We start from the raw sequence: 144,179 nt of genomic DNA on the forward strand, positions 1-144,179 counted from the left end.
ACGGGCCCAGACACTCCGCAGCATGTGGGATCTTCCCGGACCGGGGCACGAACCCGTGTCTCCTGCATCGGCAGGCGGACTCTCAACCACTGCGCCACCAGGGAAGCCCAGCCCTATCTTTCAAGTTGCAGCCACTTTCCCTCACCCTCAACAGTTGAAAAGAGTCTTGTGACTCCCCAGGGGTTTCTCAGTTTTGTTGTTGTTTTGCTATTTTTCTGGATTCCACATTCCCTTTATAGTCCTAGGGAGGAAGTAGCATATGGTAATTCATCACTTTGGCAGGAATGGGAAACCAAGTCAATAAATGTTTTCTTTTGTGTTTATTTATACATTTTTTGGGCAGCAAAACTGTGTTTATTAAAAAAAGAATGCACTATGAACACACTTCACTGCTTTGGTTGAAGAATCCCAGCTAAATAAAAAGACCAATATTAAAAGCAGCATTAACTGGTTACTGCCTTAAATATACATTAAAAAGAATCAAATGCTACAGTGTAGGAACACAATCACCCCCATGTCAGAAATCACAACTTCTTCCAAATAAAGAATATGACCCATCGCCATATTGAATTGATATTTATTTCAGGACATGCCATGTCAAAATAAAACAAAAGAGTCAACCCTTGCCTTTAACAATAATATTGTATTATAAAAGCACTTTACAACTCCATCCCGTCTTTGAGTACAAGTTACTGGGGTATGTGGGCTAATGATTATCTGAAAGCATTTCTCTATTCAGACCCATAATCCAAGTGCTCTCTGAATATTATAAGGTTGGACAATAAGTGGGAAGTGGAGGAGGAAGAGGGGAAGGAATAAGGTTCTCCCAGTTAAGGGTTTTGTTGCAATGAGGGGATGAGGAAGTATGAAGATATTTTTGTTGCCTTTTCATCCTTATACTGTGTTAAGTAATGCTTACAACATAAATTCAGCAGGCTTTTCCCGAGCTGTAACTCAGAAATTTTCTTCTTGCAAACAATGTATTTACAAATGTATTTATTAACTTACACAGCAATCTCACAATAACTAGTAAAGATTAAAATGGTGCACTCCTAGTATATTTGTTTGCAGTGTTTTAAGGGAAATACATATTGCCATTGTTATGAAGCTCTAAATAAAATATCTAAAAATTGAAAGTAGTTTTAAAAAAGGCAAAGAAATAAATATCACCAAAGAAAAAAGATTAATTGTAGCTTAAATATAAAATTAAATCACTAGTGAATTAAGCAAACTATACAGATCTAATAAAAAGCAAAACTGGATTGAGAGAACATAAAAAAATGCTGAAAAATAAGGCATAAATCTGCATATTAAGTTTTATTTTCATTCTCTCCTTTCCCTCTTCTATGTATGCTTTTTCAGATCTGCCTCTAGGGCTTATAAGAAAACTGTTTCCACTTTCAATTTGACCTCAATTGTCCTGGGCAAAGTATTTGCTATTCTCTTGAGGATTCTTTAGTTGGTAAGGTTTAGATATCATTGTTTCTACTAGTTACAGTAGTTTCGATCAAAGTGCCAAATTTAAATTCTTCCACTGGTTCTTCTTAAAGGAATTTGATTACTACAGTGCCTTGCCTGCACAGCATTTCAAAAAAAAGGAAGAAAGAAAGGAAGGAAGAAAGAAGGAAAGAAAGAAAAGGAAGACAGAAAAAGAAAACCCAAGAGAAATCTATTGCCTAAAAAAGTTTAGTTTTGTTTTTTAAACAAACAGAAGAACTCGATTTTGACAAATTTAAAATCCTGGAAGAAACAGATCGTAGAAGAATTAAATATTTAAAACCTGTTCTGAAGCACTTTTACTTTTCTCTCCCGGAGTCTAACATGTGAAAGAATCATTTGTTTTGGTCAGAAATATATTTTATGTTCATTTACTTTTAAGTACTCAGTATGTTCATTAGGACTCATTCTGAAGACACACCAGAACCCTTTCCTTATTCCAGCACTGCCTACCATGATAGTTGAGTTTTGACCTCAATTAAGGTCTAACTAATTTATATCAGTGCTTAAGAATAATTTTGGATATCTTGAGACAAGTGGTATTGCTAAAACTGAAGGATAATTCCAATGGGCTTGGTCTGACTACTGCTTTGCCCCCTCTTGTTTATTTTGATGGAGGAAGGACTGGAATAGGAAATGGGGTAAAGAACAAGCAAGTAAAGCAGGGAGAGATCAAGTAGGTAGGCAAGTGCTGCTGTGAACAACTGCTCCTTAACCAAGCCACATACTGTTGAGATTTCCATCATTTTGAAGTACATTCTCATAACATTAAAAAGGAAACAAAAATGTTAAGAAAATGTATCTAATTTTTAAAGTTACCACTGGAATATGCTGCAATTGTTTGGCTTTTTGTAAAATATAAATAATGAAGACACTGACTTTTTTGTGCTTGTGAAGCTAATAGATCATCTCCAAGAGACAGGCAGCAATGCTGAATTGCAATACGTTATTACTGAAGGGAAAAGGTTCAAGCCAATATTCACACTGCAGTCAATGAAAGAGTAAGGGGGCCAAAGCAGTGAGCTTCTGGAGGAAAGTTGAAGATGCCATGGGGGATTAGCAGGAACAGCCTCCTTCGCTGACTGGTTGCTCCTGAGGCTTTTCCAGTTTTATGTCAATCACTGAAACAAAAGCTAAGGAACTATAAATGGGAAAGTACAATTCCAATTCTGCTGAACATCGACAATTCTGCTAAGATCCCCTTCCATTCCTATTTGGCTTCAGAGACTACTCAGCCACTATTTTCTATATAGCTCACTCACCATATAAGGTGCTCATATGGAATAAACTTGCTTATATCTCCTATATGCAGCAAGGTTCAGAATAAGGTTAATTCCTACTCATGGAAATCTATCCTAAGGAAATTATTCTACAGGAGTAAAAAATCATATAATGATGTTCCTTAAAAAATTATCTATAATAAAAATCTGAAAATAGCCTATAAGAGAGTTCCACAACAGGGAGAGAATTTAATAAATAATGGGGCTTCAACTCTATAGAACACATTATGCTGCTAAAATAAAGGCTTAGAAAACATAAAACATTCAGAAGTGGGAAGAGCTGAATACAAAGTGCTATGAATTCTATGGCTTAATAAAACTGTCTGCATATGGAAAAACACTAGAAGGTAAATATGAGACAAACAAGGAAAATATCAAAATTCAAAATTCTTTTAAATAACTAATATTACGTGTGCTTCATTCTGTCCCATTTCTGAAAGAAGAGGCCACGATAAAGCTCCAAACTTAGTTATCTCCTGCCTATGCCAAGTAGACAGTTCAAATGATAGAAAAAGCAGGGGAAGGAAATATGATATATATTGTGGGGAAAAAGCCCAGAGCCAAGGGATGTCAAAATTAAGAAGCAGGAGGGTGGGATGTTAAGAGTTTCCTGCTCACTAAAAATCAAGCAAGCAAACAAACACAAACCTTCTCACTGATTAATCGTAGTGAGCAGCAGCCTGCAAAGAATGCAACTGGATAACCAGATCTCATTCGTTATAGAAAAACTTTTTGCTCCTAAACCATCAATTCTTGGCTGTAAAAGGCAATGGCATAATATTCCTAAGCCAATCAAGTGGGGCTCTAAAGACTTGTAGTAACAATAAAATTTCCTGATGAAACAAAAAGGATACTGTCTTCTCTGCTTCTGTCCTGTGTGCTTTCCATTCCAGGTAGAGCTGCTGCAACACGTCGGAAGAGCTGTGGAAAAAGAGACGTGATAATTGGGAGGGAAAATTTAGCAAAAGGTATCAAGTAAAGGGATGACCACTGGATGGTTGAGTTAAAGGATATGGCTTCTGGGTTATTCCTTAGACCTTAGCACAATGAAAGCACATTAAAATGTCTATTTATTCTAAAAATGAATATCATGTGAAAACCAGCATGTCAAATACAAAGAGGATCCTTGCTTTCCAACGGGTGAGATTAGACATGAACAAATAGCTAAGAACTAAGGAGCAAAAATATCATTTGAGTCATAAAAACAAACTACTACAGGAACTCAGAGTAAGGACAGAATGTTCATTTAGTTAAACTGTATAGTGGCATTCCTATCTTTTATAATGAGTTAGGTTCTAAAGTTAGCGTACATATGGAGAAAGTCAATCTAATCAAAATTGCCCTTGATAAATCCTTAGGAAATCACTATGTTAGAAACCACCATACCACACTCAATCCTGGTGAGATGTTCACTTTGAGAGGCATGTGGGAACAGAAACTGACTGAAGGAACAACAGATTCATACTCTCTACTTCATGTCCAATTCTAGCTATCCACTTACTGGGAAGAATGGCAGGTAAAACTGCAGATTATTTCAATCATTTCTTTTTGTTAGGCATGCAGTGTAAAATTCCTATAAATTAAAATGCATATATGATGTTAACTACCTTATACTAAGTACCTGCTTACTTGAGGCACTGTCTAAAGTTCTCTAGGGACACAAAAATGAACAAGCTGTGCTTTTTAGATTCAAGGAGCTCACAGTTTGGCAAAGGAGATAGACTCAAACCATTCCTTGTGTTACAATGCAATGAGTGCTATGAACTAAGGAAGTAGAAAATGATATGGCAATACAGATGTAAGAAGGCCCTACTCAAGAGGCTGAGAAAGATCCTCAGGCAATGACATTTGAGTTGGGATTTAAAGGCAGTTTTAAAGATTTCACATGGTTGAAAAGCATACCATACAAAGCACTCAGAGTTTAAGCACTCCATAAATGTTGCTGAATTAAAATGAGAAGAAGCAGAAAGAAGGCCAAAGATGAAAGAATGGAACTATAAGTAATCTGTCTAGGGAAAGAAGGATAGAAAAGGAACAAATCTTTATCTGTAGGCAATAAGTATGATGTGGTAGGATTAAGGAAGATCTGAATAAAAGTATAATTGTCTTGGTTCTGTAACGTTTAGTAGCATTTAGAGATGTGCCAAAGTTAGGCATTAGCCTCAATATTCAACCAAAATCAGCTTTAGACTTAAAATTGCAGAATGCTTACTTGAACATCAGAAACTGTGCACGATCAAAGATCATGTGGTTGTGTAAATTACCATCAATCAAATCAATGTAACATTAATTGTATAAAGGTGGGTCCATTTGGATTAATATATGAATACTCAGTTTCAAATACAGATCAGCACTCTAGGGCTTCCCTGGTGGCGCAGTGGTTGAGAGTCCGCCTGCCGATGCAGGGGACACGGGTTCGTGCCCCGGTCCGGGAAGATCCCACATGCCGCGGAGCGGCTGGGCCTGTGAGCCATGGCCGCTGAGCCTGCGCGTCCGGAGCCTGTGCTCCGCACCGGGACAGGCCACAACAGAGAGAGGCCCGCGTACCGCAAAAAAAAGAAAAAGAATAAATGCTGCAATAATTAATGTCTGTGAAAGCTGTTAATTTTATGAACAAAAATAACTTAAAATTTACAAAGGCAAAATGAACACAGAAATAGGTTAATATAGTGCATTAGATAACTTTAGGAAGAATATTATGCCCTTTCAAAACTAGCAAGTGTTTATAATTAATTAATGCATGCAAAGTTGGACAATAATTCTAATCTTTTGAAGTTTTTATATAATAGTATTAGATAATGAATTAAAAGCAGAATGTCAACTTTGTCAGCTCAAAATTTTATGCATCAGGAAAAGTCTAACACCCATTAAAAATCACTTTTCATCCAGAGATAAAGAATATAGAGTATGAAGGAAAAACACATTTTATAGACAATAAGAAAGCCTGAAAAAAAATGTGTTCCCCCTCCAACATCAACTGAAAACAACCATCTATTTAGTACTGCAAACCAGAAATAAGTATAGTGACTACTGGAATAATCTAGCAGCTGACAATGCGGCACTAAACCAAATCTTGTATCCCAGAAATTCGTTCTATAATGGTGATATTCAGTTTTGGCCGCAATGATTTTCAGGAATGGTTAGGTAGTCCAGACCGACTGGAGCACACAATATTTAAAAGGATTAGAATGAAGCTATATACATATATATATATATATATATAGAAAGCCAGACTAAGACAGACCTGCGAAGAATATGGACTTCATCTGGCAAAGGAAGGCACTAAAAAAAGCAGTGTGCATAAAGACTTCTTTCAATAATTCCAGTGTATTACTATGACTACAAAGACATACAAATCACATATTGAAAGCAAAAGATATTAAGGTGAGATGGCTAAAACCTAAAAGGTGAAGTGTTTACATTCTGGGTAGGCCACTTATGTGACAGGTCATCTTTCTGTTTTTCAATTTTCTCATCTGTAAAATGGGCTTAAGATAATAGTACACTTAACTGACTAGATTACTGTGAAAATTAAGGGAAATCATTATGTAAAATGCTTAGGGCTGATCTTCTACATAGAAACTCTTTCATATACAGTAGCTCTCTTCCTATCAGAATTGAGTATCAGTCGCAATAACCCGTGGTCCTGTGGGCTAAGGGAACAGAATATTTTGAAATTCTGCAAGAATTGTAGGACTACAGCAAAGCACCAATAGGCATAAAATCCTGCTTTAAGAAACTATGTAAAACTGACAGGAAAAATGTGGGGGGGTTGGGAGAGATCATCTGAAAATATTAAAGCAGAACTGAAATGTTCTTACTTAGGAAAATCCAGAAATCCTCCCCAAGATCTCATAGCTTGCTCGGACATGAAATATTTATTAAACTGCCTACTTGTTCAAGATACATAATCTTTCTGGCTTCTAAGAATATTTTATTATGGGCTAGCTTAGAAATTGAAATTTTTTTTCATGGGGGAGGCATAGGGAAGGTCTGTTTACCTTCTGTGAAAATAGAATGAGGTTTACAAGTTTTGAGGTTTTTTAAAAAATTAAAGTAAGTTCTAGTTAGTGAAAAGTACATAACTAATGAGGTCTTTCAGGGAGGGTATTGTTAGAGTTACACCCATCTATCTATTCTCATAATATAACACAGGAATATCCTCCCCTGCTCCCAGCTCAATCTGTCTAGCTGATAGATCCTTCAGGATCCATTCCCTGATAACTCTGAGAAAAACCTCCCTACCCCATTCCCAGATTTCTTCAATCCCATCATCTTCCAATATAATTAAACACTTCTATATATTCCAAGAGCATCCTGCATTTCTTTTTTTTTTAATATATTTATTTGTTTGCTTATTTATTTATTTATGGCTGCATTGGGTCTTCGTTGCTGTGCGCGGGCTTTCTCTAGTTGCAGTGAGCAGGGGCTACTCTTCGTTGCGGTGCATGGGCTTCTCATCGCGGTGGCTTCTCTTGTAGCGGAGCACGGGCTCCAGGTGCGGGGGCTTCAGTAGTTGTGGCACGTGGGCTCAGTAGTTGTGGCTCACAGGCTCTAGAGCGCAGGCTCAGTAGTTGTGGCACACGGGCTTTGTTGCTCTGTGGCATGTGGGATCTTCCTGGATCAGCGCTCGAACCAATGTCCCCTGCACTGGCAGGCAGATTCTTAACCACTGCGCCACCAGGGAAGTCCCCTGCATTTCTTCTTTCAGAGCTTTTATTACACTGATTATAATGGCCTATTTACCTCCCAGTCTTTCCCTCTAGACTTTAACCACTGGAGGACAAGGCTCATATTTCATCTTTGTTATCCTAGTACCTGACATGCAGTAGATATTCTTGAAAATGTTAGTTGTAACAATGGCTAATGCACGTGAAAACACATCAGAAAGCACACAGTGCAGTACAAATAGTTGATTAGTACCTTTATCCACTGGCTTCTTTGAGTTCACTTCCATCTGAATTCTCAGATAATTCTTAATATTTTTTGGCCGCGCTGCACAGTATATGGGACCTTAGTTCTCCAACAAGGGATCAAACCTCGCCCCCTACACTGGAAGCATGGAGTCTTAACCACTGGACTGCTAGGGAAGTCCCTCAGATAATTCTTTAGGCATGACTATCCATAATACTATTTAGCAGATGATCACAGATTTGAGAAAGCCTTTTTTTTTTTTTTTTTTTTTTTTGGCGGTACGCGGGCCTCTCGCTGCTGTGGCCTCTCCCGCTGCGGAGTACAGGCTCCAGACGCGCAGGCCCAGCGGCCATGGCTCACGAGCCCAGCCGCTCCGCGGCACGTGGGATCCTCCCGGACCGGGGCACGAACCCGTGTCCCCTGCATCGGCAGGCGGACTCTCAACCACTGTGCCACCAGGGAAGCCCAAGCCTGTTTTTTTAAATCAAGTAAAAGAAAAATTAGCAACACTTATGCCCATTGACTCCTCCCGACCCCAGAAAACAGGAAACAAAAGAAATCAATGTACTCAGTTTCTTGTAGAAAAAGGAATTATAAAAGGAATTTTAAATTTACATGCAGAGTGACAGTGAAGGAAAACGCTGATAAACTTCAACTAGATGGAAAAACAAATGCCACTGAATCTCTCCAATCAAATATGAAAAAGGATTTTTTAAAAACAAAGATTCAATTAACACAAGCAAATATAATGGGAGGAAACAACAATTAAGAGGGACCAGAACAGGGACTTCCCTGTTGGTGCAGTGGTTAAGAATCGGCCTGCCAGTTCACGCGGGTTCGATACCTGGTGGGGAAGATCCCACATGCCGAAGAGCAACTAAGCCCGTGCACCACAACTACTGAGCCTGCGCTCTAGAGCCCGTGAGCCAGAAAAAACTACTGAGCGCGCGTGCCACAACTACTGAAGCCCGCGCACCTAGAGCCCGTGCTCTGCAACAAGAGAAGCCACTACAGTGAGAAGCCTGCGCACCACAAGAAGAGTAGCCCTGCTCACCACAACTAGAGAAAGCCTGCGTGCAGCAATGAAGACCCAATGCAGCCAAAAAATAAAATAAATACATAAATTAATTAAAAAAAAAAAAAGAGGGACCAGAACATTAACTGGTAGATCTGAGAAATACACACTTTTTTTTTTTGCCACACTGCGCGGCTTGTGGGATCTTAGTTCCCTGACGGAATCTAACCTGTGCCTCCTGCAGTGGAAGTGCAGAGTCCTAACCACTGGACCGCCAGGGAATTCCCCAGAGAACTATACACTCAAAGAAAGCACCAAGCCTCCATTATCTACAAAATTAAATATATTCGACACAGAAGAGTAAATGGGTTAACATGACCCCATAGGTCCCCCCACTCTTTTATTTTTACCTTTGAGAATTAGAACTAAATACTTCAGGAAAGCTTTCTTGAAAGGTTATGTGTGAAGTCCTTCCTTCAAGACCAGTAGTTCTCAACACCTATAGTGCATTGGAATTACCCAGGAAACTTAAAAACAAGCAAAACACCAGATGCTTGGGTCCCACCCCCAAAGACAGATTCAACTAGTTTGGGTGGGGCTAGGTCCTTAGTACATTTCATTTAAAATTCTCCAGATGAGGGACTTCCCTGGTGGTCCAGTGGTTAAGATTCCACGCTTCCACTGCAGGGGGCACAGGTTTAATCCCTGGTCGGGGAACTAAGATCCCTCAAGACCCGCGGTGTGGCCAAAAACAACAAAAACCCCCAAAATCTCCAGATGATTCTAATGTGCTGTGAGGGTGCTGTAACAATAATCTGTAAGGAGTGTGAAGTAATCAATCAAACCATGTAGGCAAGAAAAAAGGTAATACTGAGTGCTTAACTTTACATATTTTCTCATCATAATCCTTGCAGTAACTTGTGAGGAAGGTATTAATATCTCCATTTTATAGAAATCTAAGGCTAAAGAGAGTATTTGCCATCCACCAAATGAATAGCAGAGCCGAGATTCTAAAGTTCATATTTTTCCTACTACCTTATGTTGCCTAGTATAAATGGAAATTCTTTCTATATGGAAAGCACCGTGGAAAGGGCTGTGTGAAGAAACAGCTAACAATCTTGGGAAGAGGAATTTGCTTTGTGAAACACTATTATGATATACAAAAATCACAGACATAAAAATTTAATCAATGTATTTGAAAAATTTGGTGCTCCCTCAAAATATTTCAATTAAATTATTGGGTTGGCCAAAGGTTCGTTCGTTTTCTTCCGTAAGATGGCTCTGGTAGCACTCAGTTGTCTTTAACTTCATTCGAAATAATTTTGTTAGATTTTATATGACAGCTGTCATATCAGCGTGCATTTAAAAAAAGACATCAAAATTGGTGAATTTTTGTGTAGCCATTTTAATATTGAAGATGGAAGGAAAAGAGCAATATTTTTGGCATATTATGCTTTATTATTTCAAGAAAGGTAAAAATGCAACTGAAACGCAAAAAAAGATTTGTGCAGTGTATGGAGAAGGTGCTGTGACTGATCAAACATGTCAAAAGTGGTTTGCGAAGTTTCGTGATGGAGATTTCTCCCTGGATGATGCTCCATGGTCGGGTAGACCAGTTTAAGTTGATAGCGATCAAATCGAGACATTAATTGAGAACAATGTTACACCATGCAGGAGAGAGATGACACACTGAAAATATCCAATTAAAGCACTGAAAATCATCTGCACCAGCTTGGTTATGTTCATCGCTTATGTGTTTGGGTTACACATAAGTTAAGCAAAAAAAACCTTCTTGACCATATTTCTCCATGCAATTCTCTATTGAAATGTAATGAAAACATTCCATTTTTAAAACAAATTGTGACGGGCGATGAAAAGTGGATATTGTACAATAATGTGGAACAGAAGAGATCGTGGGGCAAGTGAAATAAACCACCACCAACCACACCAAAGGCTGGTCTTCATCCAAAGAAGGTGACGTTGTGTACATGGTGGGATTGGGGGTCCTCTATTATGAGCTCCTTCTGGAAAACCAAACGATTAATTCCAACGAGTACTGCTCCCAATTAGACCAACTGAAAGCAGCACTCGACGAAAAGTGTCCAGAATTAGTCAACAGAAAATGCACAATCTTCCATCAGGATAATGCAAGACCACATGTTTCTTTAATGACCAGGCAAAAACTCTTACAGCTTGGCTGGGAAGTTCTGATTCATCTGCCGTATTTACCAGACATTGCACCTTCAGATCTCCATTTATTTTGGTCTTTCCAAAATTCTCTTAATGGAAAAAAAATCCTTGGAAGACTGTAAAAGGCACCGGGAACAGTTCTTTGCTCAAAAAGATAAAAAGTTTTAGGAAAACAGAATTATGAAGTTGCCTGAAAAATGGCAGAAGGTAGTGGAACAAAACCGTGAATACTTTGTTCAATAAAGTTCTTGGTGAAAATGAAAAATGTCTTTTATTTTTATTTAACAACCAAAGGCACTTTTGGCCAACCCAATAAAAGAATCAATTTCACTAACTTATACTATACTTAGGACATCCCAAAATGGGCCAAAAAATGCTTTACAAAAGCCAAGTTCTATCCTTACATAAATATATGTAAGACAGGAAGGAAAAAACTCTAGGGGTTTAAGTTGTTTTAAATAATTATTAAAGGAGAACCCATATTTTAAATGCCAATGATATGCTAAAAGAGGCTTCTGCTATATTAGAAATGACAGAGGACTAACTATGGGGCCAGTACATTTGGTAATGTTTTTTTTAAAATCCTCTCACTTGGATTAACTGAATATCCACTTCCTATAGGCATTCTGGGGCATCCTTCTCAGGATGCTTACCAGAATATTTTCTTTTCCTGGAAAAATGGTATCAATTCCACTCTAACCTCCAGGTGTATGGTATTTTACTTGTAATTTCTAAGGAGAAATAGGCATATTTAAGTTGCAGTGACAGCTACAGGAATTAGCTCTGGGGATGATGACAAGCTGAATATTGGCTCTCCATAGAAACTTTCAAGTTGAATATTTTGGGCTATGATTTTAGGTATTTAATTTAAAGGGGTAAAATGAAGATTTCAAAGTAAAATCATTGTTGCTACCAGTTCTTACCTTTATTATAAGATTAACTAAGTACTTTATAAGCAAGAGGATATTCCATTCTTCAAAGAGTAAGCTAAGTTAATCAGTTCCATCAACATACAGAAAATTTTCCATTATGAAAGTTGTCTTTGTACTGTAAGGGCAGGGAGTGTTTTATACACCACAATTCTCATATGATGAGTGCTCAGTATTTGTTAACTTTGATTTTTTGCTAGATCTCTATTTTAATTTTGGTAGCCTAGCATTTCTTAAATGAAAGATTATTTTATTACTGTTTTTTTCTCTTTTTTTTGCAATCAGCTCTTAATGGATCTTTTTGCCTTCCACCCTTACCCTTTTACAGCCTATTTTTCACAGAGCAGCCAGTGATTTCTTTTAAATCCTAAATCAGAACATGTCAAATCTCTGATTAAAACCTTCCAATAGCTTCCTATCTTACTCAGAATAAAAGCCTAGAGCCTAAATCCTTGCTACAGCCTACATGGACTTAGACCTCTGTCCCCTAGAACTATCCCTCTGTAAGCTTATTTCCTAACACTTGCCCCCCTCCCTCACTCCACTCTAACTGAACCAGCCTTACTATTCCTTAAACATGCCAAGTACCTTTGAACTTGTTGTTGCACTTGATGCTTGGAATGTTCTTCCCTAGATACATAAACAACTTACTTCCTCAATTCCTTTAGATCTCTGTTCAAATATCACCTTATCAGACAGTCTTTTCCTGATTACCTTTTACAAAACATCAATATCTTAACCCTTTCACCAGTACTCTTTATCTCCCTGACCTTACTTTTACTTTTCTCCACAGCACTTATAACCTCATGAAGTATTATATTTTCATTTATGGCCTAACTTTCCATACTAGAATGTAAACTTCATAATGGTATGGACTTAGGATATTTTGCTCACCATTGTATATCCACTGCCTATAACGTAACAGAACTAGGCATGTAGGAGGTGATCAACAAATATCTGATGAGTGAATTGACTTAATAAGAGCATGGTCAGGGACTTCCCTGGTGGTCCAGTGGGAAAGAATCTGTCTTACAATGCAAAGGAAGTGGGCTCGATCCCAGGTCAGGAAACTAAGATCCCATATACCGCGGGGCAACTAAAGCCTGCGTGCCACAAATACTGAGCACACGTGCCTCAACCAGAGCCTGCGTGCCTTAAACTACAGAGCCCACACACCCTGGAGCCTGCGTGCCACAACTAGAAAGAGAAAATCCGCATGCCACAACTAGACAGAAGCCTGCGCGCCGCAACAAAAGATCTTGCATGCCTCAACGAAGATCCCGCATGCTGCAACTAAGACCCGATGCAGCCAAAAATAAATAAATAAATAATCTTTTAAAAATAAAATAAAAAAAGAGCGTAGTCAATATAATAATTTCTCATTCAACCAGTTCATGTTCACCATGTATGTGGCTTCCTGACATTTAGTGATATTAAAGTCCTACTGTGTTAGGGATATAAAGCACAAAAGGATAAATTAGGGGTATAGATAAACATTACATATTGTATGTAAACTGCCTGGTAGGAAGACAACAAAGAAATGTCTTAAAGTTAATATTTATGACATAATATTTATACAATGCATAGTAGGTCATTTGTATTATGTATTAATTTCTCTTCTTCCTTGGAGTATCATCTTATCTATACAAATCAAATATACACCTCAAGGGTTTAGCTCTTTTGTTGTAGCTTTTTTTAAAAATAAATAATCTTTATTATTATTATTTTTAAATATTTATTTGGTTGCATGGGCTCTTAGTAGTGGCAGGCAGGCTCCTTAGTTGTGGCTGGTCAGCTCCTTACTTGTGGCTTGCAGGCTCCTTATTTGTGGCATGCAAGCTCCTTATAGTTGAGGCATGTGAACTCTTAGTTGTGGCACACATGTGGGATCTAGTTCCCTGACCAGGGATCGAACCCAGGCCTCCTGCACTGGGAGCAGGGAGTCTTATCCACTGCGCCACCAGGGAAGTCCCTTTTGTGGCATTTTTTAAACAAAGCCTTCCTTGATCATCCTAATTGTATATGATCTTATTCATTTCTGCAACAAATATACCTCCTTGTGCCAGCATTCATTTTACATCTCAATAATTACTGTGGATCTTACTATCTTGTAGCATTTGCTATGCATTTATCATGTACTATCTACCTTTCACTGCATAATTTTCATGAGAATGTAATTCTTCTCTTCAACTATAAGTTTTTTTGAAGTCAAGAACCATATTTTACATAACTTTATGCTCTCCAAAGAACCTACAGTGGTCTTACATATTGTAGGCACTTGATACGGGTGGAATAAGGTATGTGATAAAGTATAAGATTAAGACCTGCTATGAGCCAAGAACTGGTTGACATGGGATTCAGTGGTGTAGGAAAGACACCATCCCTACCAATGCTTAAAATAAATATGTTTTCTCAGCAGGTATAAAATAATTTTCATTCACGCGTGTGCACATACACACACGACTCCACTGTGAATGGTACACAAGTTTTCACTGACTTGTTAGTGCTGATGCCCATCAGCTACCATTAATTTCTCGCAAAGTCCTCCCTTCTCTTTCAAACGAATCTTTTTCTTCTGATAAGCACGGATGATTTTAGAAGTTAAAGATCAAGGAGGATTTCAGTTCCTATTCCATTTTCCAGTACTGTAAAATTAGAGAATATAATAAGGGTGACACCCACACACTAAATACTTCATTAAAAGAATGTACTAATTCTCAGATGAAAAATGAGTTGGAGCCTTAAATAATCACCTTATCATTACCATTTCCTTCAGCAATTTAAACACCAGACAACTTTCATAAAGAAAGCAATATTATTGCTTTTTTAAAAACAAATTTATAAAAATAAAGGGTAAATTTTTCTTAGGCTGTCTTTTAATGAAATATTGAAAGGATAAAAATCATTATTTAAATATCCTATATACTACAAGTGATCATGTTAGATTATTATTATATATTCTAGTTCTAACCCTGATAGCTTTTATTTAAAAACTACAAAATATTCTTTAAGACAGAAACAAGATTTTAGGGTTAAATGCTTAAAGCAGACTAAAGGGCAAAAGGTTTTAATCAAAGAACATCTTTAAATAATAAGAAAAAGTAGCCATATTGGGTAGGAATAAATTTGTTTTATTTTAAGCCAAAGTTCTCAGGCATTAAGGTCCAATTACTTGAACCACGGTTAGACATTAAATGATGCATTAGTGAAATCTCTCCTAGAATTGTTTAAAAAGGAAAAAGAGCAATAGAGAAAGCCCATTTTAAGCTTTTATTATATATATTATAATCTAGTACATGAGGGAGTGGGGAGGAGGAATCCAATTAGCAGAAAATTAAAAAGACATCTCTGTACATGTAAAGTACAGCTAGATGGTACCTTCAGTACTGATATATATGTCTTATATACAGAAAGACTTCTGTGTACCTCTTGGTGAACAGCATGATTTTGTCAAATAAAATAAGTACAATGCACAATCATCAAAAGTAACTGCATTTTGCAGACACATGGCTGAACAAACATACACAATGCTTACTTAACAGCTCGTAAGACTGTGACTCTCAATGTTTTCCAAGAGTGTGACTGGACTGTAAATTTTACCTGGTAAATTTTTGAATACTAGCACCATTTCTGAATTATGACTGACCTACAACAAAAACTCAAAAGGGGGCTTCCCTGGTGGCGCAGTGGTTAAGAGTCCGCCTGCCGATGCAGGGGACACGGGTTCATGCCCCGGTCCGGGAAGATCCCACATGCTGCGGAGCGGCTGGGCCCCGTGAGCCATGGCCGCTGAGCCTGCGCGTCTGGAGCCTGTGCTCCGCAACGGGAGAGGCCACAACAGTGAGAGGCCCGCATACCGCAAAAAAAAAAAAAAAAAAAAAACCTCAAAAGGAATTTGAGATTATTTCTTCATAATCACTTCTGTTGATATGTGTTACTCACTGACCAAATAATTTAATTCAAAAACCTACTTACATTAACCTTAGATAAGCAATAACATACAGAATTCAGGAATTCTGTATGGAATTGTGGAACAAACTGGTCTTCTATATTAAATAAAACTAAGTATGTACATGCTAAATAGTCTCAGTTATTTCATTTATCAGATATTTTAATTTTTACTCCATAATTTCAATACAGACTCCAGTGTTGGTAACAGCAGAGTAGCGTATACAGGACTAACACTCTTGCAGATAGCATTTACTAACTGTGGACAACAACTATTTGAAGGCTCTCAAGAGCAACAAAAAGCAGGTACAAACTAGGAGGAATTCACACTAGAAGGGAACCCACACTCACTGGGTGAGGGTCACCTTTATACAGGTTTTCCCAAGAGCCAATCCTAGTTTGAACAATATGGGGTGGTTAGAACTCAAGCAGAAAACTAGAGTTTTACAGGTTTGAGGTGTCAACTGACTACCAGAGTGGCTGTATTAAGGAAGAAAATAACAAAAAGGAGGGAGCCAAGAGTAGGAGCCCTAATATCTACACATAAAATTCCTGCAAATCCTCAGTTACCTCTTTAATGGTACATATGTAGGAGAGATTCCAAGGAGCCCATCTGAAAGCAACAGCTAGAAGGCTGAAAGAAATGAGCAGAGATTTCAGCTACTGCCTGCTCCAGGTATACAGTTTAGAGTTTCAGTCCCACCAAGATAGAAAAGCTTGATAAACATCTCAGGCTTTCTATAGATCCACGCAAACAATGCGTAACTTCAAGACTCCACAAGTCCATGGTGATCAACCAGCAATATAACAACCTGCCATAATACAACCCCAGAATTTAGCAGAGAAAAATAACAGAAACCAGAGTCTCTACGCATACACAATGCCAACCATACAACCAAGAATTACTAGATACACATAAAAAACCAAACCAAAACAAAACAAAAACCGCAGAAAAATCTAACCTAGAGGCAAGAGAAAAAGTAAATAGCCAATAGAAATACACTCTGAATTGACCCAGATGTTGGAATTAGCAGACAAGAATTTCAAAGCAATTACTGTAAATATGTTCAAGAACTCGAAGGTAACAATGACCATAATGATTGAACAGATGGGGAATTCCGACAGAGAAATGGAAGTTTTAAGAAATAAATGAAAAAAATCTAGGACTGAATTACAATATCTGAAATAATAAATTTACTGGATGGACTTAACAGTTTAAATATGGCAGAAAAAGGATCAGTGAACTTGAAGACACATCAATAATAATTCCTAATCTGAAAAAAAAAAAAGAGAGGGAAAAAGTATCAAAAACAATGAGCAAAAGCCTCAGTGACCAGGGGGCATGGGTAATATCAAGCCATCTAACAGATGTGCCACTGGTATTCCAGAAGAGAAAAGAAGAAAATGAGGCAGAAAAAATACTTTAAAACAACACATTAGGGCTTCCCTGGTGGCGTAGTGGTTGGGAGTCCGCCTGCCGATGCAGGGGACACGGGTTTGTGCCCCGGTCCGGGAAGATCCCACATTCCGTGGAGCGGCTGGGCCCGTGAGCCATGGCCGCTGAGCCTGCGCGTCCAGAGCCTGTGCTCCGCAGTGGGAGAGGCCACAGCAGTGAGAGGCCCGCGTACCACACACAACAACAACAACAACAACAAAACACATTACAGGGACTTCCCTGGTGGCGCAGTAGTTAAGAATCTGCCTGTCAATGCAGGGGACAGGGGTTTGAGCCCTGGTCCAGGAAGATCGCACATGCCGCAGAGCAACTAAGCCTGTGCGCCACAACTACTGAGCTTGCGCTTTAGAGCCCGCGACCCACAACTACTGAGCCTGCATGCCACAGCTACTGAAGCCTGTGAGCCTAAAGCCTGTGCTCTGCAACAAGAGAAGCCACCGTGATAAGACGTCCGCGCACCACAACGAAGAGTAGCCCCCGCCTGCCACAACTAGAGAAAGCCCATGTGCAACGAAGACCCAACACAGCCAAAAATAAATAAATAAATAAATAAATTTATTTAAAAAACACACAAAAAACCACAACACATTACAAACAGAGAATGATATAAATTAGAGTTCCCTTCTCATTAAAATCAATGGAATCCAGAAGACAATCAAAAGGCGTCTTTAAAGTACTGGAAGAAAAAAATCTGTCAACCCCAAATTCAAAAACTAGCAAAATGTTCTTCAAAATTATTCTTCAAATGGCCTTTTGGAGTATGTGAAAGCAGAGAGAATTTATCACCAGGATACCCCTATAAGAAACAGTAAAGAAAGTTATTTTGGCTAAAGAAAAATACCAGGTGAAACTCAGATCTATAATTAGGAATGAAGAGCACTGGAAATGATAAATATATGGATAAAGAGAAAAGATTATCTTTTTTCTTCTCTTAATTACTGTTTAAAGGAAAAATTAAAATGTTTATTATGGAAGTTTATAATATATGTAAATATAAAATGTGACAATAACACGAAGGACAGTGTGCATTATTTCACATGAAATGGTATAATATTAACTCTAGTTTAACCCCTAAGCATCCACTAAAAAGGTTATGAAAAAATTTAGCTAAAGATCAAAAGAGGAATTAAAACACAATATAAAAATATCTGATTAAGACAAAAATGAAAGAGGGACAAGCAGAAAACAAAGAACAAATGGTAGACATAAGTCCTAATACATTAAATCTAAATAAACCAAACACTCCAATTAAAAGGCAGAGACTTTCAGACTGGAGGAAAAAAAAGGAAGTTCCAACCATGTGCCATCTACAAGAGACCCACTTTACAAAGAAAAAGATATACCATATGAACAATAAGCAATTAGAGAGCTGGTGTGGCCATATTAAGATCAGATAAAGAAAAGGAATATTATTAGAGATAAAGAGCAGTATTTTTTAACATTAAAAAAGTCAACACATTAGGAGGACAGTTAACAATGCTAACATGTATGCACCCAAAGACAGAACTTCAAAACACATGAAGTAAAAGTTGACAGAACTAGGGAATTCCCTGGTGTCCAGTGGTTAGGATTCCGTGCTCTCACTGCCAAGGGCCTGGGTTCAATCCCTAGTCCAGGAACTAAAATCCCACATGGCGAAGGAAAAAAAGAAGAAAGCTGACTGAACTATATACAAAACACATGATACAAATATTGTTGTTGTGGATTTTAATACCCCCTTCTCAGTAACTAATTGAACTACCCTCCAAAATTACTAAGGCTATCTAAGACTTGAACAAGGCTATCAACTGTGTTATCTAAGATTTGACCTCATTTATATTATTTATAGAACGCTGTATCTGACAACTGCAGAAAGACATTCTTTTCCAGCGCACATGGAACATTCATCAAGACAGGCCACATGTTAGGCCATAAAACAAGTCTCAATAAATTACAAATGACTGAAATGTTACAGAGTATATTCTCTGATCACAACAGAATTAAATTAGAAGCCATAACAATGAACAGTAGACTAGGAGGAGGGAATTAGTGACAATTCAGTATTACTTACATATGTTTCAAGGCAAAGAGAGATGGGACGACCAAAAATGAAAACAATATAGAGAATTTTTCATAAAGCTCTACTTATTCAGTTTCAAGGATTTTACTTTACCCCTCTACTGGTAATGTAGAATTAAAAAAATAATTTATTGGGAGGTAAATCCTATAAATCTGGGACCACTACTCTATATGACACGTAGCCCTGAAGAATTAAGCAGGCAAATTTTTGGTTACCCCATCTTTTAGAAAACAGTTTGACAATGTGAGATCTCCCCATATTTTCCTATCCCCAAAACACTCCTGTTATAAACTCTGTTAAAACACCAGCAGTTTATTAAGGACAAAGTAACGAGAATGTATTTTTACAACAACAAGCAAAATACCGTGCCTGAAAGCAAATACCTGCTTTACCATAATCTTACTATCAAACACTAAAATAAGGAAAATTTACCTTGAAACAATGCAGTTGGGATGTAGTGAGTGTATGGTGAGTTTACAACCTAGCAATCATCTTACAATCATAATCTTATAATCAAAATGAAATACGTGTCCTATGAACAATCTGAAAAGTTTGGCAAGCCTTTTCTCTTTTTCCAAAACTATGCCACATTTAGATTTTTCACCGTTCATTGTGATATGTCGCTAATTCATGAGGCCTGCTATTGTCAAGTGGAAGAAAATCTTACACTAGAGAACAGAAAACTCACACAATTATTTTATAATATGTTTTTTCAATTTGATAACCTCAACTCACACATACTGAAAAGACACTTACCTGCTTTACATTATATCCTGCTTTTGCACTAGTTTCAATAAACATAACATTCAGCTCTTTGGCTTTCCTCTCTCCTTCCTCAATTGACACTTGCCTGTAGAAAATAAAAAAGATAAACTCATCTTTTTGAAAGATAATGATATAAAGATTATAAACAAGGTTCTGAAAAAAACTTTTCTTGATATGGTGCTGGTTATACAGGCAAGACTAGTTTGAAAATTTATCAAGCTGCAATACACTTGAAATTTGTGCACTTAGGTCAGAAAGAAAAAGACAAACACCATACAACATCACTTATATGTGGAATTAAAATATGACACAAATGAACTTTTATGAAACAGAAACAGACTCACAGACATAGAGAACAAACCTGTGGTTGCTGGGGGGAGGGAGGGATGAAATGGGAGTTTGTTAGCAGATGCAAACTAGTATATAGAGAATGGATTAAACAACAAGGTCCTACTGTACGGCATAGGAAACTATATTTAATATTCTGTGATAGACCATAATGGAAAAGAATATATAAGAGTATATATATAACTGAATCACTTTGCTGTACAGCAGAAATTAACACGTTGTAAATTAACTATACTTCAAAAAAAAAATCTGTGCACTTCTGTGTGTATATCTAACCAAATGTTTTTATAAAGGCATTTTTTAATGATTTACTTTTACCTGCTGAGCTCATCCTGTATTTTTTTAACCTTAAAAATCTTAATAGTATGCTATTTTCTCTTAGCTTTAAGCTTTGCGATTAAAAACTTTTATGTAAAATAACTTTTTATGGCTAGACAATTTGTCAATTTACTACCATAATTTATGTAACCAGTCTCAAACTGTTAGAAATGTATGTTGTTTTCAAATTTTATTGGGTTGGCCAAAAAGTTCATTTGGGTTTTCCATAAGATGTTATGGAAAAACCCGAATGAACTTTTTGGCCAACCCAATACACCACTGTGAAAAATGTTGCTATGAACATCTTTGTGCTTTGTGACTTTGGATCATTTCTTTAGGTTGGATTTTGTGGATTTCTACAAGTGGAACAAGTGAGTCAAATTAGTACTTCTTTTACAGGGAATTTTGTAGTACATCATAATTAGCGGTGTCTCTCAAGCTGTGAGCTCTTCAGGTGCAGGACTATCCTGTTTATCTTGGTATTCCTAGTGCCTAGCAATCACATAGGTGTTTAATAAATATGCAACTATTCTAATTAAATGGATCTAACCCATCAGCTGATAAATCCTGCTTCCTACAACACAGAACACCAAAGCAATGAAAGAGAATTTCTACAAGCTCCCACCATATCTATCCTCCAATCTACCTATGTGTGTGCCTTTTATATTCTATGTCTAATCCTACTATGGAGGAACCGTCCTTATTCCCCAAACTTATACCTATGTACTAGATTCCACTGTCTTCTTGTTTACAAGAAGATGTTATTCTTGAATTTCTCCACTCTCTAAAAACAAAATTACTCTTTTCTAAAAAAGTAATTAATTTATTTATTTTTGGCTGTGTTGGGTCTTCGTTGCTGTGCACGGGCTTCCTCTAGTTGCGGTGAGCAGGGGCTACTATTTGTTGCGGTGCGCGGGTTTCTAATTGTCGTGGCTTCTCTTGTTGCGGAGCATGGGCTCTAGGCGTGCAGGTTTCAGTAGTTGTGGCACGTGGGCTCAGTAGTTGTGGCTTGCGGGCTCTAGAGCTCAGGCTCAGTAGTTGTGGCGCACAGGCTTAGTTGCTCCACGGCACGTGGGATCTTCCCGGGCCAGGGCTGGAACCCATGTCCCTTGCATTGGCAGGCAGATTCTTAACCACTGTGCCACCAGGAAAGCCCCAAAATTATTCTTATATATAACAATGCAACTATTAATGCTTTACTACATCTGTTTGTTTTAGCCACTCGTTCTCTATGTATTTATGTGTGTATAAATTTTTTTAAAAACACATTTTTTTCTTAATTTGACAGTAAGCTGACAATCAGCAGCAGACCTTTAGGCCCAAACACAAACACTTCAGAGTGTGAATTTCCTAAAAACAATTATTTCAGATGCCCTAAAACTTACTCCTTGGACCTCTTCTCTATCTACAATTACTCTCTTGGCAATCCCATGCAGTCTCATGGTTTTAAATACCACCTATATGCTGATGCCTCTCAAACTTATATATCTAGCCTGGACTGCTGCTCTGAACTCCAGACTCATATATCCAACTGCCTACCTGACATCTAATTATTAGGATATCTAATAGCCATCCTATACTTAAAATCACCAAAAGCTCAAGTCATGATATTCCCTCTCAAACTGTCTCTTTATGCAGTCTCTCCTATCTCAGTTAATGACAGTTACTCAGGCCAAAAATCTAGGTGTCATCCTTGACTCCTCCTTCCCCCACATTCCATATTCCATCCATCTGTATGCATGCCATCAATTGCATCAGTATATCCTGACAGTTCTATCTTCAAAATAATATCTGAATTTGACTACTGGTCACCACAAAAGCTACCACTATGTTGGTCCAAGTCATCATTTCTTGCTTGGAATAAAGTCTAGATTAGCCTCCTCTCTGCTACCCTTATGTATTTTCAACAGAGCAAACAGTGACTTATGAAAAGCTACTTCTCTGCTCAAACCCTCCAATCTCATTCGGAAAGTCTTTACTTTTGCCCTACATGACCTGGCCTTCATTATCTTTTCTTGTTATTTTTTTTTTTTTTTGCGGTGCGCGGGCCTCTCACTGTTGTGGCCTCTCCCGTTGTGGAGCACAGGCTCCGGACGCGCAGGCTCAGCGGCCATGGCTCACGGGCCCAGCTGCTCCGCAGCATGTGGGATCTTCCTGGACTGGGGCACGAACCCACGTCCCCTGCATCGGCAGGCGGACTCTCAACCACTGCGCCACCAGAGAAGCCCCCGAAAGATTTTAAAAAAATTTAAAACTTTTACTCATTTAAAAATTATTTTATTGGGAATTCGGGATTAATAGATACACACTGCTGTGTGTAAAACAGAAAAACACCAAGGACCTACTGTGTAGCACAGGGAACTATATTCAATATCTTGTGATAGCCTATAATGGAAAAGAATCTGAAAAAGGATAAATACATATATATATGTATAACTGAATCACTTTGCTATACACCTGAAACACTGCAAATCAACTACACTTCAATTTAAAAAAAAATTCCTGCAACTATTACATTAAAATTTAAATAATAAAAATAGATGAACCCCCCCAATTATTTTAGTGGAACGAACAAAACTCTAATTTTTATTTTTTAAAATTAAAAAAACCTTTCTTTTAAAGACTCTTAATTCTTTTAAATGTGAATAACTGAAGGGTGATAGTCTGGCAAAAATTACTGAGAAATATGTTAATTCTAAAGCAATGCACAAATATTACCTTAAAGAAAAATTATTGTAAACATAATTTAGATGTTTCTAGCATTTGTATACTCAAATATTATGCAATAAAAGAACAGATGCTTGTAAGCATCCTTTTAGATAACTCTGGCTATAAAGGGAAACAATTCAGATATACAATTTTTCTATTTAACAGTGAAGATATCTAGCGACTCTCCACTAGAATATATAGAAGAATATAGAAGAATATATACCTATATGATCTTCAAATTCTCATACTGAAGATAAATAAAATAGTGAAAATTTATGATGGCAATTCATGTCCAAAAAATGATTTTCATAAAGAAAAGTTGAAATCATACGCTGAATTTACTTTTAAATTAGCAAAGACTTTCTTGACAATTCCAAATGAGGTACCATGACAGAAATGGGCTTAATATTTCATAAGTCTTTGAACATATTGGGTTTCTTTGTAACATAATAATTAATAGCAAAAGTTCATTACTGGAATTTCAGTATCCAACTAATGAATAAACAAATAATAAATAGTAAAAGCTTCGAATATTAAATAAATGGTCAAGACTATTTAAAGCAGAAAGAATATCCAGTAGATCACTTAGGAATGCTAAAGGCAGATATTCAAGCCACAGATTCTACAGTGAATGTTAATACATTTTGCATCCTGTGACTTGAATATGTCTTTGCTCATTTGACTAAGGTATCACAATCAAGCTATTCAGTTCAACCTCACAGTCTGGCTCAACCATACAATTAAAAAAAGAAAAGAAAAGAAAAAACTACACCACTGAATTATAATGAATATTTATAAGAAGACTACCAAAAGAGTGTGCATTTAATCATTACGAATACTTTTTTAAAGATAGGATTTGTAAAACATTTTGTTCTTTAACGGAACACTGCTCATATTTATGAGCCCTAAAAAATGCAAAATAGTTACCAGCTTCACGTGTAAACAATCTTACACAAGAGTTATTTACACAGGAGCTTACACAAACCCAAAAAATTTAGTTTCCTTTAAGGACTGAGTTTAATGTGTGTTTTCTTTTTTTTTAAATAAATTTACTTATTTTATCTATTTATTTTTGGCTGCGTTGGGTCTTGCTGCACGCAGGCTTTCTCTAGTTGCAGTGAGCGAGGGTTTACTCTTGGTTGTGGTGTGCGGGCTTCTCACTGCGGTGGTCTCTCTTGTTGCGGAGCACGGGCTCTAGGCATGCGGGCTTTAGCAGTTGTGGCACGTGGGGCTCTAGAGTACAGGCTCAGTAGTTGTGGCACATGGGCTTAGTTGCTCCGTGGCATGTGGGATATTCCCAGACCAGGGCTCGAACCTGTGTCCCCTGCATTGGCAGGCAGATTCTTAACCACTGCGCCACCAGGGAAGTCCCCTGCATTTCTTCTTTCAGAGCTTTTATTACACTGATTATAATGGCCTGTTTACCTCCCAGTCTTTCCCTCTAGACTTTAACCACTGGAGGACAAGGCTCATATTTCATCTTTGTTATCCTAGTACCTGACATGCAGTAGATATTCTTGAAAATGTTAGTTGTAACAATGGCTAATGCACGTGAAAACACATCAGAAAGCACACAGTGCAGTACAAATAGTTGATTAGTACCTTTATCCACTGGCTTCTTTGAGTTCACTTCCATCTGAATTCTCAGATAATTCTTAATATTTTTTGGCCGCGCTGCACAGTATATGGGACCTAATGTGTGTTTTATTGTGTGTGTGTGGTGTGGGGAGGGTGGGTGGGCCGTGCTGCTCAGCTTGCAGGATCTTAGTTCCCCGACCAGGGATTGAACCTGGGTCCTCGGCAGTGAAAGCACAGAGTCCTAACCACTGGACCACCAGGGAGTTCCCGGGACTGAGTTTAATGTTTACCTTTCTATTTCAGGTCCCCACACTAAAGAAAAGGGGCAGGGGTATAAAATTAAGGATTAAACATGTCTCCTTTTAAAGCAATTTTTCACTAACAAAAATAACAGGCTGCTTAACAAAGAAATCAAACATTCCATACAAATGAAATCATTCCATACCTCTTGTCAGCAAGATCTGTTTTATTTCCTACTAGCATGATGATAACATCACTTCCTCTTTCTGTTCTGACATCATCAATCCACTTTGTAGTTTGCTGGAATGAGTTAACATCTGGTATATAGGAGGGTGGATAGAGAGATTAGTGTTATTCCAAGTGCTCCAAGTGAAGGACCAAACAAAGAAAAAAGAGGAAAAGAAAAAAGTACTGGAAGTTGGAAGGGGGTTGGCACATTAGTACCCACTTTTAATGTGCCTGCAACATAACTCCATTTTATCTGAGTATAAATATCAATGATCTAAACAAATCACAGCAGTAAAGTCCTTAAGGTATCTTTTATAATAGTTTAAAATTTTTGGACATGACCAAGTGAGTATAATGTACTATATATAATTGAAAAAAAATTTTTTTTAATGTAAGGACAGCTATGGCAGATAGTATGGTGTCATGTTGCCACAATGCTTTTTTGATTACTTAAACATACCAAACATGACAAAGAAAGCATCTCCAAAAGTATGTCAGCCAGTAAGTCCCAACACATCCACAAAATTTGTAAAGCCTTTAAATAGCTTTCAACACCACTCTGTTTGCATTGCTTATTCAGTTTGTGATCACTTTAACTTGAAGCTTATTAGTTTAATGTACCAGAATCATTTATAACAAAATCCATCTTTTCTAGCCCTGGATTCTAAGTAGAGTACTTCAATACATCTTACAGCAGCTAAAGAAAACAACTTGCTAATATTTTAATGGCATGTGCACAAATTTCAAAGAAAAATACACCAGGTTTTACTTGATTTGGTTAAAGTAAGCACAAACATTTTAAAGCTGCAAAACTTGTGAATGCACAATAATGAACATACATTTTTAAAACAAGTAGCAACCCAAAGAAAAGCTTCAAGAAAAGAAAGACTGCATTTGGCACCTAACCAAAATAAAAAGTCTCTGAATGCAAACCTCTTATAATTCTGCCATTGCAATTATTGTTAAGTAGATATGATTTCTGGATGAGCAAATATGCAAAAATGTATACTAATAATATTACTAGCTCAAATCGGTAGATTGTTTATGTAAGATGTTTTTAAATAAGTCCAAGATGTGGTACTATCCTGGTCTTCCTATAAATTATGGAGCACTATACGGAATGATGCTTAATATTGCCTAATATATCATAAACTGATTCACAAAGACAATTTTAATCAGATAGCATTTCCCTGTCAGTCACCAATGCTCCATTCAAAATTTGCAGTCACTTAAAAAGCTAAAGGCACTATTAGTCAGTCTTGAAGGAAAAGAAAAAGAAAGACCATTACTTTTTTTAGTCTCCCATTTAAATTTTTTTCTTGGAGAGAAATGAAAGTATAATTCGTTAGCAACCAAGTAAATAAGTCAGAGAATCCAGATTTCATTCAAATGAAAATGATTAATAGAAAACTGCATATTATGTTTTCTCTGCCTTCCTCTATAGAGAGAGGATGGCTGGAAGGGGAAAGCAGAGAAAAGTTGGCTAGCGGAAGCTTTTAACAGTCTCAACAGAAGCCTTGAAGGATCTGGAGAACTTGGCAAGAGACTTAAATGCAGATTATTTTATTTTAGAGAAATCTGAGATCAAGTTAAATAAAAAAGGAGACATTCTTCCAACCATAATTATGGTGTAGGGATAATAGGATACTAAGAAAGCCTTGGAGAGGATTCATAATTAGATCTAAAGGAAAAATTACAGGGCAAAAAAACCTGGCACAGTAGAAATAAGGCATATTGGTACAAACACCAAAGCAAATACTCTGACCTAGCTGGCCTGTGATAAGGTTTGCTATGATAAAACTCATTTTTACATGCCAGTATAGAAAACAAGCACAAGACAAGAACATGCATGCAACTAAGCTAAAGGTTGAAAGATTAGAAATGCATAATCCCCCCCCACTCACTTGTGATATCATAAACAACAACTGCCACAGTGGAGTCACGAATGTAGCTAGGAATCAAGCTCCTGAACCGCTCTTGACCTGCTGTGTCCCATAATTGCAATCGTACCTAACAATAAAATCAGTCAAACAAGCAAGAAAAATAAGAAAGGTCAACCCGTTGCAAAATACCTACTTGTGATATCGTAAACTACTACGGCTGCAGCAGAATCACGGATGTAACTGGGAATGAGGCTACGGAAACGTTCCTGACCCGCAGTATCCCATAGCTGCAGCCTGATCTGTGGGATGGGGGGAAAAAAAAAAAAAAAAAAAAAACCAAATTCATACTAAAAAGAAATAATGTTTTTAAAGGGAGGAGGGTGGCAAGGAGGTAAAAGGAAACTCATGCAAAAGGTTACAGGGATGTGAGGAATGAAAATAACACAAAACTCCTTTCCTTTTTCAAAAGGGAATAATATTTAAATTTGGCTTGCTCTGAAGGTACATAATGCAAAAAAAATGGCAATATGAAAGATTTCACAGAATCAGAAGTACAGCTTCCTTTTTTTTCCCCTCCCTGTAACCTCTCTTTGAATCCTATATGTTCCGGAGAGCAAAAGTAGACTGCTAATGTTCAAATAGTGAACATAAAAGGGAAAAACAAAGGTAAATGTCAGTGATCATTGTCAACATCCCCTTTTCTGCAAGCCTCTCTGAAACTAAAATAAAATGTCTCTTTTCTCTATTGGATTCAGAACACTTTGAAATTGGATCTCTGATTACTGTGCTTATGCTTCTCCCACACATTTCTTCCTAGAACACTGTATATAATCTAGCAAAAAGGAGAAATATCTTTTTGCAACCCTACGTAAAAATATCCTTACTTTCTTACTTTTTCACGTCTACATTCCAGGAAGAAAAGCCTGAAAACAAGCATTAAGTTCTCTTACCATCATAAAGCCGTTTCTGTTTTCAAATTTTAAGAAATAGAATGCTATATGTTAAAACATAAAAGAGAACATACAAAAGAAAAAAACTCACAAACTTATAAGAAATAGCATTAGAGATAACTTTTTTGGGTACAGATCCCAAAATAATGCATTTAAGAGAGTCACTGTTTAGGTGACAGAAATCTCTTCAAGGGATAGCAGGCTAGAATACAGGATTTATATTGCACTTAAAAGGAGTATTCCAAAAGATGGAAGACAAAAATCTAACAAGTAAATGCACATTAATTTTTTCTATTCATAGTCACTTTGGTACATATCATATTCTGACAAATAAAACCTTGAAGTTCACAAACTGTGATATTCAAATGAAATCTTTTTGAATGCCTCAAGAGTGGTATTCAAAAGGTCTTTAGCAGCTCTAATTTCTTCTTGAAAATATTCTTATCTCAATGCTATTTGTTATAATTTTCCAAATCAAGACAAAATTTTGTTTAACAAGTCTAGGGCCATCAGAGTTTTACAAATAACAGCTTTCTCTCCCCTTTGGATTCTACTTGGGGATAAAAAACTCAAAGTGCTGAGTACTACTCACTCTATAATAACAGTTTTTCTCAAGGCCTGTAAACTAACTTTGGCAACTTTGCTAAGTACTTCTTATGGTGACAATCATCGATTATAGTTTTGATCATAATTTTCTATCCTGGAGTGTTGCAGAAAATCGCACACTGAAAACATTACTCACTGTTCGATCCTCTAAGTACATTGTTTTTGATAAAAAGTCAATACCAATTGTTGCCTGTAAAACAAAACAAAACAAAACAAAACAAAGAAGTTAAAAATAGTAATAGTTTAATGGCAGTCAGCAGTTTAGGGTTCAAGTGGGAATTATGATTGTAGAAGAAATAATGAATAAACATATGAACATATCATAGTCAAATAAAAATGAACAAAATTTTCAGTGATAATGGCTTCTACCTACTGAGCACTTGCTGTGTATTAGAGATTCTTTTAAGCCCTTTACATGATCATCTCTAATGCTAATACATCTCTACAAGTAGCTAGTAGCATCATTATTTTTCTCATTTTATACATAACAATATTGGGGTTTGGAGAAGTTAAATAACTTGTCTAAAGACACAAAGCTTCTGCTGTGGAGTTGGGAATAAAAGTCCAACTCTGGGCTTCCCTGGTGGCGCAGTGGTTGAGAGTCCGCCTGCTGATGCAGGGGATACGGGTTCGTGCCCCGGTCTGGGAAGATCCCACATGCCGCAGAGTGGCTGGGCCCACGAGCCATGGCCGCTGAGCCTGCGCATCCGGAGCCTGTGCTCCGCAACGAGAGAGGCCACAACAGTGAGAGGCCTGCATACCGCAAAAAAAAAAAAAAAAAAAAAAAAAAAAAAAAGACCTGGCACAGCCAAATAAATAAATATTTAAAAAAAAAACTTTCTAAAAAAAAAATAATAAAGATAGGTTTTATTTTTAAATTGTCATAAAATTTGACATTTTAACTATTTTAGGTATATAATTTAATGGCATTAATTACATTCACAACTGTACAACTGTCAACACTATTTACAAAACTTTTTCACCTCCCCAAACAGAAACTTTGTACCCATTAAGCAATACCAAATTACAATGTATGGATATATGACAATTTGTTTATCCATTCATCTATTGATGGACACTTTTGGCTACTATGAGTTCCTGTTTTCAATTCTTTTTGGTATATACCTAGGAGTAAAATTGCTGGGCCATATGGTAATTCTACTTAACTTTGTGAGGAAAGTTTCTGCAGCAGCTGTGCTATTTTAAAGTCCCACTAGTGATATATTCCTATTTTCCCTTTTCTATATAAATAGCCATCCTAGTGGGTGTGAAGTGAAATGTTACTGTCGTTTTGATTTGCATTTTTCTAATGACTAATGATGCTAAACATCTTTTCATGCTTTCAGGTGCTTATTGGTCATTTGTATATCCTCTCTGGAGAAATGTCTATTCAGTCTTTTGCCTATCTTTAAATTGAGTTTGTCATTTTGTTATTGATTTGTAGGAGTTCTTTATATATTCTGGATATTAAATCTTTATCAGATATGTAACTTTCAAATATTTCCCCCTATTCTGTAGGTTGGGCCTGGTGCCTCTACTGCAAATCAATTGTCAAGAGATATATATATTTATTTATAGGTTCTCAATCCTATTCCATTGGTCTGTATGTCTACCCTTATGCCATTACCACACTGTTTTAATTACTGTAGCTTTGTAGGAAATTTTGAAATTGGGAAGTGTGAGTCCTCCAACTTTATTTTTCTTTTTCAATAATACCTTGGCTATTAATATCTTGGTGAATTAGGATCAGGTCTTTCATTTCTACAAAAATGGCAGTAGGAATTTTGATACGGATTGCACTGAATTTGTAGATTGCTTTGGGTGGTTGGTACTGACATCTTAACAATGTTAAGTTTTCTGATTTATTTACCTGGGATGTCCCTCCATTTAATTAGGTCTCCTTTATTTTTTTTGAGTAGTTTTGTTGATCTCCTTTTCACATGGACTTGTATTTTAAAACAAACAACAACAACAACAGAAGAAGATGCTTCCTCCTTTATCCCAAACTATGTGACTAATACACAACCTAAGTACTAATTCCACCTTATGACATTCAATCTGAAAATTATATCTGCCATAGGGTGGGACAATGGGCTTATAAACTTGAATTACTTTGCAAGAGCATCTAATTGACAAACCTCAGGAGCGTACAGGAGTGGCATAGCTGCATTTAAGAAATCTCACCAGTAGAACCTCATTTACTCAGACAGTGTGGCAGAGGTAGTTACCTACACAAATATCCATCTACCCTTTCCTCCCTACTAACACAATCAAACATTTACTTAAAACCATACTTTTCCCAAGAAAAAATTACATTTTCCAGGCTTCTTTGAACTTTAAATAAATGGGGTTAACTCAGTCGGGAGGTACGTTCTTGGTTTTTCCCCCCTTTCCTCCGTCTTTCTTCCTGAACTGTGGCTACCAAGGCTGGAACTCCAGGAACCATTCAGTAACCATGAAGCAAATTTCAATATGGAAGTCATATATTAGATCAGGTTAAAAAGAAAGTTAGAAGGAGTCTTGGTCCTGGATGACCATGGAGCTGCCACGCAAGTGCTGAAACACACTACCTTTAGACTTCTTTTACATGAAAAAAAATTCTCATGTCACTTATCAGTGTTATTTTGTGTTTGTTATAAACAGCCCAAAATAATTTTTAATGGCTATAAATAGAAACAAGCATTTTCAGATCTCACAGTCAAGACATAAATTTTTTACAATTAGTACAAAGTCAGACTTTATGATAAAATGTACAACAGTCCCCTCCTTGCACTGTACTATCCTAGTTTTGGGGCATCAGTTATATCACTGAACTTATAAAGATCAAGATTAACCTGAAAAACATCCTGTTGTTACTCTTCTTCTTAGTTAATTTTATTCCAAGCTGAGCTACTACAGCATAGAAGTCGATCAGCTGTAAGAATTAAGCCAACAGCAGGAAGAAAAGAAAGGAGATGGCTGGGAAACTAATCGTTATCAGCTTTTCCAGCATCTTGAATGCTACTGATGAGGAACTAATTCAAATTTTCATAAAAGATGGATGAGACATTAGTGCTGCTTCTTGCTCATCTCCTTAAAAAAGTGCAAAAGGCAATAACTGCAGAAGAAACCAAAGAGAAAATTCTCCCATGTATCTTAATTTACAACTTCATATTATCTTAAATGTTAACTAATTCATTGGTTTTGAGGGGGCAGGGGTCTGCTTTGAAAAAAAAACAAATTAAACTGAGTACTTATAAAAGGAGCTCACAATTCTAGATTGAACAATGTTATCCAAATATATTGGAGCCAAGATAACAGTAACTTTTACTTGTTTAGCTATTTTATTTGGATGCTCTCCACTTAGAATGGTGCTTATTTACCCCTACAGCTATTTTATAAAAGATTCAGATGTAAGCTACTATTCTGACTCCATAAATAGTGGTTTGTCACCTGTCCTGATGCCACAGAAGCCAGAGACCCATAAACATTATGATTTTCCATATGGGACATGATTTTTCCAATACAAAACTAACTAGGTAAGGAAAACAAGTTTTCTTCCGTATGAAGCAATCATAATCAGTTTCCTTCTGTGGTCCAAACACGTAAAGCTCTGTTGCCTGGTTGCTGCCTTCTCTATCAAGAGAAAATAGAGAAATAATGAGTTGAAAGAGGCAATGACCAAAGGAAGAAAAGAGTGGGGAAGTTAAAAGAATTTAAAATTGAGTAACAGAGATAAATAAAAAGAATGAGGAAAGGAAAACGACCCCAGAAAGAAGATGCTGATACAGAATCCAGTTTAGAAGGGAATCCCATTTAAAAATGTTTACGTATATGTACATATGTGGGAAAAAATATATGTATATACATTTTCCCCCTAGATACCTTTGTGCCATATTATATTTCTGTCAATTAGGACAGAAACTAGGTAGAGTCTGTGAATTTTAAAAATGAGTCATTAAAATGGACATAAAATTTTAGTTCTGCAAGGTGAACAAGTTCTAGAGATCTGCTACACAGCATTGTGCATGTAGATGACAATACTGCATTGTATACACTTAAAAATCTAATAAGAAGGTAAAATCTCATGTAAGTGTTCTTACCACAGTGAAAAAAAAGAACCTCACCCCCACCCCAAATAAAATGACAATACTTCTGGAAAAGGAAAAAAAAAAAAAGTCATTAAAAATTAAACAAAAATAAAAAGACAAATCAAACACAGAATCAGCAAAACAGTCCATCTAGTTAAGGATTTTGTTTCTACTGATAATCTAGAATTCTGTATAGAATAATCTAGAGCTTTAACTTAAAGAGATTAAGGATATATTTATTCACCACCACCATCTTTCTGGACAAGTTCATTAGAGTGTCTAAAACCCACTGCTTGGACTTCTCTGGTGGTGCAGTGGTTAAGAATCCGCCTGCCAATGCAGGGGACACAGGTTGGATCCCTGGTCCGGGAAGATCCCACATGCCACAGAGCAACTAAGCCCGTGCACCACAACTACTGAACCTGCAAGCCACAACTACTAAGCCCACGTGCCACAACTACTGAAGCCTGCACACCTAGAGCCCATGCTCTGCAACAACAGAAGCCACAGCAATAAGAAGCCCGCACACCGCAACAAAGAGTAGCCCCAGCTCGCCACAACTAGAGAAAGCTTGCGCGCAGCAACGAAGACCCAATGCAGCCAAAAGTAAATAAAATTTTAAAAATAAATAAATAAAACTCACTGTTTTATCTATGCTGTCCTGAACTTAACTGTTGATTTGTAACAGCCTTTGGAATAAGAAATTCTCTAAATTCAAAGTAATCTCTAAGGTTACTCTGAGCAATATAATCTTCCTCAAATAAAAGAATTAAACTACTCCAACTGTGGGAATCTTTCTCGAGCTTATTTACATTAAGCTGAACTATATAAAATGGCCAATATTATACCACTTTTGAATGATAAAAATAGCAATGTAGTATGGTTCAAACTGATATAGTTGAAACTGTTAGAAAAATCTGTTCGTTTATAATTGGTAAAAGAAAAAGAAGTGGTGAATGCTAGAGCAACTTAAGAGAAACGCTTCCAGACTCTCTAACTAGAAATAATTTTCCCAGATAACTTAGATTTTTTGCTTTACTTTGAAATAATGACCAAAATATGGTCAATTAAGGACTATTCTGGCCAACCAGTTTAGTCTTTTTCAAATGAAATTAATTCAGTGCAAAGGAATCATAAATAGGGCATGAATTATGAATTACATAAAATTTATCTTTTTTGTGAAATAAAACTTCACTAAGTTTCAGATATATATTACATACGGCTCAATAATACATTTCTAGCTATGAGACTAGCTCTTCAATTATTCATTTCAGAAGTCTTTCTCTTGTGTGTATGGTGGAGGTAGGGGTAGGGAATCTTCAAATAATCCACTGAACAACTCTTCACCTGATAACTAAGTTTGCAGCTAACAACATATGGTCAATTCTTCATATATCAAGTTAATACTTGATATGCTGTCAAGCTGATTTCCCTAGGTAAGGATGTAGGGTGCTACATTATCCAAATTTTCCTGTTAGAGCTAAACTAAGATAATACCTCGGACTGTACCTAATTCTTACAAAAACTTGTAGTTTACATTGTAAATCAGTATCTCCTATTAATGCCAAAGTACAATGATATTTTGGCTTCACTAGCAACAACTTCTTCACAAAGAATCAAAATCTTTCCTTATCTCTCAAATTCTATGTAACCTCACCCCATCAACATCACTGCCCTTATAAATGTCTGAATGAACAGCAGCAATAGTCTTACTGCATAAGTAGCAACAGCACTTTAGGTGTGCCGGAAATATCTCCTTAATTTCACAGAGAACTTGGGTAAAATGAAATACTTCAGAAATACTCAGAGGACTCCAACTACAGGCTCTAGCTCATAATTTTTTAGCCTAAGACTCTGACTCTAGTTCAAATTTTTTAGCGTATGGTATTTGGTTCCACTCCCAAAGATATGAGCTCAACACTCTCAGGAACTTTCTACATATGGCTCAATGACATCAATACTTTCTTCAGTCCCTAAGAATGGTATTTATAGTTTCTCTGCTGAAGAGAGAGAGAACCATTGCTCAGAATCAAAATATGGTATGCAAGAGGTCATCTAGGTGAAGCTATAAGCTGTAGAGTTGCAGGGACCTAGAAAATTGAGGATATCCGATATAAACGGGTCCAAAAAAACCCGAAGTACTCTTGCTAACTGTACTATTTTTTCATTTCTAAACTTGTTCTTTTTATAGTGTCTTAAGATGTGACTAAACCATTTCTGAAATATTCAAAAGAATGTAATAAAATTCATACTATACATATTCATTGGCTTTTAAGAAGTGACTTTTCTTAAATGTCATGTTTATGTTTTAGTCATTCCTGTTTCATGATCGTTATGGGTTTTAATAAAAGGCTTAATTAGAAACAAATTCCTTTGGGGGTGAGATGGAAATGTTCTTAATCTTGATTGTAGTAGTAGCTTCATAGGTGTACATATCTGTCAAAATTTATCAAAATGTAAGGAATTAATAATTCTTTACTACTATCGATTATAAGATCCCACTGAATATTTTGGATAAGTCTTTTGTCATGTGTGCCTTTTGCAAATCTATGGCTTGTCTTCTCATTCTCTTAACACTGTCTTTGGCAGAGCAGAAGTTTCTAATTTTAATGAAGTCCAGCTTATCAACTGCTTCTTTTATGGATCATGCCTTTAGTATTGTATCTAAAAAGTCACTGCCATATGCAAGATCATCTAGGTTCTCTCCAATGTTACCTTCCAGTAGCTTATTACAGAGTTTTACATTTAGGTCTGTGTTTAGGTCCATTCTGAGAATAACCTCTGTGTCTACATTCATTTGCATGCGGATGACCAGCTGTCCCAGCACAATTTGTTGAAGAGGCTATCTTTGCTCCATTGTACTGCCTTTGCTCCTTTGTCAAAGATCAATTAGAAAAACCTTTGTTTACATCTTAGTTCTACCATTTAGTAGTTGGATGGTTTTGGACAAATTGTACAAATTTGGACAAACTTTTTCCTAGAAAACAAATGCCCAAGTTTTTCAGTTTTCTTAGTGTTCAAACCAGAAGGCATATCCCTGAAATAAAATAAATATTTCAAATATGGGAAAATACATACTAAAAAAGGGACAGGATTCAGATTTTATATTTACCCTAAAAGCTTTCTGAAAAATAAAAAATGGTTTAATAATTGAGACAGAGGCAGTTAATTACTATGGAAATTAACCATTCCTTTAATCAGATCAACATTTGATACACTCCTAAGACAAATAATTGAAATCAAGTTTTTATACTAACTACACAGTAATACAGATGTAAAATACTTCAATTAAAAGGGATTTTTAAAAATTTTAATAAGAATATTTCAGAAAGTTGATACAGGGACTCTCCTGGCGGTCCAGTGGTTAGGACTCTGCGCTTCCACTGCAGGGGGCGTGAGTTTGACCCCTGATTGGGGAACTAAGATCCCACAGGCCGTGCAGCAAAAAAGTTAATACAGAAAAAGATTTATAATGTGCTTAGGGCCTCAGTGAAAGTACCTGGTATGAAGATTACTAATTTATTCGTTTTAGCTTTTTCTTTGATTTTCGTTTCACAATTAAGCATTTTAAACTAAGATACATACAAACATATAACTTAGATACATATGCAACTGAGAGCAGACATCCTTGTCTTGTTCTTGATCTTAAAGAGAACGCATTCAGCCTTTAAACATTACGTCTGATGTTAGCTGTGGGTCTTTCATAGAGATGCCCCTTATCACATTTAGAAAGTTCCCTTGTATTCCTAATTTGCCAAGTGTTTTTATCATGAAAGGCTACTGGATTCTGTCAAATGCTTTTTCTGTGTCTGTTGAAATAATCGTGTGATTTTGTCCACACTGCGTGGCTTTTTTTTTTCTTTTTGGCAGCACTGAGTGGCTTGTAGGATATTAGTTCCCCGACCAGGGATTGAACCCGGGCCCTCAGCAGTGAGAGTGTGGAGCCCTAACCACTGGACTGCCAGGGAATTCCCCTGATTTTGTCCTTTATTCTATTCATATAGCGTATTACATCACTTTCTGTATGTTAAACCAACCTTGTAATCTTGGTACTAACCTACCAATCCTACTTGGTAAATGGTATAGAACCTTTTTACAAGTTACCAGATTCAGTTCGGTAGTATTTTGCTGAGGACTATTGTGTTTATATTCATAAAGGATATTAGTCTGTAGTTTTATTTTTGATGTCTTTGCCTGGTTTGGGTATGAGAGTCATACTGACCTCATGGGATAAGTTGGGAAGTATTTCTTCTTCTGCTTTTGGAAGTTTACGAAGTATTAGTGTTGTTCTTTAAATATTTCATAGAATTGACCAGTGAAGCCATCTAGTCCTGCGATTTTCTTTGTAAGAAGTTTTTTGATTGATAACTCTATCTACTTATTATAGGTATATTCAAATTTTCTATTTCTTCTTGAGTTAGTTTCGATAGTTTGTATCTTTCTTGGAATTTATCCATTTCATCTAGGTTATCTAATTTGTTGGCATATAACTGTTCACAGTATTCCCTTATAATCCTGTTTATTTCTGTAAGGTCTTCTCCTTCACTCCTGATTTTAATAGTTTGAGCCTTCTTTTTTCTTGATTAGTCTACCTTTAGGTTTGTCAATTTTGCTGATCTTCTCTAAGAACCACTTTTGGTTTCACTGAATTTCTTGTTTTTCTGTTCTCTCTTCCATATATTTCTGCTCTAATCTTTATCAGCTTCTGAATTAAGCACGTCTTTATTTTCTGTATTTTTGTTGTCCTGACACCTGGGGCCTTCCTTATACTGGAGGGACTGGCCATCCCAGGGTTTGCCAATTCCTAGAGAAGTAAAACTTGCCTGTGGAGGGCCTTTAATATGAAAACCAACCAATCCAAACCCATACCCCAACCACCTCCTCTATCACACTCAGGGTCATTACTCCCCTGCCCTAATCACCCTAGGGCCAAGTAGCAGACAACTAGGAACAGCCCCTACAGCCCAGAGACCACTGAAATTACTCAAAGTAGGCAATCCTATATTTCCTTACCTGGTCTTACCCATCCTTCCCACAGAAATCCCAATAAAGGCTAGTGCCTACATTTCCTGCCCACCCCCCCTTCACCTCCTGACCAATACCAGTACTTCTTCCATGTGCCCCCCTCATATGGCCTGGAGTGTCCCTTCCTCTTGCAATTTGTGAGTATAGTAAACTATCTTTACAATGGCAATCATCTCCTGATCTGTTGGCCTCACCACACCTGAATAATAAAACCTACATTTTAAAGTAGTTTTTACTTCTGCTTGCTTTAGGTTTACTTTTCTTTTTCTAGTTTCTTAGGATAGAAGATTAAATTACTGATTTAATGTATCTATTCTTTTCCTTATAACATTGCTTTAGCTGTATCCCATAAGTTTTGGTATGCTGTGGGGTTTTTTTTAAATTTATCTCGAAGTATTTTCTAATTTCCCTTGTGATTGTCTTTGACCCACTGGTTATTTACGAATGAGTTATTTAATTTTCCATATATGTGTGAACTCCCAAATCTCCTTCTGTTAATGATTTCTAATTATAGTACTCACTTATTCTTGACTTCAAGTATAGATGAAAATGTCACAGAATCCTAGACTTGGAGGAAATCTCTCCAAGAGAATAGCTATAATCACTCTTACTTCTATCCCAGATGGTATTAGCAATAATCTTTCAATAGATTTTGGAAGAGAAGCTAAAGAAATCAAATGAAAAAGTTGAGGACTATGAGCATCATCAGTTATACTTTGTATTTATAGAGAATTTTACAGATTACAGAAAATGCTTTTATATCCATGTCTGAATGTAAATAAATGAATTTTTAAAAGGACCTGTAACACATAAGAGACAACTAGTAGGTTGGCATAAACAAAATACCTGATAGGTGTTGTCAAAACTGTCATACATGAATCTGGTAATCAGTGATGTCTTTCCAACTGAAATGAAAAGGAAAAAAAAGATTGATTCAGTTAACACATTAAATTGGGTTCTCAAGCAATTTTTTTTACAGAGAACTGCGATTCAATTCATTGGGAAATATCTGCAATGGTTCAACTAACAATAATTTACAAACATACAGGCCTATGTGACAAATAAAAAGAGAATACTTACATAACCACTAAAAAAAAAACAAACAAAAAAACCATACAGGCCTGAGTTTGTTGAAATGTCTTTCTTTAATAACAGATAATCTCGGGACTTTCCTGGTGGTCCAGTGGGTAAGACTCCACGCTCCCAATGTAGGGAGCCTGGGTTTGATCCCTGGTTGGGGAACTAGATCCCACATGCATGCTGCAACTAAGAAGCCCACAGGCCGCAACTAAGAAGCCCACAGGCTGCAACTAATAAGCCTGCATGCTGCAACTAAACTTGCTGCAACGAAGATCCCGAAGATCCCGTGTGCCGCAACTAAGACTCAGCCCAGCCAAAACAACTAAGTAAGTTCTTCTTCCCCACCCCCTTCCTTTTCCTCTCCTCCTCCTTATAAAAAAAAAAAAACCAAACAAACAAACAAAAGATAATCTCTCAAACTGAGAGCACAGGTAAAAATATTTATTTAGTTAAGAGGTGAGGAAAATGAAGAGAAGAGATGGAGGAAAACAATCAGTTATGCTGACATCTCTAATTCACAAAAGGTAAGCAGATATTTACTTGACCCCTAACAAAAAGAACTAGGATTACACTGGGAAGAAATTATAGTTAACTTCCCGGACAGTAACCTGGGGAATATAAGGGTCAGGTCCACTTCATTCAGTGAATCAAAGCTTAATCTCGGGAAGCATAAAAACTAAATATGAAGAGTTCTAGGAGGGGTATGAGGGCTGCAAGAACTTGACTGTTTAAGAGTAAGAATGAAATGACATGGAAAATTGTTTTGAAACTCATTTCAGGATCAGATCTCTATTCTTTGGCAGGGCAATCCCAAAGATTCATACTACTTTGTATTGGTATTTTTAAGTTAATCCACATGAAAGTGCCACTAGGTAAACAATAGTGGTATACTGCCAATATCCTTACCAATGGGCACAGTGTTCAAGGGCAAGAACCATATCTAATTTTCCTATATCTCCAGTAGCTTGGCATAGATTCAATAAATACTAAATGATACAAGAAATTATATCAATTGGAAAAGAACTGAGCAAATAAATATCTCAAATGCTCTCCTAAATGTAAATACTTTGGGGAGGAAAAAAAAAACAATACCTAGTCACTCATGTTTTTGTATGAATTTAAGTAACTTTTGATTTCAACTTTTGATTTTTAGAGACCTGATCCCGGCCTCTTAAAATGTCCTCCATCCATGTGCTATATGAAAACCTGAGGAAAAAACTGAGCCAAAGAAGGAAGAATCCCATAAAATCACCTACTCCCAAACATCTTATTTTAAAGAATCTAAAATAGCAGGTTGAACAGCTAAAGCTAGTTTCCCTAGAGCCTGGTCAAAAGCAAACTGATGTTTGGGAAGAAGTCTCTTTTTGGAGCAATGAGTAGATCTACGCATTTCTTCATTAGTAAATAGTACATACAGTTTTTACTTTGTTTTGAAAAATGTCCCTCCTTTTTTATATAAAAGAGCAAAATGCATGTTATAAAGCGGGCAACACAGAAAAGACCAAGAACAAAGTGAAAATTACATATATCCTACCACCTATACATAACTAACATTACAACTTTGGTATATGTTTTTCCAAAATACTTTTTATATATAAGAATACCTATGTACTTAAAGGCAAAACCCTAGAACCAATCATAGTAAAGTCAGGAACAATACACATACTACATTATTTAACACTGATCAGAATCTATTAAAAAGTAAATCTAAAAATCTGAAGAGATAAAAGGCAAAATAGTGGTGGGGGAAACAGTGGTGGATAAAAGCAAAGGAGCTTCATTATAAATAAAATATATAGTGAAGAAATGCAAAATAGCTTGTTTGTTGAAACGGTTTTTTTCTTTTTTCTTTTTTTTTTTGCGGTACACGGGCCTCTCACTGTTGTGGCCTCTCCCATTGCGGAGCACAGGCTCCGGATGCGCAGGCTCAGCGGCCATGGCTCACGGGCCCAGCCGCTCCGCGGCATGTGGGATCTTCCCAGACCGGGGCACGAACCCGTGTCCCCTGCATCGGCAGGCGGACTCTCAACCACTGCGCCACCAGGGAAGCCCTTATAAATCTTTTTTTTAAATATAAGAAACTCACTGAATCAAATGAATACTAATTAAAGCAAATGCAGTGTACATAAAACTGAGGTAAGAGACCTCTAACTCCATAGGAAATCTATGAAATGATTAATCATTTCATAGATTAAATGATTAATCTATGAAATTCATTAATCTATGAAATGATTAGTGGTTAAGAGAAGAATTATTTTTCCAGTAGCCCCACTGCTTTGCATATCATCTTCATGGGCCACCTTCTCCAATGGAATCTGAGGACCTAATACTGGTCTCAACCAACCAATTTCCATTCCGGCTTGAAGGGCTGCTGCAAACTGCTGAAATTCCTCCTTGGTGGATATATAGAGAGCAACTCCTATTATGCTAGATTCCTTTGCCATGATGTCTCCCGTGGGTTTATTTCAACAGGACCTCTGCTGCCAACAACTATTACTCGTCCTCCATGTGACAGAGATTCAAATCATTGCTAAGATTTACATTAGTTAACATTTCAATAATCACATCAACTCCTTTTCACCAAAAGATTTCTTAATTATATCAATATAATTAATTTCTCTGTGATTAAACACTTCGTGGGCCCCATTTTGCAAAACAGTGTTTTGTCCTTCCTCAGTACCAGCTGTGCCCAAAACTTTTAAGCCATAAACTCTAGCAGTCTGGCATGCTGCTATCCCAACTCCTCCACTAGCTCCATGAACCAGAACACTTTCTCCAGCTTTCACACAGGCACTGTGGAGCAGAGCTCAATAAGCAGTAAAATACGGGATACTGGCAGCGTATGGCAGCTCCTTGTTTAAAGTCCAGTTTTTCCGGCAGTGTGTAAACAGGGTAATTGGCTGCCAGAGCATACTCTGCGTAGCCCCCAGAGATCATGCTGGTAGTGAAAACTCTGTCACCTTTCTTGAAAGCAGATACACTTTCTCCAACAGCTCCTGTTATCCCAGCCACATCTAATCCAGGAGTATAAGGTGGAAGTGGTTTTCTACTGTAGGTACCAGAGTGAATTTGTGTGTCCACTGGGTTTACACTACATGCTTGGACTTTGATTAGAACCTGATGGTCTTTTGGAATCGGTATGGCAACATCCGACTGGAGTTTCATCACTTCTGGTCCACAAATTAAAAAACTCTAATAGCTCTCATCAACCTCTGTTCAGTCACCACGGTGATCTAGATACGAGTCCTAGAGTGGGAAATCAAAATCTGCGAGAGCTCCCTCAGATTCCATGGAAAAAAGGGCTGTGTGATGTATGATTTCATCTCAATAAAGCTGTTATTAAAAATCTATCATGGATTTCCCTGGTGACTCAGTGGTTACGAATCCTCCTGCCAATGAAAGGGACGCCTAGAGCCCGTGCTCCACAACAGAAGCCACTGCAATGAGAAGCCTGCGCACCACAATGAAGAGTAACCCCTGCTCGCCACAAGTAGAGAAAGCCCGCACACAACAACGAAGACCCAACACAGCCATAAATAAATAAATAGATAGATAAATAAAATCCATTGTGGTGATTATTGTACAATGTGAAATACTTAATGCCACTGAACTGTACATATAGAAATAAGTTAAAATGGTAAATTTTACTATGTATAATAATTTTAATACTGGAGCACCAAAGATAACTAAAAAAGGGGCTGATTATTAAAGATTAGAGGAACTAATTATTGGGCCTCTAGAAGACCAAGGTATACTAATTTAAGAGATAACTTCTGTAAGTGGTAAAGTAATTCCTCACATAATATACTCTTCAAGAATACTTAGGATTCAAAGATTGTAAGACTAATGTTTGCATAAAAGGAGAAGTCTCAATTATTCTACAACCTATATAAATGAACATTTATGAACTGCTTCATAATCTGGTCAGTTATATTGGTCAGATAATACTGAAACAGACAACAAGATATTTATATATTCTAATTTTTCCCCACAAAAATAAGCCATTATAAAAGATTAATGTGCTATGATAATAACAGTACCTTAAATCAGACGCTATGATTTTAGTTAGAAGTTAAGCATAAAAATACAACAAGCAAACACACAAAAACAACACTACCTGTAGTCCATCATGGTAATGAAGACACCTGAAAAACGTACCTAGGGACCATAGCGAAAAAGCTCAGCTGCAAGCAAAACTCACTGCAATATCACAGCCAAGATGTCTCATCTAGGTGATGCAATTCTACAGCAAAACAGAAAATCAATTAAACCAAGCTAACACTACTCCAATGTAGCGAACCTAGTCAACAACACTGAAGTTCCATAAAGCTAGTAGCCTTTCTCTAAAGACCTAAACTGAATAAAGATTTCATTTTTCCTAAAGCTTAAAAAAAAAAAAACGAAGAAATGGAATATTACTCAGCCATAAAAAGAAATGAAATTGAGTTATTTGTAGTGAGGTGGATGGACCTAGATTCTGTCATACAGAGTGAAGTAAGTCAGAAAGAGAAAAACAAATATCGTATGCTAACACATATATATGGAATCTAAAAAAAAAGGTTCTGAGGAACCTAGGGGTAGGACAGAAATAAAGAAGCAGACGTAGAGAATGGACTTGATGACACATGGAGGGGGAAGGGTAAGCTGGGATGAAGTGAGAGTGACATGGACATATATACACTACCAAATGTAAAACAGATAGCTAGTGGGAAACAGCCACATAGCACAGGAGATCAGCCCGGTGCTTTGTGACTACCGAGAGGAGTGGGAAAGGGAGGATGGGAGGGAGATGCAAGAGGGAGAAGATATGGGGATATATGTATATGTAGAGCTGATTCATTTTGTTATAAAGCAGAAACTAACACACCATTGTAAAGCAATCATACTCCAATAAAGATGATTAAAAAAAAAAAGAAGAGAACTACAACTACACTTGTACAATTACATTCAAAAATGGGGAGAATGAATTTGGTTGTATAAAATATTTGCTGAATAAGTAATTTCACATCTATGGCTCAAAAGTTGTTTTTTTAATAAATATGCTTTATTTCTTTATAATAATATTTACGTTAAAGGCATCAGACCTGTGATATGAGTTTCCAGGATGATGAAATGGAGACATCCAAAGTAAAAACAGAAAATATTTGACTACACAAAACGTGAAGACAGAAAAGATATTCACATAAAGGTAATGACCCACTGGCTACTCTTACCAAAGATGAATAAAACATAAACAAATATATTAATGCTTGGATGGCTACTATTTCTCACTTCATTCCAAAACTTCCAAGCGCTAGGAAACAAGGAGGTTGGAGGATGAGAATGAAAAACAAATGTAAGTAAGGCCTTGAACGCAAAGGAGTTTACAACCACTGAAAGAGGGTGAACAAGAGAATAAAGCACTGTGCAAACAAAGTATCCATCCTCTATACTGCCAGAGGTATGTTTCAACAATTTATAAACATTCCAAGGCTCCCCAGTCACCATAAGCTAAAGATCCTTAGCAGGCATTCAAACTTGAGCTGAGCCTTTCTAGTCTCATCTCCTAACCTTGCCAAACACAAATACCATCTGACAATGATGGAAAGCTATTGGTTATTCTTCAAGCATAACAGGTTCCTTGGAACCTGAGATTTTGCTCATGTAAACCAGTTTTGTGGAACTTTTCTTTCCTGGTTACATTATGAACTTATGGATTCAGTATCAGATGTGGTTCTGCCTGGAGGAGAGAAAAACTAAATTACCTCTCAAAACTACTTTCAGCCAAGCTCCCTGGTGGCCTAATGGTTAGGATTCTAGGCTTTCACTGCCATGGCCCGGGTTCAATCCCTGTTCAGGGAACTGAGATTCCCCTAAGGCATGCAGGGCGACAAAAAAATAAAATAAAATACTTTCAGCCTAAGATTGTATTTCTAGAAGTATTTTAGATAGCAGCAGGGCTTTTATTTTATTCCTACAACAAAGTTAACATTCATCTATGAATGTATCTTAAGGATAAAATGACGAGCTGGACTAATTAAAAAAGATACATGCATCCCAATGTTCATTGCAGCACTAGCCAAGACATGGAAGCAACCTAAATGTCCATCAACAGATGAATGGATAAAGAAGATGTGGTATATATACACAATGGAATACTACTCAGTCATCAAAAAGAATGAAATAATGCCATTTACAGCAACATGGATGGACCTTTCATACTAAGTTAAGTGAAGTAAGTCAGAAAGAGAAAGACAAATACCAAATGATATCACTTATATGTCGAATCTAAAATATGATACAAATGAACTTATTTACAAAACAGAAACAGACTCACAGACTTAGAAGACAAGCTTATGGTTATCAAAGGGGAAAGGGGGCTGGGGGAGGGATAAATTAGGAGTTTGGGATTAGCAGATACAAATTACTATATATAAAATAAACAAAAAGGTCCTAGGGACTTCCCTGGTGGCGCAGTGGTTAAGAATCCGCCTACCAATGCAGGGGACATGGGTTCGATCCCTGGTCCAGGAAGATCCCACATGCCGCGAAGCAACTAAGCCCATGCGCCACAAATACTGAGCCTGTGTTCTAGAGCCCACAAGCCACAACTACTGAGCCTGCAAGCCACAACTACTCAAGCCTGCACGCCTAGAGCCCCTGCTCCGCAACAAGAGAAGCCACCTCAATGCGAAGCCCACACCCCGCAAGAAAGAGCAGCCCCCGCTCACCCCAACTAGAGAAAGCCCGCGTGCAGCAACGAACACCCAATGCAATCGTAAAGAAATAAGTAAGTAGCTCCTATTGTATAGCACAGGGAACTATATTCAATATCCTATAATAAACCATCCGGAAAAGAATATATATACATACATACATGCATACATATATATAACTGAATCACTTTGCTCTACACCAGAAACTAACACAAATCAACTATATTCAATAAAAAAATGTTTTTAAAAAGATAACTTGAAAATAATCTGTACCCTCAAAGAACAGTTCAGTGGGAAGTTCAAAATAAGTACTAGCATAAGACTAGCTTTTCCAGCATTAACTTTACTCAAAACCTTTTTAAGTCTAAGTGTAGAAAAGCATGATCCACTTCTTACAGGGAAAAATAAGAAAAAAATGGCAATATAAGGAACTTAACTCATATTATCTTGTTTGTGCATTTATTTAATAGTTTACCTCTCCCAACGTACAAATGATAAGCTGTAGAATAGGAACCTCATCTATCTTGTTCATGGCTACACTCAATGTTGGTCCCTGTCTAGCACTAAATGAAATAATCAATGAAAAAAACCGTCAAGTAGACAGTATTCACTAAGGTTGTCCAGAGTCTGCAGTCTTGGAAAAATGAAAGTAGATATAGCTCACAGGGGCACACTTATGATAAAACTCAGTGAACTGAGGTTTTAGAACCAGAAGGCCAAATTTACTAATTAATGTAAGAAATAATTTTGTAACGATGGGAATATTCAGGTCAATATAACTAGCAATTTTTCTCATTCAAGCTGTACACTTAAGATTCGTATGCTTTTCTATATGTTACACTTCAATAAAAAGTTTTCCTTGTAAAAATAAAATCTAAATAATCACTGTCTGAAATAATAACATCTTATGGGGTTTTACACACACACACACACACACACACACACACACACACACTCTTAAAGTACACATAGTAAGTCAAGTCAGAAGGAAGAATGGTAAGTAGAATTAGACTGCCACAGTCCCTGCACTGCCCAGAAGGGTAAAGGAATCAATTACCTGTAAACTTTTGTAAGTCATGGCTGCATGCCACAACTTCTGGGCTAATCACAAAAAGAAAAAGAAAAGAAAATTGTATAACTTCCCAATTAATGAAGAATATGGAATACTTTTTTAAAAGACTACAAATTCAAATAACACAAGAAGAGAAAAAGAAACACTCAGGACAAAAAGAAAGCACATTGAGAAGATGGTAGATTTATTTTAAATCCAAATATATAATTATATTAAATGTAAATGTACTAATGTTCCAATCTTAAAAACAATTATCAGACTGGACAAACACAAAACTTAACTAGATGACTACTAAGCCACATCTGAAACATAAGAATACAAAAATGTTGAGAGTAAAAAGATAGAGGGACTTCCCTGGTGGCACAGTGGTTAAGAATCTGTCTGCCAATGCAGGAGACACGGGTTCGAGCCCTGGTAGGTCAGGGAACTAAGATCCCCATATGCCGGGCACAGCAGCCAAAATAAATAAATTAATTAAAAAGGATAGAAAAATATAAATACTATGAAAACATTAGCCAAAAGAAAGGTGGTATACCTATACTAACATCAAAGTAAGCTTTGGGCTTCCCTGGTGGCACAGTGGTTGAGAGTCCGCCTGCCGATGCAGGGGACACAGGTTCGTGCGCCGGTCTGGGAGGATCCTACATGCCGCGGAGCAGCTGGGCCTGTGAGCCATGGCCGCTGAGCCTGCGCGTCCGGATCCTGTGCTCCGCAACGCAAGAGGACACAACAGTGAGAGGCCCACATACCGCAAAAAAACCCAAAACAAACAAACAAACAAAAAACCAATAAGGTGGGAGGATTTGCTCTCTGGTAAATCAGTAATTTTTATATTAAGTTATAGTAAGTTTTGTATTGTTGCAAGGGTAGACTAAGCAATTAGCAGAATAGAAATTCCAGAACCAGGTCAATGAATTTATAGACAGTTGGTCATTATAAAACCGATATGGCAGAGAACTGAGGAAAAGAAATGTTTTTAAATACATGATGCTCGGATAATTACATATCCATACTGAAAAAAATTAAACCTGACATCTATTTCATAGTACACATAAAGATAAATTTCAGTTGGATTATAAACCTAAATGTGAAAGACAAAGCAAAACAAAACACAAAAAATTTCTAAAATATAATAGGGGAGACTATCTTCATTACTCAGGCTATGGAAAAACTTAAAATGGGACATAAAAATCAGATTTTTATACACTGATACATCTATCTACATTAAAACTAACATTTTCTGTTCATTAAAAATTGTCATTAAGAGTGAAAAAAGCAAGCAATCATAGGTTGGTCTGTTAAAAAAAAAATACACCTTTTGTTTTTCTTCATGGAGAATAAGGGACACATGCTTTGAAGGAGGACGAAGCAACAGTTTAAGACTATCATAGTGTCTGTGTTACCGATTAAAAGTCTTTCTCTGAACTGTGAGTGTAGTTCCTTTAATATGCACCTTAACTTTTCTACAGCAAAATTTAAGCAAATAAGTTTTGACTTTGGAAAAACATTTCTCAATAATACAATAATGAAGTAATCAAAACTAAAAACCCAAGAAAGAAAAACAAAGCTCGAAAATACCCTCCCTTCAACTCTAGTAAAACACATTTTCCAGCATACCAATTTTTTTTTTTTTTTTTGCGGTACACGGGCCTCTCACTGTTGTGGCCTCTCCTGCTGCAGAGCACAAGCTCCGGACGCGCAGGTTCAGCGGCCATGGCTCTCGGGCCCAGCCTCTCCGCGGCATGTGGGATCTTCCCAGACCGGGACACGAACCCGTGTCCCCTGCATCGGCAGGCGGACTCTCAACCACTGCACCACCAGGGAAGCCCCAGCATACCAATTTTTAAAAAATTACAATAAATAAAGTCTTTGCTCTCATGGGGTTTAAAACTGGCAATACATATACCTTACAATACAAGTATATAACATTTAGGTATAGAGGATAAATTCTTTAATATTTTAGTTCAAGGTAGTTTTTGTTTTGTTTCGTTTTGAAGACAGAATCTCCAGGGACTTCCCTGGTGTTCCAGTGAGTAAGACTTTGCACTCCCAATGCAGGGGGCCGGGGTTCGATCCCTGGTTGGGGAACTAGATCCCGCATGCATGCCCCAAAGTCCACATGCCGCAACTAAAAAAAAAAGATCCCGTGGGCCGCAACTAAGACCCACAGCATACATGCATGCATGCATGAATGAATTAAAAAAAAAAAGACAGAATCTCCAAATAGTAGATCAGGATCTCAATGTCTCTCTCATCTGGTCAGCATTCAAGTTGTTGTATCTTCCTTGTATTGAGGGTAACCCAAAACTCCAGAGAAAGAGTATAGTCCACTTATAGTCCACTTAGGTGGCTCTTTTACATTGTCCAAAGACATATTTTAGCACCCTTTCATATATTACTACCCATTTATGATCAATAGCTTCTGGAAGCTATTTAGTTTCCGGAAATTAAAATAGCTCCTTTTCATAGAAAGATTAGACATATCTAATTTTAAAACAGCATTCCTTCTGTATTTGCATTTCTTCTGTACTCATTCAAATCTCTTCAGCTAAGCTTATTTCTCCAAAATAGTTTTCAAAATCCGTAACAGTACATTCTTTATATCCTCCTATACAAAGGCAATTTAAATGATCATTTCAATCAAAGCCTAACTAATCTTATCCTGAACACTGTGGCTATTCATTTTTCTTCCAACAATATTTTAACATTTGTCCTTAATACTCCTGTGCCACCATACACACAAAACTTCATACAGCATTATGTTCTAATACTTTTCTTCCTATCCCACTCCCAACCCATGCCATATAATTTATTCTGTATTATATAAATTTATTCAGTCAGTCATCAAGAAGTTCTGATAAAAGGAAGCATATATTGAGGCAAGGAAGACCAACTAAAACTAACAAGAATATTTAATTATCAACAAATATGGTTCTATACAACACAAAATAGAAATCTGTTAAGTATTGTAGGTATACTCCTTGTTCTGAGTATGCCTAGCTCTTCCAAGAAATCACTTCTCTGTTTAAAAAAGGAAATATCTCCAGGTGATTTCATAACCCACTCTTAATATTTCTACAACCTTTTTAGTCAGGAAATTCTTCCATATATATGACTTAAATTCACTATGTTTCATAGCACAGGGAGATCAGCTCAGTGCTTTGTGTCCATCTAGAGGGGTGGGATAGGGAGGGAGATGCAAGAGGGAGGAGATACGGGGATATATGTATACGTATAGCTGATTTATTTTGTTATACAGCAGAAACTAACACACCACTGTAAAGCAATTATACTCCAATAAAGATGTTAAAAAAAATTCACTATGTTTCAGCTTAAGCCTCTCTTATTGTTCAGATCTTAGAATTGCAAATTAACAAGCTATTATCTTTTCTGTAAGATATTACAAATCCAAAGACTTTTTTCAGTTGTACTTTTGCCTTCTTGATGTGACTGGACAATTCTCATTTGAATGTCACATTTTAATTCCATGATTAAACAAACCTATGATTTTCCTTGTGTATAAGCAACATGAAGTGATTCTTATTACTTCTTATTAAGTGTCAGCCAGTAACACAATCATTGACAAAGCAAATTTTATTAAAGCCATTGAATTTTTAAACTGTCTTTTTTGTAATTAATTAATTTATTTTTGGCTGCGTAGGGTCTTTGTTGCTGCACACAGCTTTTCTCTAGTTGTGGCGAGCAGGGGCTACTCTTCGCTGTGGTGTGTGGGTTTCTCATTGCGGTGGCTTCTCTTGTTGCAGAGCACGGGCTCTAGGAGCGTGGGCTTCTGTAGTTGTGGCACATGGGCTCAGTTGTTGTGGCTCACGGGCTCTAGAGCACAGGCTCAGTAGTTGTGGCGCACAGGTTTAGTTGCTCCACGGCATGTGGGATCTTCCTGGACCAGGGATCGAACCTGTGCCCCTGCATTGGCAGGTGGATTCTTAACCACTGAGCCACCAAGGAAGTCCTCAAAGCCACTGAATTTTAAAACTAATTTGTTTATCTTACTCTCTACTTAACTGTAAGTTACATGTATTAAGAATTTTTCATATAAATTACAAAAGTCCAATACAGCAAAATACCTGAGAAACACTTAATCTTATCTAACATTTAGTTCATGTAGCTCAACCTTCCAGAGATGATTACAGTTTTTTCACTCATGGTTTTGGGAACGCCAAAGTATCCTTACTTCCTGCACACCTTCTACCTATACAAAATTTATCAAGGAAAGGTTGTATAGTTTAGTGTCTTAGTAGTGGAGCTCTAGAACCAGGCTGTTGAGCTGAAACCCAAGTTTAGCCAGTTACTAACTGTATATACTACTGAGACAAGTTATTTAACCTATCTGTGCCTGAATTTCCTCATGGTAAAATAAGAATAACAGTAGTACCTATCTTATAGGAATATTTCAACTTTTTTTCACTGAAATATATTTGATTTCAATGTTGTGTTAGTTTCTGGTATACAGCAAAGTGATTGTTTTATATATATATATATATATATATATGTATTTAGTTGTTATATTCTTTTCCATTATAGCTTATTACAAGATATTGAATATAGTTCCCTGTGCTATACCATAGGACCTTGCTGTTTATCTATTTTATATATAGTAGTTTGTATCTTCTATTCCCAAACTCCTAAATGATCCCTCCCCACCTTTCCCCCTTGGTAACCATAAGTTTGTTTTCTATGTCAACTTTTTATTTTACAGAAAAGTTACAAACTTCCTTAGTCTCCTCTCATCAGTGACATTTCCTGTCTTTCCTGTTTTTACGACCTTGACACTTGTAAAGAAAACTGGTCAGTTATTTTGTGTAATGTCCCTCAATTTAGATTTGTCTAATGTTTTCGCATTAGAATGAGGTCATACATTTTTTTTTTTTTTTTTTTTTTTGCGGTACGCGGGCCTCTCATTGTTGTGGCCTCTCCCATTGCGGAGCACAGGCTCCGGACGCACAGGCTCAGCCGCTCCGCGGCATGTGGGATCCTCCCGGACCGGGGCACGAACCCGTGTCCCCTGCATCGGCAGGCGGACTCTCAACCGCTGCGCCACCAGGGAAGCCCGAGGTCATACATTTTTGACAAGACCACCACAGAACTGATGTGCCTTTCTCAGTGCATCATAAAATAAATACATGATGTCATATTAATGTCTTATTCCTAGTGATGTTAACCTTGATCACTTGATTATGGCAATCTCCACAGAGTTTCTTTACCATAAGTTACTGTTTTTCCCCTTGTAAATAATAAATATCTTGAGGAATATACTTTGAGATTATTCAAATATCCTGTGTCTTCGCAAAATTTTGCCCTCTAATTTTAGCATTCATCAAATGGATCTCGCCTGTAGCAATTAGCACTGTGGTATTCCAACGGTGATTTTCTATTTCCCTCATTCTATTTACTATAAGAGCAGTCCTTTCTTATCTATTTATTTATTTAAATAAGTATTCATAAATATCTTAATTATGTGGGTTATAATCCAATATCACCATTATTTATTTTGTTGCTCGAAAATTTCCAACTTTCCTTGTTGGGCGCTCTTTCACATTGGCTCCTGTGCCCTTTCAACATGTCCCCCATCCTTTCATAAACACTTCCTTATTTTCTGGCACCAGAATACTCTCCAGCTTATTTTGTATTTTCCCTGCCCCAGCCCTGAAATCAACCACTTCTCCAAAGATCTCACGGGGTTGGTTTTAAGGGTTAAACTAGCTAAGACTGTAAAGTACTTACAACAGGGTCTGATCTGTACTAAGTAATCAAATGTCAATTGATATCTAGTATTGACAGTTTGACAGGAAATACACATTAACCATTACAGCTGTCAGGAGGTGCTATATTTCTATATTTGGTTGCAAAGTGATATTAAGCACTGTATTAGTCTGCTAGAGCTGCTGTAACAAAGTACCACAAACTGGTTTAAACAACAGAAATTTATTGTCTCACAGTTCTGGAGGCTACAATCCAAAATCAAGGTGTTGGCTGAGTTAGTTCCTTCTGAGGGCTGTGAAAAGAATCTGTTCCAAGCCTCTTCCCTAGCTTCTGGTGGTTTGCTGGCAGTCCTTGGCATCCCTTGGTGTACAGAAGCATCACCCTGATCTCTGCCTTCACCTTCAGACGGCATTCTCTCTGTATATATCTGTGTCCAAATTTCCCCTTTTTTTAAGGACACGAGTCATACTGTATAGTGGCCCATCCTACCCCAGGAGGACCTCACCTTAACCAGTTGCATCTGAGGTACTAGAGGTTAAACTTCAACATACGAATTTGGGAAGAACACACTTCAAGCCATAACCAGGCACAAATGAAAAAATTCTGAAAAATAAAAATAAATCATCACAGTATTTAGAATAATATCAATCAGACTGAGGTTGAAATAACTATTTAGATTGTTTTCACATAGAAGACTAATTATTGCAGTATCAGAGGTTTTGAAAACAAATGTACAATATTTTGGAGAGGAAAGTTCAACTAAAGAATTTTGAAAGAACAAAAGGAATGCTTTATTTAAAACTAAATGTCCCAATGCAGCCAAAAATAAATAAATAATATTTTTTTTAAAAAGGGGGGGCTTCTCTGGTGGTGCAGTGGTTAAGGATCTACCTGCCAATGCAGGGGACACGGGTTCGATCCCTGGTCTGGGAAGATCCCACATGCCACGGAGCAACTAACTAAGCCCATGAGCCACAACTACTGAGCCTGTGCTCTAGAGCCCGTGAGCCACAACTACTGAGCCCTCATGCCACAACTACTGAAGCCCACGTGTGTAGAGCCCGTGCTCTGCAACAAGAGAAGCCACCGCAATGAGAAGGCCACGCACCGCAATGAAGAGCAGCCCCCGCTCGCTGCAACTAGAGAAAGCCCGTGAGCAGCGATGAAGACCCAACAGAGCCAAAAATAAATAAATAAAATTTTAAATAAATAAATAAATAAAACTAAACGTACTCAGTCTTTCTGTGAAGAGGAACTACTCTCAATTTCTGAAAGCTCTGAGAGCATTAAATAGGTAGGAATATATGAGAGGGTGCTGACAGTAAGTCCCTGGGTGGAGCCTACAGAGGACCATCTATGCAGGCCATATTATATGGGTAGATTCTTCTCATTTTACCTAGAGAGGTTAAAATGAACGCTTTAAGGGCTCATAATGTATAAGGTGGCGGAGCAAAGACCACAGTTCAGTATCCCTAACTCCTGCCCCATAACTTTTCCCCCATATCACATTAACTATAGAAGTTTCACAGGCCAAAGGAAAGAAACATTCCATATTAAACAACTTGATAAACAAACATAAAAGGTTTGCAAATTAGTAACTTCAATAGCCATCTAGTTTTGTCCTATTTACTTAATGTCAATATATTAGTGCTTCTGTCACCTGCTTAAAGAAGAAAGACCTGTTTACTCAGATTCCTAATGACTGGACAGATTCAATATTTTATGGTTGCCTGTATGAAGGACATTATGCTAGACACCAAGGACAGAGATTTAAAAGATCTAAGAATGGATTTTATGCAGCCTTAAGTACTACAGATCAAAATATCTTTAGTCCAGAGGTGGCCTAAAATCTGTCTAAATTCATGAGTCATCACATGCTCTATTTCCCTATTATAATCAACTTAACTCACCTTGATTATGTAGATAATTTAAAGTACACATGCACAGATTTCTGAAAGGGATATTCTTCAGTTTTAAGAGGATGGTTAAAGACAGATAAAGGGTTAATTAGCCACATGAGACTACTGAAATTAAAGTGAAATAAAATTTTGAAATCAGTTCTCAGTCACTGTAGCCATCACCATATTAAACAGCACAAATATGGGACAGTTCCTCCATCAGAGAAAGTTCAATTTGATAGCAAAGATTTAGACATCCTAAAATGTTAAGTCTCAAACCATGTAATGCAAAGTATCCCAAAAATAAAGGCCTCTGTGGGCAACTATATCCATGAATGTCAAGAATATACCAATAAGAAAGTTCTCATCTTTTAGCAATCATACAAAAATATTTGCGATGATAGGATATACGGGATTTTCTTCAACTCACTCTGGTATGTGGGGGATAATTGTTGAAGCTGAGTACGAGTTTATGGGGGTTCATGACACTATTCTCTGTACCTTTTTATATGTTTAAATTTTCCCATAATAAAGGGGTTAAATAATACTTTAAGAACCCAAAAACATATTTGGTTAAATCACACTCACTCTTCAAATATGCCATTTACAACGACTGACTTCTTGACTCTCCAAAACTCTACTGAGACCACTTTTTTAAAATTAGCAATTAGTTCTTGATAAATCCAATAGCCTTTTCCGAGTTATCATTTTCCTCATCTTGAGCCACTGACTCTTCAGATTCATACCAGATACTTGGCATATCAAACCTTTCTCCTACGTTAGGTTTTTTTGTCTTATTCTGTTTTTCTTTTAATTATCCTCTTTTATGCGTATTTTTGAGGTAGCAAGCTACCTCAAAGCCTTTCTGAAACTAAGTATGGTAAAAATCAGAAATCATTCACTTATTTGAAAATATTTAGTGAGCTCCCGCTATATGCCAAGCACTATGCAATGGTGCTTAGAATACAGCAATGAACAATAAATTCATGAATGCTACCTCTGTGGAACTTACAGAACAAATGGAAAACAGAAATTTTAACAGACAAATAATTACAACTGTATTAAAGGCAGCAAGGAGAAGGACAGTGTTGACGGGCTATAAAGAATGGGAAACTAAACCACTCTGAGGAAGTCAGCAAAGCCTTGAAGAAGTTTCTTGAAGCTAAAGGATAAGCTGGAGTTAATCTGACAAAGGGGAAGAGGGAATATATAACAAGATGGAGATTGGTTAAGAGTTATAACTTAAAAAAGGTCAGTATGGGGCTTCCCTGGTGGCGCAGTGGTTGAGAGTCTGCCTGCCAATGCAGGGGACACGGGTTCGTGCCCCGGTCTGGGAAGATCCCACATGCCGCGGAGCGGCTAGGCCCGTGAGCCATGGCCACTGAGCCTGTGCGTCCGGAGCCTGTGCTCCGCAACGGGAGAGGCCCCAACAGTGAAAGGCCCGCGTACAGCAAAAAAAAAAAAAAAAAAAAAAAAAGGTCAGTATGGCTGAAACAGAGAGAGATGGTGGGAGATATGCTCAAGAATGGACGGATGGGGAGGAGCCAAAAAATTCAGTGTGAGCAATGTAGATCATTTGGAAAGATCTTATTCTAAGAGTGATTTAAACAAAAGCAAAAAAACCCCCCAAAAACTGCAAAGGTGGGGATTTTTTTGAGTTTTTACAATTTTTTAAAAATTTTATTGTGATAAACTATACCATAAGATTTACCATTTTAACCATTTTTAAGTGTACTATTCTGTGGCTTTAAGCACAGTCAAGATGTTTTTGTTTTTAGTAAGAAGTTACTCTGATTTACATTTTTATAAAGTTCACTCTGATATCAATGTGGAGGATGGATTGGAGGGGAGGTCCAAGAACAGAGGTTGGAAGGTACAAATATAAAGATTTAAATCTACTTTACTGCTCCCTGCTAGACCATAAACAAGAAGAGAACAGAGATTATACCTGATCTGTTAAAAACTACATTTCCCGGGACCTAGCTCTATGCTTGGCACACAGTGGACATCTATTAAATAGATAAATGACCTGTAAGATTCTATGATTCTTAGAACAGAAAACTTAAAATGCAAAGATGTGTGTTCTGTACAGCACGTAACACCTTAATGATGATTTTTTTTAACTTAAAAAAAAAAAACAAAAACCTGTCTAACAGTAATAGGTAAAGATGAGTTCTAGCAATAAGGTTAGAGATAGGAAGGTAGAATCCAGACTCTGAAAGGGTCTGACTAGGGCAGAAGAGCTTGGACTTCATCTCAAAGAGAAGTCTATGCGGGGTGTATGGGCAAGGTTTTATGCAATCTCACAATGGCAGGTTGAGATAACAGTAATGCTTATTATCAGTTAATTTAAAAAATCATACAGTATTTGTCCCTTTGTGATTGGCTTATTTCACTTAGCATAATGTCCAAGGTTCATCCATGTTAAAGCATGTGTCAGAATTTTCTTCCTTTTTAAGGCTGAATCAGTTTTCATTGTATGTATACACAGAACCATGTTTTGTCTACCCATTCATCCATGGATGAACACTTGGATTGCTTCTACCTTTTGGCTCCTGTGAATAATGCTGCTATAAACATGGATATAAATGAGTTGGTTTTAATTTTATAAAATGTACTTTTAAAAAAGAAGAGGAGGGACTTCCCTGGTGGTGCAGTGGTTAAGAATCCGCCTGCCAATGCAGGGGACACGGGTTCGAGCCCTGGTCCAGGAAGATCCCACGTGCCATGGAGCAACTCAGCCCGCGCACTACAACTACTGAGCCTGTGCTCTAGAGCCCGCAAGCCACAACTACTGAGCCCGCGTGCCACAACTACTGAAGCCCACGCACCTAGAGCCCGTGCTTTGCAACAAGAGAAGCCCCTGCAATGAGAAGCACGTGCACCACAACGATGAGTAGCTCCCACTCACTGCAACTAGAGAACGCCCTCACGCAGCAACGGAGACCCAGTGCAGACAAAAATAAATAAAATAAATAAATTTATTTTTAAAAAAGAGAAAAATAAAGAACAGAAACTGAAAACCCTAAGCAATTCTAAATGTCGAAATGTGTTGATTCTCAGAAAATCAGTTAGAAGCTAGAAAGCAAATGCAAAGTGGTACCTGACCTAATAGATTCTATAAAGATCAATTTTAAACTGACAATGGGGAAAGCTGAGAAACAATCTGATTTGTGCCAGAGAACCCCCCCAATGTAGGCACCAAGTACATCTAGAAATAAGGGTAAAGGTGGTGCTAAAAATGAAAGAAATGGATGAAAATCTGTTTAAAAGGGAGACTGACACCCTCACATCCCCTCCTCTATTCCACACAGCCAGGTTCCTCTCCCACTTCATCAGAAGATTATAGATTATGCTATGAGAAAGGAAAATAGAGGGTTTCTGGACTGGTGAATACAAGAGTCAAGCGAAGTCTGAAGTACAAACTGTATTAAAAACAAAGTAGGGCTTCTCTGGTGGCATAGTGGTTGAGAGTCCGCCTGCCGATGCAGGGGACACAGGTTCGTGCCCCAGTCCGGGAGGATCCCACATGCCGCGGAGCGCCTGGGCCCGTGAGCCATGGCCGCTGAGCCTGTGCTCCGCAGTGGGAGAGGCAACGGTGAGAGGCCCGCGTACCACAAAAAAAAAAAAAACAAAGTAAATTAAATTCATATACTCTAATGTTATCTTCAAACCCTGTCTCCATTCAGCTCCAAGAAAGCTGGCAACCAATATTATCCTCTCCAGCAGGACACTGGACAACTCTTCTTTAAGAAATGTGACTGGCGGGACTTCCCTGGTGGTGCAGTGGTTAAGAATCCACCTGCTAATGCAGGGGACATGGGTTCAAGCCCTGGTCTGGGAAGATCCTACATGCCGCAGAGCAACTAAGCCCCTGCGCCACAACTCCTGAGCCTGAGCTCTAGAGCCTGCAAGCTACAACTACTGAAGCCTGCGTGCTACAACTACTGAAGCCCATGCGCCTAGAGCCCGTGCTGTGCAACAAGAGAAGCCACCGCAATGAGAAACCCGCACAACGCAACAAGAGTAGCCCCCGCTCCCCGCAACTAGAGAAAGCCTGCGTGCAGCAATGAAGACCCAAAGCAGCCAAAAATTAAAATTAATTTTAAAAAAAAGGAAATGTGACTGGCAAAAAGACTTAAAAGAGCTAACATCAGAGACTTCTTCCCCCAAAAAGAACTCAGCCAGACTGTCCTACAGAGAAGCCCAATAAACCCACAAAAGAGCTTAAAATCAAATTTTTAGTGCTCAACTCTTAAACAAAAGGAGACAGTTAAGAATACTAGTTCTTTGAGGACCACATCAAACAAGAAATAGAGAAACTAGAATAAACATAAGTGAAAAGCAATTTACAAAAAACTGAGTATTGAAAAGAAAGCCATATATCTCTTTAATATCCTCAAAATGACAAGAGATACAGCAGAAATTATCACAATGTTGAAAATCAACTATACTTCAATTAAAAAAAATTTTAACAAGAGAAGATACTAGAATCAAAAAGATGTTATAGACAGAAACAATCAGAAAACAAAGAGCTCTTTGAAATTAAAACGATAGCAGAAATAAAACGTAATAGGGTAAAAGAAAGTTGAGAAAATTTTTTAAGAATTAAAACAGAAACAAATAAATGAAAAAGGGGCAAGATAAGATACAACTAGAGGATCAATCCAGGAGGTCTAATAAGAATTCCAGAGAGAACTGAAAATGGAGAGGTGAATATCATACTAGTTAAGTCAAGAAAATTTCCTGAAAATAAACAACTTAAGTTTCCAGTTTGAAAATACTTATACCTATTACTCAGCACATAAAATGAAAATAAACACATCATTATGAAAGATCAAAACACCAAGAGTCATAAATGGCAATACTAGACTCTACAAGGCAATATATGTCATCAAATTTCTGAAGGAAGAATATATCCAACCCAAATCTCTAAACTCCACCAAACTTCAGTGTAAAGGTTGTACAAACACATTTTCAGACATGCAAGGTCTCAAAAAACTTCCTCCCATGTTCCCTTTATTAGGAAGCTACTTACTGGTGGATACATTCAACGTAATGAGTAAAACAAAGAAGAAAAAAGTAATCTGAGAAACAAGGGATCCATCCAACACAAGAGAGAAGGAAACCCTCAAAATGAAAGTAAAGGAGATCACACATTGACAGTTGTACATCAATTCTGGAGGGTAACTATTATACAATAGTTACCCTCAAGGTCAGAAGGTTCTGGGAGAGATGTCCCAGGCAAACCTGATGCATTCAAATAACTGAGATCTACACTACTGGTAAAGAGTTTGGGGATAATTAAGAAAAAAGCAAGTCAAATAGTGACACAAAGGAAAACAAAAAAAATATATGAAATATAGTACAATAAATCAGTATACTACACAGCTCAGCTGTGAATACCATTACCTAATAACAATAATGTGAAGATTAAATACTGATCTAACCAAAATGTATAATATCTATATTTAGAGAATGGGGAAAACAACACTGCTAGGTTAGTACTGCATATCAGAAATGAAAAGAATTTAGAAAGGTTAAATAAACTGTCCAAGATCACACTGTAAACACGGGCTTCAAGATTAGAACCAAAGTATAACTGTCTCTAGAGCTGTCTTTATCAGTATATATTGCCTCCCTAAGAAGAAAAAACAACTACAATAGTAAGGGAATAGATTTGAGAATTTCAGAACAGGGAAGTTTAATACTAAAAATTACAAAACATGTTCTCCTGGAGATCTCTTAGAATGAAGTAATTTAAGAGTGGTCCAGGGCTCCCCTGGTGGTGCAGCGGTTGAGAGTCCGCCTGCCAATGCAGGGGACACGGGTTCGTGCCCCGGTCTGGGAAGATCCCACATGCCGCAGAGCGGCCGGGCCCGTGAGCTATGGCCGCTGAGCCTGCGCGTCCTGGAGCCTGTGCTCCGCAATGGGAGAGGCCACACAACAGTGAGAGGCCCACGTATCGCAAAAAACAAACAAACAAACAAACAAAAAAGAGTGGTCCAGTTTAACTGTCACAGACAAGAACAGCCTAAGGAGCTCTAACAACTAAATCAAATGTAGTATCCTAGATGGGATCCTGGAACAGAAAAAAGACATTAGGAAAAAAACTAAAGAAATCGAAATAAAATATGGACTTTGGTTAATAATAATGTATCAATATTGGTACATTAGTTGTGAAAAATGTACACATGAGCTGTTAATTACAGAGGAAACTGGTGTAGAGTATACAGGAATTCCGTATTATCTCTGCAATTTTTCTGTGTATCTAAAACTATTCTAAATGAAAAAAATTGTATTTAGAAACAAAACAACAGAATGGGAAAGTGCTCTAAGTACTAATGTGAAAACATCTCTAGGAATTATTGTTAAGCGAAAAAAGGCAAGATGCAGAATAAAATCTGATACCTCGTATGTAAGGAAGAATAAAAATTGTATTCATATTTGCTTGTGTCTGCATAAAGAAATCCCAGAATATACATAATGGTATATATATATAATTACTAATAGAGGAGGGGGTGGGGAATGAGGTCACAGGAACAGGGGTAGCAGTAAGTTTTCTGAAAGTATATCTTTTTACATAATTTTGATTTGTGAACTATGTGATTGTGTTAACTGTTAAAAATAAAGTTAGAGGGGAAAAATAGCAATCCAGTTTAAAGCCCTAAGAGAAATGGATTGGGTGACTTCTTCAAGTCTCCAACTTTGGAATGCTCTAATTCAAGAATTTCAACTAGAAGATCCTTAAACTTTTAGTCAGTCATATTTATAATGTATCAATACCTTCCCTGAAACTCCATGCTCCCCTGTCACTTCTCTGTATCTTTTAACTGTACTTTTCAAAGCAGCTGCACTCATTGCACTATATTGTATTAGGTATTATATGTTTCTTCCATGATGAAATGTATATTTCTTAAGAGTAGGCTCTATCAAACTATTGATAATTGACAGAGTAGGAGTTTTCAGTAGACATGTGCCAGGCACTCTTCTAAATGCTTTACATTTATTAACTAATTTAATCTTCACAATAGCGCTATATGATAGGTCCTATTATTTATTTTATAGATAAGGAAGTTAAAGCATAAAGAAGTCAATAATCTGCCCAAGGTCAGTGAGCAGGGCTAAAATATAAAACCCAGACTCTGTGCTCGTAATCACTAGCTGTACTGATTAGTTTTAAGACTTCAAAACAAGATATGGAATAAACTCCTTTTGACTGTTCTAAATGCAATATGGCAACTTCCCTGGTGGTCCAGTGGTTAAGAATCCACCTTCCAACGCCGGGGACGTGGGTTCGAACCCCGGTTGGGGAACTAAGATCCCAGAGGCAACTAAGCCCATGCACCACAATGAAGAGCCCAAGCACTGCAACTAACCCAACGCAGCCAAAAATAATAAATGTTAAAAAAATAAATAAATGCAATATGAAGCTACAAGATACAAATGGCTTAATATCATCTAGAAACTAGCAGATCTCAAAATGCAGCCCACCAACTCCCAGGATCCCCAGGACCCTTTGGCTGGGCCACTACTCTCCTGAGGGTCAAAACCACTTTCATAATATCAAGATGTTATTTGGCTTTTTTCACTTTTGTTCTCTCATGAGTGTATAGTGGAGTTTCCAGAGCCTATGTGATGTGTGATATTACAAGAGACTGAATGCAGAAGCAGCTGTGAGAAGCAGATGACTTTTAATACATCAGACATTACAGAGATTTGCAAATATGTAAAACAATGCCACTCCCTCACTAAATTATTGTTTGAAAAATAGTTCTCTTTCACTAAAATTATGTCAACATGTAATGGATTTAACACTACTCTTTTTAAATGAATTAAATATTAAACAATTTTCTCAGTTAACTTTTAACACAGTAAATAGTGATATAAACCACATAAACAGCTCTTTAGAAGCCTCAATAATTTGTAAGAGCATCTTGAGAGGCTCTTGAGAAGAAAAAGTTTAAGATCACTGATCTAGCCAATCTAAACTGTTCAGTGTTCCTAGTCTCTGACATTAAGACACTTTTTCCCAACACAGCACATTATAATTCAAAAGAACTGATGTAAAAAAGGTAATAAAAAGTGAAAAAATAAGTAGTACCAGGCCAGGTATGTGTTTCTTTTTGAAATTACATTTCCTAATTTGTACTCATAACATTTGTTTGTAAGTATTACCTTCTACTCTAAACCATTCCTAAAATTGCCTCTGTATTTCAAGACAATAGCCAAAGGTGGTAACAAAAGAGGTTGCTCAAAGAAACTTCAGGTTCAAGCTGTGTATTTCAACATTTCTTTATTAAAGCATGTATACTACTAAAATATAAAGAAACTGTTAAGAATTTACACGAAGATTACCAAGACTGATATCATTAATTCAATATGAGGCTTTATATACTGAAACACTTCATCTTCATTATAGAATACAGAACCTTATTTTTTTTGGCTGTGTCATGCAGCATGCAGGATCTTATTTCCCCGACCAGGGATCGAACCGGTACCCACTGCAGTGGAACCGTGGAGTCATAACCACTGGACCGCCAGGGAGGTCCCAGAACCTTGTTTTTGAAAAGCTAAATAAAAAAGTCTACCTAACTTCAAATCTGTTCCATGAACATGTCTTTAATAATCATTTGACATACTTTTAGGTGTTATACTAATAGCAAATAATTTAACAATAACTTTAACAAAACTAATTTTGTTCAACTCAAAAACAAAAGTATAAAATTCTGGTCAGTTGTTTTTTTGGTTTTTTTTAGTTACACCGTAAAGGTTATATATAAATTATTGTAATCCCTGCTCTGGAGCATCTGGAGTATCCCTATATACAATCAAATAATGTAAGTATAAAATGTTATTGTTGGGAATTCCCCGTCAGTCCAGTGGTTAGTACTCAGCGCTTTCACTGCCGGGGCCCAGGTTCAATCCCTAGTGGGGGAACTAAGATCCCACAAGCTGCATGTGGGGCCAATAAAGAGAGTTATTGTTAAACTATTAAATGTGCAAGGAAAAAATGTAGACTTCACCGTAACAAAGATGACTACTAGCTTTGGTTACTATTAGATTCAACCATCATTCATTCTGAGTATCCACTACAAGCCTGGCACTATTCTAGGCACTGGGGATACAATGAACAAAAAAATTAATAATTTTTAATCTTCATGGGACCTGCATTCTGCTGTGGGAAACAGACAAACATAAACACAAGTAAGAAATAGAAATGTGGTCAATGCCATTAAGGAAACAAACAAGGCTTTGCCACAGATTAGTCTTTGAAAGCTGAATTGTAGAATTCTAAAACCTAAAAATAAAAAATTCATTAAGAGTTAAATCAAGATGACATGGACTGGGCTTCCCTGGTGGCACAGTGGTTAAGAATCCGCCTGCCAATGCAGGGCACACGGGTTCAGGCCCTGGTCCGGGAAGATCCCACATGCCAAAGGGCAACAAAGCCCATGCGCCACAACTACTGAGCCTGTGCTCTACAGCCCATGAGCCACAACTACTGAAGCCCGTGTACCTAGAGCCAGTGCTCCGCATCAAGAGAAGACACTGCAATGAGAAAGCCTGCGCACCGCAATGAAGAGTAGCCCCTGCTCGCCGCAACTAGAGAAAGCCCGCGTAGCAACAAAGACCCAACTCAGCCAAAAATCAATAAATTAATTTAAAAAAGAAAAAAAGATGACATTGACTCTACAGACCTTTGCTAATGCATAAGAAAACTACAGACACTGCCTGTGAAAACAGAGATCCGTCTTTCCAAAGCTACTGGATGGTATTACTTAGCAATGTAGTAGCCTCAAAAGATAATTTAGCTCACAGTTCCACAGAGTTAAAAAGCATGTAAACACAATACTAAAAAAAACTGAGAAGCCTAAGGAGACAGGACAAACAAATGTAGTGTGGTATCCTGAATTGAATGCTGAAACAGAAAAAGATAAAAATTACGGAAATCTGGGTAAACTATAGACTTTAGTTAATAATGTATCAATATTGTTTCATTAATGGTAACAAATGTACCTTACTAATATGTTAATAATATGGGATATTGGGTGGGGCTATATGGGAAACCTCTGCATGATCTTCTTAATTTTTCTGTAAATCTAAAACTGTTCTAAAAAATCAAGTCTACTTAAAAAAAAATCTAAGATGGCTTCAGGAATTATGGTGGAAGGAAGGGGAGTTAGTAAAGACTTGAAGAAACTAAGAAATGAGAAGCCATAAAACTCTGCAATGTGAATTAGAATATAAATACCCAAGAAATTCAAAGGAAACCTGCAGATACTTAAATTATGATTTCTATTCATACTAAAAACTTTCTAGGACAGAGATTAATGGATTTTTCATGCAAACTAAATAGCTCTGCATCACAATGTAAGGCAGGCATTAACATCCCTGAGTGCACAATAAGCACTTTAGATCCTATTTATCAATAATGACCAATAGACTGTATTTTATGTATGTCACTGTCCTGAAACTGTCATAAAATACCTGGACAGGGATCAATCTCATAGGTCTTACTAAGTCACTTGAAGAAACAAGTTTATATCTGTATAGCAAAAAAAAGCAAAGAGGAGACTTGGTAAGAGGGCAGGGAGAAAAGATTATGTATGAAAGGAGAAAAACAATTTATCAGGTCTAACTGGAAGCAATTTTGCAACTATTATTAACCTACTTTAATGCCACACAAATTAGTATAAATAGTTAAGAGCAGTAATAAGAGCTCTGAATTTATATCAGTTATTTTCCTTCCAATCAAAAGAAATAAATGTCTTCTATAGCCTAACCTAAAACACCTATCATGTAACTCAATGTCTGATGACTCGGAACTAATCTCTCAATGTCTCAATTTTAAAGATAGGAAAAGTGTGAGAAAAATAATGGAGGATGATAATCTCTAAACTACAGAGTGTGAAGTTTGCATAATACAGCATAAAATTGGAATTACCACAAGAAGTAATTTTTAGAGACAACCATCAGAAAATTAGAAGCTTATACCTAACACAAAGTACAATGACAGCAGGAGCCTGACCAAGTATATGAGATAATAATTTCACTCATCAGATACTATGGAATATTAACCATAAAAGAATCATTTAGCCAAAATGGTATTACATATTCGAATCGAATTTAGATAACTGGATGATCAATCTATCCCTTCTCTACTCTGTTACTCCCTATCCGCAAAGGAAACCCTACAAAACAAAGATGTTCGTTATTCTAAAGCCTTCTCTCCCTAAGGAATCCTGAATATATAATTGGAAAATACTCAAGAAGAAATGGAATTAACATTTCTCCAGTAATTCCTGTTTGCACCGCCGTGAGGAGAATCAGACACTGCGCTTCGTGTTGAAGCAGAAAAAGGAGAGGTGAGATGTGAAAAATTCCAAGTAAAACGATCATGACATAGCATCTGGCAGAGACTGGAAAAGCATGAACACAGCCAAAAGAATCGCCAGGGATGAAAGTCAAGAGAAGAAAACGAGGTTTTCCAACAGGCCACAGCCTAACCCAAGGGGCAAAAACCGCTACTGCCGCCGCCACTCCCTCACTCCCCAACCATTCCATCAAGTCGCCTCCAATTCAGATATGTATCCTCTATAACCCAGACCCATTCCCCACCTAGGTGAAAACAATCCAAGAATTTCCTAGGACTCCCCCCCCCCCCCCCCGCCTTCCATAAGATCCGCGCTTCTCGGGGCCAAGCCTCTGGGGAAAACAACGCCCAGATCCCACCCTCCCGGCGCAAGGTTGAAGAGGGCCGGTTCCCCGGAGTGGGGCTTCCCAGGTGGGCCTCATCGAGCTGAGCAACTGGGATCAGAGCAAGGAACAAGGGTGGGGCTCAAGGAAGGGAGCTGGCGTCGGTGAGACGACGGAGACCGGAGGAAGAAAGGGATGGACAGGAGGCTGGGGCTGGGCGGGGTGAGGAGTGGGGAGGGCAGATCCACGGGAGAGGGCCGGGCGGCGGGGAAAGGAGCGGGCGGAGTGGGGGGCGGAAGGGTCAGAATCCGATCGACGGATCATGGCGAAGAGGAATGCGTGGCTAACAGGGGTCGGCAAACAGGCTCAAGGGCTAGGGGGTGGAAGGAAGCGCGACCGTGAGGCCCGCAGGGAGCCTCCGCGGACGGAAGGGCCGCACTGGGGGCGGTGCGGGGAAGCCACTGCCAGCTGCCAGGAGTGGGGGAGCCGCGCACTCACCGCTCTGCTCCCCCAGGAACACCAGCTTGAATTTCCTCAGCGGATTCCCGAAGTCTCCGCCCGCGGACATGATGGAGCCGGAGGAGCTGCCGCCGCCTCAGCCCAGAGACCTCCCAGACCGACGCCGCTCCAACCGGTTCACGGGGAGGATAGAGGAAGGGTCGGCGCCGAGCTCTCTCGGCCCCTGCAGGGCCCGGCAGCGGAGCAAGGCTGGAGAACAAGGCTCCTCTCACAGACAGGCAGCCGTCGCCGCCGCCTCTACTCGGAGTCGCCTAGCACCGAGCGAGGCCCGCAGCTGGGAAAGGAAGGAGGGCGGTGTCGGAAGCAGCCAGGGGTGTGCTCGGGGGTCCCGAGGCTAGAGCTGTTCCCCTCTCAGCACCCGGCACCGAGATTGAGGCGAGGGTGGCGGAGCCGGAGCCGCAGACGTGTCTGGGACCTCTCACACGTAGCGTTCCAGCTCCACAGCTGCAGCCACCGCAGCCCAACCTGCTGAGTGCGCGAGCCTGTGGCGCGGCGCAGCGCGGGGCGAGCCCGGGCGCGAGCCTGCCGCCCAGCCAGCCACGGCGTGCGTGCGTGCGTGCGTGCGTGCGAGCGCGTGCGCGCCACAGCCAGCGCCTTCCTGGTTTAGCCTGCTTTCCCGGCTCCGCCCAGGCAGAGGAGACGTGGGGAGGTTACGTTTCCCTTCGCGTCGGGAGAAGCCGGGAGATGGTGGGGTGGAGCCTGGGGGAGCTGACGGGGTAGAATAAGGAGCACTGATGTCACTTACGGGCTGAGCCAATCGGAAGAGGCTAAGGGCGGGCAGAGCTGTCGAGTGAGGTGGCAGCGCCAGAGCGCGCGCGCTGCCCTCCTGCGGTGGAAAGCGTCTCACCGTGGCGGCCATGGGAAGTGTGACTCGTCGCAACCTGAGGGGAGGGGAGGGCATTGGGGCGGAGACGGGGCCAGAATGGAGGCGGAATTGACCCCAAGTGTGGGTGAAGTCGGAAGGCCCTAAGGTGTACAGAAGGTTCCTCTTTCCTGAGCCCTCAGCTCTGCCTCACAGTCCTCAGATACGCCCTTCACCTCTGCACCCACCTTCTCCATCTTTTTTCTTATAATTCCTCAGACGATACCCTACTAGATACTGTTGCTCCCAGGAGTTTCGTAACAGAAGCAGGGCCTCCACATTTTTGTAGACAAGAAAGCTAAAGGTCACAGGAAGGAAATGATTTACAAAATTCGCAGAGCCATAAAGTGGAACCCAGGTTTTGTCTTTTCCCCCAATTGAACCTCCACAACCTCCTCGTTGATAAACCCATCCACTTCCCTAGCTTGACCTGCTTTGGTCTTCTCTTACCAACATTTGTTCCTCAGATATGGACAGTTCTAAGTGACCCCCACCTTCTACTGTGATAGAAAAGGAGTTAGACGTCAGGTAAACTAAACCCTTCATTTCACAGGTGGTGAAACTGAGGCCCAGGTAGGAGAATGGGGTTGCAAAAAGGTCACACAACAAATTAGAGGTAGAGCATGGCCCTGATGTGGGGAAGTGGACATTGAAAGATCACCTGGGGACTTCCCTGGTGGTGTAGTGGTTAAGAATCTGCCTGCCAATGCAGGGGACATGGGTTCGAGCCCTGGTCTGGGAAGATCCCACATGCCGCGGAGCAACTAAGCCCATGTGCCACAACTACTGAGCCTGTGCTCTAGAGCCTGTGAGCCACAACTACTGAAGCCCATGTGCCATAACTACTGAAGCCTGCGCACCTGGAGCCCATGCTCCACAACAAAGAGAAGCCACCAAAATGAGAAGCCCGCGCACTGCAACGAAGAGTATCCCCTGCTCGCCACAATTAGAGAAAGCCTACGTGCAGCAACGAAGACCCAATGCAGCCAAAAATAAATATATTAAAAAATAAAATAAAAAGATCACCTTTCTACAGATGTAGAAAACAAACATGGTTTATGGGAGGGGAGGATTAAATTGTTAGATTGGGATTGGTATATACAGACTACTATATATAAAATAGATAACTAATAAGAACCTATTGTATAGCACAGGGAACTCTACTCAATACTCTGTAATGACCTATATGAGAAAAGAATCTAAAAAAGTGGATATATGTATATGTATAACTGATTCACTTTGCTGTACAGCAGAAACTAACACAACATTGTAACTCAACTATACTCCAATAAAAACTAATTTTAAAAAAAAGATCACCCATTCCCTCTAAAGCAGGGCTTCTGAATCTGCTGTGGGGGAGCCTCCCTTAAATCAGACATCTGCAGCATGTGTATCTTTCTGTGGAGAGAATCCATAGCTTTCATCAGATTTTCAACCCAGTTCATGACCGAAAAATGAAGGTTAATGTCACACTCAAGAGGAGCTCAGGAATACATGACAACTAGGAGTAATGTGGATATAACTAACATAACTAAACTGGTAAGTTTAAAGGTGAATGGGATCCTGGAACAGAAAAAGGACATTAGGCAAAAACTAAGGAAATCTGAATAAATATGGACTTTAGTTAATTACAATGTATCAATATTGGTACATTAATTGTAACAAATGTATCGTACTAATGTAAGATATTAATAAAGGAAACTGGGGATGGGGAGAAGTATATGTGGACTTTCTGTACTGCCTGCTCAATTTTTCTGTAAATCTAAAACTTTAAAAAAATAAGATCTATTAATAAAAGGTAAATAAAGGTTAAGAATTATCAAATTAGAGAATTTGTAATCCACACCTTACCATACTTCAGCATTGGACATAGGACAGCATTGGAAAAAGTAATCCTTGGCCTTGAAAAGGACGCTTTTAAAAATTGGTATCAAAAATAGTTCCTAGTTAATAATAAAAAGTAAGTCCTTAAAATTGTGTATAGAGCCTTACCATTCACAAAACACACTTAAGTACATTTTCTCATTATTTGAGGGTTATTGTTTACTTAGCTGTAGAAATGGCAGGATCAAACAAGTGCCTTCTCAAACCCAAGGATGAATTGCTGAATGAACTAGAATAAATTAAGGGGAGGAAAAGAGATTCTTAAATATTCATTTATGCTGGCCTATCAAGACAACAGCTATACCCCCAAATCTACTTCTCTATTAAAATTTACTAACTTCTAGTTCCCCTCAGCCAAGCAGCAGAAAGATTTTAGATCATGCATCTAAAATGAAACAGTAGAAACCTGAGTTGTGACATGGATGTTTGATTTTTTCTTTTTTAATACTTGATTTTAAAAGTAGCTTGTCAGGTCTGATAAGGCTCGCCCCACCAGTAACCCAAAACCCTAGTACACACAAAGAGCAGCCAATACCAAGGCAATATTTAAGAAGAAAAGCTCTGCAAACAAAAATGAGTGGCTATTTTTTCTTTCTGATGGGTACCAGGTTTTCATTATGTTTCCTGAAATAGCCTTTAAAGTAACATCTGAGGATTGGAACTATAATTACTTTGTACTTCCTCCAGAACTTTATGAACCAATTCTTCCCTGCTGCTTTGGTCTCTGTAATCACCTAGGTAGGTGAGGCTATTCCTATCATTTTGAAGAGCGATATGATATAATCCACCTCTTACCTCAGATGTTTTTAATGTTTTAACTTAGCATTTTGCGTTGACACATATAATGCCTCATTCTCCTCTGAAGCCAAAATCATATTTATCAAGGGCTCTGTGTAAGTCATATGTTTTATCTTTAGAGATCTTATGGTCTAAAAGTTACATATGTGCTATGGGGTTCATCAAACGGAGACATTACTTGGGAGAAGGAGGAATTAAAGAGGCCTTTTTCAAGGGTGCTTTCACCAGCACTTCCACTTGAATGATTTCTCTTAATCTTGAACACGTGCACCTCCCTCCCTCGTCCCCATTCCTACTCATTCTTTAGGTATCATCTTTTAAAAGTCCTCAAAAAGACCTCTCTGTCTGCTCGAATTCCAACAGAGTGTAAGTACTCCTGCCTGTCTTCCCATTGTACCCTATTCTTCCCCATCACTTAATTGTTTTTGTTATTTGTCAGTCTTCCCCACCTGACTATAAGCTTCATGAGGTCAAAACTCATGTCTTGTATCCCCAGCACTTGCAGAGTGCTTGCTCCACAGCAAGCATGCAACAGATATTTGCTGAATAAATGAAATAAATGAGAGAGATTATTTTTAGTTTTCTTCAAAAGGTGAATGGGATTTGAGCATGTGGAGATGGAAGGGCAAGAGCGTTTTGGAGAAAGAGAACATCGCTTAAAATCATGTGATGTAAATTGATACTGCATTCCTTTACGACACTTATGAAAAAGATGCCCAGATCAGATCTCATAACCAAAAACTGGGGACAATGGGAGAGGACGGCTTTGGCAGCTCCAAAGGGAAGTACCTAGAGCTGTTTTTCTGATCAGTTTAAAAGGGATTATTGGGGCTCCCCTGGTGGCGCAGTGGTTAAGAGTCCGCCTGCCGATGCAGGGGACACGGGTTCGTGCCCCAGTCCGGGAAGATCCCACATGCCGCGGAGCGGCTGAACCCGTGAACCCGTGAGCCCGTGAGCCATGGCCGCTGAGCCTGCGCGTCCGGAGCCTGTGCTCCGCAACGGGAGAGGCCACAACAGTGAGAGGCCCGCATACCTCAAAAAAAAAAAAAAAAAGGGATTGTTAATTTGAAGCCCATGAGTATGAGCAGGAATCTAGCACACAAAAATTGTAATATAATTACAGCTTGACTTTCTGCCCCAGAGACAAAAAACTTCTTGAGGGAGGACTGAGATTTCATCTTACTCCCTGATGACAGACAGTATTTGTTGCCTATCCAACAACAAACACACGCACACACACATTTCCACAATATATATTGGAAATGACAGATACTTTTCCAGCTTCCCTTCAGCTAAGCTATAGGCACCTAACTTGATCTGAGCCAGTGGGATACAAAGGAAATGTGCCAGAGACTTCTGAGATAAATTTTCTTCCTTGATAAGAACAGATAGATGAGGAAAAACTGCCATTTTTCTGCCATTGGATATGGTTATATAAGGACATGATATCTAGGGCAAAGACATCTTGTGAACATTAATATATAATCCTGAAGAAAAAAGCCAACCACTGATGATGGCTAAGCAAAAAGCTAAAAGGCATCATTGGGCCACTGTACCAACCTTGGAACTGGACTTCCTCTGGACTTTTTTTAGCAAAATAATAAATGTCTTTATATGTATTAATGTCTTCATAATATGTCTTTGTCATTGTTACTTGCAGCTGAAAGCATCTGACATTCTCATCTTTAGATCCCTTAAAACACCTCACACAACTCCTTGAACATTAGGCACTCAATACTGTGTGTGTGTGCTTGTGTGTGTGTGTGTGTGTGTGTATGTATACATACATGTGTGTATGTGTGTATATATATATGTGTGTATATATATATATAAAATACAGTAGTGGTTACCAAACTGTAATGTCTTTTTCTGTTTACTACCCCCTAAAAAGGATTTATTACTCTTGGAGAGGCAGGAAATCAATAAAAGGAGAAAAACTGCCCAGGTAAAAGGACTGAAATCATATTGCTCATATTTGAAACAAATAATAGCTCTGGCAGGAATTCAAATTCCATCAAATGTGAAGCCCTTCTAACCTACTCCACAAGTTATTAGAATCATTGCTACTAAAAATAATAGTAGGTCAATATACAAAGCATAAAAATGACAAATGCCCAATAATTCAAGGTGACCAGTTAAATAAGCACAATTAACACAAGGTATGTTTAAGCAAGTCTCATTTCAAAAGGACTACAATTAAAAAAAATAAAAAGACATAGGAGGCCTCATGTCAAAACCTGTTTTCCAAATACCTTGACATTCAAGGATGTGCCATGGTATAAGTATAAATGTTATTCAGTCAAGGTGGAGGAGAAGGCGGTTAGAACTTCAATGGAATTGTTCTACCTATGTTTATGGCCAATTTATAAGCTATGTTACAAGATATTTTTGCTGCAGAGTGATCTACAAAATCTATTTTTGATAATTCCATTTTGTTCCATTCATGTGAATCATGGTCCTTGTTATAAATAATGTGATTTCTCAGAGCCTTAGATGTGAGGTGTTACTTCTAGGTTTTGAAATTGCAGTGGGAGAAGAGGTTGCTTCTTTTTTTATCTTTTTTATTTTTATTTTTTTCAGTACGCGGGCCTCTCACTGTTGTGGCCTCTCCCGTTGCGGAGCACAGGCTCCGGACGCGCAGGCTCAGTGGCCATGGCTCACGGGCCTAGCCGCTCCGCGGCATGTGGGATCTTCCCGGACCAGGGCACGAACACATGTCCCCTGCATCGGCAGGCGGACTCTCAACCATTGCGCCACCAGGGAAGCCCCGAGGTTGCTTCTTTTTATGTAGGTCCAGAATGTGTAATATCTGACACATTGCTGGAACTCTCCTCTCCCCACACTCTAACCCCCACAAATAATAAAGTTTCCTCTAAGATGTGCCGGAGAATGAATCACTCCACTTGCTACTAAGAGATAATCTCTCTCACAATAGAAGAGAACAACTGCTTCTACTGCTGTTTATGTAAAGAACAGAGCATCTTAGGAAAGAAAAATGAGACCAATACTGTTTGCACTGAAATGCCAACAGACTGTACGGCCAAATTGTAACTTGCCTAAGATGCTAAGAGAAACCATCTATTAGTGAACATTTCTTCAGATTTTTGAATTTTAAATAAAAATCAAAAGATATTGAAATCATTATGGTAGCTTATAGCTGAAACTATCCAGTGAGACAATAAGCTGCAACACCATTCCGAAAAATTGAACAAACTTCCAGTTTTAGGATGGTAGATTAAAGGAGTTTCTGCCTCCTTCCTTTTCTGAAATTGTTCCAAAACAAGAAGAAAAAGTAAAAACGCAAACTCTGGCTGTGACATCTCTAACCCAGACCCATAATATTTTAAGTTGGGAGACAAAGAAAGAGCAACGGTAACTGACTAAACAGAGGATAGAAAGTGCTTACTGAAGGGGAAAGCAACAAGAAGCAAGTCAATCAGCCAAGCTGAACCCCAGAAAGGATCAGGAATGTGAAATACCAGGTAGCACAGAAGGTAGGGAAGAGAAACGGGGCCCAAAACAAGGGAATTGTATCAAAGACGGTATAAACAGTAGTTATAAACCTATCCCCATCTATGGAGGAATGGCACATAAGAGGCTCTAGGCTCATAAACCAGGCATAGTAGACTACTAGGGTGAGGTGCTGTCAGAAGATACGGGGATTGATAACCAATGGTCTCTCTCCAAGCAACTTTCATAACACTGGCAGCATCTTATAAGACTGAAAAAGAGATGGAAAGATCCTTCTGTATATAAGCTGAAACATCCCAGAGAAAGGACCTGTAAGTTCTGAATATAGAGGTAACTTCAATAAAAAAGCCAGTTCACCACCAAATCATCTATAATGAACACTTCTAATCAAGAAATTCTACCCCTCACATTGAGCTTCCAATTACTTTGATGCTTCTCTTAAATCTGAACAAACTGTAAAAGTTTACCATATATTTGATAAAATCTCCAATATGAAATAAAGAAAAATAAAACAAATAAGCCAGCAAAAAGAAAGAAAGATAGATAGAAAGGAAAGAAAGTCTATGATAAAAGCTATTGCATTTTTCATTTCATTTACTTATTTATTTATTTTTGGCTATATTAGATCTTTGATGATGCATGCAGGCTTTCTCTAGTTGGGGAGAGCAGGGGCTACTCTTTGTTGTGGTGTGTGGGCTTCTCATTACAGTGGCTTCTCTTGTTGTGGAGCATGGGTTCTAGGCGCACGGGCTTCAGTAGTTGTGGCTTGCAGGCTCTAGAGCACAGGCTCAGTAGTTGTGGCACATGGCTTAGTTGCTCCACAGTATGTGGGATCTTCCTGGACCAGGGCTTGAACTTGTGTCCCCTGCATTGGCAGGCGGATTCTTAACCACTGTGCCACCAGGGAAGTCCCACTATTGCATTTTTGAAGGAAGAGCAAGATCCTGTTTTTAAAAAAGGAACACTGTTTCAAAACAGGTTTTCTTGGAAATTAAAATTATGATAGCCAAAGTTTAAAAATAAAATAAAATAATTGAAAGACAACATTAAGGAAATATTCCAGAAAGCATAGCAAAAAGCTAAGAGATGAACACTAGATAATTTGAGGAGTATCTAAGATTAATCCAGGAGACTCAGCATGCAAATAATAGAAATTATATGGAGAGAGAACGAAGAAAACTTTAATGCAGAGAATATTTTAAAATAAATTATATAAAATAAGTTCCCACACCTAGGAGACATGAGTTTCCAAATTGAAAGTGTATGTCAGGACTTCCCTGGTGGCTCAGTGGTTAAGAATCCACCTGCCAATGCAGGGGACACGGGTCCAAGCCCTGGTCCGGGGAGATGCCACATGCCGCAGAACAACTAAGCTCGTGCACCACAACTACTGAGCCTGTGCTCTAGAGCCCGCGAGGCACACCTACTGAGCCTGCGAGCCACAACTACTGAAGCCCGCGCGTCTAGAGTCCATGCTCCGCAACAAGAGGAGCCACCACAGTGAGAAGCCCACGCACCTCAATGAAGAGTAGCCCCCACTCGCTGCAAGTAGAGAAAGCCCACGTGCAGCAACAAAGACCCTGTGCAGCCAAACATAAATAAATTAAATTAATTAATTAAAAAATCATAGATTCCATTGTAAAAAAAAAAAAAAAAAGAAAGTGTATATCACAGGCCCAGCAAAAATAAAAGAAAATCCCTTCAGTTCACATCATCATGAAATTCCACATCAGAGACAAAAGAAGATCTTAAAAGTTCCCAGAAATTAAAACAGGACATACCAAAAGGATTAAAAAACAGAAAAGGGAGACTTCCCTGGTGGTCCAGTGGTGAAGAGTCCATCTTCCGATGCAGGGGATGAGGGTTCAATCCCTGGTTGGGGAACTGGGAGCCCCCATGCCTCGGGGTAACTAAACCTGTGTGCCACAACTGCTGAGCTTGGGCACCTCAAGTAGAGAGCCCACGTGCTGCAAACTACAGAGCCCACATGCTCTGGAGCCCTTGAAACACAGCTAGAGAGAGAAAACTGCATGCTTCAACGAAGATCCCACATGATGCAACTAACACGTGGCACGGTCAAAAATATAAAATAAATTAAATGGCATCAATGTTCTCAATAATAACATTGGAAATTGGGGAAAAAAACAAAGAAACTTCTAAGTGAAAAGATTTTCAAACTAGAATTCTATTCCCAGGCAAACTATCATTTAAATGTGCAGGTAGAGTAAAATATTTCCAGATATACAAGGTCTTAAACATTCACTCTTTTCCAAAAAGCTATTGAAGAAGCCAAACAAGGAGTTAAACCAAAGAAAAGGAAGTTATAGATCTAGAAATAGTAGATCTTACACAGGAAAGAAGTAAAAGGTATTCCTAGGAAAAGCAAAAAAAGTCTAAAGAGTAACCAACCCAGACAGAGCAGAAGGATGTAGTTAAATTTAACCATACAGAAAATGGAGTTGAAGGAAAACTTGCCAACAAGTGCAAAAAAGCTAAGCAAATGAAAAATAGCATTTTAGCACTATTAGACTTTTTAAAACTATGCATATATACACTTGAGTTAAACGTAATTGAATTTTATAAATGGTGTTGGGAAAACTGGACAGTCACATGCAAAAAAATGAAACTAGACCACTATCCCACACCATACACAAAAATCAACTCAAAATGGATTAAAGACTTGAATGTAAGGCCTGAAACAATAAAAATCCTAGAAGAAAACATAGGTAGTACTTTCTTTGACATTTGTCTTAGCAATATCTTTCTAGATGAGTCTACTCAGGCAAGGGAAACAAAAAAATAAACAAATGGGACTACATCAAACTAAAAAGCTTCTGCACAGCAAAAGAAACTATCAACAAAACAAAATGACAGAGACTTCCCTGGTGGCGCAGTGGTTAAGAATCTGCCTGCTAATGCAGGGGACACAGGTTCAATCCCTGGTCCAGGAAGATCCCACATGCCACAGAGCAACTAAGCCCGTGCGCCACAACTACTAAGCCTGTGCTCTAGAGCCCGTGAGCCACAACTACTGAGCCCGTGTGCTGCAACTACAGAAGCCCACGCACTCTAGTGCCCATGTGCTGCAACTACTGATCCCGCATGCTGCAACTACTGAAATCTGCACACCTAGAGCCTGTGTTCCACAACAAGAGAAGCCACCACAATGAGAAGCCCATGCACCGCAACAAAGAGTAGTCCCCGCTCGCTGCAACTAGAGAAAGCCTGCATGCAGCAACGAAGACCCAACTCAGCCAAAACAAAACAAAACAAACACAAAATGACAACCTACTGAATAGGAGAAGATATTTGCAAATGAAATATTCGATAAGGGGTTTATACCCAGAATATATAAAGAACTTATACAATTCAACAAAAAAAAAATAAGCAACCCAATTTAAAAATGGGCAGAGGAGCTGAATACACAGATGGCCAACTGGCACGGGAAAAGATGTTCAACAGTACTAATTATTAGGGAAATGCAAATGAAGACTACAATGAGATATCACCTCACAACTGTTAGAATGACTATTATCAAAAAGGCAAGATATAGCAAGTGTTGGTGAGGATGTGGAGAAATGGGAACCCTTGTGCACAGTTGGGGGTAATGTAAATTGGTGCAGCTACTGTGGAAAACAGTATGGAGATTCCTCAAAAAATTAAGAATACAACTACCATATGATCCAACTATCCCACCTCTGGGTATTTATCCAAAGAACATGAAAACACTAATTCAAAAAGATATATGCACCTCTTTGTTCATTGCAGCATTATTTACAATAGCCAAGGTATGGAAACAAGCTAAGTGCCCATCAATGGATGAATGGATAAAGAAGATGTAAAATAGATATATATATTCATATATATGTATATATATGAATACTACTCAACCATAAAAAAGATGAAATCTTGCCATTTGTGACAACATGGATGGACCTTGAGGGTATTATGCTAAGTGATATAAGTCACATGGAGAAAGACAAATACTGTATGATTTCATTCATATATAGAATATTTTTTAAAAACTCAAAACAAAATAAACGAACAAACCAAAGCAGACAAAAACAAAGTCATAGATATAGAGAACAGAGTAGGGGTTACCAAAAGGGAAGGGGCAGAGGGCAAAATGGATAAAGGGAATCACCTTCTATGGTGACAGAAGGAAGTGCTCTGAGCATGCTGTGAGGTATACAGAAATAGAAATGTAATGCTGTACACTTGAAATTTATTTATTTATTTTTAAATTTTTATTGGAGTATAGTTGTTTTACAACTATTGTGTTAGTTTCTACTGTACAGCAAAGTGAATCAGCTATATGTATACATATATCCCCTCTTTTTTGGATTTCCTCGTTCCTTCTTTTTTGGATTTGAAATTTATATAATGTTATAAACCAATGTTCCCTCAATAAAAAATAAATCTAGGCCTGGTAGCGCAGTGGTTAAGAATCCACCTGCCAATGCAGGGGACACAGGTTCGAGCCCTGGTGGGGGAAGATCCCACATGCCGCAGAGCACCTAAGCCCGTGCACCACAACTACTGAGCCTGCGCCCCAGAGCCCGCGAACCACAACTACTGAGCCCGTGTGCCACAACTACTGAAGCCTGCATGCCTAGAGCCCATGCTCTGCAGCAAGAGAAGCCACCACAATGAGAAACCCGTGCACCACAATGAAGAGTAGCCCCTGCTCGCCACAACTAGAAAAGCCTGCGCAGCAACAAAGACCCAACACAGCCAAAAATAAATAAATAAATAAAATGTTTAAAAAATCTAAAAAACCCTCAAAATTTAAAAATGTAATTGAATTTTTTAAAGTACTGAGATGCTTCATGCCAGACCACAATGATCTTTCCTCCTCCATGACTCCTTTAATTCTTATAGTTTGCACCAGTCCTTCATTAAGCCTTAACCATATGCTACCTTCTATTGTTATTAAACTTCTTTTAGAAAACTAAATATTTTTGAGTATTTATTAAGCACCCTAATTTATTTATACTTCACAATAATGCTATGAAGTAGATATTATTATCTTCATTTAAAATATAGGGAATAAGGGAATCAGTCATAGAGCCAACAAGAGATGGGAATCACTTAAATCAGGATATTTACTGTTATCCTTGACCTTTTCTTCTTCCGTATCATTCATATGTAATCAGTCACCAAACCCTGTGAAAGCTATCTCTTTAACATCTCTCTGTTACAATTAGCTCCATTTTCACCGTTACCACTATTAAGATAACCTGAATGAATATATGCCTTTATACTCCTACCACAGGCCCATTTCAGCATGGCACCACAGTCCAAAGAAACACAAAATTGTCACACTCTCCACTCCACAATGTTCTCCAACAGAGAGTCTCATTACACCTACAGTCAAAATCAATCTGAGGAATTTGTCAAAAATAAAGATTATGGGGCTTCCCTGGTGGCTCAGTGGTTGAGAGTCCGCCTGCCGATGCAGGGGACATGGGTTTGTGCCCCGGTCCGGCAAGATCCCACATGCCGCAGAGGGGCTGGACCCGTGAGCCATGGTCGCTGAGCCTGTGTGTCCGGAGCCTGTGCTCCACAACGGGAGACGCCACAACAGTGAGAGGCCCACGTACCAAAAAATAAATAAATAAATAAATAAATAAAAATTAAAAATAAAGATTATGGAACCTCAAGCTGAAACTACTGAGTCAAAATCTCTGAAGGTATGGCCTAGGAAACTGATTTTTTTTTTTTTTTTTTTTTTTTGCGGTACGCGGGCCTCTCACTGTTGTGGCCTCTCCCGTTGTGGAGCACAGGCTCCGGATGCGCAAGCTCAGCGGCCATGGCTCACGGGCCCAGCCGCTCCGCGGTATGTGGGATCTTCCCAGACCGGGGTATGAACCCGTGTCCCCGGCATCGGCAGGCGGACTCTCAACCACTGCACCACAAGGGAAGCCCAGGAAACTGATTTTTAACAGGTGTAACAACTGGACTTTTATGCACCCTAAGTTTGAGAATCAGTATGCTACTCCATACTTTTTTTGTGTCCTAGTTTGTCAATTAGATCATAAGCTATGCAAGGTACCTTATGTGTATAACGTACCTCCAGGGTCTTATAGGTATTTGATGCTCAGAAATATAGGTATTTTGGTACATCAGAGTTACATCATGGTGCATTGTATTTATGAGAAGTGTGAAATCTCAGCTGCATCTTGGCATACAGGCAGAATTTGAATAGATGGAAAAGGAGGAGAAAAAGGTAAAAGTACTGAAACTTGTATAAATAGTATCATAATAACTACAAAGAACCAGCATCAATATATATCTTAAAGTCTCCTGAATATAATTACCATTAGAATTCTCCCCTGGGGCTAAATAGTGCCAGCATTGAGTGGTAGAATCAGCCTGAAAATTCTCCTTAGTTTCATCAGTAGAAGCAAGAAGTTTCCATATAGCACTGACCCTAAAATATGTCTTCCTGGCTTCACCTGACATGCCTATTATTGTTTCTGTTGCCTAGATCTGAGACTATCAAGGTTAGTGTGCAAAGGGTCTTTTTCAGAGGAGGTTTGTAAGAACATCTACATTACAGCTGGAGTAAAACACAGACAACAGACATGACAACAGGGTCGACATGTGCTCTTTGTCCACACTCCACTGTAGTCTAATAAGGAAAAAAAATCCACATAGGTTGTTTGCTATGTTATCTGTTTACTAAAATTATTGGTTAAGATTCTTTCAACTAGAAGAAATAGAAAACTCAACTCTAAATAGTTTAAATAGTAGGGCAAGTCACATAATGAAGTCCCAAGTTAGGGCACCTTCAGAGTTGGTTAATTTCCATCCAGCAATGTCAGCAGAGACCACCTTCTTCTGTCTTTCTGTTCTGCTTTCCTCGGTTTATTGACTTTGCCCTTAGATACTAGCATCCCCAGTATTCACAAGATGGCTGTCATAGTTCAAGTTGACACTTCTAGACACTATAAAGTCCAAAGAAAGAAGATGCCTCGCTGCAACTCTTTTTTTTCTTTTTTGGCCCTGCCGTGTGGCTTGTGGGATCTTAGTTCCCTGACCAGGGATTGAACCTGGGCCCTGGGCAGTGAGAGTGCAGAGTCCTAACCACTGGGCAGCTAGGGAATTCCCCGATGTATCTCTATTTATAACTGAAAAACTTTCCCCAGAATCTCCCCAGCAGACTCTCCATTACATCTTTCTTTTTTTTTTTTAACATCTTTATTGGAGTATAATTGCTTTACAATGGTGTGTTGGTTTCTGCTTTATAACAAAGTGAATCAGCTATACATATAGATATATCCCCATATGTCTTCCCTCTTGCGTCTCCCTCCCTGACACCCTCCCTATCCCACCCCTCTAGATGGTCACAATGTACCGAGCTGATCTCCCTGTGCTATGCGGCTGCTTCCCACGAGCTATCGGTTTTACATTTGGTAGTGTATATATGTACATGCCACTCTCTCACTTCGTCCCAGCTTACCCTTCCCCCTCCCCATGTCCTCAAGTCCATTCCCTGGTAGGTCTATGTCTTTATTCCCGTCCTGCCCCTAGGTTCTTCACGACCATTTTTTTGGTTTTTTTTAAATTCCATATATATGTGTTAGCATACGGTATTTGTTTTTCTCTTTCTGACTTACTTCACTCTGTATGACAGACTCTATCTAGGTCCATCCACCTTACTACAAATAATTCAATTTCATTTCTTTTTATAGCTGAGTAATATTCCATTGTATATATGTGCCACATCTTCTTTATCCATTCATCTGTTGATGGACACTTAGGTTGCCTCCATGTCCTGGCTATTGTAAATAGAGCTGCAATGAACATTGTGGTACACGACTCTTTTTGAATTATGGTTTTCTATGGGTATATGCCCAGTAGTGGGATTGTTGGGTTGTATGGTAGTTCTATTTTTAGTTTTTTAAGGAACCTCCATACTGTTCTCCATAGTGGCTGTATCAATTTACATTCCCACCAACAGGGCAAGAGGGCTCCCTTTTCTCCACACCCTCTCCAGCATTTATTGTTTGTAGATTTTTTTTTTTTTTTCGGTACGCGGGCCTCTTGCTGTTGTGGCCTCTCCCGTTGCGGAGCACAGCCTCCGGACGCGCAGGCCCAGCGGCCATGGCTCACGGGCCTAGCCGCTCCGCGGCATGTGGGATCTTCCCGCACCCCACACCGGGGCACGAACCCACGTCCCCTGCATCAGCAGGCAGACTCTCAACCACTGCGCCACCAGGGAAGCCCTGTTTGTAGATGTTTTGATGATGGCCATTCTGACTGGTGTGAGATGATATCTCATTGTAGTTTTGATTTGCATTTCTCTAATGATTAATGGTGTTGAGCACTCTTTCATGAGTTTGTTGGCAATCTGTATATCTTCTTTGCCCATTACATCTTACTGGCAAGAATTTCTTCATATAGCCATCCTATATCTGTCACTGGCATGAGAAATAGGATTTCTATGATAAATACAAAAGTGTATTGCTATGTGGAGGGAGATGGGTTATTACAAAAAAATTACAGTTTTGTAATAAGGAAGAAAAGATGGAAAACGACATTTGGTAGTCCACCACCAATGTACACTACACTAACACACCAGTTCAGTTTCAAGTATGTTCTGCCTTGATACATTCATTTATTCATTCTACAATACTTTTACCTACTTTATATCAAGAACTGTGCTTTCTTACTGGAAAGACAAAGCAGAAAAAGATTTGGTTCCTGCTCTTGAGTTTATATCAATCACCTGGTGAGACACATATGTAAAAATTTAAGCTAGAATGAAGTAATAGAGTTGCAGGTACATTAAAATTCTATTTTACTTACAAGATCTGACAAGAAGAGTATATTATTGTCTATAGACTTCAGCGATCATATGTATATTTCATATTTCATCTAGCACTTTGATAATACAATATAGGTGAATCTTAATTTCCTCCTCAAAGAGGAACAGGATTCAACTGCTAATTTGATGCAACCAAATAAATAAATAAATATTTTTAAAAATAATAAAGCCTGGCAGGGAAAGTAATCTGTGAAGAATTATCAAAAAGTTAGGAGAGAAAAAAAAAAGTTAGGAGAGAAACCAGGAGAAAGTGATGGCCAGAAAGAAGGGAAGAGAAAGTTTCAAAAGGAAAGGTATGGTCAGTAGGGCCAAATGTATTCAGAGCAGTTAGGTAAGTTGTGGACTGAAAATCATTCATTGAATCTGTTCTCAAAAGGTGAGTGACTGCAAATGGGCACAGGGCTCTTTTCAAGGCAATAGAAATGTTTTCAGATTTGATTGTGGTGATGATTGTACAATGTTGTAAATTTAATAAAAATCACTGAATTATAATTAAGCCACTTAAAATGAGTGACTTTATCATATGTAAATTATATTTCAATAAAGTTTTCCTTTTTTAAAATGTCACTGTCCTGAGTCAAAGAAGTTTCAATGGAGAGAGGAGGAGAGAAGCCACACTTGGGTTTAAGAGGAAATGGGAGACTAAGAAATGGAGGGAAAAAGAAGAAATGGAGGCAAGAAGTGAAGACTCTTTCATCTAAGGAATTTTGTTCTGAAGAGAAGAAAGAAAAAAGAAGGTAGCAAATAAAGAAGTGGGGCATACAAGGTCAAGAAAGGCAGGAAGATAGTGAATTTAGTTTTACACATATTTCATTGAAGTAAGAATCCAATAGCTAGAGGTAGATAATTATTATTTATTGTTTTAGAAGTAGCAATTGCCATGCAAGTTTCCACAGTAGGTGGACATAGGACTGAAGCTGGAAAGGGAACAATACACCTCCGATACAAGTCCCCTCTCTGGTCTCCAGGCAAAGTCCTTTTCCCATAATTACTGAGCTCAGAGAAGATCTGTAGTGCTTATTCATCTCTATCGGCTTCTAGGCATATAAATATCAACTGATCCTTTAGTATACTATATAGTGAAGAAAATCTCTCCACTCTCTGCATTCCAGTTCTTCATTATCAGGAAGTTTTTCCTTGTATTTAACTTGGATCTCTCTTTTAAAAATTGAGTGCTTTAAAACTCTTCATTTAAGAAAAGTGTTGCATGCAGTTGTGCTTTCTGTTGTTAGTGTTTACAAGATCACCAGATATCCTAAAAAAATATTGGGTCACATCTCCAACCTCTCTAGCCTTGGTTTCTCCATCAGAATTAAATTAAATGATGTCTGTAAAGCATGTAGCATAGTGCCTGCACAGAGAAAGAACTCAATAAATAGTTATCATTTGGAGGGAAAGATGCAAAAAAAATGTTTATATAGAGATGTTACTCTTTTCCCCTTGGGATAACATCCCTTTTGTATTATTTGATAGAAAACTTAACATTAGTATCTGAACTATTAACCCATTTTACTTATAAACTCATAAACTAGAGAATGAAATTACTCACATTGCAAAACAATTCATCCATTGCAAAGGGGTCATAGGCTTCCTTTAAGTACCATCTTCTTAAGTGTTTGTTTAGAGTCATTAAATTCCATTAAATTCTTAACAGAAGGCAAACCCAAAAGTTCAAAGTATAACAAACTACTACTGATTAAATATCAATCACAAATTAAGATAAAGCAAGCTTGAAATTATAATGAAAAAAGAGCATTTAAGTGTCTAGCTTTCTAATTTTTCACTTTGCTGTATAGACAGTTAAAATATTGAACAGTCCTGTTCAATACCAGGTATTTATGCTTTGGTAGTAATGAACAGGCAAAAGTCATGCTAATTCCAAGACAGAGCTTTACTACAGGGGAAGGACTCTGTTCTTCCAAATACAAATACCTGAAAGGGACCAATACTCAACATTCAAAGAAACAAACTACAGAGAGACTGACAGGCAGCTCTATATAGTAACATTATTATACATGTAGTTTTCGTTTGTTTACATGTAATTTCAGTGTTCTGCCTTATATCTTCCAATATTATAAATTCTTTGAGGACACACATTTTACCTTCGGTTTGACCTACAAAACCTAGCCCAGTGTTTTACTCTAGGGGTGTTCAATAAAAACATATTAAGTTGAAATAATGAATGCATAATATTGGTGTATTAATTAGATTGGGTTGCCAGATAAAATACTGGATACCAAATTAAATTAGAATTTTAAATTCTATAGTCAAATTTAACTGGGCATCCTTATTTTTGTTTGCTAAATCTTGCAACTCTGATTATGAGTAACCTCTAGTAAGAAATCAGATCTTGCAGCCCCACAGACTGGCTAAGGGTTTCTTTCTTTAGCAGTGAGACTGCCCTAATCCAAAGTTTAGAACCAAGCAATCTCACATGCTCAACAGAGAGACTGAACTAGAAAACACATACTATAATTTTCTGATTTTTATAGAGGATAGAGTAAAATACTCACTATAATTCCTAGTTGCAGAAAATTTGGGAAGGAGCAAAGGAGATTATTATGCCTTTTATATGTTCTTGAGAAGAGAGATGCTCTGCAGGTACAAAAATCATATTTAGATGCACTTTTCTTTCAGGTCTGTTTATTTTTTTATTTATTTATTTATTTTTGCGGTACGCGGGCCTCTCACTGTTGTGGCCTCTCCCGTTGCGGAGCGCAGGCTCCGGACGCGCAGGCTCAGCGGCCATGGCTCATGGGCCCAGCCGCTCCGCGGCATGTGGGATCTTCCCGGACCAGGGCACGAACCCGTGTCCCCTGCATTGGCAGGTGGACTCTCAACCATTGCGCCACCAGGGAAGCCCAGGTCTGTTTATTTTTAAAGGCAATTCTGGTAGAAGATTGGCTCAAGGGGTGGGAAGGTTTGTGGAAAGGTTTGAAAGAGAGAACATTATAATTGGCAATTTCTGGGACTTCCCTGGTGGTCAAGTGGGTAAGACTCCATGCTCCCAATACAGGGGACCTGGGTTCGATCCCTTGTCGGGAAACTAGATCCCACATGCATGCCGCAATTAAATGTCCTCATGCTGCAACCAAAGAAGCCCGCAGGCCAGAACTAATAGCCTGTATGCCACAACTAAAGATCCTGCATGCTGCAAGGAAGATCCCGCGTGTTGCAGCTAAGACATGGTGCAGCCAAAATAAATAAATAAATAAATAAATAATTTTTTTTTTTTTTGCGGTTCGTGGGCCTCTCAGTGTTGTGGCCTCTCCCGTTGTGGAGCACAGGCTCCGGACGCGCAGGCTCAGTGGCCAAGGCCCACGGGCCCAGCCGCTCCGCGGCATGTGGGATCTTCCCGGACCAGGGCACGAACCCATGTCCCTTGCATCGGCAGGCGTACTCTCAACCACTGCGCCACCAGGGAAGCCCAATAAAATGTTTTTAATTGGCAATTTCTTCACTTATAGAATTGACTGCTTAGTGAATGCAGCTTCTGTTTTGGACAGATTCTTTTTTTTTCATTTGCAAAGTAAAAACTTCCATATTTTTTTTAAAGCACAACATAATATGGGCAGACGGAATTGGACCCTCTGGCTTTGGTGTGGTCATGTTTCTCCAGTATTATCTCAATGAGCAGGGAGACCAGATCTATTCGCTGAAGAAGCTTGACCCTATGAGACAACAGACCTGCATGGCCCATCCTGCTCAGTTCTCCCAGGCGACAAATACCCTTGACACCATATTACCATCAAGGCATGCTTTAAGGTGCTCATGACCCAGCAATTGCACCCCGTCCTCTGAGGATCTCTTAAAATTTCAGGTCTCTTCTGCTGTCTGCTCGCCCTCAAGAGACTTTCTGAAACCAAGCTCTTCAATCTGTGAGCCTTGAAGCTTTCCTACGACCCTTGCTCTTTGGAATCCAGTCTCATGATTGCCTTGGATCATGCTTGTTGTGAGGCAATCATGTTGTGAGGCAATCATGTTCCGTTTAAAGGGAAGACGTTTGAATCTTCTTATACTTTGAATCACTGCCAGGTTATTAAAATGATTTGAAGAAAAGAACATAATATGACCCCACCAACATTACCACCTACTCCAATTAGCACAGGGTCTAAAAATCCCTCCTATCCTTGTGATTTCTAATTGCTCTCTATCCCAAACCTTATAGTCTTGAAGGAAAAAAATATGCTACTTAAAGATATCCAGAAATGAATGTGATGGGGAAGCATTGGCACTATATATACGCCACATTTCATCTTGACTTGGACACATGCTGGAAGGACTAGCCTCGTTCAAGCCTCAATAGAAAGCACCATGTAAATCTCAGAGAAAGAGAAATTCATAATATTTACTTTACAAATTAATGAACAAAATAAGAATAAAGATGGTAACAGACCTAAAGTTCTCTGTAGATATTTGTTGAATAAAATGATTTTAAACTTCAGACATATGTGCCCAATTTTTTTTAAAGTCAAATTTTGCAAGGGCATTTCTATTAATGTACACTGGTAGAAAAAAAATTTAAGTGAAATTGACATTTTGGCTCTTAGCCTGAACAGGGAGCCCTTCATGTAACTCAGCCAGTAAAGATTTAGATTTCTAAAATCTTGGTATGCCAGGCCATGAATTACAGACCCGTTCTATAAACTTTATGTCCTGAAGTAAGCCAGGGTCCTGTTTGTTGATCCTGCTTATTTATGTTAAATAAATAAATAAAATAAAAAATGGAAAATAACAAGTTTTTGTGAGGATGTAGAGAAATTGGAACACTTATCCATTTTTTAAAAAAAATTTTATTTATTTTTTGCCTGCATTAGGTCCTTGTTGCTGTGTGCAGGCTTTCTCTAGTTGCAGCGAGTGGGAGCCAATCTTCGTTGTGGTAAGCGGGTTTCTCGTTGCGGTGGCTTCTCTTGTTGCAGAGCAGGGCTCTAGGTGCTCGGGCTTCAGTAGTTGTGGCACGCGGGCTCACTACTTGTGGCACAGGGGCTTAGTTGCTCAGAAGCATGTGGGATCTTCCTGGACCAGGGATTGAACTCATGCCCATGCATTGGCAGGCGGATTCTTAACCTCCGCACCACCATGGAAGTCCCCCCTTATCTGTTTTTGATGGGAGTGTAAAATGGTACAGCTGCTGTGGAAAACAGTATGACAGGTTAAAAGTTAAAACAAAAAGTTAAAACATAGAATTACCATATGACCCAACAACCCTACTCCTAAGTATATACTCAAAAGAATTGAAAACAGGGAATCAAACAAAATACTTGTACGGGAGTTTTCATAGCAGCATTATTTGCAATAGCCAAAAGGTAGAAACAACCCAAGTGTCCATCAGCTAGCTAATAAATGCAAAAACAAATTGTGATATAACCATACAATGGAATTTTATTCAGCCATAAAATGGAATGAAGTACTGATACATGCTACAATATGGATGAAACTTGAAAACATTATACTGAGGAAGTAAGTCAGACATAAAAGGACAAATATTGCATGATTCCACTTATGTGAATTATCTAGTAAAGGCAAATTCAAAGAGACTACCAGGGGCTGGTGAAATGGGGTAATGGGGAGTTATTACCAAATGGTAGAGTTTCTATTTTAGGTGATAAAAAATTTTGGAAACAGATAATGGTGACAGTTGCACTACACTCTGAATGTAATTAATGCCACTTAAAAATGATTAAGAAGGATTTGCAACAACATGGCTGGAGCTAGAGGGTATTATGCTTAGTGAAATAAATCAAATACTGTGTTTTCACTTATATGTGGAAACTAAAACATAAGCAAATGAATATAACAAGAAACAGAAACAGACACAGATATAGAGAACAAACTAGTGGTCACCGTTGTGGAGAGGGGTGGGGGAGGGACAAGATAGGTTAAGGGGATTAAGAGACACGAAGTAGAAGATATAAAATGAATAAGATACAAGCATCTAATGTAGAGCCAATGTTATAACTTTAAACGGAGAATAATTTATAAAAATATAGAATTACTACATTGTAAACCTGAAACCAATATAACCCTGTAAATCAACTACAGTAAAATAAAAAAATAAAAATGATTAAAATGGAAGTGTTCCGTACATACATTTCAGCGTGCGCGCGCACGTGCACACACGCACACACAAACAAAAACCTGGGCCTAAGACTTGATCTGGAGTAGGGTGGCTCTAAATTCCAGAACAGTCCACATATATGACTGTTGGGCCAATGGTAATTAATAGTATCACCTTAGGCTTTCAAATCTGTGCCAGTTTTAACAATAAATTATATGGTCACCCTACCTCTAAGGATCTGATTTTAAGTGGTTCTGAGATCCTAACCACAGGGCATTAGGACCTTGGAAAGGTTTTGTGATGACATCTCCTTTTGAAAACTAAAACCCGCCGGCCTCCTGGGAACTGGAGGCAGTGAAGGAAACCTCTGCACTTCACACGAACGCCCTGCTACCAACTGGCAAACAGCCCTTTCCTCTGGGTCCTGATAACCCGAGACTAAAGAGAAACACTGGGAGGATAAAAGCGGAGGCCAAAGAGCGAAATGCTCCCCCAGCCCGTCTCGGTCCCTCCACACTCAGTATGGCTGCTCCTGTCGGAAGTGGGGGAGGGATGCACCACCTCTCGTACGTCCCAGAGGGGCGGGCACTAGGAGCCAAATGAGCTTCAGCGGACCAATGGGGAAAGGCAAGGGGCGGGAACTCGCCAGGGGCGTGGGCCAGAGGGCAGCCGGCGCGTCCTGGGTGAGACGGGCCTTGCTCGCATATTGTGGTTGCCACGTTATTCCCAGTTCTTGTGGCTGGATTTTGCCCTGTCGCGAGCTACCGTCAGCGCTTCCGGGTTGAACTCGAACTGAGCTGATCAGCCCTCACCCTATCCAGTGCTTGTCCCTCCCCTTCAAAGCCAGCCCTTGTCAGTGCCCAGCTGGCCCCTCCCTCGTCTTTGAGATGACTCATCTCTGTATCCCAACAATAAATTGGCGGCGCCAGGTGTGGCCTAACACATTTGAACTTAAAACATTTTTTTTCTGATTATAAAAATATATGCATAATTTAGGAAATTTGGGAAAGCATAATGAAAAGAAAAATGCTGATATCCCACCGGCCAGAAATAATCATGACTGATTTTTGTCATTCTTCCTTTTTTTTTTCTGTGTATCTATTTTAACACAATTGGGGTAATGCTATATAAAGTCATGTATTCTTTGTTACAAAGTAAGTATTTTTCTGCGTCATTTTAATTGAATATATAGTATAAAGTATTCCATGGATGAACGTGCCATAATTTTTGTATTTCTCCAATGGGCAATTAAATACTTGGAGTTTTAAGTGAATAGCAGGTTAGGGGTGGGGCAGGTAGAGAAGGAGAGACAGCTAAGAACTGGCTACTCCACAACTTGATCTTCCCTTTGTAAAGTTGTTCCACAAGAATTACAAGATTTTAGAGCCTTTAGACACTTTACAGTCTTAGGATTCTAGAGTATTACACTCTTGAGAAACTCAGAATCATAATATCTTGGGGTGGTAAGGATCTCTGAAGAAATAAAACCAAACTTTCACCAAACGTAGGAGTATCTAATAATCAGAGCCTTCTCAAAAGTTGGGTCTTTTCGGACTTCCCTGGTGGCGCAGTGGTTAAGAATCCGCCTGCCAATGCAGGGAACACGGATTCGATCCCTGGTCCGGGAAGATCCCACATGTTGCAGAGCAACCAAACCCCTGCGCCACAACTACTGAGCCTGTGCTCTAGAACCTGCGAGCCACAACTACTGAAGTCCTCATGTCTAGAGCCCGGGCTCCACAACAAGAGAAGCCACTGCAATGAGAAGCCCTTGTACTGCATCGAAGAGTAGCCCCCACTCGCCACAACTGGAGAAAGCCTGCATGCAGCAACGAAGACCCAATGCAGCCAAATAAATAAACACATACATTAAAAAAAAAAAAAAGTTGGGTCCTTTACATTTAAGATGTCACCTCTTACTAGATGTACTCAATCTTTCTCCTGTGTTAAAATGGCTGTAACAACTCTTCACAGCCTGGTCAAGAAATATGTTAGGTCTTCCAGCCCCAACTTCTGGTAGGAGCTTTCCTAGTTATCTAAATGTTGTCTTGCCCTACAGTTTCTAATTAGGCAGATAAGCAGGATAGAGAAGGGGGAGTTTTCCATGATTTTATTCACTTATTTATTTACTTGACAGGAGAGAAATAAGTTTTGATCTCTTTTGTTCCCTCCCATGGGACTTTCCATGGGAGTAAAGGGACTGACTGCTCAGGGGGCCTGTAATAATGATAAATTGGCCTGAATGTGGGTCTCCAAGTAACAATGATCAAATGAGATAATGTTGAGATGTAGAGGCTGGATGAAAAGAGCATTGGGCTAGGAGGCTAAAACCTGAGTCCACTTTCTAGCTGTGTGATGTTGAGCAAGTCACTTCAATCCTCTGAGTCTTAATTTCCTCATCTTGTGATGAGGATGTAAGTCCCTCTTTACTTTCTTTATAAGATTGTGGTGAAGAATATTTGAGAAAATGTCTGTGAAGGTGTTTCAGGAAAAAGAAAGCACTGTGTTGCTGTTATTATTAGATGGCATAAACATTTTTTAAAGAAAGTTTTGAAACTTTTGAAGAATCATAATCCGGAAAAATTGGGGGAGAAGATATGGCAAAGGTCAAGTGGCATAGTAACTCCCCTAGGCCTATATGACTGTGCATGTAGGGGAGTCCTTCATGAGGTCAGTGACCACTTCTTACATCATGACAGTATTATCAACAAAGGGTGACTTCTGTTTTACTCAGAAGAATTTACCTCTTTGGCTTGGAAGGAACAGGGTTACCTCAAGTGATTTAGGGTAGAGATTTGTTGAGCATTTCATGGTAGGGATACACTTGCTGGAGGACCCTGAAATGCTGAGCAGTCCAGTCTCAGGAAGAGTTGGAATTCAGGAAGAGAGGGTGGTTCTAGATTTGAGAAGGGGCTAGGGCCCACAATAGAGTTGGAAGGTCCTCTTAGCCAGACTTGAAGAATAATCTGTTCACTTGGATTGAGTTTTAGTTTCCTCATCTATAAAGTGGAAAGAATAACGAACTGCCTATGTATGGCAGAATAATGGAATCCAAGACCATTAGAGATGGAGGGCCTTCAGAATTGTATATACATATAATGGATTAAAAGGGAGCTGTTCTAATTAAAGAAGAAGGCAGGAGTTTTGGAGGGTAGCCCTATTTACTTGGCCTTTCCCTTGATCTTAGAGCTTCTAGGGTATCATCCTTATTGTACAGTTTTGGATATTGAAGTCTGGAGAGAAGTGACTTGCTCGGGGTCGCATAATGGTAGTGCTGGGACTTGAAAACAGGTTTCTTGAACCCCAGCATGATTTTCTTTCCCTGAATATAAGCTGCTTCCTAAAACATGATAAGAGTATGTATAAAAGGCTGAGATTGACAGGAATAAAAGTATTAAGACTCCATGGGCTTCCCTGGTGGCACAGTGATTGAGAGTCCGCCTGCCGATGCAGGGGACGCGGGTTCATGCCCCGGTCCGGGAAGATCCCACATGCCGCGAAGCGGCTGGGCCCGTGAGCCATGGCCGCTGAGCCTGCGCTCCGCCATGGGAGAGGCCACAACAGTGAGAGGCCCACGTACCGCAAAAAAAAAAAAAAAAAAAAGTATTAAGACTCCAAAGGATAAATGGGTAACCAGCAATTCACAAAGGAAATAAAATTGTATAACAAACCATGGGAAAGTTTCAATCATACTAACAACAGAAAATGAAAACTATGCAATTTATACTCTATCAAATTTGAAAAGATTTTTGATATGAAATTTTTTACTTAACAAAATTTGGAAAGTTTTCAAATATATTAATATTCAGTGTTTCTGGAGGTGTGGTAAAACAGGAAATACAGAGAAATAAAGTGATAGCAATTTGACAAACTATATCAAAAGCCTCAAAATGAATCTATCTGGAAGTAATTCTGCTTCTCATGATAGCTATCATTAGGAAATAATTTTAACATGAAAATTTAGTATAATCTATAATATTAAAAGTAGACAATTTAGGATCCAATGATACATTTTTGTAATAGAATATTATTCAGCTACAATATGATATTTGCAATGAGTTCTTTTAGTAAATTAGGGTATAGATTATAATATACTGGAAACAAAACTACCTTGGATGCAGACCATATTAAAATTATTTTTAAAATACATGGATAAAAGAGAAATATAATGAAATGTTACCATACTGGCTGTCTTTGGGTAGTGTTGATTTTGTTTGTTTTTTAAAATAAATTTATTTATTTTATTTATATTTATTTTTGGCTACGTTGGGTCTTCGTTGCTGTGCGCGGGCTTTCTCTAGTTGCGGCGAGCGGGGGCTACTCTTCATTGCAGCGCGCGGGCTTCTCATTGCAGCAGCTTCTCTTGCTGCGGAGCACAGGCTCTAGGAGTGTGGGCTCCAGTAGCTGTGGCTTGCGGGCTCTAGAGCATAGGCTCAGTAGTTGTGGCGCACGGGCTTAGTTGCTCTGCGGCATGTGGGATCTTCCTGGACCAGGGCTTGCACCCATGTCCCTTGCATTGGCAGGCGGATTCTTAACCACTGCGCCACCAGGGAAGCCCTATTTGTTTATAATTTTCTATCTTCTCCAAATATTTTGCAGTAAGTATGCCCTCCCCCCCATTTTTAAGAAACAGTCCTCAGAGACTCAAATAGGAGTAGCATATCATGAGAACTATTTATATTTTGATTAGGAAACTTGGGGGCAAAGATGTTAGTATACATCAGCAAGCCCAGTGTTTGTCCACAGATATTTTCTGGTGCCTCCAATATGTACGTGCAATAAAGATGCTGAGAGAAACACAATGCTGAATCACACAGGGATTCTAAAATCAAACAGCATCATCTGGGGGTCAGACAAACACATCTGTAAAGAACTATAATACAAGTGGTAAAGTCCAAAAGGGAGGTATAGGAAAATAGGTTGAACAGAGTTATCAGTGTAATAGAAGCAATGGGTATATGAATAGGAGTGGTTGGAATGGTAAATTGGAGATAGATTGTGAGAGTTATGAATTCCAAGGAAAGGAGTATGTTGTTAAATTGGAAGGCTATAAGTAGCTATTGAAGGTTTTGGTTTGTTTTTTAATGTTGTTTTTTAAATCATGATCTCCATGATATATACTTCAGGAAGGCAGCTTTTGGAAATAAACTGGAGTGGGGATGAGACTGAAGGCTGTAGATCAATTAGAAGCCAGCACAATAGTTCAGGTGAGAGACAGTGAAAGTGGATCTTGGGAAGTAGATGTGGAGGTAAAGAGGAGGAGGCATTCAAATAAAGTCAGATAACTGGAGGATAGGTTAATTGGAGATGAAGGTTAGAAGCTCCTATCTCAGTAGGTCAAGAAAGTATTCCCATCTTCTGAGGAATTTATTTCAAAATCAGCCTCCACATCATGATTTTGTAAAATCTGCACTTGTGTCTCCTATGCCAAGCTGCCAGGGAGGAAAATTACACTAGCAACTCTGAGTAGGTTGCTAGAGTGAAATTACAGCTTTTCTGTTTCTGTTTTTTAGTACACATGTGATATCTGGGGCTTGAGCAGCAGCAGCACAAAGGATTCTTCCTAGTCCGTAAGAAGAGTTTTTCATATGTCGAGTAATGGTGTACATTAAAAAGGTGGTTTAGTGCAGGCCAACCTGAAAGGGGTGGGAGGAGGTGGGAGAGGATGGCCTCTCAGGTATCCAAGTACCCCAGTATCCCTATGCTGGAGGACCTTCGTGCTGCAGGTACTCTCCCGGTATCCCTGTGCTGGAGCCCAGGCTGGACCAACCTGAACACAGGTTCTGGGCTTCTAGAAAGATTCTCAACTGAGTTGAACATGTAGCTGCTTGGTGAGAGGTTCTTTGCACCCTCCCCCTCTCTTCTTATGGGCTTCTAAGATCTCATTAACCACTTGAGCTTCCCTCTTGCAGCCTCTTCCATCATCCTTTCTCCCTCTTTCTGGAGTTAGGTAATCCCCACTCACTCGGCCCAGCCCTGCACAAGCAGAAAACTCCTGGTAAAGTACAGGCTGGGGAGTCAGCACCATTTCTTTCTGGCTTTTTTTAGGTAGCCAGCTCTCTTCCGTCTCTGGCCTTCTTCTTTTTTTTTTCTTTCCCTTTCAAGTATGATTTTCTTTGTGCCAAAACTATACCAAAAAATAGAAGCAGAAGAGTCCTACTTGAAGCTAAAATAGTTTTCAGTTGGAGGTAGCTTAATGCATATATTTTCACTTAAGCCAAAAATTAGAGCTATTTGACACCCTTGGGAAACTTTTTATAATAGGTACCACAGAATTATTACTTTAAAGGAAGTTTAACCTGAGATCAAACATATTCTTTTAAAGGGTCTCCCTTTATTCTCTCTTGTTCCCTAAAGCTTTCTCAGATGTGGTTGTGCTGTGGGCTGGAACAGATATTTTTAAAAGCTTTTAAAGACAACTGGCTTGTAAAAATAAAGCCAGAAAGGCAAAAGTTTCTCCATGCTTTTGTGTGTGTGTGTGTGTGGTGCAAGATCTGGAAAAAAAATCTAAAATTCATAATTATATCTAGGAACCTATAAATATTCACTCATTCATTATTCCTTTTACCATTTTAGGAACCTCATTGTGTTCTACAAACTGTGCCAAATGCTGAGGTTACAAAGAAAAATGAAGAATATTCCTTTAAGAATGAGCTACACAGGACTAAGTATAACATTAAGTGGACAAAGATTGGGAGACATGGGCTTCCCTGGTGGCGCAGTGATTGAGAGTCCGCCTGCCGATGCAGAGGACACGGGTTCGCGCCCCGGTCTGGGAAAATCCCGCATGCTGCGGAGCAGCTGGGCCCGTGAGCCATGGCCGCTGAGCCTGCGCGTCCGGAGCCTGTGCTCCACAACGGAGAGGCCACAGCAGTGAGAGGCCCGCATACCGCAAAAAAAAAGAAAAAAAAAAAGATTGGGAGATATCTGTCTTGAGGGGGAGGAGAAATTTACAAAGCTGAAGAAGTTGGTGCTTCAGTGCATTTAGCCTCCATTCTTATCTGGGAAAAGACTGACCTCATTGTTAGTTCCTCAGTTAAGTTGCTTGGGGCCCAAATTCATGTGTGTTGTGTAAATGCCAATTCACCAAGTGTTGGTTTGAGATTTAGGATTGGCAATGGAAGAATCTCAGAGCCTCCAGTTTGCTTTTTGCTGTTGTTGACCATAAGAATGGACTTCCAGAGCTAATAAAATCTATTGTCATTACCCTGTTTTTCTCATGTACAAGGTGTTTAAGCTTAGGCAAGCCACCTATCTTCTTCCCTTAGTTTTGTCATCTACAAAGTGAGAAAACATACCTATCATCCTACCTTTGGTAAAACTGCATAATGTTCATGTAGGTGGTTTGATTATCTGTGTTAATCTTTGAGGTGGAATAAAAAAGAATACTCTTTAAAAAATGCTCACAATTGGGACTTCCCTGGTGGTCCAGTGGCTAAGACTCTGAGCTCCCAATACAGGGGGCCCGGGTTCGATACCAGGTCAGGGAACTAGATTCCACATGCCACAACTAAGAACCCACACGCCGCAACTGAAGATCCCACACTCGGCAATGAAGATCCTGCATGCCGCAACTAAGACCCGGCACAGCCAAATAAACAAATAAATAATGCCCACAATCTAGTGGGAAAGACATACAAGTGAGCAAATAGTTACAATATGCTGTGTTGAGGACATGAAAAATAGGCCAGAGAAGCATAGTGGAGGGACCATACCTTCCTGTGAAAGGCATGCAAGAGGCTAAATAGGAAAGGTAACATTCAACTTGTGTCTTTTAAAGAGAAGTAGGAGTTTTCCAGGTGGATGAGTAAAGAAAGGTCATTTCAGCAGAGAAAATTGCAGGTACAAAGGTAAGGAGGTGTGAGAGAGTATATCATGGTTGAAGAATTACAGGAATTTATGTTGACTGGGGAGTAATATTTGTGTTGAAAAGGGTGGCAATGAGGCTAGATAGGTAGACAAGTTCTACAGAGTGAAGGACTTGGTATGTTGTATCCAGGAGTTTGGACTTAATACTATAGGCTACTCTAGGGAGACACTAGCCATATGTTGCTATTTACATTTTAATTAAAATTAAATTAAAATCCAATTTCTAGGTTGCACTAGTCACATTTCAAGTACTCAATTGCCATAGGTGGTTGGTAGCTACCATACTGGACAGAGCAGATAATAGAACATTTACATATTTGCAGAAAGTTCTGTTGGGCAGCACTGCTACAGGTAGTGTGTGGGGAGCATTAAACGTCCTTGGGCAGGGAAGTGAAGTGACATGGTCATATTTGTGATTAGAAATATCACTCTGATGGCAGCATTAAGAATGGCTTGGAGGAGAGGGAGAGAGGGATTTGTCAAATCATTTTAAAAGTGAAGTGATCATAATTTACTATTTGGTTACCTCTTCCTTAGCCCTACTGTCTTAGCTGCCTCCCCTCCAGTATCCCCGCATCATGAAGGCAAAATTATCCAGAATTTAGGCCTAAAGGATTTACTTCAGGCAGCTCTTACAGGTGGCATTCAAATGTTTCATCCCTTTTCTTCTATTTCTCCCAATGGGGAGGTCACAAGGGATTTGTTGAGCCTCAATCTATTTCCTACTCTAGGCTGATGGCCCAAGAGGCTTTTAGAAAATAAAGAGAGGGGAAGCAGCATATCATATGCCTGGGAGAATGGGAAACTGGCTTCTCTGCCACCTATTTGTAGACGGGTACTCGGTACTCATCCCAGGATATAACTCAGAATGTCCCTTACTGCCCACATCTAATCAGGCACCATTCCTGGTCATTATACCTCCTTAACATCACTTATATTAATTCCTCTCCATCTCTATCAGTGCCTTAATTTAGGCCTTCCTTCTTCTCTCTTATATTACTCCCTTAGGGAGCTTGCAGGTTGATGAGCACCTGAAGATTTGGGGAGAGTGGTATGCTCAGAGAAAGTATGGAACCTCCTCCTCCTTTCCCCATACTTTGCCCTATGCATCTCTTCCATCTGGGTGTTCATCTATAGTCTTTATCATATCCTTTTATAATAAACTGGGAATCCAGTTTAAAAAATTCCTCCCTTAGTCTTCTGGCTGGCCTTGCTGGCTTCATTCTCTCCTCCACTATTCCACTCTTCACTGGCTCCTGACTGGTCAAAGCTTCCCCAACCCTTTGGCCTAGGATTTACTGATGTGACTCTGTTCTTCCTCTCTAGTCTCCTCTGATCTTCCTCTCACCATTTTTTCTCTATGTCTACATTTCAGCCAAACTTGAAGTTCCCCAGACATTCATCACTCCCTCTTTTTCAAAATCACATAGTGAGTAAATGGCAGAAGCAGGATTGGATTCAATACATATTCTCTCATCCTTATGTCTGCTTATGTCTCTACTATGCCACTTGTGAAAGTGCAGACAGAAATGCCATTGTAGAGATGGGTTAGAGGTAGGAGAAAAAAGAGCTAGAAGAAGAGGAAGATTTCAATCTGTTCACCAGATGCATATTACCATGGTTCAGGCCCTGGAGTAGATACTGGAGATACAAAGACAAGTCTATAGAAGGATGAAGCAAGAAGGTAGGAGCCTTAGTACCTGGAAAGTAGCCTGTGTTGAGGTATGCCTGGTATCCCCAAGAGAGTTTTAGTTTTTAGAGTCTGGAGACAAAATAAGTCAGAGAAGCTACAAAATAATGGATAGGGAAGGGTATCTGATATCTGTATGAAAGTGTCCTTCTGGGAAGTTCAGTAAGCTCATATACCTTCATAACTCATGACATAATCAACAAAGCTTGGCAACAAAAATATAGATTCCAATACATTAATAGATATTGCTAAGGTATCTTTACATCCATGTATGCTGATTTCACCTCCCTTTTGGGTCCTTGATTCCTGACCTTTTAAAGTATTCTAGTGTAAAAGGGAAGCCTTTTACTTCGATACATAGAACTAATTGTCCCCTTCTTTTTACCTCTTCCCTTCAGCTTCCTCCCTCCTCAGAGTGTAGGAACAACACAAAGATGGATTTGTATCTTACCAGATAGCATTTACCTGGACTAGACAAGGAAAAAACTCTCTGGCTTAGCCAACCTGTCCTTTTGGAAACCTGTATTTGCAGTCCTATGGAGCCGAAGGAGCACAGGTGTTGAAATTAGCCAGCTCATCGCTTACAGTGTGCCTTATGTTAACTAGGTAACTTCTTTGTGCCTCTGCTCCTCATCTATGAAATAAGTATAATGATCCCCAGCTTCACAGGGTTATTGGGAGAATAACCTGAAAAGATCTGACCTGACACACTAAGAACTTGAAGTGTTTTGTTTTGTTTTGTTTTTTCGATTTAAAAATTCACTTCTGGGACTTCCCTGGTGGCACAGTGGTTAAGAATCCGCCTGCCAATGCAGGGGACGCTGGTTTGATCCCTGGTCCGGGAAGACCCCACATACCGCGGAGCAACAAAGCCCGTGCGCCACAACTACTGAGCCCACGTGCCACAACTACTGAAGCCCGTGCGCCTAGAGCCCATGCTCCGCAACGAGAAGTCACCACAATGAGAAGCCCGCACACCGCAACGAAGAGTAGCCCCCGCTCGCCGCAACTAGAGAAAGCCCGCACACAGCAAGCAATGAAGACCCAACGCAGCCAAAAATAAATAAATAAATTTATTAAAAAAAAAATCACTTCTAAAAATCCCAACAGCTTTTAGATACCAATGCAGACAATAACCTGTGGTGGAGCTATGACTTGTCTGCTATTTCCTCAGGAAGAATGAATTGCCATCTCTGTGCTGCCCCCAATACTTTACACACAATTCTGCTATTTCATCTGCCATACTATGTATTAATTATTTGTTACTTTCTCTTTCCCATGTTTGATTGTGAGTTCCTCAAGGACTGACATCCTGTCTGATTAATTCATTCCAGCATCTGGCACAAGATGTGTAGACCCGACTTCTAACCTCGATGTAAAAGCTGATTGACCCTAAGTGAATTTTCCAACATTCAATTGCCTCATAAAAATTGATAATAACTATTTAAAAATTTTTTTTAATTTTTTTGAGGTACGCGGGCCTCTCACTGTTGTGGCCTCTCCCGTTGCGGAGCACAGGCTCCGGACGCGCAGGCTCAGCGGCCATGGCTCACGGGCCCAGCCGCTCCGCGGCATGTGGGATCTTCCCGGACTGGGGCACGAACCCATGTTCCCTGCATTGGCAGGCGGATTCTTAACTTTCCTGCACCAGGAAAGTCCCCAAAATAATGAAATTTTGCCATTTGCAACAACATGGATGGACCTGGAGGGTACTGTGCTTAGTGAAGTAAGTCAGACAGAGAAAGACAAATACTGTATGTAATCACTTATATGTGGAATACAAAAAATAAAACAAACTAATGAATATAACAAAACAGAAACAGACTCACAGATATAGAGAAAAAACTATGGGGAGAGGAAAGGGAGGAGAGACAAAATAGAAGCAGGGAATTAAGAGGTACAAACTACTATGTGTAAAATAAATAAGCTTCAAGGATATATTGTACAGCACATGGAATATAGCCAATGTTTTATAATAACTTTTTTTCTTTTTGCGGTATGCGGGCCTCTCACTGTTGTGGCCTCTCCCGCTGCGGAGCACAGGCTCTGGACGCGCAGGCTCAGCAGCCATGGCTCACGGGCCTAGCCACTCCGTGGCATGTGGGATCTTCCCGGACCGGGGCACGAACTCGTGTCCTCTGCATCGGCAGGCGGACTCTCAACCACTGCGCCACCTGGGAAGCCCGATAATAACTATTTTTTATTTGAGTGGCCGCTATGTGCAATGCATTATGCTCAGTGCATCATTTAACTGTGAATTTGTCTCTTTAGGTGGTCTCTTAGCAACTCTTCTCCACAGGGGTTAAGGGCTACCTCTGGGGGACGTAGATTTACCTACACAGCCCTTTGTAGCTCCTTGGAATTTCATCATAGGAAGGATTGATAAAGCAATAGGACAAGGTAACTTGGCAGGGTTTCTGACAACAAAGGAAACTCCCTGTTACTGAAGACCTATTCATATTTACCAGTTTTTACACCTTTTCCTTGCTAAGTACAAAAATAATAACAAAAACAGTAGCAGCAGCAATAATAACAGCAACAATAAAAATAACTGCATATTTGTTATTTCACTTGATGTTGACTTTGTAACCATGCACTCCCTTCATACAGAGTTTATATGTATATCTCTGTAACTGGAATTCCTCATTGCTTTATAATTGTTTACAACTTGGCCTCCTTACTAATCTCTATGAGCCACTTAAAAATTGTATATATTTAAAGTGTAAAATATGATGATTTGATATACACATACCTAGTGAAATGATTACTACTGTCAAGCTAGTTAATATACCATTTCCTCACATAGTTAGCTTTTTGCGTGATGAGAGCACCTGAAATCTACTCTCTTAGCCTATTTCCAGTGTTCAATATGGTATTATTAACTATAATCATGCAGTACATTAGATCTCTAGATTTATTTATCCTGCATAACTGGACATTTGTACCTTTGACTAACATCTCTTCATCTCTCCCCTTCACCCCCACTGCCCCAACCCCTGGTAACCACCATTCCATACTCTGCTTCTATGAGTTTGACTATTTTATGTTCCACATAGGTGAGATCGTGGACTATTTGTCTTTCTGTGCCTGGCTTGTTTCATTTAGCATCATGTTCTCCACATTCATCCATGTTGTCACAAATGGTAGGATTTCCTTCTTTTTAAATGCTGTTGTAATATTCCATTATACATATACTGTTTATACTGTTTTTGATAGTGGCTGTATAAATTTACATTCCCACCAGCAGTGTGCAAGGATTCCCTTTTCTCCACATCCTCACCAGCACTTGTTATCTTCTGTCTTTTTGATAATTGCCATTCTAACAGGTGTGAGATGATATTTTGTGGTTATGATTTGCATTTCCCTGATGATTGGTGATGTTGAGCGTCTCTTCATATACCTATTGACCATTTGTATGTCTTCTGAGAAATGTCTGTTTAGATCCTTTGCCAAATTTTAAATCAGGTTGTTTTCTTGCTATCAAGTTGAGTTCCTTATATATTTTAGATATTAACTCCTTAACAGATGAATGATTTGCAAACATTTTCTCCCATTGCATAGGTTGTCCCTTCACTCGCTGATTGTTTCCTTTGCTGCACAGAAAAACTTTTAGTTTGATGCAATCCTCTATGAGCCACTTAAGGGCAGGGACCATGTAAATATTCATCTCTGTCTTCCCAAGTTTCAAAGGATTGGCACAAAGTCATGCTAAGTAAATGGTTGATATGTGTAAAATAAGTAAATGAATGTGTGCTGTGACATTATCTCATGTGAGAAAGGGTATGTCAGAGGGAAAACACTTTGTATAAATGAGACAGTTTGAAACTCAGCTCTGCCTCTGTCGGTTGGCCCTAGACAAGTCTCTTAACCTCCTGCAATATCCTTACATGTAAAATCCAGTGATAATATCTAACAGGCTTGTTATGAGGAGTAAAGTGATGCTCTGAGCATAATGCGCTGTACATAGTGGTCACTCAATAAAAAATAGTTATTATCAATTATTATGAGGCAACTGAATGTCAGAAAGGCTCACTTAGGGTCACTCAGCTTTTAAATAGAGGTTAGAAGTCAGATCTCCACGTCCAGTGCTAGACGCTGGAATGAATTAATCAGGCAGAATTTCAGTCCCTGAGGAACTCGCAATCAAACACGGGAAAGAGAAAGTAACAAATAATACATAGTATGGCAGATGAAATAGCAGAATTGTGTGTAAAGAATTGGGGCAACACAGGCAATTCATTCTGTCCGGAGAATTCGCAGTGATGGTGACACTTGAGCTGTAGTGGGCGATTTCTAGACACTGAGTCTCAGAAGCTGCCGGAACCAAGGTGCTGCGGGAGTTGAGTGAGTCTCGGTCGGATATTGTTACCGGACCGGATCGAGGCCGTTCCGTCAGTGTTTTCGGACGCCCAGCGGTCGCGGCTTCTTGGGCCGATCTTCAGCTGGCACAATTACAGGCCGCGCAGCAGCAAAGGATGAATGGAGCTCTGGGAAAGGTAACGTAGGTTCCACGCACGCTGGGCGCGGGGGAGGTGGTGAAAAGAGCTGAGCTGCGAGGTGGCCGCGGGGCTCTCACGCTGCTGCAGACATCCGGGTAAGAGACTTGGGAGAGAACAAGGCTCTTCCCAGAAGCACGTGCGGCGCCTTGTCAAAGGGTTGCGCTTAGTCGTCTGCTCCCGGGGCGTTAACCCGCGCGCCACGCCCCCTCGCCTCGCATTGGCCGGAGCCCCGCAATGGGAATCACAGCGGAATAGGTCCAAATAATATGTACGACCTTGAGCAGGTCATTTTATTTTTGCTTTAGGTCATCAGCTTCCAGATTTTTTTCTAAGAATACCGTTTTGACTCGCTGAACAGATTGGGATGTGAGGCTACTTGGTGACAAGGGAAGGGTAATAATAAAAAAATATTTTTACTTACAAAACCTTAATTACGTGACTGCAGTAAAACCGTGTGAACCACGTAAAGCATTCCTTGACTTTCCCTTGTTCTCTTAACAGATTTCAGCTGTGCTTTTTCAGTTGTACCATGCTGCTTAGAATAATGACCTTTTTTTTTTTAGCAATTCATGTTAAAATTTTATTCAAGGCATTAATTTGGAGACTGTACTCCATGATACACAGCATGATCATTGCTGCTCATGGATCTACTGGTCCTAACTTTGGGGCAGCCCCTGAATGTCTCTAGGTTTGTTTGCTTAAGATCCCAAACCTCACTTCATCCTTAATGAAGTAACTCTCTGTTGTTCACTTTAGCCAAATTGTGAGAATTTAACTACATCTGGTGAAAAGATAATAGAAAAAAATCAAAGTTTTAAAATTTAACTGTTAAAGATGGTCAGATTGGTGGCTCCATGCTCCTGCTCTAAGAGCCTTGATTCTGAGGAATGCTGAAAGGGAGGGATCATTGTTCAGGGAATACTGTTTTTGGCCATTCTATACTCCTGAAGAGCCCATGGAAATCTGTCATAGGCTATCACCTAAAGATACAAGGGCATATAGGGCCCGTCTGGGTCTGATGCCACTGTTCCCTTCCAGACTCCTTTGTTACTGACTTCACTCTTCCGTTCTGCCCTATTGCTTTGGCCAGGTAGTCTCTTCTTTATTTACCAAATACTGAATTCCTAATCTTTGATCTTGTGGAGCTTTCTCACTTGGAATGCCCTCACCTTTTTCACCACCTATCCAAATGCTCCATGGTTCAAGGCCCAGCTCAGGTCTCATCTTTTCCTTAAAAGCTTTCAGACCATTCCAGCCAAAGTGCTTGTTTATTTTTTGAACTCTTAGCTGGTATTATCTTTTGGCATCTAATCATATGCAGTCCTGTGACCATCCTTGTCTCAGCCTGTCTGGAAGTGTTAGTTAATGCTTTACATTTATAAGGAAAACACATGGGATTTGCATCAGACCTGTGTTCTATCTCTTGCTAGCTGTGTGACCTTAGGCAGGTTATTTGACCTCGCTGTGCTTCAGTTTCTTATCTGTAAATGCTGATAATGGTGCCCATCATATGGAATTGTTGTAAAGATTATAGAAGATAATGTAAGAGTATTTTCTAAGTGTGAAGGACTATACAAATAGGAATATTGATATTATTCTATAGTTAATAAACTGCTTTCATTTCCATAATTTTATTTGAGCTTCATGATATGAGATAATCCTGGCAGACACAACAGATAAGGAGGTGGAAGCTACTGGTGCAGTGTCTGGTACATAATAGGTTCTCAAATTCTTTACCAAATGCCTGAATGAACGAATGCCTTGCTTATAGGTCAACAGTCTCTTTTGTGGTAGTGCTGAACTGGAGCCTAGATTTTCTACCCCTCCTAAAACCCCACTGCCTTTCCTCTTCTGAGTATTTTGCATCTCCCTAATTTGATAATAATCTTGGTTTCTCTCATCTGTGAAATGAGGAATGAAAACCTTCCTTGACCTTCCCAGTTGTCAGTCCTTCCCTTCTTTGTGACCTGTGCAGCCCATTATACTGATCTCATTTCAGTGTAATAAATAATTTGCACATCTACTTTCCTCATTAGCAAGATTGAGGGTAGGGACTTCCCTGGTGGCCCAGTAGTTAGAATCCGCCTGCCAATCCAGGGGACACGGGTTCGAGCCCTGCTCCGGGAAGATCCCACATGCCATGGAGCAACTAAGCCTGTGCGCCGCAACTACTGAGCCTGCGCTCTAGAGCCTGCGAGCCACAACTACTGAGCCCACATGCCACAACTACTGAAGCCTGTGCTCCTAGAGCCCATGCTCTGCAACAAGAGAAGCCACCGCAATGAGAAACCCACGCACCACAACAAAAAGTAGCCCCCACTCGCCGCAACTAGAGAAAGCCTGCATGCAGCAACGAAGACCCAATGCAACCAAAAATAAATAAATTAAAATAAAATAAAAAATTAAAGAAAAAAGAAAGATTGAGGGTAGGCAACTGTATTTTCTTCATGTCTGTATATATGCAGCCTACAGTGTACTTGACCTGATAAATATTGAATGAATAAGTGAATGAAAAAATGTTGACATTATGTGGTAAGTACACAGTAGAGCTGGGACTAGAACTTCAAACTCTTAGCTCAGTGCCTGGGACCCTAAGAAATCATCTCAAATTTTAGATGAGTGAGAAGCTCAGCTTTACTGGAATAAAACTGGGTGGGATCACATACCTCTTTAGGTTAACAGAAGTAGTAAAGCAGCATTGATCCAATTAAGACACTAATGCTGATAGTCATCAGACTTCAGAAAACATTGTTTGATCAAGATGGAAGGATGGTGCCTGTGGAAGTCAACATGCACAGGAAATTGGTAGTGACTCACCTGCTGAGTTACTTTGCAGAGAAAATGGATGGTGTTGGAGTGTCAAGCTCAGGTCTGGATGTCACTCACCCTCAGATTACCATTCTTTTCGGGGATTACCATACCCTTGAACCACAAGGATATGATTAGGGGAGTGGTGGTGATCACAAAAGATATGCTAGCCTTACCAGTCCAGAGGGAGCAACCTCGGGGACTGATCACATAGTAAGATGTTTTCAAATGAAACACTGAAGGCTAACGTGGAGCAGAGTTCATATGAACAAATAGCAGTGAGGATTGAAAAAAATGACAAATCAACAGACATGAATTAGGAGGACATAAGAAGATATGAAACAGGACAGAAATTTCAGAAGGCCTAGCAGGGCAGGGAGTCCAAAAGCCAAGCAAAATGGTTAAGAAGTTGGCTATTTCCTGGTCGCTACTAGACTGTAAGTTCTGGAGGACAGGGACATTTCTCTATTTTGTTCATGGTTTTATCTTCAGCACTTGTCACATACTAAAGTACATATTGTTTAATAAATGAGGAACTGAACAATCACCACAGTTATTGTCACTGCTCCCAATTTGACCGTTAACAATGTGCCTTGCACTTGCTAAGTCCTTTTCATATAATATCTAATTTAATAGTATCAACAACTCTATGAGTTTTTTTTATTTAACTTATTTTTTTATACAGCAGGTTCTTATTATATGAGTTGCTTTATAACCTGTTTAGAGATAAGGAAGTGAGGTTTGGAGAGATTTACTAATTTGATCAGCAAATATTTATTGTGCACTTGCTATGTGCCAGAGAGTATGCTAGATGCTGGGATGTAGTAGTTCCTGTCTTCAAGGAGCTTATATTTCCAGCAAAATAGACTAATTAAACATATAACTACCTTTTGCTGTATACCTGAAACTAGCACAATATTGTAAATCAACTATACTTCAATAAAAAAGTATAATTACTTAACTAATTGTGATAAATGCCTCAAAAAAAAGATTCTGTGTGCTATATGGTGTGTATAACAGCAGAATTCAAATAAGTCTGAGCAGTCAAGAAAGTTTTCTTGGTGATGTTACATGACTAAGACTTAAAGAATAATAGAATTTAGACTGGGAGAGCATGTGCGAAGGCCCTGAAATGAGAACACGTTTGGAGTTCCAGAGGGCCCAGAGGAAATTGGAAGGGAGAGAAGCAAGGGAGCTTGTATCAAGGGAGAGTGTGAGGAGAAGTATGGGGATGTTGGGGAGATGGTAGGGGATTGGGCTTACATTTCAGTGACCACAGTTGTTTTGAAACATTTTAGTCCTGGAGGAAGGTAGGGAATTGGGCTTAACAGAGCTCAGCTGTGGCCTAGAAGTGCCATCCAGCAATATGGTGTGAGGCCAGATATTCCTTTCTTCCTCCCTTCCTCTCAATCTCTCTCTCTTTCTTTCTTTTTAAAATCGACATATAATTCACGTACCATGATATTTACCCTTTTAAAGTGGATAATTTAGTGGTTTTTAGTATATTCATAAAGTTGTTCAGCCATCATCACTAATTCCAGAACATTTTCATCATTCTAAAAAGAAACGTTGTACCCATAAGCATTTACTCCTCAATTCCCCCCTCTGCCCACCCCCTGGTAACGATTCATCTACTTTATGTCTCTATGGATTTGTCTGTTCTGGTCATTTCATATAAATGAAATGATATAGCATGTGAGGCCAGGTATTTCTTTTCTTTTTCTTTCTTTTTTTTTTTTTTTGCGGTACGCGGGCCTCTCACTGTTGTGGCCTCTCCCGTTGCGGAGCGCAGGCTCCGGACGCGCAGGCTCAGCAGCCATGGCTCACGGGCCCAGCCGCTCCGCGGCATGTGGGATCTTCCCGGACCGGGACACGAACCTGTGTCCCCTGCATCGGCAGGCGGACTCTCAACCTCTGCGCCACCAGGGAAGCCCCAAGTATTTCTTAAGTGACTTGCGAAAGATCATACAGCTAGTAACGTGGAGGAGCTGATATTCAAACCCAGGTCTGTGTGAATCTATAACCTGTGTTCCTAACTGCGGTAAAGACTCAGTGCAAAGACAGGCTTTGATAGTCACCATATTAAACACATTCAGAAGAGAATGGCCAAAGAAAAAATTACAAGCAATCAATTTCGAAAGAACTTAGGAAAAGGTCAGCTTGAATACCACTTATTAGCTGTGTGCATCAGACATATTAATTAACATTTCTGAGCTTTGGTTTCCTTACAGTAAAATGGGGGTAGAAATATCTACTTCACAGAATGGTTGTGAGGGTTAATGCCAATAATATTTGGCATAAAGCAGGTTCTCAACAAATGGTAGGATTATTTAGGCTATTATTATTATCATTATTATATGAATTTCGCTGCTATTAAATTGGTATTGTTCTTTTGAGAGGTAGTATGGCAGAATGGAAAACATGGGTTTTAGAGTCAGATTTGGTTTGAATTCTTGGCACCTCTTACCAAACCTATAACTTTAGGCAATTTACCTAAGCCTCTGTTTTTTCCTCTATAAATAGAGGCAATTATTTCAATGCCTCTATTAGAGGATTGGTGTAAAGATTGAGCAGAGTGCTTAGCACAAAGGATGTACTCAATAAGTGATAGTAACAGTGCTATTTTAAATAATATTTGTTGATATACAAATATATTCTGTTAATATTCATAAGACAGTTGCTTGCCTCATGGGCCCCTTACCCACTTCTGTCACCATCCACCCCAGGGCTCTGTTGTCTGAAGTTACTCACACACCATAGATTTTGCCCCGTGACTTCAGTTCTTAAGTAGCTGTGTAGTCCTTTTCTGGTTCCTGACTCCCGAGCTCATGGGACAAGTATTTTTGCAACCCACTGCAACAGCTCTGTCCTCATTCATTCATTCAGTAGAGTCACTGGCCTTCTCTTCCATTTGGTCCGGAGCTGGAGCTGCTCTTCATTTGCTGACTGCGGGGAGAGAGTATTTGTGGATACAGTCCCAAAATAGATTACTTTTGTCCTGATAAATGATGCCGAGCATTGCAGGGGAGAGGAAGCACATTTCCCAGAGCTGCAAGGGAGAGTTCACACCACAGTTTGAATGTCTTCCAGACAGTTGTCAACCCTTAAAAAGGTTTGGCTTTTAGATAATTAAATCCATAGCTATTGTGGAGACTCAGAAATCTGAACAATTAAAGTGAGGAAAAATCAGTCTCATCTAGATCTGTCTTCCCATCCAATACCTCTTCTGTATGAAGTGACCCATTTAAGAATACATTCTGTTCACTCTGATTTCTATTCTGTTTGTCGTGGTTGATAGATCTTGCACCTGGAGGGACGTTAGAGTCATCTGTTCTAAGTCCAGAGAGGGGAAAATGACTAGCCAATCACTAGTATGGTGACCAGTGGGGGCAGAGCCAGCCAGAGCTCCTGTGTCCTGGGGCTCCCAGTTGCCTGCTCTGTCTTTTATGCTGGCCAAGAAAAGTTTAAGCATATTGTACACATGTTTACAAAGTCTTTTAGTATCTGATTTAATTGTCATTTTTAGGATTGTCTGCATACTTTGTCCTTCCTTCTGTTATTCATATCCTTCCCAATCTTCATGACCTCACATTCTCTGGGAGACTTTTCCTAAATTTGATCATTTTCCCCCCTAAATTCCTAAACACTAACACATTCATTTATGGGAGAGAGGGTGTAGAATAGTGGAAAAATTATAGGCTTTGGAGTCAGAGAAACCTAAGATCCTATGCTAGTTCTGATAGTAGCTGTTTGACTTTGGGTAAATTACTTAATCTCAGTTTCCCCAACTGTAAAATGGGATAATAATATTTATCCTGTAATGGAATTATGATTTAGACACATGGTAGGTGCTCAGCAAAATAGATGCGGGTGGTAATAAATGGTAGCAATGATTGTCACTCATTCACTTCTTCCTAATCATTTATTTATTTACTAAAACAACAGGAAGATGATATGACTCTTGCCCTCGAGGATCTCTTGGTTTAGCATAGTGGCCTATGGGTGATGTTAAGAGTTTCAGTGAATCTCTTGAAGTAGTATGCAAACTTTTTCCCCCTTACTTACTTAATTTATTTGATTCTACATACTACATTTTAATTTTTTTTTTTTGGGCCACGCCATGCGGCATGCGGGATCTTAGTTCCCTGACCAGGGATCGAACCCGTGCCCCTTGCATTGGGAGCATGGAGTCTTAACCACTGGACCACCAGGGAAGTCCCCACCTGCTACATTTAAAAAAATTGAAGTAGAGTTGATTTACAGTGTTTCAGGTGTACAGCAAAGTGATTCAGTTATATATATATGTATATATACACATATTATATATATAGATTCTTTTTCATATTCTTTTCCATTATAGGTTATTATAAGAATATAGTTCCCTGTGCTAAGTATGCAAATTTTTGTATATTCGTGTCTATATTTATTTGTCTGGGGAGAAGGTTCATGATTTGGGGCAGATTATCAGCAATATCTGATCTGTAACACCCCAAAAGCTAAGAACTTCTCCTGGCCATCAACACCTGGATTCCCTGCCAGAGGTGCTTGTTGTTTGTGCCACCTATTTTGACTTAATCATATAATACTGTGGTATTTCTTAGCTGTTTAATACAAATGTGTATTCATATCTTCAGCCATTCAAATTCCTATAAGACAGGGGTTGTGCTTACATTTTTAAAACAGCTTTATTGAGATATAAGTCATATACCATACAATTTGTCCATTTAAAGTATACAATTCAATGGCTTTTAATATCTATAGAGTTGTGCAACCATTACTACAATCAATTTTAGAACATTTTCATCACCCCAGAAAAAAAACCCATATCCCTGAGTTGTCATCCCCAGCTCCCCAGACCCCCCCAGCCCTAGGCAACCACTAGTCTTTCTTTCTCTATAGATTTTCCTATTCTGGCTATTTCATATAAATGGAGTCATACAATATTGGCCCTTTGTGACTGGCTTCTTTTATTTAGCATAATGTTTCCAATATTTTGTTTTTACAGTCCCTTTCATATTCATCACAGTAGTTGACACATAATAGGCTTTTTAAAAAATTTATTTTTATTTCTTAAAACTTTATTTATTTTTGGCGTTGTTGGGTTTTCGTTGCTGCGCGTGGGCTCTCTCTAGTTGCGGCGAGTGGGGGCTACTCTTCGTTGCAGTGCGTGTGCTTCTCGTTGTGGTGACTTCTCTTGTTGTGGAGCACAGGCTCTAAGCACATGGGCTCAGTAGTTGCAGCGCATGGGCTCTAGAGCACACGGGCTTCAGTAGTGGTGGTGTGCGGGCTTAGTGGTTGTAGCTCGCAGACTGTAGAGTGCAGGCTCGGTAGTTGTGGTGCACGGGCTTAGTTGCTCTGTGGCATGTGGGATCTTCCTGGACCTGGGATCGAACCCATGTCCTGTGCATTGGCAGGCGGATTCTTAACCACTGCGCCACCAGGGAAGTCCAGGCTTTTTTTTCTTAATTTAAAAAAATATTTATTTATTTATTTACTTATTTTGGCTGCGCCGGGTCTTAGTTGCAGCATGCGGGCTCTTAGTTGTGGCATGCAGCCTTCCTAGTTGTGTTATGTGGACTCTTAGTTGCACCATGTGAACTCTTAGATGCGGCATGCGTGCAGGATCTAGTTCCCGAGCCAGGGATCGAACCCAGGCCCCTTGCACTGGGAGTGCAGAGTCCTACCCACTGGACCACCAGGGAAGTCCCCATAATAGGCTTTAAAAAAATAAAATTTAGAACAGTTTTAGAATTACAGAAAAGTTGCAAAGATAGTACAAAGAATTCCCATATACTTCATATCCAGTTTTCCCTGTTATTATCTTACATTAGTATGGTACATTTTTCATAATTAATGAACTGATATTGACATATTATTATTAAGTCCATACTTTATTCATATTTCTTTTATTTTTTAAAATCCAGTGTCCTTTTTCTGGTCTAGGTAGGATCCCATCCAGTATATTATATTACATTTAGTCATCATGTCTGCTTAGGCTCCTCTTGTCTATGACAGTTTTTCAGACTTTCCTTTGTTTCTGAAGGCTTTTACACATAATAGGCTTTTAAGACATAAATGTTGAAGGAACTGAAATTGTTCCTCATAGTGGACAGGATTTTCTCTTTGTGTTATGGGACCTTAAGGGCATTTATTATTTATTATCTAGTTACTTTATAAAAAGAACTCCTCTATGTTAAGCACTCTCTTAGTAAACCTATAGCAGTGACCTTTTGAGTGGGTGCCAGCAGGGCAGAGTGAGATTAAAATAACTGGGTTGTTGGGGGTAAGATTGTGAACAGTGGGGGAAGCTGCCACTGCAACTGCCTTCTCTCATTATTATTGTTTTGTTCATGTTGCTATATTATTATTATCATTATTATTATTAAGAGAGTGTGGTGTAATAGAGGCATAGTCTTTGGAGTAAAACAGTCCTCTTAGCCACTTATTAGCTATAATTTCTTGGAATATAAATTCTATGGGCCTCAGTTGCCCCACCTGTAAAATTGCCTTGCAGTGTTTTGAGAATTAGGGAAGAGTTCAGAAAGTCCCTTGCATGGCGACTGTGCTTGACACATACATAATAGTTGTTGACTGATATTAGAAAATATAAATTAGGGACTTCCCTGTTGTCCAGTGGTAAAGAATCCACCTTCCAATGTAGGGGACGCAGGTTCGATCCCTTATCGGGGAACTAAGATCCCACGTGCTGTGGGGCAACTAAGCCCATGCGCCACAACTACTGAGCTCATGTGCCACAAACTACAGAGCCCATGCACCCTGGAGCCTGTGTGCCACAACTAGAGAGAGAAAACCTGCATGCCACAACTAGAGAGAAGTCCGCATGCTGCAACGAAAGATCCCACATGCTGTAACTAAGACTTGACGCAGCCAAGAAAATAAATAAATAAGTATTAAAAAAAAAGAAAATATAAATCAAATTAGAAAGGGGAAATAGGGTGGAAAAAAAAGCAATCCAAGTAGTATGGGGGGGTTGGGCTTCTGTTTTTCGAGCATGTTCTCTAGTGGGTAGAATAGGAAAGAAGATGGCCTTGGTTTGCCTGCACGTTTGGTATTAACTGTAGGGCAGTTTCTTTGCTAGACAAGAGACTTTGGTTCCATTTTGTTTTGTGTACTGTGGGTTTCTAGCCTCTTTGTGAAGAGGTACTTGGAGATCTGTGAATACTTACAATTGTTCTAACATGGCTATTTTGCTGTAGGCGCTGTGTCTGAGGAATGACACCATTTTTAAGCAAGCCTTTTCCCTCTTGAGGTAAGGATATTAATAACAGTAAAAATATAGTTAATATTTGCATTCCACTAGGTGGTTCACACAGCATTCTTCTTTCATCATCTCCACTTACATGTTTACTAAGCATCTCAAGCATTAACTCCCCTGCAAACTTACTCCTTCCCCATTCTCAGTAAATGACAACTCCATTCATCTAGTTGCTCAGGACAAAATCCTTGGAATCATCCTTGACACTGTTGTTTCTCTCACTCTACATCTAATTCTTAAATAAATCCTGTCAGCCTTGCTTTTGAAATATGTTCGAATAATGCAAGGCTATTGCAAGAACGACTTCACTGGTCCTCTTCCCTCAGTTTCATGTCTTCCTATTCTTTGCTCACCTATTGCCAGGGTTAACTTTCTAAAACTTAAACTTGATCAAATCACTTTTGTGATTAAACTGCCAGGAGCTTCCCACTGCCCACACAAAGTACAGACAAAACTCCTTAGCACAGTGTTTGAGGTTTTCATAACCTGACCCCTGATTACCTCTTTTACCCTGCCCCCTTCCCTGCTGCTTAAGTGCCACTCACATCCACCTGCTTGCTGTTCCCCAGATATACTACTTTCATACCTCTGCCGAGAATGCTTTTCCTGTGGGGCTCAATAATCGAGAATAGTTCTTAATTTTTAAAACCTCATTTCAAATAGTTTCACCCCTCATGAGCATGCTTTCCTTTGTATTCCACCAAATCTTGTACATGATTTTGTTCTGGATCAGCACTGTATTGTGGCTCGCATCTGTTTACATATCTCTCTCCCAACTAGACCATAGATAGAGACATTTTACTTACTTTTGCATCCTCAGGACCTAACAGATTGACCCATAGTAAGTACTTAATAATGTTTATGGAAAGAAGAGAAGGAGGAAATAAGGAAATATGTAGCATTGATATATCCTTAATGAGGAGCATACAAGTTTTGGTAGCTTTGCAAATAGATGTGGGTATCTAATTGTATTCAACATACTTTCTTCCTCTTTTTAGGTTCAGAACCTCAGGAGAGAATCCCATCTGTTCTGCAGGTAAACAGTTATTTCCTGATGTAGTCTTCCTGCTTTAAGTGACCCTCTAACACTCTAATAATTTTGTCTAAAAAGATGCCTAACATATCTTTGAGAAGAGTGCCTGGGACCAAATCCTACCCCTCACGTGGAACAGGACAAAGGGCAAGAACATAAAGTAGTGGTTTAAGAGCAAGAGTTCTGTAGTAAGTTTGGATTCCAACTCTACCACATACTATTCTGTGACTTTTAAGTACCTCTCCATAGCTTGGTTTCCTCACTTTAAAAAATGAGAATTATAGTACAAACTACAGTGAATTATTTGAAGATTCAGTGAGATAAAACATATAAAGTGCTCAAAAAAAGTTAGTATTGGGACTTCCCTGATGGTCCAGCGGCTAAGACTCCACACTACCAATGCAGCGGGCCCACGTTCGATCCCTGGTCAGGGAACTAGATCCCACATGCCACAACTAAAAAGTGATCCCACATGCCACAACTAAGACCCAACACAGCCAAATAAATATTAAAAAAAAGAAGTTATTATTATTATTGCTACTATTTCAGACCTGTCTTTCATGTCCATTATCTACCAGGCTAAGGCTTTTCTTCCAGTATTTTATCCAAAATGAATGTTCATTCAGTCTGGTCAACTCAATGAATTTCAATCTGTTTCAACCCTATTATTTGCCAATTTTGCTTTGTCTATTATGTGACACATTTCAAAGCAGCCATTGGATAGTAATGACATCTGTTTTTTGACTGAAGAGTATCAGAAACAGGGAATTCCCTGGTGGTCCAGTGGTTAGGACTCCGCACTTCCACTGTAGGGGGCACGGGTTTGATCCCTGGTCAGAGAACTAAGATCCTGCAAGCCGCGTGGTGTGGCCAAAAAAAAAAAAATAATAAGTATCAGAAATAAAGGAATGGGAGCAAGGAACATTTACTGAGTGCCTAGTATGTGCCATGCAGTGCATAAGAAGTTTTACATCCATTAATTATTTCAGAAGATGGTGGCAATGTGTAGAGAATCACCACTTCTACCAGGCCTAAAGCCCAGCTTCTCAAAATATGTGCTTCTTTTTATTTATTCATTCTCTCAACAAACATTTATAGGACCAGGCTGTGTTTTAGGTGCTGGGGGTACAAAATTAAGATGATATAATCCTTGCCATTTGGAACCTTACAGTATTATAAGAAATAATTTTTTCCCAAAAGAATAATATAATGAACACTTCTGTACCCATTACTTAGATTCAACTGTTGTTAATATTTTGTCATGTTAGCTTTCTTTTTTTTTTTTTTTTAATAACAAGTTGCCAACAGCACTTTATTTTTTCTTTTCAACATCCTGTTCTGCAGCTTCCTTGGCCCTTTTTGCCCAGATGCCAAAGTGCCGGGCATCGGTGCGGGCTATGCAGAGACTGGCGAAGACTTTGAAGTTCTTCTCCTCCTCTGTGATGACTCTGGCCTTCTCCTTCTTGTAGATGTTCCGTATGGGCATGACTGGTCCGGTCAGCTGGGTGGCCCATTTGAGCTTTGCAGCAGAGCTGTCTCCTTTCTTGGGGGCTGAGGTCTTCCTGCGGATCTTGCTCGCCGGCTGGTTGAACCACGTGGCCACGCGCCGCTGCCAGTTCTTGTGGAAGTGGGGCTTCAGGATCATATCATTACGGCTGGGCGCCATGGGTGCGGCCGACTGGCCTGGGGAGCAGGGAGGACGGGGAGCGAGTTAGGGCCCGGGCGCAGTGGCCCGAGGGCGCACGCACCCACGTTAGCTTTCTTTCTTTTTTTTTTTTTTTTTGCGGTACGCAGGCCTCTCACTGTCGTGGCCTCTCCCATTGCGGAGAAAAGGCTCCGGACGCGCAGGCTCAGCGGCCATGGCTCACGGGCCCAGCCGCTCCGCGGCATGTGGGATCCTCCCGTACCAGGGCACGAACCCGTGTCCCCTGCATCGGCAGGCGGACTCCCAACCACTGTGCCACCAGGGAAGCCCCCACGTTAGCTTTCTTGATCAGATGTTATGATACTTCACCCCTGAATACTTAAGCATGCATTTCTAGAAACAAGGATATTCTCTACATTCTATTAAAGAACCACAATAGCTTTATCTCCCTGAAGAAAATTAATAATAATGCCCCAATGTCATCTAATACTCTATCCATTTCCCCAGTTGTCCCCCAAAAGTCTTTTATGGGGTTGTTTATAACCAAGAGCCAATGATGGTTCATGCTTTGCATTTTGCTATGATGTCACCTTTAATGCAGAACAGATCTTTCACTATTTCACAATCAGTTGCTTTTTGATTAGGCTAGACCATTTGACTTATAAAATTTCCTCCCTTTTTAATTTGATTATTTCTGTGCGGTATTTTATAATATGTTCTTCTGTTCCTTTCCTACAAACTAGAAGTTACATCTAAAAGCTTTTCTAGATTCAAGTTACACAATTTTAGCAAGAAAACTTAATAACTGATGCTCTGAACTTCATATTGCATCCTATCAGGAGAGGAAAAAAAAACCTAAGAAAATCTGATCATAAAAGTGAAAAGCAGCCATTTTAGAGAATATGGAAAATAAACACACACACACACACACACAATACACACACGAAGAAGCTGAAGAAAATAAAAATCACTTGTAATCCTACCATCCAGAGATTATTGCTTAACATTCTGGAGTATATCCTACCAGGTCTTTTTCTAGGCATTTATTTCTCTCTTTCTGTGTGTGTGTGTGCGTGTGTGTGTGTGTGTATTTTTTTGTCTTGCAGTAATGGGAACAAATTATATATAATGCTTCATAATCTTTTTTTTCTACTTAACCTATGGTGAACATGTTTCTACTATAATAAATAAATAAATATCTACATAATTATTTTGAATATACTGCCTTAAATGGAACAACTTTTAGGGTAAGAATCTGAGTCTGGTTTTGAACATGTTGAGTTGGAGTGCTTGTGAGGAAGATATACTAAGTAGTCCATTGGAGACACCGATCTTGAGCTCAAAATGTAGGTCTGGGATGAAAATGTGAATTTGGAAGTCATCATATTGTTGATTTTAATTGAAGTCTTGGGAATGAATGAGACTACCTGAGGAGAATAAGTAGAGAAGAGGCCCAAGGATCAGGCCCTGAGGAACTCCAACATTAAAAAATTGGGTAGAGGGTGCAAGATATGGCTAATGAGCTTGAAAAGGGAGGCCAACGTGGTAGGAGAAGACCAGGTTAGTATAGTTTCATGGCAGCCAAAAGGAGAGTGTTTCAGGAAGGAAAGAGTGGTTAATCACGTTACAGTTTCAGCTGTGTGCTGCTGAGAGGGGATCGCAAAAGACATGAACTAACGATGTTCCTTGGTTTCGACAGCATAGAGGTGACCTTAGGGAGAGTAGTATCTGTGTAGGTGTGGTGAGGTCTGTTGTGGAAATCAACTGCATTGACAGGTGAATGGGAGTTCAGGAGTTAGAGAAAGCTATTACAGACAGTACGTTTAAGAAGTTTGTCTTTGAATGGGAGGAGAGAGAATTGGCAGGAGCTGGAGAGGGATGTGGGATTAAGGAAAGACTTTTTTTGATGGTTATTTTTCTCTTAATTATACTTTTAATTTTGAAAGATATAAAAAGTTATAAAAAAGTGAAAAGGGTGATATGTCAAATAAACCCAGATTTGGCAATTATTAACATTTTGTTAGACTTTCATTTTTTTTCTTGTATATTAAAAATAAGGATTATGTTCAAGACCCATTTATTCCCTACTCTTGGTATCATCCCTTATCCCATAACCAGAGAAAAAGTTCATTTTGAACTGGTATGTATTCCGAGGAAGGTTTTAAAAATATATTAAAATTATCAACTGTTAAAAATTATAAAAGCATGCAAATGGTAAAAATAAATATAAATTGACAAAAGGATGTATGATGAAAGATTGAATTTTTTTCTATTACCCACCTAGTCTCACTCCTCAGTGGTATGCATCGATAGCAGTTTCTTGTATATTTTTCAGGAAAGTTTTATGCGTATATTAACATATATGTTATAATGCTGGACATTTAGCTTGTTTTCAGTTTTTGTTATTTCAAAAAATGCTGCAACAACTGTTTCTATACATCTTTATAAACTTGTTCTGTACATTTGTAAGTTAAATTCCTGGAATTGAAATTGCTGAGTCAATGGGTTGTCAGTTGAAAATTTTGGTAAGTATTGTCAGATTGCCCTTCAGAGAAGTTGTATTAATTTACATTTCTATTTTCTGGCCCAAACTGGGTTTTACAAAACATCTTACTTTTTTGCTGGTGAAAATTATGTCTCATTTTAATTTGCATTTCTTGAGAAAGTTTGTCATCTTTTCATATTTTTTTGGCCATTTGTATTTCTTGTGAACTGCCTGCACATATTTTTTGCCCATTTTTCTTTTGAATTGTTTGCTTTTTCATTTTTGATTTGTAAGAACTTTTTATATAGTTCCTTTTTTAAATGAAAGTTCTTTTTAAAAATTTATTTAATTAATTAATTTATTTTTGGCTGCGTTGGGTCTTTGTTGCTGTGCGTGGGCTTTCTCTAGTTGAGGCATGTGGGGGCTACTCTTTGTTGCGGTGCGTGGGCTTCTCATTGCCGTGGCTTCTCTTTGTTGCGGAGCACGGGCACTAGGCACGCGGGCTTCAGTAGTTGTGGCATGTGGGCTCAGTAGTTGTGGCTTGCGGGCTGTAGAGCGCAGGTTCAGTAGTTGTGGCGCACGGGCTTAGGTGCTCTGCGGCATGTGGGATCTTCCCCAACCAGGGCTCGAACCCATGTCCCCTGGATTAGCAGGCGAATTCTTAACCACTGCACCACCAGGGAACTCCCATAGCCAGTTGTTTTAACATTTATTGAAACATCCATCTTTTCCCCATAGATTTGAGAATGTCACCTTATCATATACTAAGTTTCCATATGGATCTAGAACTACTGTATTGTAATTTAGTATTGTTTTATAGATCTGTCTGTATATTTGATACCAGTACCAAGCTGTTTTAATACTACTGGTTACTGTAGTTTTGAGGTATATTTTAGTATCTGATTCCGAGGTAGTTTTTTGTTTTATTTTGCTTTTGAAACTGGATTAAATGGGGCATGTTAAATGCTGTTGAAAAAAGTCCAATTGAATAAAAGATCCTTTTGAAAAGAGAGGTAGGGACAGTAACAATTTACTCAAACAGCTTCCTATTTGGAGAAATTTAAGTTGTCTCCAAAATCTTGCAATGTAAACAACACTACGATAAACATCCTTGTACATTAGTATTTCTGCCCTTCTGTGATTATTTACATAGGATATATTTCTCAAAGTCTAATTGTTGGGTCAAAGGAAATGCACATTTTAATTTTTTTTTTTGGCTGCACTGGGTCTTTGTTGCTGCACGTAGGCTTTCTCTAGTTGTGGCGAGCGGGGGCTACTCTTTGTTGTGGTGCGTGAGCTTCTGATTGTGGTGGCTTCTCTTGTTGCCGAGCACGGGCTCTAGGTATGCAAGCTTCAGTAGTTGCAGCACACAGGCTCAGTAGTTGTGGCACGTGGGCTCAGTAGTTGCAGCGTGCGGGCTTAGTTGCTCCACAGCATGTGGGATCTTCCCGGACCAGGGATCAAGCCCATGTCCCCTGCATTGGCAGGCGGATTCTTAACCACTGTGCCACCAGGGAAGTCCCAAAATGCACATTTTTAAAGCTATTGATGTGTATCGCCAAATTGCTCTTCGGAAAGATTGTACCATTTTATAGTTTTTTTGGTATTTAAGAATCCCTTTTTATACACTCATCAACATTGTTATTTTTTTAATATTTGTTAATATTAATAAGTTAAAAAATGCCATCCCTTGTATTTGTAATTTGCATGTCTTTGATTACTAGTTGGTTGAACATATTTTCATACATTTACTGGCCATTTATCCTTTCCTTTGCCCATTTCAATTGTGGAATCTCAGTGCCTAGAAGGCTCCAAGGCCCAGGGGAACTCACCAATATCAGCATGCCAAAGTTATTCTCTTTGAAAGGACACAGCTTTGTTGGCGTTTTTCATGTGTCTTTGAGATTTCTTTAAAGTTAGAAATTTCAAAATTGAATTATAATGGTGTTCGGAAAAGAAGAGTAGGAAGCAGTGTCCAGTTCCTACCTTTACACATCATACTCTCTGTGGGCCCTGGGTACCATCCCAGCTGCTCTCTCTGAGGGATGGGCCTCATTGTAGTAACCATCTTTTTCTTACTGCTTTAAACGTACATGGAGAGGTAGAAGTAAATATATAAAGAGGTCTAAAGAGGTTAAATGAAGGGAACTCAGACTCTTCTTATTATAGCATGAGCAAAAAGGTGGAGTCATCAAAACATGGTACATTCGGGACTTCCCTGGTGGCTCAGTGGTAAGAATCCGCCTGCCAATGCAGGGGACGCGGTTCGAGCCCTGGTCTGGGAAGATCCCACATGCCACAGAGCACCTACGCCCGTGCGCCACAACTACTGAGCCTGCGCTCTAGAGCCCGCGAGCCACAACTACTGAGCCTGCATGCTACAACTGTTGAAGCCCGCGTGCCTAGAGCTCATGCTCCGCAACAAGAGAAGCCACCGCAATGAAGCCCGCGCATCACAAAACGAAGAGTAGCCCCCGCTCGCCGCAATTAGAGAAAGCCCACACGCAGCAACGCAAACCCAACACAGCCAAAAATAAATAAATTAAATAAATTTATTTAAAAAAAAAACATGGTACATTCAAGTCCAAATAGTTCAATGTAATTAGAAATTCTAAACTGAAAGAAGTTTGAAAAGAGATTTTGAAAAAAGTGGGTAGCCACCAGAGCCAAATCATTGCAGATTGTCTTGGTAAAATATCTCTATAATTTCAAAACAAAACAAGCAAACAAAAACACCCCAACACTTACTGAGCACATACCATTTGCCACGTGCTGGGGTGTATCTGCCCTTCAGGGATGTGTATTGGATGGAGAAAATATCCTGTAATTAGACTCTTGGCTGGGGTTACCCCAGCTTTTTCCTCTTTCCCTCTTGCATAGCCCTGCCAAAATGCTTGTTCTAATTTTGAAGGAGAAATAATTAAAATGAAGTTGTTTATCCCCATCCTGGATTGATGGGTTTAGTTCCCAGTTTAGTAAACAAGGACATTGAAGGACAGTTGGCTCTGGCATATATAAAGGGAAGGGACATGTTGTGGGAGAAGTCAATACATGATTACATTCTATAATTGTACTAACTGAAAGATTTTCAAAGCCTCCTTTTGAAATCATGGGGTTTTGTATCTTCTTCAACGAAAAGAGTTGCCTTTTCTCTCAGGAGGCTGCAATGTTAATATGACAGCAGGAAACCAGCTTAATGACACAAGCAGGGGAAAAAATTCAGTTGAACTTAATGGAAATCAGAGGCTTTCAAACTTGTAAATTTTATAATTAAAACAACTAATTAAGCAGTTTAACCACTGGTAATTTGACCAAAAACCTTTCATTTAAGAGAGAAAAGGGTTAATTTAACAGTAGTTTGAACCAGCTTCTTAATTAACCAACTGCTCTAATTATAGAAATTGCCCCAAACTAAATTTGAAAATGCCTCCTTGCCAAGGAATTCCAGTAGATTAGAGGCTGAGGCAAGCATTTGTGGCATTTTCACCTAAGATGTGTCATCATCTCAAAGATCACTTTTGGTTCTGCTACTTGAAACCACTGGTGGGTGATTGAATTTCTGGTACTTAAAGATGGTGACGAGTGCCTGGGTTGTTGTTGTTTTTTAATTTACACAAAATATTTTACTATATAATGGAGGCATGGGAGAGCTGCAACTGTAAACTCTTGATGATGTTTGTATGTTTAGGGCAGCACAGAGACGACATTTAAGCTGGCCATGGAGGCTGTGAAGGATATCACCAGTCAGAGAGGTGCAGTCCCAGCATGGGGGACAGCCCAGCACCACACAGAGGCACGAGAACTGCGTGGTTTATACAGAATGGCAAGTGTAGCTCTGTGGCTGAGAAGCAAGGTTTTAAAAGCCTGGAGGATGGAGGGTGAGGACGTGAAGTGGTTGGAACTAGATTATAAAATTGAGACTCTTAAATGCTTGCCTAAGGAGTATGAACTTCAGGCAGTAGAAAATCATCAAACATTTTGAAATATAGCAAGGACCTTCCTTGTCTCATTTATTGGTGTTACTGTAGTGCCTGATACAGTGCCTGGCACAGAGTAAGTCCTTTTTAAAAATTGTGTGTGTGCAGTGAATAAATTGTTGAATTAATGAAAGAGAATAACATGATTAGGTTTGTGTTTTAGAAGGATAATTTGTCAGCTTTAAAGGATGGAATAGAGAGGGGGGGTGTGGATACAGGAAGACTAACAACAACAAGTCAGCCAAGGATACTACTTGAATCTTTGCTTGAACTTCCATCCACACTCCCCTTCCAACCACCTTCCACCCACAACAACCAAAGTGATCTTTTAGAAACACATTAGACATATAATTTCTCTGCTGTTCAGCATGAAATCCAAACCCTTAACATGGCTCAGAGTGGTGGGTTCCAATCCACTGCCCTAATCTCTGGTGCACTCAGCCCCTCTCACTTTGCTTCAGCCACATGGACAGTCTTTTTGTTCCTTGAATGTGCCAATCTGCATCCCCCTCTGGGGCCCTTGCACACGCTATTCCCTCTGCCTGGAATAGTCATTCTCTATCTTTTTACCTAATAAACTCCTATCTGCCTTTCAGGTCTCAATTTATTTTATTTATTTATTTGAGTAGATAATGCATGTACATGGAACAAGTTTTAAAAGATACATGAGTATAAAGTCAACAGTAAGTCTCTCTCTCCTGCCATCTAGCCACTTCTCCCTGGGGATAACCACTATTACTATTTTCCTCTGAAATCTGGTTTCAGTTCACATGTCATTTTTTTTTAGAGGCCTTTCCTGATATTCCAATCTAAAATAGATCCACTGATTGTATTGCCATAGCGCTTTTTATCATTCATCACAATATGTAATTTCATATTTATTTATTTATTTATTTTGCGGTACACAGGCCTCTCACTGTTGTGGCCTCTCCCGTTGCAGAGCAGAGGCTCCGGATGCGCAGGCTTAGCGGCCATGGCTCACGGGCCTAGCTGCTCTGCGGCACGTGGGATCTTCCTGGACCGGGGCACGAACCCATGTCCCCTGCATCGGCAGGCGGACTCTCAACCACTGCGCCACCAGGGAAGCCCTCATATTTATTTTGTGACTATTCCCTCCTCCATTAATGATTCCCTCCTCCTACTAGACTATAAGCTCCATAAGCTGAGTTTTGTTGGCCTTGTCCCCTGTTATATCTTCACCTCATTGCACAGTGTCTGGCACATCATCAGTACTGAATAATTAAGCCCTTCCTAAATTTTTTGCCTGTTTCTGTAAGCTCATCTCTTGCCACCCTGCTGCTGCTAATACTCTGCCTTGAAATTCTCTCTCTGGGTCTTCCCCTCCCCATACTGTGTTCTCTCTAACTCCTAGTCATCTGTCAGGTTTTACTTAAAAGCCACCTGCTCTAAGAATCCTTTCCTGACACCACAAGTCCAGCCTTAGTGCCTCTCTCATGTATATAGCCCTTATTGTAGGTAGCCCTTATCACCTGCATTGATATTACTGTCTCGCCACTAGATCATAGATTCTGTATTGCAGGGACTTTGTCTTTGCCCATTGTTACAGCTCCAGCATCTAGGGCAGTGGTTGGTACCAACCCGGGCCTGCCATGGATATTGGGTTGTTTGTACATTGCACAACTCTAGTGTGTGCCATTCACATGGTTGTGAGGGTATAATTGTTTCTTGCTACCCCAGTGGGTAGTAATAAATATTTGTTGAATGAGTAAACATGCTTTGGAGAGTTCAGTGCTTTTTAGGAGGTCATGTTTTAAAGTCATAATAAAATCTTTTGGGATGGATTAATTTTCAAGGCTCTGATCTGAGGATGGTTGTGTACCCAATCAAGGGGATTTGGATATCAGCTGTTTGGGCGGGGCCCCAGGCTGCAGAGTCTGGAACCTAAAGGCTCAAAGAGTCAGCTGGGACTGTGGCCAAGAAGATACCTCAGTTATGTTCAGTGCTCTTTGGAAGCCTCTGCCAAAAATACCTCCTTCTTCCATGCGTGTTAAACTCTTACTCCTCTTTCAAGAATGCAGCTGTTGGGACTTCCCTGGTGGTCCAGTGGTTAAGAATCCGCCTTCCAATGCAGGGGACGCGGGTTCGATCCCTGGTCAGGGAACTAAGATCCCACATGCCTCGGGGCAACTAAGCCTGTGCGCCACAACTAGAGAGAAGCCCATGCGCTGCAACGAAAGATCCCGCATGCTGCGGCGAAAATCCTGCGTGTCGCAACTAAGACCTGATGCAGCCAAATAAATAATAAAGATGAGAAAACTGACTTAAAAAAAAAAAAGAATTCAGCTGTTACCTCCATGAACCTATTCCTCTGTACTGTCTTCCACTTCGCCCCGCTTACCCCTAAGGTGGAGTTAGTGGTTCTTTCCTCTAAGTTCCTTGCTCTCATCTCCATTAAAGTATTTTGTACACTATAAGGTAATTATCTGCTTTCCCATCATCCTTCCCCAGTACACATTGAGTGTCTCTAGGGAAAGTTGTATATTTTAGTCATCTTTGTAACTGTCCCAGTATCTATTCAGTTGTTGGCATATAATAGTAAATGCGGACTAATGCACATCATGGAAGGGATCCATGATATACCAGGGTTGTCTTGATGAAATACTGTGGATTGTAAACATAGGGAAAGTCTCTGAAGCCACGATTCTTGATTGGCCTGGCACAGAGCAGACCTGCTTGGAAGCACATTTTAGAAAAGAGAAGCTTAAGAAACATTTCACTTGATGTCATTAGACTTTTCCACACCATTTTGTGTTTAGCCCCCCACAAAGTGGTGGCCCTGGGGAGATGCAGGACCACAGGAGCTGGGAGGGAAGGGAGCAGAACCTAGGACTAGTACTTTTCCAGAAGGTAGGGAACAAGCAAGAGAGACAGACAGACATAACATAGCTGTGTAGGGCTGGTTCCAGTGAAGGGTAGAGATAAGGAGCTGATATCAGATATGGAAAAGATCAAGTCTAGCTAGATTTTTTTTTTTTAATTTGGCTGCATCGGATCTTAGTTGCGGCACACGGGATCTTCACTGTGGCATGTGAGATCTTTTGTTGCGGTGCGTGGGCTTCTCTCTAGTTGTGGTGTGTGGGCTCTCTAGTTGCGGCACGCAGGCTCCCCAGTTGTGGCTCGTGGGCTTCAGAGTGCACGGGCTCAGTAGTTGTTGCGCGTGGGCTTAGTTGCCCCGCGACACCTGGGATCTTAGTTCCCCAACCAGGGATCAAAGCCACATCCCCTGCATTGGAAGGTGGTTTCTTAACCACTGGACCACCAGGGAAGTCCCTAGCTAGATTTTGTATTCCAGAAATTCAGATGTTATAACACATCTGAGAACAGGCTGTTCAGTCACATAGACCTGGGTTTAAATTGCAGTTCTGCCTTTTACTTGCTGGTTGACCTTGGCCAATTCCTATTTTTTTGAGCTGCAGTTTCTTTATTTGTAAATGAAGATAAAAATAATGAGGATTAAAGGAGAATATGTATATATCAGCAAGTCCTTCTTTGAAGGGAATCTGGGTGGCATATCTCTGGGTCTACCACAGTGAATATGTGTATACAGATCCTATTTTTTACATACACACTGTTCTGTACCTTAGGTTTTTAGTTTTTATTGTTATTCACTTAACAAAGTCTGTTGGAGATTATTACATATCAACACAAATAAAGCAAATTAGGTAGTTTAAAAAACTGTGGAAATCTGTGATTGTCCTTTTTCCTGGTTGTATTTGCCACCTGTCTCTTTCTCTGAACAATCTTCATTGGAAAACTTCAAAAGGATTATTGCCTGTTGAGGAACGGAGAAAATGAGAGCCCTGTGAGAATGTATTTTGTCCCCCTACCAGCAGTGGCTCTAGCAGGAGAGAATTTCTCAAAGAAAGATGGGTGGTGGGGATTAGATATAGTCCAGGGGCCAAACGGAGAGAAAAATGGGGTAAACCGAGTGTCAGCTCAGGATCAAGAAATAGCTCTGGTTCTTTAAACCAGCAAGAGGCTCACTCTCCCCAAATATTCCATTTCACGATGGAGAATTTGTCTCCTCATGTATGATCTATCTGTCCCTGGAGGAGCTTTGAAACAGGTTTGTCTTATTTTCTCTCTTTTAGCTGGCATTCTGCTGAGCATCAGTCGGCACTACAGGTCACAGCCCACGCATGGCATTGGAAGATACAAGCACCTAGTTAAAGCACAAGAGGTAAGAGGGGCAGGGGTCCTTTAGAAAAGGATAGTGTGCAGCTTTTACAAAGACCCTGAAGATCAGATGTGCATAGGTTGGATTATACTGGAGCTAGAAAGGATAGAGGGTTGTCCCTCAGTCCTCTCCAGTTCATTAGTTTGGATATGATCCAGAGTGGAGATGTTTTTCCCAGTTCCTAATCTTGTTCCTAGGCCAGGTTATCACAGTGAAAAGCAAATTCTTTGGTTTTATTATTTGTGACACGTAAAGAAAGTATCTTCTTAGTACTTAGTTCAATAGGGACCTCACAATGGAAATGATATGTTCAGTTCAGTTGAATGAATGGTTTGTGGCACATAGAGGTGGATTCACATTTTCAGCCAAATAGCTGATTTTTACAGTATTTACAGATTTAAAATATGTATGTGTTTCTTTAATCCATTATCACAGATAACTGGGAGTTGTTTCTAAGCATTGTAAGATTATTTAGCCTATTTCTTTGGCTCCAGCTGAAGGATTGCTTCTGTGGTGGTTGGATTTTTTGTGCATTTGCAGAGGATTTTGTAGTGGGATGGACACAAAACTGGCTTGAAAGTCAGACAGTCTAGCTTTGAGTCACGATTCTATCACTTCCTGAAAACAGTATAGTTAGGAAGATTTTGCTGTTCTACTTGGGCAGATTTCAACATCGCTTTTGGTTCTTTGGCTTAGTTCGATGCTCCCATGCAACCCCGCACATCTCCCATTGCCTCTCTCACCTTGGCAGAAGTCCAGTACCACTGCATTTGGGCCTCAGAAGCCACTAAACTTGCCACGTTCTCCTGAGCAACATCCTTATATCAAGGAATTTCATGACAGGAATGTTGCCACACCTGAGGCTTGTATCAGGCACCTTCCCAGCAGGAAACAGCCCTACTAAAATTGTTCCTTTGTGATGAGAAGAGTACTGAATTGGGAACCAGGAAACTTGTGTTCTAGGCTTGGTTCTGCCAGTTATTAGCTTCGTGATTTGGGGTAAGTTAACCTAACCTCTTTGGGCATGGCAGGTCCTGAAATTATATGTAAAATGTTTTCTATGTGTGACTTTTTCTGGGAAGAGAGTCCATAGCTCTTGTCAGACTCTTCACAAAGTTTGAGAAACTCTGGATTAGAATATCTTCAAGAGTCTTTCAGCTCTGATATCATGTAACTCCATAATGCTATGATACATTTTTCAAACATCTATTATGTGCTAGGTACTGTTGGGGGTGCCTTGCCTATTCAGACTGAGTTGCAATAAAATTTTATAGTATGAATGAACAAGACCTGGTTCATGCTCACAGGGAGCTGATAAACCACTAGAGATAAGACACAAATAATTATGCTCCCAAGCAGAAAGTGACAAGTGCTGAAAGGAAGATACAAAGTGCTATTTAAAATTCAGAAGAAGGAGTGATTTACACGCTTTCTGAGTTGTGACACCTCAGAGTAAGTTCTTGGAGTTGTTTTATTTTGCGATATCCCCCTTCTAAAAGTCTCACATAAATTAGCAGAAAATAAAATTAGTTTTGTTTGGGTGTGAGTTTTTTGTTTTTTTTAATTTCTTGGGATCCTCCCTCATAGATAATTTTCTGTATATACCATGCTCTGGCCCACTCCTTGGCTTGTTATAAAAGGAAGCTTAATGGCATGTCTAATGCCATCTGTCCCATCTTTCTCTCCAGCCTCCTCTCCCATCTCATGGATACCATACTCAAATCATCATACTGGGGTGTTTTTTTTTGCAGTACGTGGGCCTCTCACTGCTGTGGCCTCTTCCCGTTGCGGAGCACAGGCTCCGGACGCGCAGGCTCAGCGGCCATGGCTCACGGGCACAGCCGCTCCGCGGCATGTGGGATCTTCCCGGACCGGGGCACGAACCTGGATCCCCTGCATCGGCAGGCGGACTCCCAACCACTACGCCACCAGGGAAGCCCCATCCTACTGTTTTGAGACCTCTCACCTGCTCTTCTGTCTACTTGGAAGACCTGCTCTCCTTCTTCACTTGGCCAATACATTCTGAGCATCTAAATCCCATTGAGGAAGCAGGATGAGGAGGGGAAGAACAAATCTCTCCTTCTGAGAAACCTCTGATTCCCTGCACTGGGTTACTTGTCCTACCATGAGCTGCTGGAGTTCCTTGTGCTTCCTCTATCCTAGGACTTGCTGCTCTGTTTTAACCACCTGTTTTGATGACTGTTTCTCCTCCTAGATGATGAGCATACTCAGGGTAGAGGCCATGTCTCATATTTTTTCTGTATCCCCAGTGTCCAGCACAAAGCCTGGCATCAAGTAGAGGACAATAAATATTGACTGAGCTGAACCTAAATGTGGTTATTGGAGCTGCCCCGAGGTTTTGTAAATCAGAGCTGGCAAACAACCCATTCTCTGCAAACAGCTGCCTCCAGATGACCTTGGTTGCTTGAAGGGAGTGATGCTCCCTTTTGTTAGGGCTGTAGGCTTTTCTCTGATGTCATTCATTGTTCCAGGGTGGCTAGCACTATAGGGCTGGATGGTGATGGAAGCTGCTAGAGGCTCCTCACTTTCCGCACGGAACAGCACAATGAAAACTTTCATCCGCCAGCTTACAGAGGCTCTGTCCCAAGTCCCTGTCTCTTTTGCACCCCTGGGGAACTGGACTGGAAAAGCTAGAAGTCATCTTTTGGCTTCCTTTCTTCCCTGAACTTAGAACCTAGAAAAAACAATAAACAGCCATTTTCCCATTTTTTCTTCTCTGACTCTCAGGCTAGCTCCTCTACTCTCTTGAGCCCTACATCCCTGAGACAAGAGTTAATTCTCATGCACAAAGTGGCCAACCCTTGTCCCTTTTCTGCTGGTATAATCTCTTCACTCCTCCTTCCAAAGGTTCCACACTCAGCCTTATGACTCCTGAACCTTGGGAAGGAAAAGGCACATCTACCTCACCTCAGCTTTCCTTGTCAATACTGGTTTTATCTCTATCTTGCATGGCCTGGTTTATAACTCTAGGTTGGTTTCCATCCCTCCATCCTGTGCCCTTGTCCTTGATGCTTCTCTGAGGAGTTAGTGAGAAGAGAGGTGAAAACAAAGCTTCCTCTTGGGTGGCAGCATGGGGGATGATAGCAAACCATTTTTTCTGTATCCTCAGTGGGATTTCGGGTCTCTCAGCACAGACCCAATCTCCTTCTCAGTGATTTCCCATTTTGCACACTATACTTCAGGCACATTTTCTCACACACCCATTCTGTCTCATGCTTCTGTTCTTTGTACATGCTCTTTCTTCTTTAAGACATGATATCTTCCTTTTTCTTCTCTCATCATGTAAGACCCACCTTGACTCATGGCAGTGGGGGCTCACACTTCAGAGCATATCTGCAGCCATAGCACTGTGTCTCAGTGTGTAATCTCATTATTCCTTCAAGGGCCCTGCATCATTCTGTTAAATTTAAAAGGCTTCAGATTGTTTGGAGTGATTTTTATTTGATAAAAATAAAAAGAATATAGTCCTTCACATTTGTATAGTGCTAGGTCATATCTCCCAAGACCACTTACTTACTTGCCCTCAGCTGTTGTTCAGCCTCCAATTTTAGGGTAATAGCAGCCCAAGAATAAAAGCATTGCCAAGAGGAAGATGTGGGAGGATGAAATGGAGACAACATAAATTGCTGTCAGTTTTAGCTGTTATATGTTCTATTTTTCAGGCTCTGGGGCAAGAGAGTAAGGTTTTTGAACTCAGACAGTTTATTTCCTCTTTGTAGAAGGGCAACTAGGAGTCAAGATACCTTTTCTCTTGGAAACTTCATGCTGTTCTGACTGTTGACATAGAGGAGGTGTTTGTCATTTCTGACACCTACTTATTTTGTTGATCAGCTCTAACAGCCACAAGTCTGTGAGGAGACTGTGACATCATTCCCAGAAAAATCAGCAGATCAGAATCACTTTGTGGTGATAGTCCTAGCTTCCTGGAAACAGAAAGATTGGTTTTGCTGGCCTGGTGACTGTAGGGCTAGACATGGATTATAGGACTGGCTTACAGAGAGTTGTTTTAAACTAGCATCCATGTTTTCCCTCAAGTCTGCCTCTTGTAACTCATTGAAAAGAACAACCGTTATTGAGTGTTTGCTATGTGCCAGGCACTGTGCTTTGCACAGATGACGCTGTGGTGAGTGGGACACAGTCTCTTAACTACAAAAAGTATGAAGTGGCCTGGGAAGGACAGTGCTCAAAAATGTAACTAAGGTACACGTGGGAAGTGCTTTGCTTGGGAAATGAACTAAATATCAAGAGAGCAAAGTTAAAGATGCAGTTCTCCCTGAAAGTGTCAGTGGAGGTGTTACAGAGTTCAGCTCAACAAACATTTATTAAATGCTACCTGTGTTCTTACACTGAGTATGTAAAGTGAACTGACACTCATCTAGGAGTATGCAGTTGCTTAGCGTAGCTGGAAACACTGGGGCTGTAAAAACTATAAAAGGGTTTCCCAGAGCTTTTCCAGGCACAGAACAATTCCTGTGAAGACCTGACTTTTAGCCTGTGCCATTAGAGCACCCTGGTCTCCAACCCACTGGGCTCTCATCCTGCCTTGCCTGTTCTGCTAAATTACAACAGTGTCAGAGTTTTAGAGAGATTCATTTTTGATATGAGTAAAAGTAATGATCTCTTTCCATTTTCAAAGTGTTTTTCCATCCATTATCTCAGTGCCTCTCAAACCATAGGCCTTTGGAACACTGGTGATCCTAGAATGGAACCTCTCCTCAGGTTTAATAATGGCAATCTTCCACATTTTAGAAAGACAATTAAGTTAATGGATAGAACTTTCTAAATTACAAGTTTTTCTCCCATCAGTTTTACTTGATGAAAATAAATGTTAACAGAGAAACTCATATGTTTTCATATTTTTTGAAATGCAGAGAACTCCATTTATATAATCTAACCATATGTTCTGCTAGTTAAGTCATTCTTGTTTTATACAGTGAAAGCACATTGATGAGTATTTCATGTGCTTCACAAAGGGAAACGTGATTTTTTCTTAGGCCCTTTGTAACCAACAGATTTGAAAACCATGCTTTTTGCTTCACCAACTATCCTGTGAGGTAGACTGGGCAGAAAAGGAAACTGAGGAGCATAAGTGATTTCTCTATGACCATATGGCTAGTAAATAACAGAATTAGAACCAGAATTTAATTCAGCTCAACTCAACATTTAATATTGCTGGGCTCTAGGAATAGAGAAATGAATGAGACATAATACTTTCTTATTGAGGTAGTGGTTTGGCTGCCACAAGAGGGAGATCCACTCAGTCAAGGGGCTTAAACAAGATAGCGTTTATTTTTCTGTCATATAAAGTATAGGTAGATAGTCCCGCCTTTTGTTTTGCAACACTTATCATACAGCTTCTATCTCATAGTCTGAGATGGCTGCCTCCCTTAAGCCTTCATGTCCACATTCCAACCAGCAGGAAGGGGAAAGGGAAAGCAGTATGTGTGAGCTTGTATCCCACTGGCCAGAACTTGGTCACATAACCATACCCAGCTGCAAGATTGGTTGGGAAATGTAATTTTTATTATAAATGGTCATGTGCCCAGGTAAAATTCAGCAGGTCCGTGATTAAAGAGAAAAGAGAGAATAGATATTGAGGAAACTGACAGGCTCTGCATACCTTCCTTAAAGAGAAAGATGGAGATTAAGAGAAATGTTTTAGAATTAGGCAGACCCAAGTTAAAGATTCAGTTCTTATGCTTACTAGTGTATGTCCTTGGGTAAGTTACTTAACTTTTACAAGCCACAATTTTCTTGCCTTTAAATAACCATGTTATTTAAATGGTTTGTGAGAAGTAAGTTAAAAAAGAAAGTTTTAAGTACTTAGCACAATGTCTGAAGCATGGAGCCCATAAGTAGTTACTGGTGGTGATAATGATGATGCTGATGATGGCATTAGTCCCTCTTTTTTACAATCCCATAGCACTCTATTTCCCTCCCTCAAAACATGCATCTTCTTATAATCGTTCTCTGTATGCCTTTCCCAATAGATTGCAAGTTTCAGCAAGCAGAGACTATGGCTGTCTTATTTACTATCATATCCCCATTGCTAACCCTGGTCTGGCTTATCACTATTGGTCAGAAAATATTTGTTGAATAAATGGATACATGTGATAAGTGATAGTGGTGTATAATGGGGAGGGGGTTGCTATGGGAACACATAGGCGTAGTACCTAACTCAGCATGAGGAATGAAGGAAGTCTTCCTGGAAGAGCATGAACAGAGCCTTAAAAAATGACTAGGAGGGGAGCTTCCCTGGTGGTGCAGTGGTTGGGGGTCCGCCTGCCGATGCGGGGGACGCGGGTTCGTGCCCCGGTCCGGGAAGATCCCACATGCCGCGGAGCGGCTGGGCCCGTGAGCCGTGGCCGCTGAACCTGCGCGTCCGGAGCCTGTGCTCTGCAACGGGAGAGGCCGCAGCAGTGAGAGGCCCGTGTACGCAAAAAAAAAAAAAAATGACTAGGAGGGACTTCCCTTGCGGTCCAGTGGTAAGATGCCGCGCTTCCACTGCAGGGGGCACGGGTTCCACCCCTGATCGGGGAACTAAGATCCCGCACGCCGCGTGGGTGCCGCAAAAAGCAACAACAACAGCAACAAAAAATTACTAGGAGTTACATTGAGGATGTTGGGTGAAGAGTCAGACTTTGCAGGGAGGGGAAACATTCTGGGCAAAGGTGGAAAGTCATTGATCCTGGAGATGCAGTTGGGAAACTTTTAGCAGTTTGTTAATCCTGGAATCTCAAGTGGGCACTAGAGGATGATGGTACATGAGACTTGAGAAGTAGACAGGTCTAGATTAACTTTTTTTAAAGTTGCCATTTATTGAGGAACTACTATATACCCTTATATGTCATGCAAAAAACCTAGGAGTACTGACCTGCTCGTTGCACTTTCAGCTGTGACCACCTGAGGTCATTGCTCTTGGGTTTTAATTGACATGGTGCAGCAAGGTAGCTTGTGTTGAACTTGCCATGGGAGGTGGGCTGCTTGTTACAATTAAATTGAGAGGATTGGTTCTTTTTCTTCTTTTTTTTTTAAATTAATTAATTTATTTATTTTTGGCTGCATTGGGTCTTTGTTACTGTGCATGGGCTTTCTCTGGTTGTGGCGAGCGGGGTCTACTATTCGTTGTGGTGCGTGGGCTTCTCATTGCAGTGGCTTCTCTTGTTGCGGAGCACAGGCTCTAGGCAGGCGGTCTTCAGTAGTTGTGGAGCGTGGGCTCAGTAGTTGTGGCGCACAGGCTTAGTTGTTCCGCGGTATGTGGGATCTTCCCGGACCAGGGCTCGAACCCGTGTCCCCGGCATGGGCAGGTGGATTCTTCACCACTGTGCCACCAGGGAAGTCCTGAGAGGACTGGTTCTTTCATGTGTGTCTTCTCTCTCTCTCTTTCTCTGAACTATAAGCCTCTTTAGAACTGGGACTGTGTTTTCTCTTTCTTTGGACTCTTTCTTTAGAGTGGTTGAATCAGCACTTTGCACACAGCAGGTGCTTAATAAATGTCTCATTCTGTAAAGCACACCAATAGGATACTAGGAGCATGCTTACCTCCAATTTGTAGTAAAAATAATGTCCTATCTGTGCACATTACTCAGTCTTTCTTTAAAGATACCACTTATTGAGCAACTACTATATACCAGACGTGTAACCACTGTGTGCCAGGCTTTAAAAGCATTATTTCATTTTACAGTATTATAAATGGTATATTTTATTTAATCCTCAGATATGCTGTGGTTATTAAGGACGCTGTTTAAGGAATCTAAGACTCATTAAATGACTTTCCCAAGTGGCTAGTAATTTCCAGAGCCATTATTTGAACTGACAGTGGTCAGAATCAATCTAATGTCCATACTATTTCCATTTCACAGAAATTCACTATTTTGAGCTTCACAAGAACCTTAGGTATTACAGATGAAGACACTGACACCTAGAGAGGTCACTCAATGTCATGTAGTGACTAAGACAGTACTTGAGCCCAGATTTTCTTTTTTTTTCAGCCATGCTGTACAGCATGCAGGATCTTAGTTCCCCAACCAGGGATCAAACCCGAGCTCCCTGCAGTGGAACCGTGGAGTCTTAACCACTGGACTGCCAGGGAAGTCCCCCAGATATTCTTTGGCTTCCATCTTAGTCTAGGGCTCTTTATGCAGCACCAGGCTGAGCCTCTCTGCCATCCCAGTCAGGGTCAGGCCTTCTGTCTGGTGTACATTTCTTGAGTGTGCTACACTGAGTTATAAACATAACCACTTGATTTCTGTGTACCCTACGGCTCATTATGGACTGTTCAGAGTACCATCACCAAATCATTTAAGTCCCCAGGTGTAGCTTTTAAAATTTCCATCAGCAGAATTTCTGGAAGCTGTATATGCTGCAGGCCTGTCAGCTTTTCATTTGAGGATTCAGATGATACAATTTCTTCCCAACTTTCCCACACTAGAGAATGCCACCTATAGTGATAGGCAGCTACTATCATTACTTTTGCAGAATCTAGAGGAGAGAGCCTGGGTTTGGGGCCACAGACTCAGCTTCTAGCCATGGCTAGACCCAAAGTGGTTGCCTTTTCCATTTCCTTACTATTATAACCTTTATTTTAACCTTTCTGGACCTCGACTTCCCCCTTATATAAAATTAGGGGAGGAAGGAAGGAGAAACTAAGTTATCTCTAAGTTACCTTGCAGCTATAACAGTCTGTGATTCTGATCTGAGTCCTTTCTCTATCTGTTCTTTGCCAGCGAAGTTCCCCAGTAGCCTTGGCCAAATAACATCCTTCAGAGTACCTCAGTTTTCTGTCTGTAAAATAGGAGTAATATGGATATTTCTGTACAAAAATGGTTTAGTGATTTATCCCATGGCCCATTTTGGGCATTATATTGTACTTCTACGGGGATCCAAGGATGGCCGCCCTGGGCCAACTCACAGTGAATCCAGGTCAGTCACAGGAGTACCAAAGTTTGATGGTGGACAGCAGTCCATCTTCCCTGCCATCTTTCTCGTAGCCTCCATTCCTTTCCTGCCTAGCTCTCCTTCATGGGCAGTCAGGGTGGCCTTCCCGAAACACAGCCCTAGACATGTACATCTCTTGCACAGATATCTTTAGTAGCTCCCCATGGCAGTCATGAAGGTCTAAACTTAGGCAGTAGGAATAAAAAGGAGGGGATGAGAAAGACTGAGCAGGTAAAATTATAGGAACTGGTGTCTGAAATCTCATGCACTCAAGCTCTTGCTAGCTATGCTGTGCCCTGGCTCAGAACTGAAATATAATATCACAGTGGACTCCTGATGGTGTGGATTGGTCTAGACAGATCTAGGCCAACATGGAAAAGCAAGTGAGATGCCAAGAGGGATACTAGAATCAGCTTTCTTCTTTTTGTTCTCCTAAGGCGACACTTTTGAAGAGCCCTGGCATTTTCCCTGGTTAAGAAAAGCCTCCTGCAGGCTTCAAAGAAGCTCCTCCCTTCCCTGCTGGAAAATTTCAACCACTCCCCTTTGCATTCTGACTTTAGCATTCTTCACAGCTCTGACTGCAGTGCTGTCATGATGAGAAGTCTGGATCGCTGCATTTGGCCTCGGGTATGGTGGGCTCTGCAGGAGACCCAAACCCCTGCACCTTGATGGTTGGTTATAGAAGTTGGCTTCTCACTCATAGCAAAGTCTAGGACCCTGGGGTGACTACCACTGTTAAGAACTTTAATAATGCAGAGGGTTCAGTGAAAAAATTTCTGCATTGGGAGTCAGGAGGTCTGGGTTAGTTCCTAGGATCTGTCCGGTGTGGCTGTGTGACTCTGGGGGACATATTTAATCTCTCTGGGCTTCATATTCTTCCCCTGCAAGGATGAAGAACTGGGAAAAAGTTATCTCTAAATGCCATCCTATTCTAAAATTCTAAAATAGTGATCCACTGCATGTTGTCTCTCTGCTGGGCCCTGTGCTAGATGTGAGGAATATGAAAATTAAAAAATAATAATAAAAGTTAATGTTTATTGAGTGTTTAAATATGTGCCACAGATTGAATTAACTATATACAGTGTTTTGTTCAGTTCTCAGAATATCCCTGTGAGATCAGGTTTGTATCAGTTTTACCGGCCTTGTGAAAGGACCATTTCTTGGTCCTCCCCCTGTTTCCCCAGATTGGGCCCCTGCTCTCTTAGACTGACCTGGAGAGCATTGATGTGAGAGAACCACTCTAGGTGCTCTGCCAGGAACACCTCTGCTATGGCAGTAACTAGGCTGTTGGCTGTTAGATAGGGGTGACTTAAGACATGTAAATAGATCCCCACCTCATTTTTTTCTTTAAAAAAAATTTCTACCAAATAGCAAGATTTATTCTAAATCTCCAATAATTAGGACAGTGTGGTATTAGCTCAAGAATAGACAAATAGCCCAATGGAGCAGGATAAAGAATATAGAAACAGATCCAAGTATCTCTGAACATTTATTATATGACATAAGTGACACTGCATTGCAATGGTGCTGGGGTACTTGGGTCAATTGGATTGAATAGTCATGTGAAAAAAACTGACTTGACTCATATTTCACACTGTACACAAAAAGCACTTAAAATGATTGTAGATCTAAATGTAAATATTAAAATAATCAAACTTTAGAAGATAACATACAAGAATATCCTCATGATCTTAAGGTAAGCAAAGATTTCTTAAACAGGACACAAAAGTCACTATAAATATAAAAGAAAAAAATGAGTAAATTGGACTACATTAAAAATAAGAATTTTTGCTCATCAAAATGCACCATTAAAAAGTGAAAAAGGAAGACACAGGGAGGAAGAAGATATTTGCAACATGTACGTTTAACAAAGGATCATGTCTAGAATATAGAAGGAACCTCTGCAAATCAGTAAGGGAAAGGAAGGCAACCCAATCTAAAAAATGGGCAAAATACTTGAATAGGCAGGTTATAAAAGAGAATATCTAAATGGCCAGTGGACATATGGGAACATGCTCAGGTCCAGTAAACTTAAAGAAAATGCAAGTTAAAGTCTCAATGCATTACCACCTCATACCAACCAGAATGGCTAAAAGAAACCAACCAGAAAACCTGACTATACTAAGTTTTGTAAGTATTGGCAAGAATGTAGAGCAACTAGAACGTTCGTGTACTGCTGGTGGGAGTCTAAATTAGAAACCACTTTGAAAAACAGAGAACTTATTAAAGATGAAACTCTACATTGTCTGTAAATCAGTAGTTCAAGTTCTGGGTATATCCCCAACAGAAATACATACATATGTTCACTGAAAGATACATGCAAAAACATTGGTAGCAATACTATTCATAATGGCTCCACACCGGAAACAACTCTAATTTCCACCTACAGTAAAAAGGATAAATAAACTATAACATATTCATATAATAGACTTTCTAGGGCAATGAGAAGGAAAGAATTCCTGTTTCACCTAAAACATGATGAATCTTACAAACATAATGAGTTAAAGAAGCTGGACACAAAAGAGAACATAGTATATTATTCCATTTTCATGAATTTAGAAAAAAGGCAAAATGAGCATATGGTTCTAGAAGTCAGACTAGTGGTCACCAATTTGGGAGGCAGGAGACTTTTGCGGGTGCTGGTAGTGGTCTGTTTCTTTTTCAAGATACTGTTTAAACAGGTATTTTCACTTTGAAAATTCATTAAGCTGTGTCCTTATTTATGCATTTTTAGTATGAACACTGTAAAAACATTTTTACTAAAAAATTTTAAAAAGCAAGGTAGATTTTAAGATTCTAACTTTGAATTGATAAAAGATTCATATTATTAAAAATTCAAAAAATATAGAAGGGAAGTAGTTAAAAAGTCTCCTTCCCATCCCTGTGCCCCAGCCATACAGTTCCCTCCCTCATAGGCAGCCAATGGTATTAGTATTTTTGTGTATCCTTCCAGAGTTAGTTTTTGATATGCAAACAAATAAATATGTAAGTAATTAAACACACACATCTATTCTCCCCCACCCACCCTTTGTATATGTATGGCAATATTCTGAAAACATTATCCTACAGTCTGCTTTTAGCATTTAATTTATCTTAAAAACCTTTCTGTATCAGTACATAAGGAAGTTCCTTATGTCTTCTTACAGCTGCATAATGTACTATTGAATGGATGTGCCATGTTTTATTTAACAAGTTCCCCTCCTGATGGGCATTTAGGTTAAATTATTTCTGGTTGAGAAGCTTTCTTGATCCTGATCTATGTCGTGTTACATATCTGTTTTCCCAGGGCTCATACTTCTTACAGCAGTTTGCACAGGTTGTTATGTAGTGAAGCAATACTTTATATGAAAGAGAAGGGTAGAAATAAAATAATTTGTCTGACTCTAAGTTTTTAAAAGGAAGGCTGTCTAAATAATTGGACTGCAGAATTTCAAAGCTAGGAGGGCTGGAAGAGAAGTAATTCTGCACTTTCTTGTGATTAATTTCTTTAAGATTCCGATGAAAGTTAAGATTCTCTCCTTAGAAAAAATGTGCACACATGTAAAATTTTGCATATAAGTTTTGGGGTTGACACACCCCTTGAAATTCCTTTATGGATTCTAGATTAAGAATCTGTTGGGAGGGCTTCCCTAGTGGCACAGAGGTTAAGAATCCGCCTGCTAATGCAGGGGACACGGGTTCAAGCCCTGGTCCGGGAAGATCCCACATACCACGGAGCAACTAAGCCCAAGCGCCATATCTACTGAGCCTGCACTCTAGAGCCCGTGAGCGGCAACTACTGAGCCCGCTTGCGCGCATAGAGCCGGTGCTCGGCAACATGAGAAGCCACCGCAATGAGAAGGAGCCCAGGCACCGCAACAAAGAGTAGCCCACGCTCACCGGAGCTAGAGAAAGCCCGTGCGCAGCAACGAAGACCCAACGCAGCCAAAAATAAATGAGTAAATAAATAAATTTATTTAAAAAAAAAAGAATCTGTTGGGAATTCCCTGGTGGTCCAGTGGTTAGGACTGTGTGCTCTCACTGCCAAGGGCCCAGGTTCAATCCCTGGTCAGGGAACTAAGATCCCACAAGCTGAAGCAGCCGCATAGCACAGGGAGATCAGCTCAGTGCTTTATGACCACCTAGAGGGGTGGGATAGGGAGGGTGGGTGGGAGAGAGACGCAAGAGGGAAGAGATATGGGAACATATGTATATGTATAACTGATTCACTTTGTTATAAAGCAGAAACTAACACACACAAAAAAAATAAAAAAGGATTCTTTACTTCCTGTAAAAAAAAAAGAAAAGATTCCACAAGCTGCGTGGCATGGCCCCCCCCAAAAAAATCCTCAAGAATCTGTTATCTAGCATAACCCCATTAATATAAAAATTGGGAAACTGAGGGCCAGATTTGGAAGGTGAATCTCAAAACTAGTTAATGGCAGAAGACAGTCACATGTATTTATGTTAAATAATGCCAGCAATATTCCCTCTCCTTTCATTGACTGATGCTACAGCCCAGTGTCAAGGGAGGCTGCCCATTCCTTCCCAGGAAAAGTTCAATTTATAGGTAGGGTAACCTGAGAGAAAAATGGTAAACAAGTTTAACTGAAAGATTGATTTTTTTAATATATATATATATATCAAGATGGTATGGTTAGAATTTCTTGTACAATACTTTGATTTAGTTTCTTTCTCTTTTGTTTCCTGTTTAGCCCAAGAAGAAGAGGGGAAAAGTGGAAGTGAGACCCATTAATTTGGGGACAGATTATGAATACGGGGTTTTAAACATTCACCTGATTGCATATGATATGGCCCTGGCAGAGAGTTATGCCCAGTATGTTCACAACCTCTGCAACCATCTCTCCATTAAAGTCGAGGAAAGGTATGAAAGATGCCTTTGCATGGGATGTTCTTGGTGTGGGTAGTATGCTCTGCTTTGTTATTGTTAAATGAAGTTTTGAGATATAACTTACATGTAGTAAAATTCACTCCTTTTACGTATATAGTTTGCCACCATCAAAATATAGAACAAGTCTATTAAGTTCTTAAAACAAAAAGTTCCTGGGTGCCCAAGGTGTAGTCAATTTCCTCTCTTTCCTCTCAAGTCCCTGGCAACCACTGATTGATTTTCTGTCCCTATTGTTTTAAGTTCTCCAGAATATCATATAAATGGAATCATACAGTATGTAGCTGTTTGTTTCTGGCCTCTTTCACTTAGCATAATGGGTTTAAGATTCATCTGGGGTTTTGCAAGTATTCTGTTGCTGAATAGTATTGCATTAAATGGTGAACCTTAGTTGGTTTAGGCATTCACCAGTTGATATACATTTGGATTGTTTCTAGTTTATTGGTAATTATGAATAAAGCTGCCATAAGCTTTCTCATACCAGTTTTGTAGGGGCATGTGTCTGCCTTCCTCTTCAACAACTACCTAAGCCTGGGATTGTTGGGTTTTATGGTGAATGTGTGTTTCACCTTATAAGAAACTGTCAAACTTTTTCCAGAGCGGCTGTCCTATTTTGTATTCCCACCATCAGTATATGAGAGTTTCAATAACTCCTTACCCTGGTCAACACTTGGTTTGTCACATTTTTTTAAAGTTATTCTAGGAGATATATGGTGGTATTTCATAGTGGCTTTATTTTCTTCTTCTTCTTTTTTTTTTTTTTTTGGCTGCACTGCGCGGATTGTGGGATCTTAGTTACCTGACCAGGGATCGAACCACTGCCACGGCAGTGAAAGCGCCGAGTCCTAACCACTGGACCGCCAGGGAATTCCCCATACCACACTATCTTGATTACAGTAGCTTGATTACTGAAAAAGCAACTTTGTTCTTTATTCAAAATTATTTTGGCTATTTTAGGTCCCTGGGTTTTTCATTAAAATTTTAGAATTAGCTTGTTGATTTCTACAGAAAAGAGCCTGATGGAATTTTGGTGGGGTGTGTTGAATCTGAGGATCAATTTGAGGAGAATTGACATCTATTTTGAGTCCTCTGATCCATTAACATGGTATATCTCCCCATTTATATAGATATTCTTCGCCTCCTCTGCTTTTTACATACTCTTTGGGTTTGCTGGAAAACTGTAGGGGAGGAGAACTAACATTTACTGACTATCCATGCCAGGCCAGGCACTTTACATATCTTATCTCAATGTTTGAGAAAGTGTGGGATGCCTTAAATAACATTAAATCACATGGTGAGAAATTTCTTCCCTTTTTAATTCTTTTTAAACCTAATTATGTGAAGGAGAAATTCTTAGTGTTGTGCTGGTATGTCCTTAACACCGCTGAGGTACTTCCTAATCTTTATAAGAAAGAGGGGACCTCAGGCTCAGAGTCTTTGGCAAACACCACCATCTAGCTAGAATTTTATAACATTGTTTTGTTTTCACTGTATTTATTTTTAGCTTAACTTCTTTTTTTTTTTTTTTTTTTTTTGCGGTATTCGGGCCTCTCACTGTTGTGGCCTCTCCCGTTGCGGAGCACAGGCTCCGGACGCGCAGGCTCAGCGGCCATGGCTCACGGGCCCAGCTGCTCCACGACATGTGGGATCTTCCCGGACCGGGGCACGAACCCGTGTCCCCTGCATCGGCAGGCGGACTCTCAACCACTGTGCCACCAGGGAAGCCCTTAACTTCTTTATATGTCAACTGATACTCTTTTTTCTATTTACTATAGTGATATAAAGTCAGGCTTATTGAGGTATAATTTACGTTAGTAAAATTCACCCTTTTAGTGAACAGTTTCTGTGAGTTTTGACAAATGCATGCAGTAGAATAAATACCATCATAATCAGGATATAGAACATCTTCATCATCCCAAGAAGTCCCCTCCTGCCTTTGTAGTCAATCCCTTGTCCCACCCCCAGTCCCTGCAACTATTGATTTATTTTATGTCCTTGTAGTTTTGCCTTTTCCAAAATGTCATATAAATGGAATCATACAGTATTTTTCCATTTGAGTCTGGCTTCTTTCACTTAGGATAATGTATTTGAGATTCATCCATGTTGTTGCCTGTGTCAAGTAGTTTGTTCCTTTTTGTTGCTGAGTAGCATTTCATTGAGTGGATGTACCACAGTTTGTTTATTCATTTGAAGGACATTTGTGTTGTTTCCAGTTTCGGGCAGTTACAAATAGAGCTACTATAAACATGTACAGGTGTTTGTGAGAACAGAAGTTTTCATTTCTCTAGGAGTGTGATTGCTGGGTTAAATGGTAAGAGTGGTGTATTTTTATTTTTATTTAGTTTTAAAATATATATATATTTATTTATTTATTGGCCACGTTGGGTCTTTGTCGCTGCATGCGGGCTTTCTCTAGTTGCGGCGAGCGGGGACTACTCTTTGTTGTGGTTAGTGGGCTTCTCCTTGTGGTGGCTTCTCTTGCTGCGGAGCATGGGCTGTAGGTGTGCGGGCTTCAGGAGTTGTGGTGTGCAGGTTCAGTAGTTGTGGTGCGCAGGCTCAGTTGCTCTGCAGCATTTGGGATCTTCCCGAACCAGGGCTCGAACCCGTGTCCCCTGCATTGACAGTCAGATTCTTAACCACTGCACCACCAGGGAAGTCCTGTACTTTTAAATTTGTAAGAAACTGCCAAGCTGCTTTCCACAGTGGCCATACCACTTTTCACTCTAACCAGCAACATGAGTTCCAGTTGCTCCACATCTCAAGTTTCTTTTTAAAATTAATTTTTAAGTGAGTTGATTTAAAGAAAAATATTTAATAAATAATAGTTTGGGTGGTTGGTTTGCCATTGTAGCAAGGTAATACGTGGCATCATATGTGGATATGGCAAAAATTATACTTTCTTACTCACTAGATATTAGTATATTCCCATTTTATAGATGAGTAAACCAAGGCTCTGAAAGGCCAAAATTCACAGAACCAGTAAGTTGCCTGGATTTAACCCAGTTCTCCCTGACTCCAGTATTTTTAATTATATAGTATTTTAAGTCCTTAAGCCAAATTTGAACTTTTAAACCTTTATTACTTAGAGTATAACTGTGCTAAATGTGCTTCTGAGAAGATTGGATAATCAGCTGTGACTTTAGCTCTCACAGCTGATAGTACTTCAATTGTTTTAGGCCTAAAGATGTACTTTATCTTTTTCTGATGCCCCAGAGAGTTGGTTGCTCTTTCAGCACTTGACACATACCTCTGTCATGTCACTTAGTGCTCTGGGCTGTAATCATCTATTCATTTGCCAGCTCCCTTCCCCCCTGACTTGTGTTCTTCTTCATTTCTTCAGTACCTAGCATAAAGCCTGCCACATGGGGAACATTAAGCCATTCTTGAAAGAATGACAGGTTCTTGAATATGACTACACAATCCAGTTGTGTAGTATACATTTCCTAAAGTTTAATGAAAGTGCTTTTAAGTACTTAATTAAAGAACTGCTGGTTGAGCCTCTTCTTGCTCTGTGGTAGGCATTGGACTAGACATTCTGACTGGAGGATACAAAGGTAAATGCCCGATTTCAAGGAGAGTTATAATTATTCAAAAAATAATTATAACATAATGTGGAAGTGATAAGTGAAAGATAAAGTTTAATATCAGTTCAAGAAGGCAGAGTAGCATAATAATTTAGAGCAATGCTTCTCAAAGTACCACTCTGCGAAGATATTAGGAGCTTATGCCAAAATGTACATTAACGCTTTGCTTCCTTCATCAAGAAACTCTTGCTATTGAAAACAAAATGTTGATTGAATTAAAGTGTGTTTACTGACTGTGTCATGCTTCTTATCTTGTCTTGAACTGATAACAAGCAGTTTGCTTACCAGCAGCTTGTCTTTGGATCACACTTTGAGTAACAAGTGGTTAAGAGTAAAAGCTCTGGAATCAAACTGTCTGCATTTAAATCCTAGTTCTACCAGTTATTAGCAATATGACCTTGAGAAATTCTGAACCTCAGTTTCTTTGTCTTCATAATGGGGATGGTAATTTTCCTATTTCTTTGAGTTCTGAAAATTAAATAAGAAAATATATAATAGCACTTAACAGAACGTTTTAAACACTCTAAATAATATTATTGTTATTAGTAATTAACGAGATGTTTTTCAGCTGGCAGGGATTAGGGGCAGCATCTCAGACTAGGTGGTGGCAAAGAGGCATTAAATGCCATTTACAGAAAGTTATCATACCTACAGTGGATCAGCTCCTTGG

At 39.4% G+C, this 144,179-nt stretch overlaps 2 protein-coding genes and 3 pseudogenes across 3 annotated transcripts in view; 2 read left to right on the top strand and 3 right to left on the bottom strand.

Annotated features, from left to right (window-relative positions):
* Positions 1-560: 560 nt before the first annotated feature.
* Positions 561-67,229, bottom strand: RAB6A (RAB6A, member RAS oncogene family). 2 transcript variants are annotated; one of them, XM_030836127.3, is made up of 8 exons: positions 66,673-67,229; positions 38,855-38,913; positions 29,050-29,103; positions 27,551-27,656; positions 25,452-25,563; positions 20,045-20,138; positions 3,632-3,698; positions 561-2,618 (listed from the first exon to the last, which is right to left on the bottom strand). In XM_030836127.3, the coding sequence occupies exons 1-8, from the start codon at positions 66,740-66,742 to the stop codon at positions 2,554-2,556; spliced, it is 627 nt and encodes a 208-aa protein (XP_030691987.1). In that variant the 5' UTR covers positions 66,743-67,229; the 3' UTR covers positions 561-2,553. The 2 variants fall into 2 exon arrangements, with proteins under 2 accessions (XP_030691987.1, XP_030691985.1); XM_030836125.3 differs by lacking the exon at positions 27,551-27,656 and adding an exon at positions 27,379-27,484 and having other exon boundaries at positions 66,673-67,223.
* LOC115841836 (quinone oxidoreductase pseudogene) lies at positions 41,305-46,861 on the bottom strand (annotated as a pseudogene).
* An 18,919-nt stretch (positions 67,230-86,148) lies between the features above and the next one.
* Positions 86,149-86,342, top strand: LOC115841680 (H/ACA ribonucleoprotein complex subunit 3 pseudogene; annotated as a pseudogene).
* Positions 86,343-89,216: 2,874 nt separating this feature from the next.
* Positions 89,217-144,179, top strand: part of MRPL48 (mitochondrial ribosomal protein L48) — a 62,583-nt gene continuing 7,620 nt past the window's right edge. Inside the window, exons 1-6 of the mRNA XM_030836124.2 lie at positions 89,217-89,282; positions 102,487-102,654; positions 112,683-112,735; positions 113,740-113,777; positions 125,994-126,082; positions 139,732-139,901. Of these exons, the coding sequence (XP_030691984.2) occupies positions 89,217-89,282; positions 102,487-102,654; positions 112,683-112,735; positions 113,740-113,777; positions 125,994-126,082; positions 139,732-139,901 (584 nt within the window). The remainder of the gene's footprint in view (positions 89,283-102,486; positions 102,655-112,682; positions 112,736-113,739; positions 113,778-125,993; positions 126,083-139,731; positions 139,902-144,179) is intronic.
* On the bottom strand, positions 115,087-115,464 carry LOC115841810 (large ribosomal subunit protein eL13 pseudogene; annotated as a pseudogene).

Source organism: Globicephala melas, chromosome 8 (genome assembly GCF_963455315.2).
Source record: "Globicephala melas chromosome 8, mGloMel1.2, whole genome shotgun sequence".
NCBI lineage: Eukaryota > Metazoa > Chordata > Mammalia > Artiodactyla > Delphinidae > Globicephala > Globicephala melas.

Excerpts from the sequence above, each read along its gene's own strand:
- RAB6A (XM_030836127.3), bottom strand. The coding sequence starts at position 66,742 with ATGTCCGCGGGCGGAGACTTCGGGAATCCGCTGAGGAAATTCAAGCTG. Across the intron at positions 38,914-66,672 it reads GTTCCTGGGGGAGCAGAGCG|TTGGAAAGACATCACTGATT; the intron begins GTGAGTGCGCGG and ends TTTTCATTTCAG. Across the intron at positions 3,699-20,044 it reads CAGGATATAATGTAAAGCAG|CTCTTCCGACGTGTTGCAGC; the intron begins GTAAGTGTCTTT and ends CTTTTTCCACAG.